At 36.1% G+C, this 144179-nt stretch overlaps 4 protein-coding genes, 3 long non-coding RNA genes and 1 pseudogene across 28 annotated transcripts in view; 4 read left to right on the top strand and 4 right to left on the bottom strand.

The window, feature by feature from the left end:
• LOC110007256 (uncharacterized) overlaps nt 1-567 on the top strand; it is a 5009-nt gene extending 4442 nt beyond the window's left edge. The window contains exon 2 of the long non-coding RNA XR_016061319.1: nt 333-567. This is a non-coding gene — a long non-coding RNA (uncharacterized LOC110007256). The remainder of the gene's footprint in view (nt 1-332) is intronic.
• A 234-nt stretch (nt 568-801) lies between these two features.
• On the bottom strand, nt 802-2469 carry LOC110007261 (uncharacterized). The gene is made up of 2 exons (XR_002280940.2): nt 1848-2469; nt 802-1146 (listed from the first exon to the last, which is right to left on the bottom strand). It is a non-coding gene; the product is annotated as an uncharacterized LOC110007261 (long non-coding RNA).
• Nucleotides 2470-11772: 9303 nt separating this feature from the next.
• On the bottom strand, nt 11773-20300 carry PNSL1 (PsbP-like protein 2). 4 transcript variants are annotated; one of them, XM_006844216.4, is made up of 8 exons: nt 20112-20300; nt 19898-19994; nt 17490-17570; nt 17264-17337; nt 16993-17115; nt 16707-16778; nt 16281-16377; nt 11773-12163 (listed from the first exon to the last, which is right to left on the bottom strand). In XM_006844216.4, the coding sequence occupies exons 1-8, from the start codon at nt 20172-20174 to the stop codon at nt 12060-12062; spliced, it is 711 nt and encodes a 236-aa protein (XP_006844279.1). In that variant the 5' UTR covers nt 20175-20300; the 3' UTR covers nt 11773-12059. The 4 variants fall into 4 exon arrangements, with proteins under 4 accessions (XP_006844279.1, XP_088730671.1, XP_088730670.1 ...); XM_088874545.1 differs by having other exon boundaries at nt 17056-17115; nt 20112-20296; XM_088874544.1 differs by having other exon boundaries at nt 17056-17115; nt 19898-20284.
• A 25067-nt stretch (nt 20301-45367) lies between these two features.
• LOC18434142 (SAND family protein) lies at nt 45368-96603 on the top strand. Of its 18 annotated transcripts, XR_016061315.1 has the most exons (16): nt 45368-45476; nt 45575-46224; nt 52201-52280; nt 52390-52461; nt 52564-52603; nt 56421-56522; nt 56653-56774; nt 57428-57499; nt 66045-66177; nt 83585-83676; nt 85174-85255; nt 85691-85755; nt 85930-86235; nt 86330-86421; nt 91207-91271; nt 96210-96603. XR_016061315.1 is itself a non-coding variant. In XM_020667168.2 (15 exons), the coding sequence occupies exons 2-15, from the start codon at nt 45676-45678 to the stop codon at nt 96303-96305; spliced, it is 1896 nt and encodes a 631-aa protein (XP_020522827.1). In that variant the 5' UTR covers nt 45368-45476; nt 45575-45675; the 3' UTR covers nt 96306-96603. The 18 variants fall into 18 exon arrangements, 4 of the variants coding, with proteins under 4 accessions (XP_020522827.1, XP_088730665.1, XP_011623342.1 ...); XR_016061310.1 differs by lacking the exon at nt 57428-57499 and having other exon boundaries at nt 85748-85826; XR_016061308.1 differs by lacking the exon at nt 57428-57499 and having other exon boundaries at nt 66045-66188; nt 85748-85826.
• On the top strand, nt 72753-73410 carry LOC148780812 (uncharacterized). Its single transcript, XR_016061317.1, has 2 exons — nt 72753-72871; nt 72955-73410. It is a non-coding gene; the product is annotated as an uncharacterized LOC148780812 (long non-coding RNA).
• A 1334-nt stretch (nt 96604-97937) lies between the features above and the next one.
• LOC18434143 (pentatricopeptide repeat-containing protein At5g42450, mitochondrial) lies at nt 97938-100494 on the bottom strand. The gene has a single exon (XM_006844219.4). It carries the CDS (start codon nt 99928-99930, stop codon nt 98266-98268), a length of 1665 nt encoding a protein of 554 aa, XP_006844282.2. The 5' UTR covers nt 99931-100494; the 3' UTR covers nt 97938-98265.
• A 7748-nt stretch (nt 100495-108242) lies between these two features.
• Nucleotides 108243-110204, bottom strand: LOC18434144 (uncharacterized). The gene is made up of 2 exons (XM_006844220.4): nt 110044-110204; nt 108243-109334 (listed from the first exon to the last, which is right to left on the bottom strand). Exons 1-2 carry the CDS (start codon nt 110095-110097, stop codon nt 108417-108419), a joined length of 972 nt encoding a protein of 323 aa, XP_006844283.1. The 5' UTR covers nt 110098-110204; the 3' UTR covers nt 108243-108416.
• A 28037-nt stretch (nt 110205-138241) lies between these two features.
• LOC105420643 (aquaporin TIP1-1 pseudogene) lies at nt 138242-141171 on the top strand (annotated as a pseudogene). Its single transcript, XR_016061302.1, has 3 exons — nt 138242-138461; nt 138648-138897; nt 140720-141171. The product of XR_016061302.1 is annotated as an aquaporin TIP1-1 pseudogene (transcript).
• The last annotated feature ends 3008 nt before the right edge of the window (nt 141172-144179 follow it).

Here is a 144179-nt window from a genome sequence, read left to right as displayed (position 1 = left end):
AACAAAAGATGTAGAACAGGATCTTGTGAAATTGTGGAACATGATTAGTTATGGTATGAAACTCATGAAATATATAACTTTATTGATTTGAGTTCTAATGGGTCTCTTTCTTGCTGCTTTGATACTTCCATTGATGAAAAAGTTGCAATTACATGCTTATCATACGATGTTTGTTGTCTCAAAAATCAACTAGCTTTGTACCTCTTTGTAAATGTAATTGAAATGCAAAGTCAAATGTCCCCTATAATTCTGTTTTCTCTTTTCAAATGTCCCCTAGAATTCTAATCGTACAACTATTATGAATGACAAGTGTCCTGTGTCTAAAATGGCAGGAAATTTTTGCAACCATTTGCCATCTTTGAGGCCGATCATTTCGATGAGGACAATCAACATGATTGAATGTGGAAGGAGTAGATTCATTGTATGCATTTTAATTTTCATTTTGGAAGGAGAGAATGTGGAAGGAGTAGATTCATTGTACTTTTTTTATGTTTCGTATTGGAATGAGAGAATTCATTGTACTCTTTTTATTTTCATTTTGGAAGGAGTAAACTATTTGCATTGGTTGAAGGTCCTGGTAATTGTTTTTAGTTTTTTTGTTTACATCTCTTGTTGCAACAACATCTCGTGTACTTTATTCCGAATAAATAACTGTATTGGGAGGAAAAATTATTTCACTATCCTATCCGCAGAGGTCTATACAGTTATCTGTGTGTGGATGGATACTCCATCAAAATGAAGAAAGAAATATCACATGAATTTAATAATATGTCAAAAAGTACAAGATGAAAAACAACCAAATAATCACCAAAGTTTAGCTTGATTCTATTTAACGAATAAAAATATACCCAAGCCATAACATGAGCTTGTACTCTTGACTATCAAATGTTCCTCTGAAGGAGTACAATATTTATTTTTTTAAAAAAAAGTACAAATAAGCAGCCTTCGGCTGCACATAAGAACAATATTAAATGTTGCACAAGACCAGTACAGCTCTCAGCTCAAGACTATGTATCTTCCACCAGCAACCACAGCTTTTCCATTCTTATTTGCACCTACTGCCTCTCTAAGTTCACTTGCGTATTCAATTTCTCTCAAATAAAATATGTTTTTGGCATTAGCACCTTGATTGGACAATCTTATTACCTGCAAATGTAATAAAAAGATCAATAAAGGGAAAAGTTCATAAAACTGAGAAAGCAAGATGATGAATTCAAACAGCGGATTTTCCACAATTAGCATATCAAGACATTACATAATTTTGACAACAGATCTAATGACATAGTAGCTCTTGAGATTTGATTAAATTTCTTTCTTTCAATATACGAACACAGTGACATACAACAGAAAATGAGCAAATTACTGTGAACAATGTTTCTTCCTTGTTAATCATTTTCTATTAGGAAAATATCACCTCATTGGCACTTCAAATTATTTTTGTTAGTTCATGTACTAATTAGAAGGGCGTGACTCTGTGCTATTTTCCTCATCCTCATAAAATACTTGGATAAAAGTAATCTATGAATGGGTAGAAGATGAATATGAATGAATTGACAGCAACATGAATTTCATATCTAGAACCCCAAAACATGGCTGGTAAAAAGAGTTCTGCCATGAAGGGCGAGAAAAAGTCTAAAAAAAGGAAGCATGCACAAACAATTTCATATGATTGAAAATAATAGCAGCCATTGCTGTTACCCATGTCTCCTAGATTTACCTCTGGTTCATGTCGCCACAAAGGGTTTCCATTGCGTGAACCAAAATTTACCTCTGGTTTCTGTGATCAGAGAGAAGATTTTCCTAGAGAGAAAAATGCAAAGTATTTTTCTAGAGAGAGAGAGTTGTACCTTTTTCTCCTCTTCTTGCTTCGTCTTCTATGATGAGATAGAGTGGAGAGGGTATAAACTCATGAAAGAGAGAAAGAGAGAGAGGGCAGGGCGCACAAACGCGCGAGAGAGAGAAACCCGCTGATGGGGTTTTTGTTTGAGAGAGAAACCCACTGATGGGGTTATTGTTTGAAAGAGAGAGAGAAACCCGTTGATGGGGTTTTTGTTTGAGAGAGAGAAAGAGAGACAAACCTGCTGATGGGGTTTTTGTTTGAAATAGAGAGAGAGAGAAACCTGCTGATGGAGTTTTTGTTTGAGAGAGAGACCCACTGATGGGGATTTTGTTGCCTGATTTAGGTTTGCTATGATGGGGTTTCAGCTTTAAGAGAGTGAGAAACCCGCTGAAACCAGAGATGAGAGAGAGAGGGGGCAGCAGAAGCACGTTAAATTGGGGTTTTTGTTTGAGACAGAGAGAGAACCCGCTGCTCCATTCCTCTAGAGAGATACAGTAGTGTGGTCCGTCGGGCTATTTGCATAAATTAATTTGCAATGGGTTTGAAACAAGCTAAAAGGGATCACCATGGTTGAAAGTGCGTAAGCTGATCCCACCCGTATGGCTCACCGCATTGGCATTGGCCGGCCGGCTAATAGTATCATTTTTAATATATATATATATATATATATATGAAAAAGTGTTTTTAAGGAAAAAAATAAGTAGTTTCATCACCATTCAAATTTCATCGCGTGGTCACAATTATTTGGTAGTGTTTTATGTTTCATTTTTTTCTACAAATCGGAATGACCTGAAATTTGGAGGATATGTAGATCTTACGGATGCGCATCTAATAAAAATATAAAAACAATTATCCGTAAAAAATAAATTGATCAAAATACCCTCAAAATTTTTTCAGAGGTATTTTGGTCAATTATTTTCATGTAAAATATTTTTTTATAATTTTCGAAAATTCCCTTATTTTTTATGAATTCATGCTCCAAATTTCAGGTCATTCCAATTTATAAAAAAATGAAAAAATGAAATACTACTAGAAAATCGTGACCGTGTGATGAACTTTGGATGGTGATGGAAGTAGGCGAAATCACTGTTCATTTTCGCCTATAGCCGTTGCGTAGTGTTTTTCTATATAGATATATATATATAGATATATGAGATGAAAGTGTAAGGAATTTTTGTCCCTTAGTTGGATCACCATATGGGAAAGGTTGTTTCCTCTAGAGAGAGAAGGGGATATAGCCTCTAGTGCATGAGATGCGAGGTTTCTTCTTAGAGAGAAAAGAGAGTTTTTTATGGAGAAAAACATTGCGATGATGCGTTTTGTAGACTCTTGCACATTGAAAGGCTGGTTTCTTGTAAATAAGTGGTTCCTATAGAGATTTTGGATGGTTTCTTCTTTTAGTTAGAGAGAAATCAATTTTTCGTTGATCTGCATCCTATCTGGTATTGTCAGTAATGATGCAAAAGTAAAGAGGAGGAGGAATAACATGTGGTGTCGGTCCGGAGAGTGGTTCTAAAAGGGTTTGCTAGAGTGGGTGTTATCGAGGGTTAGAGAAGTAATTCTTTGTTCCAAAATATCTGAAGTAACTTTTATTGGTATATTGAATTTCAGTTTGCCATGCCATAGATATAGTCCTTTTGGGGTGAACCACGTAAAATGTTTGTGTTCTTGCGGTATGTGTTTCATGTTTTTATTTCTCATATTTTATTTATAAAAAAATCAACCTATTGGGTTTAGAGCTTCCACGCCCAACAAATCTAACGGCCAAAAATTACTTTCACAATTTTTTTTAATTTTATTTAAATAAAATATTTATCTAAATTTTGGGGATGAGCTTATTTTCATAAAGATAACTAAATAAAAATGATTGAAAAATAAGAATAACAAAAATACCTCCAAATTATTTTGATAAATATTTTTATTTTAGTTTTTTTTTTTAATTCTACTTATAAAAAAGCTAGAACCCAAATTTCAACTTAATATTATTTTAAAATAAAAAATAAAAAATAAAAAAATAAATTTATTTTTGGCCATTTGATGAGGATGGTTAAATCCAAACCTTTGCTCCAAAAGTGCTCGTGCATCTTTTAAGCATCCATAACCTCTAGACCCAACACTATCCCGTTGGTTTTACCCAACAATATGGATTGGATTATGAGGAAATATTTAATCCCAAATTTCAGCTTAATATTTTTTCAATTCTACTTATAAAAAACTAAAACCCAAATTTCACCTTAATATTATTTTAAAATAAAAAATAAAAAATAAAAAAATAAATTTATTTTTGGCCATTGGATGAGGATGGTTAGATCCGAACGTTTGCTTCAAAAGTGCTTGTGCATCTTTTAAGCATCCATAACCTCTAGACCCAACACTATCCCGTTGGTCAACAATATAGATTGGATTATGAAGAAATATTTAATCTTCATTGCAAAGACGACAATGGTCCAGATGATAATATCATCGAAGAATGCATAAGGTCTCAATCTTAAACAATCAAGTTAAGGCATGTTTCTAAATTTTATCATAAATATAATTTTGGTATAAAAATTTTTAGGATGTCTTGAGAATCTATTTTGATCTCTAATTATATTATTTTAAATTTAAAAAATGGTTCAAATCAAGTAGATCTATAAACACATAAAAATCTTGAAAGTAGACAATCTAGATTATGTATTGTAAGATACATTATTTTTGGGACTCGAAATTATTATTTTTCTTTTTATATTCATTCATCTCAGGATTGAAGTGATGGTTTTCCAACATCAAAACAACATTTTATGATCAATTTTTTAGGTGCACCTTAATTCTATATTTTAAGTGGCAACCTTATATAAGCTTTTTTTCATTTTTATTTACCTCAATAAGTATGTTTAAATATATTAATTTATTGTTTATCTTTATAAAGGATTTTGAGAGAAAAATATATTTTCCAAACAGTTAGTGAACAACTTACATACTTCTAGACTTTCAGGGGCTCCTCAGAGACACCAAGAACATCCAAATAACTGACACCATCTGTAAAAGAGAGTTCCAAAAGCCCAACGTAAAATTCTTTCTTGTGAGTCGCGGCAAATATGGGATCTCTGTGATCTACAGAGAACCGCACTAGTCCGGCCCGTTCAAACCAAAACTTGCTGAACCGGTGGCTAGACCAATCCGGTCAGGCGTATTGGATTGGATGGTCCATTGAATGGGACATAGCCCGGTTGACCGGCTAGTCCAATGTATGGACGTGCTGGTCCACCGGATTAATTCTGAACCATTATGCCTTTTACTTTTACGAGGAGAAAGTTTATATATGGGTGCAAAAATCCATGGGAAAAAGTTGTTTTAATATTGAAAAACCCTCTAATAAATCATCTGAGATGTATGAATATGAAAAAAAAAAAAAGATTTTGAGTCTTAAACATGGTGCATCTTGCAGCACACTATGTAGACCATTCAATTTCAAGATTTTTGCATGTTTATAGATCTACTTGATTTTAATCATTTTTAGAGTTTCAAATTTTACAATTAGAGATGAAAATTGATTTTAAGATAAGCCTAAGAAATTTTTACACCAAAATTACATGTTATGATAAAATTTGGAGGTGCACTTTAATTGGATTGTTTAAGGTTGCAACCTTTTAGAAACCACACCCTTTTTTTAATAATGTTTTTTTTACTCCTTTTTAAATTATTTAGGGAAAGTTTTTTCAAATTTAATTAAGAAAAAAGTTTATATAAGGTTGCAACCTTAAAATGTAGAATTACATATGCGCCTAAAAAATGCATCGGAAAATGTTGTTTCAATGTTGAAAAGCCCTATAATTGATCATCTCGATATCAAGATGTATGAATATGAAAAAAAAAAAAAAAAAAAAGATTTTGAGTCCCAAAAATAGTGCATCTTGCAATACATTATGTAGACCGTCTATTTTCAAGATTTTCATATGTTTATGGATCTACTTGATTTTAATCATTTTTGGAGTTTAAAATTTTATAATTAGATATGAAAATAGATTTTAAGATAATTCTAATACGTTTTTAAACCAACATTACATATTCTTATAAAATTTGGAGGTGCGTTTGGATAGTTTAAGGTTGCGACCTTATAGAAACCACACCCTTCAATTAAAGAGACGTATAGGTTTTAGAGTATGCATTTTTGGATACAGGGTTTTTAGAGAGAGGGAGAGAACTCGTTTTTAAATCATTCAGGGAAAGTTTTGTCAAATTCAATGCCGGCTTTGTCTGTTAATTTATGCCAATTCATCATTTTTTTTTTTTTTTTTGAATTCAAGTTCTTCATCTTGATGTTGCAAAGCATATTCTTCATTTAATGGAAAGCAGTATTTTTATTTTTTTCCTTTTTTTTTTTTGGACAAAAGTTAACAAATTTTTATTACTAAAAAAGAATTACAATTTGCAATAGTTATAGTAACAGCCTTCAGGCCACTTTTACAAAAACAATTAATCTCCTCCTACCTACAATTATACAAATATAAAGTAAACTTTCTTGCACAGTTGTTAGTGTAACAACATTTACTCCCATCTTGGCTAAATCATCTGCTGTTAAGTTTTTCGTCTATACACATATGAACAAATGAGCTTTCCATGTCAGCACAAATATCCTTCAATTCCTCCAGTACACCTCCATTTCTTTTTTAAACCACTATATTGCTTCCTGAGAGTCACATTCCACACTAACCTCCTTATTAAACTCTCTTTGTCAACTTAACACCTCAGAGGTTAAACCTTAATTATGCCTCATTTTCTGTTGCATCACATTGTTCCATTGTAATCTCTAATTGTTCCACCAGTCGTAGCTTGGCCTAAAATTACCATGAGAACTACCATCAAAATTTGGTTTAATCCAACGCTCCATAGGAGCTTCCCAATCACCTGCCCATTTTGCAGATCTTTCTCTGATTATCACATTAATATTGTACATTAGATCGATTGCCCATCATTCATCTCTCATTGATAACTGTTCCGCATAATTAACCTTTAGTTTTTCACATGTCTCGCCCGTCATCTTTATTACTTCGTCAAAACATCTTCGGTTTCTTTCCTTCCACAACTCCCATAGAACATGTGCTTTTATAATTTTCTGAATTAGCCTTCCTTTTTCATCAATCTCACCTATGTCCATTGAAGGAAAAGGACCTACATTGGCATAACAGTTTGCATCTCTACAATTCTACTGTCCATCTCTAAGCTATTTTTGCATAATCACATTGCCGGAATAAGTGGTTTGCTATTTCCTCATCTTTTTTATACAGTAAGCACACATTAGGTAAGATTTTTCCTCTTCTTCTCAACACGTTTATTGTCAATAGTTAATTCGAAGATAGTATCCAGATATTGGTTCTAACCTCCATATCAGGGCAATGTTAATGTTGTTGTACCAATCTTAAGCATTGTAGATATTCGTCTGCCACATTCGCATCAACTCTTCTATATCTGCATCTTATATCCCAGGCAATCTCATAACTGTCTTACTTTTTTAAATCACCTTTGCAAATAGATCAGAGAATTGGACCTTTAATGCTCTATCCCCTATCCATTTTTGTTGCCGAAATCTGACATCTACCCCTTTCCCACCAAAACTCTCAGGCTCCTCAAAAAGTAATCTCTATATGAAGTGATGCTATTCCAAATCAGTGACCCTCCTTTCTTATTCAATCCTTTAGCAATGATGTTATGATCTCTATCCAAATCAAATTTCTCTACCAAAATGGGTCTCCATTATTGATCTTCTCAGTTGCACATCTCCTCTACCTTGTGAATAATGCTCTATTCCTCATTTTCATTCTTTTTTAACGCCCATTCCCCATCACTACACACCTTTTTCCAGCAAACCAAATTGAATTTCTTTTTCTCATCAGTTTCTCCCCATCAGAATCTTCTCAAAAGACCCTCCAATCTTTTCACAATCTTATTTCACATTTTGAAAGCTGTCTCAATTATGGTTTGTACAAGACGAGTGAGAGCTTTCCTCATGTGGATCCTACATATACAACGTCAATGATAGCAGGCATACATTAGAAACTTTTTTAATACACGTTATGGTATTGTAAGTGTCGTTAGAGCAAAAACACAGCTCTCTCTAGTACCGACACATAGGATATGGCTGCTAACATGGCTGCCCAAGAGAAACTTGGCTAACGGTTTTGTTGGGCGACAACTGATAAGGTTGATTTTATGTTCTCAATCAAATGTGACACTGAAAGTGCACTAAAATTGGCATCCAGTCATGTGCAGGTGCCTGCAATGGAGCATATTGAAGTTCAACACCACTTATTTGTGAGAAGGGTTTGGATGAAGAAATGGAGTTGGAAAGAGTTTGTACAGGTGACCATGTAATAAATAAATTTGCCAAGAAACCTGCCAAAGCTAAATTTGAAGCAACCATAGGCATAATCACAGCTGATGGCTAAAAGCATGCAGAGGGTAGATTAGAAATTTCCTTTTCTTTCTTTCCTTCTTTCGGAATTTTTAGGTTTGTGCTTGCAATTTGTCTGGTGCAGTTTGGATATTTTGTCTTATTTGCTTCTTTCTTATCGGGATTTTTAGGTTACACTTTTCTGGAAGTTGGTTTATTTGATCTTCTTGTTTTCTTTTACATATGGATGGGATAACTGCGTGTGCTTATGTCTGGGTATGTGGTAGATTTCCTGTCTTTTCAAATTTTAGGAAAACTATGCCCCCTTCCTGAGATTTTATAAGGAAAATCAATCTCATATTTTATTTTTATTTTTTATTTAAATATGATTTTTATTTGAATGTTGGCATATAGCTTTATTTTTATAAAGATAACTAAATAAAAATAATTAAAAAATATTTTATATAAAAATTACTAAAATACCACTAAAGTTATTTTGATCAATATTTTCTATTTAAAATATTTTTATTATTTATTCAATTCTATTTAAGAAAATAAAGCTAAAACCCAAATTTCATATTAATATCATTTTTAAATAAAAATTAAAAATAAAAAGCAAAACTCATATTTGGCCCTTGGATGAGGTTGTTCAATCCATAGTTAGCAAGTTGGGGAATAATAAGATATCGGCGAACCAAAACATAGGTAATAAATTGGTTTTATTTCAAAAATTCGTAAAACAAAATCAGGTCAAATCGGATATGTAAAGATGACATAATATAGGATGTTTTGTAGTTATTGTACAGATACATTAAAGCTATTGAACAATAAATGAAAAAAGGCATGCAAACTCTAAAAAAGAAAGGCAGGCAACCCTGGGAAGGGGAAGGCCTGAGGCCGGCTCTTGCTTTGCTTCTTGTTTCCCTCCAACAAACGGAATAACAGGGAGGCAGAGGGCCATTATTCCATTGTTATTGCTAGTTTCAATTCTTGTTTCCGGATAGAGAACTGGAGCTTGAAGTTTTGGAATCCCTTACTGATCTGATAGGAGCCGGCAAGTGAAAGACCCCTTTTAGATCATTAGAAGTCCGATGGAACAGGGACGGAGCTTGTAGCATTAAGGAAAAACAAAAGGCAAGGATTTCTTCTCTCAATAAAATCAAGTACGATATGGATAGTATCACTAGACTAATACTTGGCAATTTGTTATCTAAACTTTTAATAAATCTAGCAACAATACTTATTTTGTTGTCACAACACAAAACATATAATACATTTATTGGGAGCATAAAATAAAAAATAATAAGAACCCTTAACATAAAAATTATCTTAGTAAATAACAAGAACAGTAAACCAAGAAATAAGATTATTGTTCAAACAAAATGACAAAAAAGACCCTTAGTAATGACAAAAAAATCCCTCAATATAGGATTACAGTTAACTAAAACAAAACAAAGTGATAAATCTTAATGGCTATGTTGTAAACAAAGTTATAAATCTCTCTCTTGTTCCTTATAAGGATGCTCTGATTTAAAGCAAAAAAAGCTTCTAACTCTATCTATTATTTTGAGATATACGATTGTTATGATATCTTATATTTTTGGTAATATATTGCTTGTATTTTGTTACACTTTTTTAAGAGAACTTATTGGTGAAATTTTTATGGAATTTTTTGGTTAAATCAAGATTCTTGATTTACTCTCGTTGATAATGCGCTTATATTTAAACCAATATTCAATAATATTAAGTTAATGAAGAAATAAAGTTATAAGTAAGAAGTTTTTTTGAAAAATGATAAGATTTGCATCAACAAAACATGATTTTGTGAAGATCTTTTGAAAAACTTCGAATAACAAATTTCAAAAATTGGAATTTTTTTATAAAAAAATCGTGTTTCAAATGGATACTTGCTTACAATGGTTTAATTTAAACCATTAAAAAGTGCACCTTTTAAGCATCCACAACATAACAATGGTTTAATCTAAACCATTAAAAAGTGCACCTTTTAAGCATCCACAACATGTAGACATAATACCAATCCCAAATTTTATCAAAATAATGAGGAATACACAAAAGTTAGTAAAAGTTAAAGATTCTGGGTGATTGAAATTTGTGTGTGCGTGTTTGTGGGAAGGAGTTAATCACATTCTTCATCTCTCTGGCACTGTAGTGGATTGGATAAAAATTTGAAGACTTTTGTGGTCTTTGTTTGTGAAAAAGGATATGCGAGTGATTCTTTGGTCAATTTGGAGCGCAAATTGTCGTGTGTTATTTATTAAAACAGCAACCAACTACTGATGTGGCAAAAGTCTTTTGATACATATTAAAAGTTGGGGGGTGCATTCTGGTCCCAAGTACTCCTCCTCTGCGGATTTCACATTTTGGACCACAGTTACAAAAGGTAGCACGGTACGTGGGTCAGCTTAGTCTAGACCTCGACCCAGGTCTGCCTATGTGCATATCCGAGACGAGTCCAAGACAGATCCAACCAAATCCGGATTGGACCTGACCCAACAGGTTCAGGCTTGACTCGGACCTTAGTGGATCTATATCTATTGGACGCAAACCAACCTACAAAGTCTAGTTTCGAGGTCCACCACATCTAGACAGGGTCAGGTCAACCTGACCATATTAGCACCTATAACACAGGGCATAAGGCTCACAATCATCAGAATCCATGCATTTGCTGATGTGCATATGCTTTCCATTAACATGCACACAATGTCTTAGGCTCTTAACGGCAGTTTAAACTTTCTGGACAATGTTCTGTTTGGAACAAAGACGTGCCTAAATATTTTGGCAGATTTAGAGAGACCATTGGGAGGCAAGGGGGTGAGCTTGGTAGGCCCGCCCGAGACAGGACCAACCCAAAAGATTAGCCCAAAGGCTGAGCCTGAGCCAAGGGCCTTGGGTGTCCAGGCTAGCCTCCGGCCCAGCTTTCCCCTTGTGCTTACATTTGCCTTAGATTCTCATTTGACCGAGTCAGGCCCAAACTAGCCTAGGGTCGAGGCAGACCACCTAATCAAGGGCCTTGGCCAAGCCTAGGCCAGCTCCTTCAGCCCAGTCTGAACCAGAAGTCTAGAGAGCTGCTGCCGTGCCCAAGCTAGCCTAGGCCCGTCCAATTGGCAGGCCCACTCATAAAAATGTGTGCGATGCACACTTGATGCTAGTATCCACTGGATCTATGTATAGCAATCTCTAAGACTTCTCAAGGGCCTTTTGGTATAGTTAGTCCCAGTCCACTAGTAGTTGTAGCCACCAACCATAACCACAAAGCCTTTGGTGTAGTAGAACCCTTTGAGTAGGAATTACCGAAACACACATCATTCATTCGGCACTCTATGCTTTCGGGAATTTTGAATGTCATTGCTATAACACTATATTTTACAGAATTGGTCCACCTAAAGTCCTTACATTAGACAACCTAGTGCAATAAAAGTTGCAAATCATGAAGTTTTGTACTAAGGATATGAGTTAGTGGGAGTGATACAGTTGAGTGAGTCCAATAGCCATGCATTTGCATGAATGTGCTTCTTTGCCAAACTACACTAACTATTGCACATTTGCAGTAGACAATCTTTTTCATTTTTTCAATTTCACGGTATGTTGCTTACACTGGTGACAAATATTGACAGTTGGGAATACAACCAAGGGACATTCTGTATCTTAGAATGCTCTGTCCTCGAAGGAATGAACCAAAGAAGTATAAAATGAAACAAAAAATTCAGACCAAACAACCAATTAGATAAAGTGCCTGTTTTGCCCTAGGAAATTGACAATAGATGAGTGTCACTTTTGGAACTTTGAGCCAACTGCTGCTTGGCATTCTGATTTATTGGCACCCCAATTTCAGGCATCAAAGACCTTGAAAGAGTCAGCAACAACTTTGAGTTTGTTTCTAACTCTGCTCCATCGTCTTTCATTGGCACCAACAATCAGTGTGTAGTACTTGCCTATGTGAAATGGAGAAAGAAAGTCATGAATCATTTTCACTCAGGGCAGAAATATTACAATTCTGTATTCATCTTATCTAATAAAAATACGTAATGCACATAATACAGTGAATTAATACGTGGATTTCTTTCAAAACCTTAAGAAAAAAAAAAAAATTATCTAGATCATTTGAAGTTTGGAACAAGATTCTTCTGCCATGGATTGAACTTTATAATCTAATAAAACCTACCCATATATTACAGAAAATGGTGAAATCTTTGGTAATTGGTTTCAAGTTACAATTACAATAGAGGCCCTTCAGATTGGCATCTTATTTTCATTATGCAACGCCACCATCATTGAAAAGAGCTTATTTATAATTAATATATTTTCCTTTCATATGCAAGACTAGTAAGCTCTTTATTTATTATTTATATAATCAAATTTTATAGCAAATCACAAGCTTCTTGTTTGTTGAGTTTATGAAACCAAAATGCACTTCTATTGATAATGGGTTATTGCACTCAGTCCAAAATGTTGCATATTGAGTGTCTCCAAATTGGCAACTACCAGTTCCTTATCCGAAACTGAAATTGCAAAATTTGAAGTATATAAGAAGGTCCAACTTCACTCTCTTGGGAAATGATTATAGATCAAACTTATCCAAATGCTATCCAGATCCCTTGAAAATCAATGTTAAGGGAAAGCTTATGGGGTAGAAAAGAATCTGAATCAACATCGATCCAAGTAGCACAGCATTGGGCTGAAGCTAAACCCACTGGATCTGCCAATTTTGACTTGCAGATAGCTGGGACTTAATACTGGTAAATCGCACAGGCTAATAATGGAGCAAAAACAGAACATCATGTCAAGTTTAAATAGCCCTAGAATATGTCAGTAAGCATAAGATCCAGAGAGAGTACGGAATGTCTACATCAGTGGACCTTCATTTTCTTAAGGCATGTTGTAGCTAAAATAAGGGCATATAAGCTTCCAAAGATCCAGAGAGAGCATGGAATGTCTATGTCCCGGCCCAAATTTCAAGGTTATGGCTAGCCAACCCTAATTTCTTTACATTTTTTCCTGGTGATTCCTATAGGACATTTTTATTCTCTTTATTTTTTGTTCAATGCATTGCTAACCTCTTGTGTTACCCTAGATGAATCTTTTCAGTTTTTTCCATCTGTAAGATTTCATATTCGCATTCCTTTGAGGATTCCCCTTCCCTTTTTAACTTGTCTTCTCTACACCCCTCTCAACTTCATACACATGAAATAATTAACTTATCAAAAAAATACCTTGTTATAACATTTTCATGTTCTAATATTTTCGATATTTGTAAAGATTGTTGTAACAGAATCCTTGATTGAGTCAATCAAGGATTCATGCCAAAAACCTGTATATATGACTACATCTATTGTATATGGTACACATCTCCCTCTATAGGTTGTGTGGTGAATTTTACAAAACCTACCATCTTCTCTTAATTTCTTCATGGTATCATAGCCATGGGAATTTCTTTCGCCCTAATTCTCTCTATGGTGGATACCTCCAAGTCTCTAGCTCTGTCTTCAAATACCATCTATTCAAATATCCCACTCTTTCTCTGATATTTTCTCCAATTAAGACTCTTTCTCTGTCTTCAAATACCATCTATTCAAATATCCCACTCTCTTTCGCTAACATTTTCTCCAATTAAGACTCTCTCTATCTCTCTGGCGCACCCTCGTTAAGCCCATACTGCCTTATTTGATTGTCTCTCTCATTGCCTTATTTCATTAAGCCTCAACACTCACGCACTCACATTCTCTCTTTTGCCTCACTATCACTCTCTTGACTTTCACAAACTCCCTCGTTTTGCCTCACACATTCTCCTTAAAGAGAGAAACCATCTCAAATTTTAAGTTTTAAAGAGAGTACATCAAAATTTTAAAGCGAGAAACTATATCAAATTTTAAAGAGAGACACTATCTCAAAAATTTTGAGAAAGAAACTATCTCAAATTGTAAGCATTAGAGAGAGAAAGCATCTTAAAATTTAAGAGAGTAATTTTATCAAATTTTAAAGAGAGAAAATATCGATTTTAGAGAAAGAAACTATCTATCAAATTTTAAAGAGAGAAAGGACCTATATTAGAGAAAGAAACTATCTCAAAATTTTTAGAGAAAAATTATCTCAAATTTTAAGTTGTAGAGAGAGAAAGTATCTTTGAATTTTAGAGAGAAAAACAATATCATATTTTAGAGAGAGAAACTACCTAAAAAAATTTATAGAGAAACTATTTCAAAATAATTAGAGAGAGAAACTATCTAAAATTTTAAGTTTTAGAGAAAATCTTAAAATTTTAGAGAGAGAAACTATATTAAATTTTAGAGAGAGAAAGCAACTTAAAATTTTAGAAAGAGAAACTATATTAAATTATTAGAGAGAAACTATCTTAAGTTTTAGAGAGAGAAACTATCTCAAAATTTTTGGAGAGAGACTATCTCAAATTTTGAGTTTTAGAGAGAAACTGTATCAAATTTTGTTACCAAATAATGGACATGGAAATGATTGCAAGGAATCCATGAATTTTATATAGTTTATCCAAACAAGAGATTTGAGGAATCCATAACAAGATTCCTTGATAATGAAAATCCATGGATTTTCTTGGATTTCAAATATCCGAGATTCTTAATTTCCTCCTATCCAAATGGACCCTAAAAAACTGATTTTTTCTACTTCATCTAAACATAAAAAAACAAACAAGTCAAGAAAATAGTATAATGAACTTATTTGGAACTAGAAATTAGGTGGATTCATGCCCAGAATACCACTAAAGTAGCCAAAATTTACTCTTTTTGGGAAGAGAAACAAAAATCTCTAAAGTAGTTCTCTCTCTCTCTCTAAAAATTCACTTTACAGCCCCAAACCCCAATTCCATTTTTAAAAAAATGACCTCCAATTTAAAAAATGACAAAAAATTGGAGGTCATTACCCCATTTTGACAAGGTTGTTCCGTAATGCACCGGTGAACCGGCCAGTCTAATGATTTGACCAATCGGTCCACTGGTTCAAGGCTGGTTCGATGGCCATTCCTGTCTGGGGGATCCATCGGACCAGAATGGCCACCACTTCCCCGGTTCCTAGTTCAAACCAGCAGGTCGGTCTAGTCCACTTCAAACATCATTGGTTTCAGAGGGAGTTTAGATCTTCTTGAAGATTAGTGTACCATATCATTTATAGTTTAAATTAGTTTATCACATCACATGTGGTAGGCTTATCATATAATATCATAGAGGGTGAAGTTGTGTGTCATATATAGGAAGTATATCATATTTAAGTTACCCTCATGTTGCTTATACATATATTGTGAATAGTGAACGAAAGATGTATGTTTTCCTTTTGCCTCTTTGTGTGCTTTATACCATGTTCACTCGTTACCCAATTGATTGAACCTAATCTACTTCAAATTTACCATAAAGAAGCACAGAATTAGCAAAAGAAAAAATGTCCTCCAGCCTTCTCTTATCATCAGTACAGTTTTGGACACTTACTGCTGACATATTTGAAGGAAATAAGGAATACAAAGATAAGTAATGCATTTATGAGCATATTATTTTTTTCAACCTAAATAGATGTTATCAATTACTGGAGAATTGGCAATATTTTCTGGTAGTTTAAGTAGTATGCTTTGTGTACCCACAGTCAATAAGAAAAAGTGAAACGAGCCCTTAGAATTAGGCATAATATTTGTGAAAGGTATAAATTGGAATAACAATTATACGCAAGGGTAATCAATCTTAACACATCAAACCACTAGAATTCCTAATTACTTGTCCAAAAAAGTGTTTGAAGGCGAATCTTTAAATGCAGTTTATGTTTCAATCTTTCAAGCGAAGAACCACTACCAACAGAGGTCTAGACAGTACATCCCTTCCCATGGTTGAAATTATTGAGATGGTAATTTATGACATGCAAAATTATTGTGATGGTAATAACCACAAAAATACATACCAAATCAACATAGATTAAAGAAAATGCAGTTTGTAGATGATAATCAATTTGCATTGGGGAAGTAAACTGTTAGCTTTCCTTTTATAAACTGAGAAGGGCATATCAGTTTAAGGTTTTATTAACCTCGAACTTATTGCTTACCATTTGCAATGGCTATAGTTGCAAAGGCAGTGCGAGAAAAGTTTGCAGATGCAAGTTCATACTCGAAGGTATAGTAATTCTTTCCATCAATAGAGCGCTGCATGAAATAGATAAAAATCAGGACCCATCAAAAGCAAAAGACAAACAAAATGTAAATGAGCAGAACTTTAGTTTTGAAACAAAAGTTAATAAGACCAGTGCTCCAGCCAAAATATGAAAATGCAATTAGACAGTTCAATTACAAAGTGAGACCACATATATTATCTAATTACTGGGATCAAGAAAATCATATCAAAATAGTAACACAGTAAATGGGTGATGATGCTTAAAACGCTAGACACTTAATGAAGGCAGTAAACATCTTACTAGTGACAAAAGTAATTATGATATTAGCATTTATGCAGAATTCTTAAATAAACAACTAACCTCCTGAATATCAAATATTCTTGCTCTTTGATTTGGTGCAGCAAGTACATTATTGACCAAATTCATAACCACCTGGGAAAAAGGGTATCAAGACTAGTTACCACATTTATGAACAAGCAGACATGTTCGCACTTATGCCTCGGAGCACGTGTATGGATGCACAAGAGAGAGAGAGAGAGAGAGAGAGAGAGAGAGAGAGAGAGAGAGAGAGAGAGAGGGGAGGGAGGGAGGGAGGGAGGGAGGGAGGGAGGAAGGGAGGGAGGGAGTTATGAATGCACAAGACTACCTCCTTCATTGGACCTAGATCATGGATATCACTTTTATCAGTTGGCTTAAAACTGACTCTCACATTTTGCAAGGGCAAGATGCGATCTTTGAATGCTGAATCATGCCCTAGAAACTCAAAGTCCTGAATGTGAAAATGAACATCAAATTCATTATCTGCAATGTTTGTAAAATAAATTGAAATTACACTATTTTGAGCAAGGGTGATAAAGTATAAATCTGTCATTCCCAATTGAAACCTTAGACAAATTACAAAAGCATCTCATTCTTACCCTCCAATCTGAAGGATAAAAGAATGAATATCCATCTGAAAAATCAACATAAGCTTGATAATCCTTTGGTACCTCTGCAAGAAATGGCAATACCATTTGAACACCACCATATATATTACACGATCGAGTAGAAATGCCACATTTATATGGTTGCATGAGCGCCCATACCAAGTGTTCAATAACATAGGAATGAAATGGACACAATCAGATAACAAACATGCAATACCTTCAGAGAAAGCATAGCTTACTGGGAGAAGAACAGTCGCCAATGCTCCTATTCCAACCAGTACCTGCCTCCTAAAAGTACCTGGTTGTCATGTTATGCAAATCCTCAAAATTGGGATGCTGATTTCAAAAGCACCAACAACTTATTAAAGAGCAATCATTATATAGGTCTAAAGCCAAATAGAAACAACAACCTGCAATTCCTGCACATATGACATTCAAAAAAAAAAAGAAATCTTTAGAGAATTTATATGTCTGGTCTATACTCTGGGTTAGGTGTATACCAGCTAAATAAACAAGATATTTGAGAACAAGACAAACAGATTTCTTAATAGGATAGCATTTGATCATTGATAATGAAATGAAGGCAAGCACAGAGGTAATGGAAAGAATATGGAACTGTGGACAGGCTGTATATTGCATATCTCATTTACCAATAAATTCTCATCTGGGACTAAGAACACACAACCAAACTCTCTTCGCCCACCTATGCAAGTACCCTCTGTGCAGAGTAATAGATACCTTAACTATAATCTGAGGTAAATTAATAATCTTTTCCTATATCTTTCGATATACTGTAGTTGTCTGCATTTCATTATCTGTCTCTAATACTTATAGTCAAGGCAGCTTTTAATGCTGACTTAGATTTGCTAAATCGAAGAACGATCCCAGGTTCTAACTTTTGTCGTAAGGTTAACCACATTTGCAGAAAATCCAATCATTTCAGGAGGTGATATTCCCAACTATATGACTGATATGCGATTTAAATGTAAGTACGCAGATGCTCTCACCTTCTTAGTAGCATTTGAGATGCAATCAGGGAACGGTTTTCTGTCCTCTACATTATCGTACGACCTCAATCCTGACTTCCACTGTAACACACTCTTTCACAGCAGCAATAGGTAGGCCCCCAACAAAAAACCCAGGTTATCTTGGCCAAAACAACAAATAGACTCAAAATTCACAAAACCCCAGATATGTTACGTTAGTTATGACTTGATTAGCATGCACAGGGGCATTTGGTTGTCAGAAATATTGTTGCTAAAAGAATTCACTTCACTATCAGGAATATTGTTGCTAACAAAATCATTCAAGTGTGACAATATTGTGAAAAGATTATAGCCACGAATCATGAGAAGCAAAAAAACACGGTGACATAAAACAAGAAGTACTAGGAACAAATCCTGAATAAGCAATATCATTAAGAAGGAGCCATTATCAAAACAGAACAGAAGAGAAAAGGCTAAAGTATCAGATGCCCCATGATAGGAGATGGGGTAATGCAAAGATCATGAAAATACATAATTCATCACACCGATAGCTGAGAAGTAAAACTGATAATCTTTGAACATCTATGACGAGCAAAGAAGAACAACCAGGCGGCACCAACTTCTATGCCACATTAAACATATCCCATGTTTTTGCAGCCCGCTAATGTATTTTGCTCCCAAAGATGAAACTCCCATCATGGATGATAATTCCCTTCAGCTGTTCTCTATTCAGGCATTATACTGTTATAGTCACCACCATCCAAAAGAACAATGTGATTCCAGATAAGAACATTCAATTGTCTTCACCCATTTTGAGGACACCACTGACATTCACTGCCTTAAAATCCATGTCCATCTAGAGTATGGGATAACTTCGAAACAAAATAAGAGTCATTAGTCAATAAAAAATGGCTTGGTGGTATGCCAACAAATTGGTATACTACAGAAACAACACTTCAAAAGTTCAGGTACTTGAGAACAGAACAAAAGACAGATCAATTTTATTGTCTCCCGAAAAGAGATGCAGCAATGTTGAAGAGACAAATATCTCAATTGTAAACATATCTGGCAGTATCAAATATAATATTTGCAACTAAAACATCTCCTCCCAACCTATATAACTGGCTAAAGAACAACATAATTAAACTAAGATCAGATAGATCAAACACTCACGCTTTTTGCTCGACACATTAGAGCACAAAGAAACTACAATTTCCAATCTTCAACACTCACTGATGCCTGATCATTCCTGGTTCTCATTTTCAAGAGCATAACTTTCATCAGTTTTCAGACATTATAGGTCCACATATTATGATGAATGTTGAGACGCTTCATCAGAAGTCCAAAAGGACAATGCACATCTAAAATAACATCCAAAAGCAAGATATTCTATAGGTAGTTCAGATGTAGCAATCGAACTTGGGGACGTAGTGTTGCACTCTCAACATCTTAACCAATCAAGCTCGCGCCCCCTGATCCTCGAAAAGTGACCCATCAACGGTTCCCGGTTCCAATTTAAATAAACAAATAGCAGAGCATCAAGCCACACTATCGCCATAATACAGTTAACAGCAAAGTCAACAAAAAAGAAAGAGCACATCTAAAACCTTGTAAAAACAAGTAAGAAATGGAAGCTTACCATTTTCACAGGCAACTGTTTCCTTTGAGAATCCTTTGATTGTGAGTGGAAGGTCTCTTGAAGAACTAGCCATGGCCGCTGAATTAGGAACATACAGCTGAAAAGCATAAAGGAAAGAGAAAGGAAGAAAATGAGAGAGAGAGAGAGAGCGCGCCTTATTAGAAGAAAGAAGCAAACTCCAGTGACCGTGGCAGCAGTTCCAGAGAGAGAGAACCTTATTCGGAGAGGAAGGAAGCAAAGTTCCATGGAAAGCGCCAGCAGTTCGCAGAGCTGCCATTGTCAACCCCAAAACTTGAGCTCTAGTTTTTCAAGTTTGAAACTTGAAACTTGAAACTTGAAACTTGAAACTTGAAACTGAGAGAGACAGTGAGATAAAGTGTGGGGAATCCAAATGTGGTCGAACAAATTTGCGGCGTGCAAGCCTTATCCTGGACAAAGGGACAACCGGGCTTAGATCGGGACAACCGGGCTTAGATCGGGCTAACGGCCCAACCGGGCTTAGGTCGGGCTAGACAGCATCCGAACTAGCCTTATCATGGCTTTGGTCCAGATCATTAAAACCTGGTTACTAAATCAGGATTGTTTTGGATGGCTTTGAATGGTAACGAGTTGAGCAAATCTCATGTGTCGATCATCTTTCTCTATAACTATATTTGCCATTGGGGGTCGTTTGATACGCGTGAAAGTTCAATGGGAAAATATTTAAATGAAAAGTATTCACACAAGGAAATACTTATATAGAAAAATTTACTCGAGCATCTTTTTTTCCATATTTAGTAAACACAATTGAAAACAGGCATAATATATCAAACTCTAGTTTCTCTCTCTAAATTTTTTTGAAATAGTTTGTCTAAAATTTAAAATTTGATATACTTTCTCGCTCTAAAAATTTTAAATTTGTGATAGATTCTCTCTCTAAAAACTTTGAGATTATCTCTCTAAAAATTTTGAGATAGTTTCTCTCTCTAGAATTTTCATATAGGTTCCCTCTAAATTTTAGTATAATTTCTCTATCCAAAATTTTAAAATACTTTCTCTTTCTAAAACTTAAATTTTTAGATAGTATCTCTCTCTAAAAATTTTGAAATAGTTTCTCTATTTAAAAAATTTCCAGTATAGTTTCTCTATCTAAAAATTTCGAGTAGTGTTTCCTTCTATAATTTGATATAGTTTCTCTCTGAAATTCTCAAATAATTTAATTCTCTAAAATTTAAAATTTGAGATAGTTTCTCTCCTTACAAAATTTTGAAATAGTTTCTCTTTCTAAGATTTGATGTAGTTTCTTTAAAATTTTAAGATACTCTCTCTAAAAATCAAAATTTGAGATAATTCTCCCTTAAAAGAATTTTGAGATAATTTCTCTCTCTAAATTTTTTTAGGTAGTTTATCTCTCTAAAGTTTGATATAGTTTACCTCTTTAAAATTCTAAGATACTTTTGATCTCAAATTTAAAATTTATGATAGTTTCTCCCTCTAAAATTTTTGAAATAATACACCTCTTTAAAAAATTTCAAGTAGTCTCTCTCTAAGATGTGATATAGTTTCTCTCTGTGAAATTTTAAGGTCATTTCCCTCCCTAAAACTTAAAATTGAGAGAGTTTTGTTCTCTAAATAATTCTGAGTTACTTTCTCTCTCTAAATATATTTAGCTAGTTTTTCTCTCCAAAATATAATACAATTTTTGTCTCAAAACTTTTAAAATACATTCTCTCTCTAAAACTTAAAATTTGAGATTATTTCTCTCTCTAAAGAATTTTGAAATAGTTTCTCTAAAAATTTTATAGTAGTTGCTCTTTCTAAAATTTGATATAATTATTCTCTCTAAATTTTTAAAATACTTTTTCTCTCTAAAACTTAAAAATTGATATTGTTTCTCTCTCTAAAAATTTTAAAGTAGTTTCTCACTCTAAAAATTTTGAATTAGTTTCTCTCTCTAAAATTTTAAGATACTTTTTCTCTCTAAAACTTAAAAATTTGAGATATTTTCTCTCTCTAAAATTTTTGTGATGGTTTCTCTTTTTAAATATTTTCAAGTACTTTCTTTATCTAAAATTTGATATAGTTTATATCTCTAAAATTCTAAGATACTCTCTCTCTAAAACCTAAAATTTGATATTGTTTCTCTGTTTAAAAATTTTGAAACAATTTATCTATCTAAAAATTTTCACGTAGTTTCTCTCTCTAAAATTTGATATAATTTCTCTCTAAAATTTTAATATACTTTGTCTCTCTAAAACTTGAAAGTTGAGATAGTTTCTCTCGCCAAAAATTTTGATATAGTTTCTCTTTCTATAAATTTTTAGGCAGTTTCTCTCTCTAAAGTTTAATATTGTTTCTCTTTCTGAAATTTTAAAGTACTCTTTCTATAAAACTTAAAATTTGATATAGTCTCTCTCTAATTTGTGGGGGTGTTTTTGAAGAATTAAAAAAAAACTATCAGAAATATACCTTAATTTTTTGACAAATTATAAAAAATCGTTCAACGTTCATAAACCCCGTCCGCACCCTTTTTTCTCAGTTTTGGCATTTAAAATACTTCGAGTTGTCACAACATTTAAAATGCAATATAAAATGAGGTAGCAATTACGGTACTTAAAGTACCGTAATTCTAGGACTTCACAATAATACGACTACTGTGAAGGCTATTTTGGTAAAAAAAATACCAAAAAAAGGGGTGGATAAGGTTTATAAAAGTTGAGAGTTTTTTTTCTAATTAAGCGAAAATAAAGGTATATTTACAATAACAACAATAATAATAATTAGGAAAAGTATACAATGAGATCATTTATCTTTGGTACAAGATGGTCATAATTCATCGTGACCATTGGATGTAAAATTTGATGGCTGCATTTATTTCATTGACCAAACTCAAATTTCAAAAGAAATTTTCTCGAACTTTGTAACACACCCAAACTATCGAATTTCACATTAGATGGTTGTAAGTATTTGTGACCTCCTTGTATCAAAAGTAAATGGTCTCAATGTAATTATATATGTTATTATTTTATTAAGACACTCATGCTCATACAAAGTCACATTTTGGATAACCCAACTTTTTCTTTGAATTTGTGTACCCATAAACTTTTTTTCTTTGACTTTGTGTACCCATATAGTCACATTTTGGATAAACCAACTTTTTCTTTTGAATTTGTGTACCCATAAACTTTTTCTTTGACTTTGTGTACCCAAATTTTGGGCCCTCTTTCTTGCTTAATGTGTGATTATGGGTCTAAAGAAGTTGTCAAACATGTTTTTGTGCAAAATACCCTGGGTATAAAGTATACTTTTAGACATCTCTCAAACACATGGTTTGCACATAGAATTGGCCTGCAATTATTAGACGGATAAGATTTTACAACGGCTCAATCCAATGGTAAACTAAACAATATGAAATCTTCAGTACAATGTTTCTTTTTTTCCTTTTTTTTTTCTCTCATATTGTTGATCTCTATCGTCAATAATAAGAATAAAAGGTGCATGCCACTACCATGTGTGCCACATAATATGGATAGTATAGACTGCACACCATCGGTATATGGTGTATTCGAGCACAACAGCAGTCACTAATTGTTCTTTTCAATGATGAATGGTGGAGATGAACTGCACCAAGAGTGTGCTTGTCATTAGGTGCAACGATGTATCCGACATGAATAAAGAAGCAGAAAAATCAATTGTAACTGGCTCATGGAGGAAGACAATGAGGATACATGGTGTGAGAGGAGAGGTGAGGAGATTGTCTCCCAATGATTTATTTGGTCTAAGTGACTACGCTAGATGCTCTTGAGGCCTTTCGTACTCTACAAGGCTTAAATGGATGGATCACAACAAGTTCTTCTTTTGTAACTCAGATGTGGAAAGAGCCTTTAAGGGTTTAGGTGGTGAGGGTTCGTGGTAGGTTGTTACTTTAGGTAAATCTAAAAGCTTTGATCATGCTTCCTTGGTCCCAAAGCATGTGTTTTGGATTAAATTTTGGGGGGTCCTATTCATTTATGGAGCCTAAGAGTTTTCAATGTGTCAACAATGCAGGTGGGGATTGTTTGGGAGTTGATTGGGATGCGTTAAGAGGTGACGATGTATCCTTTGTTAGAGTTAAGGTTAATCAGAATGTTCATTCACCAAACCTGAGGAAAGCTTGGTTATCTGTGGGGTCAGAGGATTTCTTAATTGATGTTTCCATTGAAGGACCCAAGGCTAACCTGGTGGGTGCTGCTGAGCCCATGGTCCCAAGATCCTGGATAATCATTGGACAGAGGTGACATCTAGGAGGAGGAGGAGGAATGTTTTTGATCGGGTTGGGGCCTGTAATAGTGAAGCTGACAGGAGGAAAAGAATGGCAGGAATTCCAACTGCTCGTATCTTTCGGAAGGATAAGCCACGTGGTGGTAGTTCATATGGCCCTAGATATCATAAGGATTTTGCTCAGTTTCCAAAATTCAAAAAGGTGTGGAGAGCTAAATCCGGAAACGCTAAAGTAAGTAGTAGTTACAGTGGACAAATGGTTGACCATTTAAAAGATCGACCAATTAAAGAGGCAAGGGGTATGCTGGTTATTTTGCAAGATGCGAAGGGTCAAAATAAAGTGGCAGGATCTTGGGATTTGGTGGAAGATTTAGGGAAGATGAGTTCAGCTACATTCACGAGGCAAGTTCCATGTGGCATGGTGAAGGCGGCTAGGATCATTTCTGATGAGGATCAACCTGCAAGTATGTTGCCTGATCCTAAGAAGGTGGGGAGGGTTAGCGTCTTTTCGGTGTTCACCTCTGAGGTTCAACATCAGAGTGGAGAAGTTGGTGTGTTCATCTCTGAGGTTCAATATCAAAGTGGAGAAGGCGGCGTTGAGGCTGCTTCCTTTGATAAGCCTGAAGCAGAATTGCGAGGGTTGATCTTGTGTGTGCTAAAGGGAGATCAAAAAATTGCTATTAAGCTTTTGCAGTGGATTTACTTGAACATGGCCGCTCATTTGCTTCTGTTTCGTAAGACGGCACATAAGAGGTTGGTGGAGGGGGCCCTTAGAGTACCACAAGAAGATAAAGGTCTTCTGATAGTGGTTTTAGACGATGGGGGTGGGGATAATGCCATTATTTAACCACCTTCAGAGGTTATCTTTGTGTCAGAAGGTGATCTATTTGCAGAGGTTACAGAGGATGAAGTGGGTTATGCACACGCTCTTAATGTTATTATGGCAGAGGAGGCAAATGAGGGTGAGTTCATGCCTCCTCCTTTACTCAGTTCAGATGTTGTGGGTGCTCAAGAGGAGGGGAATTCCGTAGTAGGCGCTACTCCTCTGGTGGCAGTTGTGCTTGCACTAGTAGGTGGGATAGAGCCAGATAATGTTGTGGTTCCAAGTTCGGGTCCAGACTTCTTTGAAGAACATGTTGCGGTTATGTTAGATGACATGGGTGCGGAGATGGAGGTGCCTCTTGCGGTCATCTATGAAGGGATTAAACAAAATGGTATGAAGGCTAAAAAGGCTAAGGGCTCAGTTATTGGGTCTAGTTAAGATAAGAGGAATTTTGTAGGTGCTGACAAGAAGAAATTGGGGATGAAGCCTACTCGCTATATGGCTAGGATTGCAGCTAAGTTTTCACCATCGGCTCAATGTAAGCTCCCCTCTAGTGAGATTTTATTTCTTAGCAATGACAATGATGCTGGATTCAATGGAGATTTTGCATCGTCTTTTGCTGGCACTATGGTTGCCACGGAGGCGGTGTCTTCTTTGTGTCCACGATTATAGTTTTATGGAATGTCAGGGGACTAAGGAATGCTAAGAGAAACAATGAATTCAAGTTTTTAATTCATAAATTTAGACCTGATTTTTTGCTTCTTCAAGAGACTAAGTTACCTAGTCCCTCTATTAGTTTTATTAAGGAAATGTGGGGCTCTAGACTGGTAATGTTTTGTGGGGCTGATGTTGTGGGCTCTTCTGGGGGGTTATGGGTGGTTTGGGACCCTTTAGTTTTGGTTTGCTCTCAGACTTTTGTTAGGAATCATTTTTTGGGTATGATGTTTGAAGATCCCTTCTTGAAGTTTTTAAATGGCTGTTATTGAATGTGTATGGACCATATGTGTTTGCCCTTAAGCATATTTTTCTTCTTGACTTATATGTGTGCTTGAAAGAATTTGATTTGCCTGTTTGCTTGGGGGAGGACTTCAATTTTATTCGTAATTGTGATGAAACTTCTGCGTCTATTTCTTTTAATGCATGTATGTGTATGTTTAATGATTTTGTTATGTCAAATGGGTTGTTGGAATTGCTGGTGAGTGGTGTGGAGTTCTCTTGGTCTAACAATAGCCTTGCAAGCTTGGTTATGAGTAAATTGGATCGCTTTCTAATGTCTAATGGGTGGGAAAGTCAGTTTCCTCTTGCCCAGGTTTTATCGATCTCGAAGCTCTCTTCAGATCATGTCCCACTTTGTTTACAATCATGTAAAACTTTCCTAGGCCCTAGACTTTTTCATCTAGAGGCTGCTTGGCTGCTTGAAATGGATGTTGCCCAGCTAATTAAGGATATCTGGGCTAACACGATTGTGTTTGGGGAATCCATAAAAAATTGGTTACGGTCAAACATAGATTGATCTCTTGGAAGAATTCTAATAGATTTTTGTTGAAAACTAAATTACATGAGGTTATGTCTAATCTTAAGTTGCTTGAGGAGGAAATTCAATTTGAGGGGGTTATTCCAGTAGAGAATCATGATTTCAAGTTTATATTGGATAATGAGCTTCATGAGTTGCTTAGACATGAAGAAATTTTTTGGAAGCAATGATCTAGAGTTAAGTGTTTAAAGGAAGGAGATTTAAATACTGCATATTTTCATGCCATTGCAAACTCTAGAAAATGCCAAAATGATATCTCCAGTTTGTCTTTCGGTAGGATTGTTGAGGAGGATGGTTGAAAGAGGAATTTGTTAAACATTATGATAGAGGTTTTTCTAGTGAATGTTTCAAGGGGATATCCTTTCCAAGAGTGCCATTTAAGACGCTTTTCGATGCTAGATCTCTAGAATTGAAGACACATGTGTCTTTAGTTGAAGTGAAAAGGGTTGTTTTTGTGTTGGCTGGGGATAAGGCTTGACAGCTTTCCGTTGCTATTCTTTCATAAGTTTTGGGATGTAGTTCAAAATGATGTACTCAATGTGGTGTGTTTGAAGACATTTTTTCAGCACCTTGGTCCTTGATGCGGAATAAAAGAGAAAGTCGGTCAATAAAGCCTCGACTTACAGTGAAGTCTCAAAAATTCCCCATAACGGGTCAAAATTTTCTTAAGCACTCCAAAAGACTACCTGTCAAGTTTTGTCACAATCCGACATGTCTAAGGCAGTGCAGACAAAGAAACAATTTTCGAAAAATCAGCCTCTAGCATCTTGAAACGGACCCCGTAATTAGAACTATATTTTCGGTGCGTTAAACAGTTATGAGACCACCTCCATTGGATCTGACACAGTCGAAAACCCCTATAGGTCAAGTTTCGGCTTAATCGGACGTTCCAAGACAAAGTAATGGGTGAAACATTAAAAAAGGGTAGGGCTCACGCTATTCTCGTGCGGCCTCCCTGCACCAATCCTCCATAAAAAGAGGTTGGTGTGCACAGTCCCGAGTAGCAACTTCAAAGGCCTGTATCTCACTCGTTCTGAGTCGGATCGCTCTCAAGTTTGGTGAACGTGTTCGTCTCATCAAGATGAACATTTTGATATGAGGCACGACCCATGACAACACCCGAGCAGGGAGAAAAAGTATAGAGAAGTTGATGATTCGTGAAGATAGTTGCAAAAAATTCAGTAGCAGCACGCCTCGCTTGAGCGGCCAAATTACGATGCTCACGTACTGATCGACACGAAACCAATTGCATTATGTGCGTAAGGTTCGAGGCTATCTCTGGTTTGAACCCCATGTACGATGAACAATTGGATTTCACACACGGAGGCATTGAAGCTGTTGTAAAGTCCGGCCGCCAGATTTCCAAATTCCAGCCAAAAACCCAAGTCGACAAAATCTTCGTCCGGACAAGGAATCGAGCTGCAGTTGTTGCCGCATGATCGTAACGGCATGCTCAGTGTGATTCTGTGAAGTAACCAATGAAAAACATCAAGAAACATGCACATTATAGATTCGAAGTTTTCAAGATTCATCCAAATTTCGAGTTGCATGATCGTGGTCCAAAAACACGATTCATGGTTCGAAGTTTGTATCAAATTGATCGTCATGCCAAGTCCAATAAGAAACAATCATCTTTCGGTCATCTTTCCTCTTCTTTCATTCTTTTATTATGGACGGTGGAAGCTCATCACCGTCCACGTTTTCTCTCTTCTTGTTCCTCTGTCCTGGGTGGCGGAGGCTCCTTGCCACCCGTGTCTTCTCTCTTCTTACCCTTCAATCATGGACGGTGGGAGCTCATCGCCGTTCATGTTCTTTCTATCTTTTCTCTCATAGCCGCCCACGTTCCCTTGCTCTCTTCTCTCTCTTTCTTCTTCTTTTTTTTCCTTCTCTCTTTCCTCTTTCCCTTTTTCCTTTCTCCCTCATTGCTCATCTCGTCTTCTTCTCACATGCACGACATCAGTAGTATTGTGCATGTTTTTTTTTCTCTCTCTTCTTTCTTCTCTCTCTATCATTTGACCAAGAGAGGCTGAGACAAACATTCCCAAGATAGTCTTTCGTCTAGCAGCATTGTCGCTAAGCCGGTCTTAGTTACTGTGCCTGCCTTACTGCCACGATAGGCTAGCCATTGTGCCAGACTGGCCGATGATTGTTCTGGCATCTAGTAGTATTTCTATTGTGTCGGTCTAGTTACTATGCCCGTCTTACTACCACGTCGGGATAATCACTTGCTGATATAGCTGCTGCGTTAGTCTTGCCACCTAGTCAAAATTCCTCTGATCTACCTCTTTCTTCTTCTTTTACTTACCCTTTTCTTCTTTTAGATGTGCACATCCATGTACATTCGCTCAAAAACAAGGCGGGGTTCTCTTTCGGCCCACTTGTCTTGTAAAATTAACCATATGCGTGTGATTGCAGAAATAGGAGAATACAGGGCAAGGGGGGTGATTCCAAACCAATTCTATAACTGGAGGGCTTTCTTCATGATCTTAGAGGGGGCTCACGCGAGCGAGCCCGAGTAAGTCCCGAACCCACATTAAATTCCTCTCTCATCGGTTGGTCTACATGTCGTCGCTCTTGAGCAAAGTTCCCGAAAGAGCGATCTCAAAGTCTCAGGTTCCCCCGAAACCCAAGACGGGTGCCACCCGATCATCCAGGTCAGGAGGGCGAGATCGAGGCACTTAACCAGCTTAGTGACTCCATTGTGGACTTACTACCCCTTGTCAGATCGTTCTTATTTGGCTGGTTTCTTCTTTGTTTTTCTGTTTTCACACATCACATGGATGCTAGGTTTCTTAACCTATTTATTCGGATCGGGGATTTTCTGATCCCCGCATTCGTGAGCATCCCCCGAGAACAAGTTAATCGAACTTCGTTCCCAACTTTCCTTTTGAGCAAAGACCCAGTGTCTAGCTCCCAAGTCTTAACCTGGATAGGCGTGAGGAGGGACTTAAAGGTCCCTAACTCCCCTTCTCCTTGCCCTAGTGGAACATCAATTGAGGTGCCCGACATCGGTAGCACATATGCTGCCACTCACAGCATGCACCCTCTCACTGGCAAGTCACTTGTCGGTCGTATTGTCGAGGTACACCGGAAGGCTGCCCAGTTCCTTGCTGTAAAAGGCAAAGAAGTTATCATTACCTCAGTGGGTCACTGCAAGGTTATCCCCCACATTCTTGCACCACCACCAGTCTTTGCCCTTAGAGGCTCAGCACATCGAGGCGGAGACCTTGGGGCCTCCACCTCTTACATACACCATAAGGCTCGTGGGTCATCCACTAGAGCCACACCTTGGGGCAACTTTTGTGTTACCTCGAGTCAACGTCCAGGATCAGGCCTCCCAAGGCCAAGTCCTGCACACGTTGTGCATGTGCATCCCACCACTCGGGGTAACGCCATTGCTGCGTCAGCCCGAGTGCACGGAAGATGACCCTCTCGTCCTCCTACTCAGCACACACTAGTGTACCCTGTAAGGGGCAGGCTTCCACCTGTTCTCTTACAAACACTTGCTCACGGTTCTCGGCCCCCTAAGGCCAGACCACTTGCTGAGCCCGGGTTGACCCCTAAGTTACCCGTGATTCTTCTTTAAGGGACGCACACGTGTTGCCGTCGCAGACAGCCCCTCGCTCCTGACTCAGGCGCCATCATGAGTCAAAACTTCTCCTACCTGCCCCTCCTCCTTTGGGCAAGCACCTTCAGCCTTAGTACTCGAAGACCTTCCCCTAGAGTACCATTTTGAACCAGCGTCGTCATCTCCGTCATGTCTCTGGAACCCATAAGAGAGCTCGAGGCAAAAACTTGATGGGCGATCAAGTCCTTCATCCTCCCCAGCCCAGGATGACCCCAGTTCCTGGGCCACACCTGTTGCTTCACCTAATGGAAACAACTCTTTCTTGCACAAGAAAGGACGACCATTCGCAGTCTCAATCGCAGTTCTGGCATGAGGTCCATCAAAACCTCAAAGCCAAACGCGATAGGGGTCTGTAAATTCTGACTAGAGAAGCAACCAAGATGGTTCGAGCAACCAGCTCTGATGACCCTCTTCACCTGAACCCCTTCTACCCTCTTCAGATGATAAAGCCTAGAGAAGAAATCCATCAACCCTGCACTGCGGTTAGTGTTGAAGAAGATGACCCAGCCACTCAGTAGCCACGGTCCCAAGATCGTCGAGAATCGATCTTCATGCGATCGGCATACAAGACTCTAGTCCAGTTAGGGCATGCTAACGGATCTCCCCGCGTGCGACCCGTTAAGCTCGAAAGCCCTCAACTGCAGCTAATTCTGACCTCCTTGGATTAGGCTTTAAAAAAATCCAAAAAAATTATTAAAATTCATTATAAATGTTATCTTTTAGGAATCCAATAAGAAACGAGGGTACTACATTGTTAACTTTCATTTTTTTTCATCAATTTGTGAATATTGAGACGTTCTTTCCCTATATAAACTTATGTTAACCATTTAAATTTACATCACACAAAAGAAAAATCATAGAATTATCAAGGATAAAGTATATCAATCATGCATAGACTACAATAAAGAGTAGACTAAATCGATGAAAAACTGGCCACTAACTATTATTACAACCTAATCCGCTAAAAAAACCCAAATTATTACAACCTAATTATAATCCAAAATTATTACAACCTAACTAATTATATTATTATATACTGAAATTAAAATTGTTGGTGAACATTTTATAATTAGTTTATTATACAAACAATAACAAATCCAAAATATTTTATAATATCATCTAATTTAATATGTATTATTGACAACTGTAAGAAAAATAGTGCATTATATGATTTATAATGCAAAAATTAATAAATAAAATAAAATTTTGGTTATCAATATAAAAATTATTTCAATGCGTATCAATTTTTACAATAACACTTCAATTTTTCAAAATTTTAATTTTTTAGATTCTAAAATAAATTTAGTAAAAAAGATTGTTAATAGAAAGATAGAATTTCAAATGGACTAATTTTTTTTTAACAACATTATTTTCTGATTATTTTTTATTTTTTTCACAATAAAAATACTATATTATATGATTTATAATGCAAAAATTAATAAATAAAATAAAAATTTGGTTGTCAATATAGAAATTATTTGAATGCGTGCCAATTTTTGAAACAACACTTTAATTTTTCAAAATTTTAATTTTTTAGATTCTAGAATAAATTTAGTAAAAAGGAGTGTTAATAGAAAGAGAGAACTTCAAATGGAGTAAATTTTTTTTTTAACAACATTATTTTCTGCTTATTTTTTATTTTTTTTACAACAAAAGCTTATTTTGTTACAACAAAAAAAAAAATAATGTGACGCTCCCGTGGGGTTCGAACCTGAGGTGTCCATCAACTAAGAGGAAGCAATGACCATAAAGCTACACCGTTACAAGTGTATTAACTTTTCATATTAATAATACTTATTCAATGTCTATTTTAATTTAATGCACCTCGTGGCAATTATCCCACATCCAAGAATGAGTATCAAAGTTTGTTATATAAATAGTTTCGTTGTACTACTCTAAACGCATGCGTGAAAACGCGGGGCTGCGATGCTGTGGTGTCTAAGGCTTGCCACGTGTGATTGAGGTGTAAGGCTTGCCATGTGTGACTAAGAACCGGATTGATCCAGAAAAAAATGATGTCATGTAACCGGTTCTCCCCGGTTTAGAACCGGGCGGTTCCCTGTTTTGCGATGTAATCGGCATGGGGTTACCGATTTTCTCGCCGACACGGACGAGTCCATTGCGACTCGCCGGTTTTTAAATCACTGGTTATAAATGAGCCTAGCGACTCTCAGGTAGAGTGCATGAATAAGTTTGAAGACGTGGTGTGTGCAATAATGGAGAAGATTGATCGCATAGAATGATGCACGATAATCGGCTAATCATGAGGTCGATTCCCATCACTCAAATGATGCACCTCCAAAGAGCCTATCGACTCTCAGGAAGAGCGCATGAATAAGTTTGAAGACGTGGTGCATGCAATGATGGAGAAGATTGATCGCATAGATGCCGCACGATAATCGGCTAATCATGAGGTCGATTCCCATCACCCAGATGATGCACCTACAAGGCAGCCCCTTCCTCTGCCTCACAAGACAATTATGTCCGTCACTCAGTCTCACAGGCAGACATCGATGATATGGTCCATAGCTTAAAGAACAAACAATTCCCATAGCTTAAAGAATAGATAAATCTCGAGAATACAGGGTGCAACGCCTTATCAAAAGTCGTACACTTTATACATTGACCAAGTGTTGTTTCCCTCAGATTACAAGAAATGGAAGTTTCCCCTGTTCAATGGAACCACCTCCCCGAACCAGCATATCGCCCACTTTCAAGAAATGGAAGTTTCCCTTGCTCAATGGAACCACCTCCCCGAACCAGCATATCGCCCACTGCCAAGCAGCATGTTGAGAGACGGCGGCTGATGGTAGACTCTTCTCTGTCACATTGTTGAAACCCTTGATGGCCCGGCTTTTCAGTGGTATGGTTGGCTTCCCCCAAACTCAGTACATACTTGGGCGAAAATGGAGAAACTATTCCACCATCGTTTCTATGAGGTCGAGAGAGAGGTTCAAACCATCGAGCTTCTCACCTTGACCCATGATCCTAATGAGCATGTGGATCAATTCATATCAAGGTGAAGAAATTTGGCCGCTCGCTATCCCATTCCCATGTATGAGAAAGAAGCGGTTCAAACCTGTGTGCAGAACATGCGACCTGAGATTGCTCTACATGTTGAGAGGCCTCCAATCCGACTTTCATGTCAGAGTTGATCTCCAAGTCAGTCCGCATAGAAAGTCTATCACGCCACCATGGCGGGTCACGACAAATGTTTGCAAGCTCAGGAAACAATCGGGAAATGGTAGCTCTCGGATTAATACCCAAGGCAACCAACCAAAAGGAGTAACCAACGTGACCGTCACTGTAAGCGAGCCAAAGAAAGCTCCCTCCCAAACTTTGGATCTCTCCAAAGGGATAAATGCAATAAAAGCGCCTCAAACAGGCAAGCAACAACAGTCGTACATTTGGGTACCCCCACCTGCGAACCTTAATCGGGATGATTATTAGACCAGGCATAGGAATAAAGTCTACCCCTTTGAGAAGGAATGGGTCCCTGCACTATTCTGATTATTGCTGGAACAGAACATGATCGAGCTCCCAAAGACCAAGTTCCCTGATCATGCCAGACTCGATACCCAAGCAAATTACTGTTCTTACCATCGAAAGATCAACCACCCCACAGAGGACTGCTACACGTTGAAAGACATTATCGAGGCTCTGATTCATAAGGGCTAGATAAAGCTTGAAGAGCTAAATAAGGCATTCGGGACGGCAGAGGCCTCCCACGCAATAACAGTCCAAGTGGAAGATGAAGCCCCTGATCTCCTTCGCGCCCTGTTTGTTATGATGCTTCAAGAAGGCCTCATCACACCAAAACCGGCAAGGCAGCATCGACGCCTCGCTCAGGGAACTGAGAACCGTACCATCCAATATGGGGCAATGACCTAAGCGAATGCTCCAGTTTTCATGATATAATCATGAAGGAAATACAGGGATGCCTAGAGTCTTACAACGTTCCAGAAAGTGATTCCCAAACCATTGCTCCACTAGTACGAGGAGACCTCCTGACACAAGTCCTGGGTGAAGATGACTCAGATCTTGCTGAACCCTCAACTTCTCAACCATGGATAGTCCATAATGGGTGGAGCAGACTCAAGTCCTTAAGGCGAGAAGCAGTTCGTCAAGCTAGGCCAATTCATAAACCTAGTGAGATGTATCATCCGCTGCCAATGAAAACCAGGAGAAGAGGAGCACCACGGGCTGCTCGCAGGAGAAACAATACTACTCAACCGCCAATTGAGCAGGAATTTCTCAGGCCCCTTCCCTCATTGCCGACCTTGCAGGACTTCATCCTCGGCACGATCTTCCTCACTTCCTTACCTCATCAAGAGGATGTACCGGAGCCATCTTCTACTCGGAGTACGTCCAATGAGGGTGACGACGTTAAAAGCACTGGCCAACGGTCTAAGTAGGGGAAAGACCTAAAAGACTCCTTGCAAATGTCCAATTCTGGTGATGACGTAACAAGCTGCCTAGATCGGTCTGATGAGGGAAACGACCGTAAAAGTCCCTCACTTACTAACTCTTCTCCTTCTTCTTCTTCTGCTTCTCATCGTTCCTCTTTTATGTCTCTTGCAGGTACAACCTTGAAATGTCCAGACTCCGAGGCCCTTGACAAAGAACTTGAAGAAACCAATATAAGTAGGATGCAACGAAGGAGGTTGAAAAAGACACTAGCTCAAGCAGCTGGATTCTTAACAGTTGCTGACTCCTTTGTGGCTTGAGCCAAAGCAGAGCCATCTTCTTCATGGAAGCATAAGAAGTCAAAATCAAAGAAATCCCAATGGCCGCCTGAGCGCGACTTTGAGCAAAGACTGAGAGAATCAAGGGGGTAGAGCTTCTATTCTCAGGAAGATTACCACATGGTACAAGTCTATGAAGTATCAGCCAGCGCGGGGCAAACACTGCAGACACCCATGCAAAGACCGTGTGATTCATACGAGGGCGTTTCTCATCCCACAATCACTGAATCTTAACTTCCTTGTAACCTTCAAATTAAACTCCCTCAGCTAGATACGACGTCCATATTCGAAGCCGATCCTTTTGTGCCTCAATTCAAGAAAGATGCAAAAATCATGACCTACAATGGAGCTCCATTAGAGGTGGAGATGTCAGGATCATGGGTCTCTGTACTTAAGGTTAATGAGAAGACCTCTGAGACAAATGATGAAGAGTTGCTAGAAGCCCCAGAAGAATGGGAAGAAGGCGGTCAAGCCACAACGGATGAGCTCGAGGAGATAAATCTAGGAGACGAAGCCGACCTCAGGCCCACTTTCATCTCAGCAAATATGTCACCAGAAGAGAAGGAGAACTTTACCGCCTTCTTGCGAGCAAATCGAGAAGTCTTTGCTTGGCATTACCATGAGATGCCTAGTTTAAACCCTCAAGTTGCAGTCCACTGTCTTGGCATCGATTCAACTGTCAAACCTGTCAAGCAGAAATCAAGAAGGTTTAGGCCTGACCTCAAAATGCAAATAGATGCCGAGGTGACCAGACTCAGGCAAGCATGCTTCATTCACGAAGTCAAGTACCCAAAATGGATGGCAAATATTGTCCCAATCAAGAAGAACGGCCAAATTAGGGTTTGCATTGACTTCCCCGACCTGAATACAGCCTGTCTCAAGGATTACTTCCCGTTGCCATTCACTGAGATGCTTATTGATTCTACGACTCACTGCCAAATCTTCTCTTTCATGGATGGATACTCTGGGTATAATCAGATACGGATGACACCGGAAGATGAGGAAGCCACTGCGTTCTTGACTCCAAAAGGGGTTTTCTGCTACACAACGATGCCTTTTGGATTGAAGAATGCTGGTGCCACATATCAAAGGGCGATGCTAACCATCTGCAAGGATATGATGCACAAGGAGGTCAAATGTTATGTAGACGACTTGGTGGTAAAATTCGAAGAGAAAGATGCTCATATGATAGACCTCCAAAAGGTGTTTGAGCGATTACGCCTTCATCAGCTTAAAATGAACCCACTGAAATGCGCTTTTGACGTGTGTTCATAAAAGTTCTTAGATTGTTAGACACCGAGGGCTGGAAGTTGAGCCAGTCAAGATCAAGGCATTCCAAGAAATGCCGTCGCCAACTACACTACGAGAGCTGCGCTCTCTTCAAGGGCAGTTGACCTATATCCTCAAGTTCATCTCAAACCTCTCAGGTCGTTGTAAACCCTTTACGCACCTGTTAAAGAAAGATACCCGATTCATCTAGGATGAAACATGTCAGGCAGCCCTCGATGACATTAAGCAATATTTGCTCAACCCTCCAGTGCTCTCTACACCAGTACTGGGAAGACCTCTCATCTTGTACATGATTGCTCTCGATGAATCACTTGGGGCATTATTGGCACAGAAAAATGACGAAGGAAAAAATACCGTGCTATACTATCTCAGCCGCAAAATGCAAGGGGCCAAAAAGAATTATCCCCCTATAGATAAGATGTGTTTGGCCCTGATCTTTGCAGTACAAAAACTCCGCCACTACTTTCTCGATCATGAAGTAAAACTTATATCGAAGGCAGATCCAGTAAAGTTCCTCATGACACGTCCATGCTTATCAAGACATCTTGTTAAGTGGGCATTATTGCTAATGGAATTCGACATCATATATATCCCGCAAAAGGCCATCAAGGGCCAAGATTTGGCTGATTTTCTCGCAGCACATCCAGATTCTATGACCAGCATTGCCGCCTCACGGAATCGACTGATGAAATCCTCGAAGGATTCTCCTGGGTTTTGTTTTGTTGCACTGAGTTCGCCCACGGAGATAGGTCATGGTGTCGACTCGTGGTAGTGAGAGACGAATAGGTTGAACATTTCGTCTGATGTGATATGTGGTCGAGCGGACATTATTCTCCCATGCCAGTTCAAGGTCTCACCAATCAATATTTGTTAAAAGATGGCCTTCAGTTGGTTAAGCCTGTCTTTCAAAGCTCAAACTGAGAAGAGGTAAGCGTTGATGTGAGTATCTGGATCGCTTTTGTAATTGAACTTGTTTCTAAATTCTGGGACAACAAGTCCCAAGGGAAGGTCTTCCATGCTTCCAAGGGAACATAGGCCTTTCAAGGGTAGAATTTCATGTATACCCATTCTTACAAGAATATCTTGCATTGCTTTTAAGGTGCATTCTTGTTGAGTATTTGGCATGGCAGTAGGCTCACTAGTTAATGGGTTCCCAAGCATAGACTGATAGATTGAAACTTGAGGTATATGTTGGCTTGCATGGGCCTGAGATTGATGAGCCACAGTCACCGGGGTGGTTTGATACATTGGTGCCTGAGGGATGTACTGGCCCCCCATAGGTGTCGCCACCAGTAGTGGAAATTGCATGGTTTGTTGGATAAGATGAACCAAAGGGACTGATTGAATAATCGGCTGACTCGGCTATGCTAAGGGTTGACCTATGCCACTAACTTTGTTTATGATCGACCCGTAAGCTGGGGCATGAACACTGTAACCTAGGTTAACTAGACTTTTGAGGGTAGCTTGAACTCTATCTCGTCTAAGGGTCTATTTGAGTCGACACATCTGCTTTGTACAGTGTTCAGGACATCATGAGCTGTACTATGGTGGCTCGAGGTTGGGTTAGATCCCCTAGACCTAGGTGAGTATTGGTTTTGAGATCGCTGCACCTCAGAGTTAGCTTGGTTTGAGTTATGGGACTTAGCTTTAGATGTTGCATGAGTTTCTTACCTCACAAGACTTCTACTTTGGTTGCTTAAAATCCCTGTAGGACGACGCCTGGTCGGACTCCCTGATTATTTCAAAGTTTTTCGGGCGGAGCCGGCTTTTTGGGCTACACAGATCTCAAAATTATGAGTGGATGCTTAGGACTCTACCTCTAATTGAAGACTTGACCGTTGGATGATGGATTGTCCTGAGGTCCGCCGATAACTCCAAGGGATTACAACATACTGGTCCCAAGGTTTGGGCAGGTTAGGCTTAGAGTTGGTCATGGAGCCGTCATAATTGTTGCCTTGAGTGACTGACATGGTAATTGCTTTTAGCTGGGTTCTAAAATCTAGACTTACGTAAGATCTAAACTCAATGACTTAGGGCAAACCTAGCCTGATACCAGGGGCAAAAACCTTAGCTAAGACCTAGACTAAGACTAGACTGGAACCTAGCCTTACTAGACTCAATAGATTTTGGTTAAGACCCTGAACTAGGGTAAGACTAGTCTAGCTCTAAAGGCAACTCTTAAGCTTAGACCTATGCTAGAACCTAGACTAAGATCTGGACTAGATGGTGCACGAGTCTCGGCTCGGACCAAGAGTGGGCTTAGGTTTAGAGGGATAAGCAACCCTAATGTTTTTTTTTTTTTTTTTTAATTTTTTTATCTTTTTAATTTTTATGAAACACATTTAATCTAGGCATGGTAAAAGCAGGGAAAATATGATTTCAGTCAAAATTAACAAACTAAATAAAATCAAAAGGGCAGAAATAGAAAATATCATTCTGAATTTTTTTATATATTTTAAAAATTATTCTTTAGGTAAAACATTGGTTAACAGGGAGCTAAAAGTCCCTGGAATGGTCCTGTGGGGTCCCAGAATTTCTCTGGGACACTTGCAGTTGGGCGACATGGGTGGTGTCGCCCTTACATGGGTGGGCGACACAGCTGGTGTTGCCCAAAAGATTATTTTGTTTTATTTTTTTTATATTTTTATTTTGTTAATCTTGATGAAATAAGACTACTTTAAACTTGGAAGAAGCAAAATATTTTTTTGTATTTTTTAAAATTTTATTTTGATCTGAATTTTTTTGTGCAGTCACAAAAGAGTCCCTAAAATAGATCCATAAAGTTTCAGAGGTTTTTGAGACCTTTGATTTTGGGCGACACTGAGAGCCGCCCAGAAAAAGCAGGGTTTCGGAGCACTGAACCCTGGATTATGGTCACAGCTGACTTTTGGGACCTTTTGTGAACTAAGAATAGTGAAAAAAAGTGAATAAAAATAGCCCCACGGTAAACTGTTTACGATGAAAATCTGATAGATCTTCCCATGAAGATCTCTCGAATTTTAACACCGTAAACTAATTAAAAAGATGTAAATAAAGTGGTAGAGAAAGTGGGACAAATCGAATTCAGATCTGAGGCCAGATTTTTTCGGAAACTAGCAGATCTATTATCAAATATGTGGCAGAGCCAGCATGATCCAAAGCATTAAAATACGATTTTAAGACAAGTTAACATATCAAAAATAAATAAAAGAAGCAAAACAGTAAAAAGAAGATGAAAGAGAGAGGAAGAAATAATACCAAATCGGGCTGGATGGCCTGGGATTCCTGAGCCTTCAAGGGCTTTTTGCTTCTCTGATTCGGATGTTGACCAGGAGATCTATCATGTAAAGGGTTAGATCTAGGGTTGTTGTACCCTAATTCTAGTTTTGATCGAAGGTTTTTGCGCCTTAGGTCCAGGTTTTCTCAGTCTTGGGGGTTAGGACTTCAAGAGGCTGGGGTTTCTATCTTCTCTAGGGTTTTCAATCAAGAGATTTTTCTAAAGTAGTTAGTCTTTCTCGGGGTATGGAGGAGAATTTCCTTAGTTTTTTAAGGTTTTTGTGATCTCTAGATGTTGAATGTGAATTTTGAGATTTTCTCTAATTTTTTGGGATTTTTGGAGATTTTTTCTAAATTTTTAGAAATGTTCTAAGGGTTTTCCTATTTTTGATATTTTTAGGTAATTTTCCTAATTTTAGGAATTTTTAAGGTTTTTTTGGTCTCTTTTTCTCTCTCTTTTGGGTTAGGGAGAGGGTGTATTTATAAGATTCAATTGGTGATTTTTCCTAAATGTTTTGAAGTTTTTTTTTGGAATGTTTTGGATTTATCTTGAAGTTTTAGCCTTATCTAATTAAAGAAAACATATTTACTATATCATCAGATTCATTGATTGCATCATCAGCCCGCGTCTGGGCATGTCGGGCCCGGTACAGCCCTACTCGCGACCGGACATTAGGGTCTCACAGGGACTAAATTGTCATTTATTATATCTTTTTATTCGTACGTCTGATTCAGGCTATTCTTGGACTGTTGGAAAGCTCTTGGGCTCTACTTCAAATTGGGATATGACTTAGGTAGTTTTGGGGTAATTAAATTGGGTCTACTAGGATAATGTGATCCTAAGGGTTTAGAAAACTATAGAATTTGCCAGATTTAAAATGTGGTGTCTACACATGTGCAAATCATGGAACAACTTCTTTGTTCTCTTTACTTTGCTCGAATTCAATCCATTGAACCTCATTCACAATATGAGCCAAACACCATCATCTCAACAACAGATCTCTTATGTCGAGTATTTCAGACATCTTAAGCCATACTAAAGTTTGAAAAATACAAGTATGGTGGGTGCAATTGGATGTAGCCATAGCCTGGTGTGCTTTTGGACATTATCTAACCAAGGCAAATACATTATATGTAATCTTATAACCCAATATCATATTGTTCACCCAAAGCTATTTGCTAAACCAGATAGAGTGGGATTTTATTTCGACCCATACAACGAAATATTTAAATTACTTGTTTTTTCTTCAACGCCGCAGCTTAATTATTAAATGTATCTTCAACGTCACACCTTAATGAGTATTGGATGTTTAGCTCTTCAACTGTACATTGGAAATCGGTAGAGGGACTTCAAGTGCATAAAAGGCGCATGTTATGATCTCTCCAAAGCGCCCAGACCCCAATTGGAGTAGGATATCATTGATTTGCCTTTAAATGTTAAAGATAAAGATGAAATTGACAACTTTTACCATTTCATAGTTTCAGAAGGGAAGGTCTGGTTGGCTTATGAATCAAGAACAAGAGAAGGAAGAGGGGAAAAGCTTAGAATATGGGAATTGAGCCCTCACAAAGATTGGAAGGAGGTGACTCCATTAATTATTACTGATAAGGCGGCAGTGTCACATCTAAAACTTGATCTTTATGATAGTTTTGTCCTCCTTGCTGCAGGCAGCAATCGTCTTCCATTCGAATTCACTTTGTACAAGTTGAGGACCCGGAACAAGATGGGGAAGAAATATAAATTTCTTAGGAAATATCCAGACTTCGGTTTTGAAGGATATGTTGATATCCTTCCATTCTCCTCAACACTCTATGTTCCTCATTTTCTGACTAACTAGGTCAATCATCGGAGGATATTTTTCTAGTTCTTGGTAATATTTTAAACTTTCTTCCTTGCCATATTCATACATGTTTAAGTTTTATCATGTAGTTAATATGTTGGTCTGGTCTTATATAAGCCTATTTGGTTTGTTGACATTCTCCTACTCAAATTTGTATATTAACTAATGTTGAGCTTTTTAGCTTTTATATTATATATCAGAGGTATTATGTTAGGAGGTGCGAATTAGTTTAAAACAGAATGTTGGAGGGATGCTCTAGAATCTAGATGTTTTAAAATTTTTTATGCTAAGACAGAATATACATAATTTAGTTTAGTAATAATAAGAGTAAAAACGGAAAAGTAGTTAAGCTTGATGGTCATGCTTGCATCGAGAGTTTTATATGATCGCTGCATACCATTGAGACCGAAGGGGAAGCTCTACCAGACAGCTGTAAGACTAGTCATGCTTTATGAGAGAGAATATTGGGTAGTCAAGAAACGACATATCCTTAGGATGAGCATAGCTTAGAGGAGGATGTTGAAATGGATGAGTGGTAAGACAAGAAAAGATAGAATTCTAAATAAATACATACAAAAAACTTATGTGTAGCTTCGATAGGCAATAAGATGAGAAAAAATGCCATTAGATAGACTGAATCCAATAAAGTAGTGGTTAGGACGTGGGATTTAATTCAAGTAGAAGGTTCTAAAAGGGGGGAAGCCTAAAAAGGACATAGATAGAAATAGTAAGAAAATATGTGCTGACTTTTTCTTATTAAGAGTATGACACTTGATAGAGAAGAATAGAGGAACATGATTCATGTAGCCGATTCCAAATAACTAGGATTAGTCTTGGATGATGAAGAAGATATAGTATTATTTCATAAATTCTAGTTTCGAGTCATTTTCCTTTCAAACAAAATTTCATTTCAAAATTTGAAGTTTCGAACCAAAACCTAGGCCTAAAAAAAATACAGAGGTTCGGAACTTGGGCGTTTCTAAACTAGGGTGTTTTGGAGAAAAAAAAATTAAAAAATGAGACATGCCCATAAAATGTAAAAATGCGTGGGATATTTTTCTATAAAAAATTTATATAGGATTATAGACACCTAGTTTGAAATTGGTTAATTTCTTTAATTTCTAAAAACCCCTTAAAACTTGTAACCCAGAACTACGGGACCACAATAGCCTAGTTCATCTGTTCATAATCCCTAGAGAAACCACCAAATCTAGGTAAAATTCTTCTAAATCCAATCAAATCTACCAAATCTACGAAAATTAACTAAAATTTGTGCGAAGATATTCTGATTTATTCAAAGTTATCTAAGAAAGCGGTGAAACCTTAAAAAACCAATCTCGGAACCCCTAAACACCTCATGATTGAATCAAACCACTACCAAAGGGATCTGCAGGGGGTCCGACAACACCCCAAAAGTTGGTCTAGATCTATTCTAGCTATACAATCCGCGTTGCTGACCAGGAATGAGCCAAGATTTTATGGGAAACTCAATACAATCTAAATAAACACTTTTTTCTTAGCCCGAACTCTAATTCTGTATGGATAGAAAGTGTTTTCAAGAGACTTTTCTAGAATTTTGTACCCAACGGAAGTCTGATTTATCTGACTAGTCAAACCTTGTCATCAAGCCTGATGTTAGATCTAGAAGTCCTAATCCAATTGAATTAGTGCCCAAATTTAAACTCAAATAAGCCCTTCACTAGCCTCTCATAATTCATGACCTAAAATCCATAGAAAATCATAAAAAAGCCCAAAAATCCCTTAGAAATTAAATAATTAAAATCCTGAAAAATCATAAAAAATTAGAGAAAATCCGCTAGGCTAAAGAAATCCTAGAAGCCCTAGAGCATGAGAAACCCTATAGCTAGAATCCTATAAAATCCTAGGTTATCGAACCTTAAGCTAATTCTCTACAACCCTAATGCCATACAACATTCAAAAACCTAATTCATAAGCCTATAACACCCTAAGCAACCAAACCCTAGGTACATATTCTTCAAGAAAAGAGAAAGCAAAGTAGTGAATCAACCACAGTATGATATGGGTCCGCACTCTGGGTCTTCGGGTGTTCAGGCCAACCAACCTTGTCTTTTGAGGTTAGGATAGGTCTCTAAACTGTAATTTGACCAATACCCACAATCTTTATTGATTATAAATTTTAACCATTTAAAGTATAGACCCAGGGAAGTTTTCATTTGAGATATGTTCAGATTTGGCGGTAAACAATGCTCTCAACCTAATGCTATTGGAGTAGGGAGCACCTAAAAAATCCATGAGAGAAGGTTGCGTGGTTGTTGGAAAACTATTTGTTTGATAGCTCAAGAGATATGGATATGAAAAGAAAAAAAAAAAAAAAAAAAAAAATTCAGGTCTTCGAAATAATCATCTTCTAACGCATTCACTGGACTATCTATTTTCAAGATTTTTCATTGTTTATAAATCTTCTCAATCTGCATCATTTTTGGAGTTCTAAATTTCATAGTTATGGGTAAAAGCAAATTTTTAGACCATCATAATTATTTCCAACAAAATATCTTTAAAGTGCGCCTACAAACCGCACCATTTTTTTTGTATAAGAATTATTTATGCTGATTTTCCTTTTCATAAAACATTACTTTTGGGAAACGTGAAGTCAATTTCTCTCGAGGGGCATGATGGTAAATTTCTCTTACATGTGTCGGTCATGGAAAATTTCTCTTACATGTTTCATGTATTTAAGGGCATAGAGCATATTGTAAATTACTCTCTTGGATACTTACAATATTATCCCTAGATATAAAATTTGGGATCGTATACAATGCGACTATTTATTTATGATACAATGTGGTCACAATTACATACAACCATCCAATGTGAATTTGATAGCTTGGATGTGTCACAAAGATTGAGAAAATTTCTTTTGAAGTTTGAACTTGGTCAATGGAATAATTGTAGCCACCCAATTTCACATTCAATAGTCAAAATTAATGTCTCACTTTGTACCAAAGGTAAATTGTCTCATTGTATACTTTCTCAAAAAAAAATTGAATAAAAATTAAAGAATATCAGCTAGTAGAAAATTTGAATTTTTAACTGCCTAACCATCCAAAATTTGGATCACCTAGGACATTGTTTTTCTTTCCTTAGTAGAAATTTTTCATTTCTTGAGTTTGCCATTGGGGATGTGGTAGCCACTTTTATTATTCATTCATTCATTCATATATCTACTCTCGAGGGAGTGTACTATCCATTCACTCCCTCGGGTAAAATACATGTTACGGATACTTTTTATATCTAAAATTTTGGGGATATAATCTTTATAACTCATAGAATAATCCTAGTAAAAGAAACATCCAAAATAACTCTTTATATACTAGAAAAAAAGTGCTTCAAGATTGAATAGAGACCGTCCAATTTTTGAAAGAATAGATCTAGGTGTCACAAAATTTTAAATTTTAAATTTTTATTTTAAAAATTATCATCTAGTAATTATTGTATGATTCCCAAAATTGCAGCTTTAAAAATCATCCTAGCTAGATGTATTAGTTGAGGAAGTAAACACACATTATGATCCCACGAGAGCACAATATACATATAAAAAATGGTTTCGCATTACTACGGCCTAGAAGTGTAAAACATCCATTTTAAAGTTGGACGCAAGTAGGTGTTGTATCAAAAAACAATGGAAACTAACAGTCCAAATGTTTTTTTACTATAATTATTATTTTTAGTTTTAAAAATGAGTAATTATCTTATATGACCTTCTTCTACCCATGTATATATAGGATCTTAAATGATTATCATTAAAGTTGGTACGGATCAGTGAAAAATTAAAAAAGTTATCTCATGAGAACTTGGCTTTTTATAGATTGGTGTCAAATTTAATGATGCTCTTTTGAGGTTCTACGCAAATGAGTGAGAGAAGATCTTATAGGATCATTTTTCCTTAAAAAAAATTATTATTATTTCTTATTATTCATGATCTCCACGTAAGAGATTCCGTGTCTTTAAAAAATAAATCCAAAAATCCATCTCAAAAATAGATTTTTAATAGGCCGGCATTTCTACATGTGCAGGCCTGGCCGCATGAAAATGAGAGCAGTAATTAATAAGTTGCTGTTATCAAGGCCAAGGCCGAGGCTGAGTTGTCCAACAACCGGTCAATCAGCCATGCCCCCAAACCCTCCGCCACCCGCCATCTATACCCTACCTTAGAGAGAAAAACTGATACTTACTGACTGGCAGGTGCGTCTCTCTCTCTCTCTCATCAGTTCCACGCTATTCTTCCAATCCTTGCCCTAATCCTCTATCTCCTCTGAGATTCATGGCTTCCAATTTAACAGAGGAGCCCGCCGTTGAAGCAGAAGTTCCACCTGCAAGCGGTAGAGAACAGACTCCAAAAACGTCTGTTGTGGAGCAAACCCATGGGGGAAGTTCTGAGGCCATGGAGGCTGAGGCGGCTAATGGTTTGAAGCCCTTCACTTTGGAGAAGATTGACACTTCAAATGTTGAGAATGTCACGGTAGAAGATGGTCTGAAAGCCCGGGGATCAGTGGGAGATGAAATCCATGCTGAAGATGCGGAGATTGAAGGAATTCGGGGCAAAAATGGATCTCCCAGTGAATGCAGGGAGCCTTGTTCTGAACCCCTGAATTCGGAGGAATTCCATGATACAAATCAAGAGATTATATCAGCTGAAGATCATCTTAAAACCCTAAGTTTTGCAGAGAACCAAGTTCCTGATAACAAGTTGGACGCAATTTCTATTGAGAATGAGCCTGAAAATGTGCGTGAATTGGAACCTGATATTGATGCTATGGCTTCAGTTGCAAGCCCTAGCAGCAACGGCTATGCAGGTAGTAGCAGCACAAAGAGTGATGGGAGCTTCAGTGGAATTGAAGAGATTGATCGTGGTGGGACTGAACCAGATAATGGTGTTGATGAATTCTCAGAGAGTGCTTCATGGGTTGCTGGAAAGAGACATCTAAATGAGGTCGGGCTTGTTCTTTTTTTTCATTGAATACATCATTCCCAATCTTTTAAGTTTTAACATGCAGCAAAGACAGTTATTTTTTTTGGTTTGGGTTTTTTTTCAAGGTGAAATTGATTTATTTCAGGAGAAAGTCCAATTTGAGTTTCTATAGTTTAATTCAAGTTGTTTTTGTATACTGAATTTGTTGTTTGTTTGTTTATGTTTTATGAAATGGGCCACGTGCTTTCTAAATACTACATATTATTACTGGATGCTATCATATAATGAGTTGGTTGTTAAAATGATTATTGTGATATCAAACATTGTACGGCATATCACAAACTATTGTAGTGACATGTGATATTCCTCAGTCACATTCAATAAGTCAGAGGAGGCCGTAGACCGGGGGGGGGGGGGGGGGGGGGGGGGGGGGGGGGGGGGGGGGGGAAGACTGGGCCACTAGGTGCTAAGGCGGCAGCCCAGACCCAAAAAAGCCAATTTTTGTTTTTATAAAAAATTTGGATCCCCCACACCTTGCCCAATTTTATTTTATATAAAATTGTCTGTTTAATAAGTAAGTTTTGTATTCATTGACTTCTTATACAAATAGGAAGTGACATTGGCCCTTTAATGTATTGGCTTCTTATTAAGCCAAAAAATAAATCTAGATAAAACATACACATCAAAATTGCAATGATGTAACACAAAATCGAAAAAGAATATCACACATGCAATTATTTAATAAGCATTAAGCAAATATTAAACTAACTAATAAAATAATTATGCTTTATGAATCATACATCGAGAAAACACATTGCACATACAATATTTAATAAGCAATTAAGAATTAAGAAATTATTAAACTAACTAATAAAATAATAATCCAAATAGACAATAAAATATCAGATATATATCACAAAATAAAAAATAAAAAATATACATAGCAAAAAATAACATCATTAGACAATAGACATAAGGGAAAAAAATACAAAACCTGATGAAAACTATTGAAATATACCAACCTTCTTGTAGTGGACTCAATTTCGGGCCAAACCGAAATGTTTGGGATCCCAAATCTCCTCTTTTACAACTCCTATAAGCCTAAAAAAGATTGGGGTTGAATATCCTTTAATATCATGACCATTTGAGGATTTCGAAAAAAATTTCGATCTCTCGAAAAATCTTCCAATCTAGTTTTTTTCAAGTTGTTTTTCATTCTAAAGTCAACTAAAATTGTTTTTGGGGGCAAGAATGACCCCCCAAACCCTTATCCCACTTAAGGGGGTAAAATGACTTTGTTTGGTCCTCCCTGAAATTTTTTTCCGCCATACTTCTTCAGACCGCCTAGGCGGGTGCCTTTTACTGCCTTTTTAACCGCTTAGGCGGGCGCTTAGTTCTGGCCCTCCTAGGCGTTTTTTCAAAAAAGCCACCTAGGCAGTCGGGCGGCCGACTTTTTGAACATTGGTCACATTATCTCAGTTGCTAGTGGAAAGAAATACTTTGCCAAAAAATAGCAAGTTCTGCACACAAATGCACATTTTACAGTTTTTAAGAGACCCATTTAAGAGGATAGATCAATTCTCATGTGCTCTGATCACTAAAGGAGTGGGAGAGCTGATTGAGTCCTAAACAGTCTCTAGAGAAGTACCTAGGCTACTCGTGAGGACTCCAAAACAATCCACTTGCCGCTCATCTCCTCTTTATGAAAAATGCCTATTAGTAAAATAAAATCCCTTGGGCTACTTCTGTGGTCTTTGTTTATCTTTTTTTAATATACTTTTTTGTTGGCAATAGAACTAAAGAAAGCCATAAAAGGATGCTGGGCCTCCCTCTTCAATAGTCGACCTAATAAAATGAGGTGGAGACTCCCTCTTCAGTAAGCACCCTATATTCAGTCTTTAACTTAGCCCCTTGGACTAGATGTTGTTGAGAAGTCCCTTTTGGATATCCAAATAGGCAGTTCCTTGAGGTCCTTGAGGCTTTCAAGTAAACATCAAATAGAACTCAAGGTGCTTTTATGGACCTAATCCTGTTGTACCTGCGTTGCAGTGAAATTCTTCCCATCCTCAATGTGCTAAATGTTAAATTGCAAGAGTTCATGCTTGTTGTTTCACTTTGTTGAATTGCCCAACCAAAAATAATGGAGAAACTTTATGCAATCTATAAGATGAAATACCTAACATTGGCCTTTGCCACTCCTCATTTTGATTCACCTCTTAATTGTTGCACCCAAACTTATCCCCCTCTCTCTCCGCTCTTCCTTTTTTTCCCATGCCAATGGGAGCTTTTCATCAGCAGTCCAAAGGAGACCATTTCAAATTGTGAAACATCATCTTTTTAGCCTTTTCTCAATTAATTGGGTCCGGCTACATGAATCTTGGTTCTCCATTCTGCTTTATTAAAGGCCATATCCTCAGTGAGGCCTTAAGTCCACATATCTATTTAGACTCTTTTCTAACCACGCCCTTTTGGCCCTACCCCTTACCTTTTTTGTCATTCCACTTGAACTAATTCGCACCTCTTAACAGGTCTTGTACTTGGTCTGCGCCACACATGGCCAGCCCACCTAAGTCTACTCTCTCTCATTGTATCGCCTGTTGGCGTGATACCTAAATTCTCTTAAATAGATTCATTGCGAATTCTATCCCTTTTTGTCTTGCTACTCATCCATCTCAACATCCTCATCTCCTCTACACCTGTTCTATGGGTATATTGTTTTTTGTCCGCCCAACATGCCGCCCCATAGAGCAAAACTAGTCTCACTATTGTCTTATAGAACTTGCCCTTCAGCCTCATTGGTATGCGGCGATCTCATAAAATTCCAATTGCACATCTCCACTTCATCCACGCAGCTCTAATTTTGTGTGCAGCATCTTCCTTGATCTCTAAATTTTCCTAAATTATCGACTCAAGATATCGAAAGTGCGGTCTTTTTTGTACTTCCTGACTATCAAGCTTAACTAATTCCTTGTCTCTACTCCTATTATTACTAAATTTGCACTTCATATACTTATATCTTAGTCTGACTAATTTTAAAAATTTTGGATTCAAGAACATCCCTTCAAAGTTCTAACTTTGTGTTGACGTCGTTTCGGGTCTCATCAATCAAAACTATGTCATCTGTGAACAACATGCACCACGGTACCTCATCCTGTAGGTGCTTAGTTAAGTCGTCCATAACTAAGACAAAGAGGTACGGGCTCAATGCTGACCCTTGATGTAGACCTATTGTCACTGAGAACTCACTTGTCTCTCCATTAGTTAGTCGTATACTAGTTATCGCTCCATCTTACATATCTCTCACCAAGTCGATGTGGTGTCTAGAGGCACCTTTCTTTTCCATCACTTGTCAAATCAAATCTCGAGGTACTTTATCATAAGCTTTCTCTAGATCAATAAAGACCATGTGGAGGTCTTTTCCCTTCGCCCTAAACTTCTCAATCAGTTGTCTAAGTAGGAAAATAGCTTTAGTTGTTGACTCGTTGTTGACGTTCCTGACATAATACCAAATTGGTTTTCAGATACATTTGTTTCATGCCTTAGTTGTTGTTCAATGACTCTCTCCCAAAGCTTCACAGTATGGTTAATAAGCTTGATCTCTTTGTTTCATGCCTTAGTCTCGCATTTTCATTGTTCTTAACACTTTGTTGAATAACTTTGTCAGCCAGTCAATGCCAATTTCCCCCATGCACTTTCAAACATCTATCGGGATACCATCTGGTCCTAACGCATTTTCTGTCTTCATCCTTTTCAAAGCTTCTTTCACTTCCGACATCCTAATCGTACAAAAGTATCTATGACCTGTGCTGTCACTTGTACCAACAGTCCTTCTACCACCATGTTACCATTTTGTTCGCCATTCAATAATTTTTCAAAATAGACTCTCTACCTTTCGTTGATCTCTTCATCCTTCATCGAGACCCTTTGATCCTCACTCTTAATGCATTTACTATGATTTACATCCTTACACTTTTTCTCTCTTATTTTTGCTAATTTGAAGATATCTTTTTCGCCTTCTCTTGTTCTCAGTTTATTGTAGAGATTATCATATGCCTTAAGTTTAGCTTCACTTACTATTTGTTTAGCTTTTTTTTAGCATTGTTATATTCTTCTAAGTTTTGATTGTTTCTATTACACTGCTAAGTTTATAAAATGATAGTTTTTCGCTAATGGCCTTCTGAATCATTCCACCACCAAGTTTCCTTATCGAAGTTTCTTTTCTTTTAGATTCTCTTAAAACTTATTTTGCCACTTTCTTGATACATTCAGCCATCTCATTTCATATTACATTGATATCATGTTCAGAGTTCCATTTTCCTTCTTCAACTAATTTATCCCTAAATAAGTCTATCTGCTCATTTTTTAAATTCCACCACCTAGTTCTTGGATGCCCATTACTTTCACCCCTTCTCCTTCATGTCTTTATGCAGACGTTCATGACCACGAGCCTATGTTGGGTTGTCAAACTCTCTCTTGGGATAACCTTGTAGTCTTTACATGATGGTCGATCTATCTTATTAACTAGAAAGAGGTCTATCTCGCTTTTGTGTGTTCCACTTTTATAGGTTATTTAATGTCCGTCTCACTTTTTAAAGTAAGTTTTTGCTGTTGCTAGGTCGTAGGATATAGCAAAATCTAGAATAGTCTCACCCATCTCATTGCTAGGTTGTAGACCATTTCAAATTGTGAAACTCAAGAAGTAAATGTGAATGCCTGAGGAAGTATGTTCCTGCTCCTCATGAGCTGGGTCTTTCCTTTTGCAAGGTCCATGTTGCCTCACATGTCCATATTATGACTACTCGAAATACTTCTTGGGTATACACAATCCTAGGTTTAAGTTGAAGTTAACAGAAAAAACCTTACCCAGATTGACAAAGTTATATTAATTTAAAAGAAATGTTTGCAAACTTTTCTAGATTCAACAACAGTTTCTTGACTGAAAGAACTTGGGATGACTAGACTGTATTTTGACCCAATACTAGAGGTAAGTCTAATGGGTTCTACACTTTATAAATTGGTATGGAATTTTTTACATAAAGAAACTATGAGTTATATGGAAATGAATTAATAAATGCATTATTTTTAGGGAAGCTTGTTGTGGGTGTGCTTGCCCCATTTTCTGCAACATCACAAGCTCTAAGTTTTGTTTGCCTGTATTATGGCCTATGTGCATATATTTGTGCTGTTCTGTTAGTGGCATGAATACTATTCATAAAAGTTTATTGGAATCATATTTTTGGTTGTTTCACAATCCCAACTATAGAATCGTATTCTGTTTTCTTCATAAGAATGAAGAAAAATGATAAAAGAGTGGATATTTCTGATCATCAGAAAGCAGTGGATGGTAAGTAATGCATTTCCTAGGACACAACTTATTCAATAATTCCTTCTTTTTTTGTATTCAATAATTATTAGCTAAACATCTGAAACTAGTGTAATGTCTATTTGCTGAGATTGTCCACTGACCTGCTGTGGGTGTAACGTTATGAACCCCTAGAAACAGGTTTTGATTCTCTTGTCAAAGCTGCGCTTTTACTTTTTATGGTCCGTATAATAGTCCAACTCCTACAGAGTTGGGAAGAAGAGGTATTCTGTTCTTTTCTTTCTGGAAACAGCCTACAAACTTCCTTGTGGATGTTTTTGGGATCATTAGTAAAACTGGTACACCTGGCGTGCCTCTCTTGCTTCTAAATATTTGTTCAAGCTGATCGAGAGGAAACTTGACCCAGATATTGATCATCTTATATGTGGATGAATTGGCAGCAGCTGTAGTAATTGTTAGCTTAACAATATATGTATTCGCATTATAGATATAATTATGCTGACTGGTGTCTGCTCCTAAAGGCAACAACTTACACCGTTATATTTCAGATTTTTAGTATGCTAAGTGACTGGTGTCTGCTCCTAAAGACAACAACTTACACCGTTATATTTCAGATTTTTAATATGCTAAGTGACCTTCGTGTTTGCTTGGCATTATTTATGTGAAAAGTGCAGGATGATGCTTCAATTTCATGGAGGAAAAGGAAGAAACACTTTTTTGTGTTAAGTCACTCTGGGAAGCCAATATATTCCAGGTTTGCTCATCTTCTTCTTATTAAAGAGCATTAACTTTAGCCAATTTCAATTATGAAGTACATATCAATATTGGTAATGTTTATCAGGTTTTGCGTGTGTATTTTCCAGATATGGAGACGAACATAAGCTAGCTGGATTTTCTGCAACTTTGCAAGCTATAATTTCCTTTGTGGAAAATGGGTATGCAGCTGCAAATTTTTCAGCTGATTGCATTTATGTTTATCTGGTGCGAATGAAAGTTTTGCTAATGTCTTTTTTTTTTCTTGTTCATGTCTTATCCAGAGGAGATCGTGTCAAACTAGTTAGAGCTGGAAAACATCAGGTTAGCTCACAACGTAGAAGTAATGGGAGTCTGAACTTTGAATCTTCACAATTGCCGGTTACTTGTATTTCTTCTTTTGGAATTTTTTGGTGCCATGTATTGATGGTAACATTTAATGAAATTTGGATTTGCAGTTACTATATAATACTGTTAGTTCTTATTTTTCTACTTTACGTTGGATGACAAAATTACTATAAATTCCCTAACAAGTTTAATATTGAAGAAAGTATACTATAACCCATATGATCGATGGCAATAGAAGGGTCATAGGAGTCACCATCCAGTCAATGTGTTGGACAGTGATGGAGGGAGAGTTGGACATTCAATTGAATAATGACATGTTTGGTCGGCCGATTATCCCTCCATTACTGTCCAACCAATTGATGATCCCGTGACCATATTGTTACCAGGATCATATAAGCCACATTATATTTCCCCTAGGTATCCTTACAAGTCCTATTTGTATTCTTTTGGCTAGGTATAAGTCCAATTTGTTACTTTGTTTCTTTTTTCTATTTTGATAATAGTCACTATCAAAACACAAAATGTATGCAAATATTGATGGATACGGGCAACACATTTTGTAATTATTGGGGGAGGGGGATAGGGTTCCCAAATACTGACTTTTTTCTTTAATCGTTGAATTCCCAAGTGTTCAATTCTTTTCTAGAGACCCTCTCTCTATCTATGGAGCTTGTAGCTTTATAGGGATGACAAGTTTTACTTATCTGTGGTATCTCCTTCGATCAATATGATCCTCCATGGTGCTGGCATCCTATATAGCATTTCTAATTACATTTAATGGATCACCTGATTATCCTTGAGAGTTAATTTAATTTAGAGGTTACCTTTCAACTCTTGTTTTAGGTAAAATATGCATGGGGCAGTAAATTTTCAACCTAGGAAATAATTCTATGATAATGTATTGAATGCTTGCCCATTCCCATGTGCTTAAATTCTGAGCTAATGAAAGGTAAATTATGTAAGTTAGGTGTTTATTGTTCATGTTACCTTGTTCTTGCAAACTAAGAAACTAGTCTTTGGAACTTGCCCTTAATGGCACCTATATTAGAATGTTGATGCTGGAAGGATTGCTTGGATTCAAGATGCATATTTACTTGAGGAAAACCTGATGCATCCATGTAAAGTGCTCATCTTTATTACAAGGTGTATTTCACTGATAATACGATTAGTCTGTAAGTTTCTATGAGTCTAAAATATGGAAACTTAGAAGAATGCAACATGTGAAACTCATATTAATTGCATTACATTTACCGTCTCTTTTTCCTTCTTTTTTTTTTTTTTTTTTTCTGAGTGTTAACTGAATTTACTGTTTCTATGTGGCAATACTAAAAGCCTAGTACTATCATTTAGGATTGCTTGTAAATTGTATTCTCTAGTCATTTAGCTCTTTTCTTATTTATTTTCATGGGGATGATCCTAACTGGCTTTTTTTAAAGCATTAGCTGCTAATGGGAGTAAATTATTGTGGTGAGAGCCCAGGTCAATAGTTATGGCATATTAGAGGGAAGTTTTTTTGGCCTTACCTTTGGGGGTAGGGAAGGTGGATTCTTTGATTCATGGAGCTTGTCAAAAGTTAGGCACGTCTTACTCTATATTCCATTTGTCTTTTCTATTTGTCAGGGTCCCGTGCTGTCCTATGGTGTAATTATCATGCTGTTGTTGGGGTACTTGCATTATTATGCTTCACTCCCCTGTGTCCCTCATGCATGTACCCTATTGGTTCCTTGGGTTTGGTTTGATTTGAGTACAAGACATTTGGTTCGATTTTAGTATGAGGAACATAGATCTGATGTAGGACCAAGGGGCCTTGGCTCCTATACGAATGTGGCATGCAAGGGGGGCTTTTGAATGGGGAGTTCTAATTAGGTTCAGACTTAAAAAGTCCTTAAGGGTTTTGGGATCCTACAGAGATATGGACAGAAGTCTTTGGCCCTTATAGAGGTTTCCTAATTGCGGTAATATTGGGCAATATGAGGTCTAGATGATGTAGAATTAGGGTTAGGGTTATGGGGAATGATTTGGCTGGGTAGGGCAATATGATTGGGGTACAATGTATGGTTCCTAAAAGGGTAAAGTTTGGTTTATATGAGTCCTGCAAGGTGTGACAATGATGTAAATGATATTTAGGGCTCAAATTAGATTTTAAAGGCAATAGATGTTACGTATATGGGTAAGTTTGATGTTGACCTAGTTTTCCCATTGTTTGGAGTGTAAAGGCTAGGATCTAAGGCTAAGGGTTGAGTTTGGATGGGGCTGATATTAGGGTTTTGTGGGTTGTGATGGGAAGAGGAAGAGATAGGATATGATCGTGATGGCATGGAAAGGAGGAGAAAAAGAGATGGACATTGTACCTTGTGGGAAGAAAGAGGAGATGGAGTAGAAGCAAACTATAAAGATGTCTGAAATAAACACTGTGCACAATTAAGAGTACCTAGGCTTGTTTAGCATAGTGTTTTAGAACCCCAATGGGGTGGTGGGATCATTACCTGCTGGACCAAGTTCACCGATTCGGCCGGATCGGTCTGATTCTCTAGTGTGAGAATCGGTCCAAAAAAAAAAATTAAATTAGAGAACAAACAAAAATAATAAATAATTAAATGTGTGCGAACCATGCAATACAACTGATCCAAAATGCCTGGTTCCCTGACATACTAGTAAGACTTTTTGATAGAGCCAGCTGAGTATTTCAAAATCACACCAATTCCTGGTTCCGGTGCAAACCGGGTCATTCCCCACCAATTCCCAATCCAAATTGGTGATTGATTTGGATCGGTGTTTTTTCAATCAATGGTTAGCATCAGCACCAAACAAAACTAAGAATTCGTGGAGGCAACACTTTGAAAGGAGGCATCAACACCTCTAGATGGAATAAACACTATCAAGCAAAAGCAAACTTCATTCACAACTCTTCTTGAATTGTACGGCCATGAGAGTGTTACGTCTATTTATGGAGCTTAGAGATACTTAAACCTAGATTGATTTGAACCTCCAAGCAATCTTAGATTTGATAAATTTGCAAAGGGATTATATGAAATGTTAAATTTTAATACTTTTGGGCATGATTTATAACTGTCCCATAAGAAATTGTACGAAAAAAGGATATTTTGTAATAAGTAAGTTTGAAAATAAAAATTTACCGATATTCCAAATACTGAAAGTAATAATGAAATGGTTAAAATGATTAAGTGATTTTTATCCTTTAGAGATATTAGTATTACTTCTTGACACAAAATAGGAATTCTTTGACCATGTGGAGGAAGATCTTTTTGTTTACGTGGATGCCTCGAATGAAGTTTCATTTAATGTTCCTCACATTGAATACATTTATGGAATATATTGTGTTGCATGGGTTGGAGGTTAATGCTTAAAGCATGAGACATCAGTTTCTGCATGCCTCAAGCTCACGTATATTGCTTTTTTCATTTTTTCTGTGTTGTGAATGAGCCTTCTCGGTCCTACATCAACATGCATTGTTTACCTGGATCTATAATATGTGTAAAATGAGGCACTAGTTGCATTTTCTATACACCTTCACTGTTGTAGCCCCTATCAACTAACAATAAATAGTAGATCCTTAATTTGATTCATTATAGCCATTCTCACCTGCAATCCTCAATGAGGTTTACTACTGTCCATTATATTTATTGAAGACACTTGTGTCACAGAGTCCAATGAGGTTGCTCTAGGTCCAATGAAACTTCCAGCCTGCATGAAATGCCCTACTTTTCATGTGGCAGTTCAAGCATTTGTATATTACTTTCATTATGATCGTTTGGAATCTTTCGACTTTCAGGTAATATTTGTGGTGAAAGGTCCTATATATTTGGTCTGCATAAGCTGCACAGAGGAACCATATGTCGCTTTGAGGGGTCAATTGGAGCTTATCTATGGTCAGGTAATGGCACCCCATCCCTTTTGACGGGCTTGTTTGAATGTTCTGGTCATGGTGCTTGTTTTTTCCCCTTGGCAGTATCAATATGTCTGTTTGCATGAACTCTATCATGCTAGTTGGTGCTTGAATGCAGATGCTACTTATATTAACAAAGGCAGTGAATAGATGCTTTGAGAAGAATCCTAAGTTCGATATGACACCTCTACTTGGAGGCACAGAAGCAGTCTTTTCCTCGCTTATTCATGCTTTTAGTTGGTAAGTCACTTACTCTTTTTGTAGTTCAGTACCCAGGTTCTTGTCACGCAAAACTTCGTTTCTTAAATTTCTTATGCTCCATCATATGTAAAATAAACAACCCATTGATATGTTGTCCTTCTTGATGAGGCACTATTTTTTATCAATGCATATGTACTGGGGTAAAGAATCCATAACATTTGACTATTGCAGAGTCTCTGGAGAATCTTGGATCCTTACCAACTCATGTTATTCATAAATTTGTTTTCTCATTGTAAAAACACACCTAGATTCTTGTTTATCATGATATTTTCTGGTAAGGTTACGACATCGTAGTATCCATTCCTACTGCTGACACCCCCAATTAACACCTTCAAAATGTAACTCCCCAATCTATTGAAAAAACGGGTAGGAGCCTGTCTTCCCCACTGAATTATCCCAAAAAAAAAACAAAAAGAATGGTTCATATGGAGGTCTAGAAAGAAATTATATTGTGAAGTCATTTGATTTGTGAGAAACTGTAAGAATTTCTGAACTAGAAGACTTTGCTGGCTTGGCTTGGTTTAGATGTGTTAAAAATTTCCAACAGGTGCTTATTTTATTTTCTTTGGACTTACTTTGATGGTGTAATGGCAATCAATTACCTGGTCACTAATATCTGAGAGCATATGCAGATCTATGAATCATAGTGGATTGGACTCATCTTGAAGCGAAGGTTTGAACTGCCCATGTGATCTAAGTTCCAGGTTTGTTTGACCTAATGGGCAGCTCAAAGTTAAACTTAACCTTAAAGTTTGAGGTGCCCATGCGGCTAAACCTTCCTTTATTTTAGCTGCTCATATGACCAACTACATAATCTGTTCCAATATTTAAAACAGTGCCTAGCCAAATAAGGGGGGCTTGCCACCTAGGCGTGATTCGGGTTTCTCAGTTTTGAGGCTCCCCTAACAATATACATGCATATATGTGCGCTCCAAATGCGCACACACACACACATTTAAAACGGTTAGATGTGTTGAAGCTTTTCTTTCTTTTTTTTCCCTCTGATTTTGAAATTTTTCCTCTGGTGTTTTTAGACCATTTGTAAAAAATGGACCCTAAAAAATACCCCTAACACAATGAACTTGGTTGGGCCTTTTGGGGTTGTTTGGGCGATAGTTTCTCCACTGGTTTAGAGAGGATTTAAGGACTTCTAGGTTTTTGGTGAGGCAGAAACCAGCTCAACTATAGAACACTGTTGACGAAAGATTTGTGCAAAAATCGGTTTCTTCCATCGACTAGAGCTCAATCTAAAAGGTTTCTTAGGTCTGGGAAGGGGTTGAGTATCTAAGAAGCTAAGTTTGTGATTGGATGCGGTTTTAGGGAGTGCACAACAAAAGTACCTTGGAAAGATTTGACTCCCAAGCATTGGCTAAAAGGACGCGATCTAGTTTAGTTAGAGAGGATCCGCTGTGCTGTTGGACCTGGCAATGTTTCAAAAGCACTAGGTGGCACCAGGCGGCCGGGGGAGTTCGGGCCGCCTTAGCCTAGGTGAGCGCCCAGAACCTAGGCGGCCTAGTAGAAAGAAAAATGTCCCTATAGTCTAACAATATAAGTATAACTGTAGAACACATAAGAATTAGGGATATAGGGCACATCAAACCTGGATCACCACTTCGATTAGTTCTCGAAGAAGACATCTCAAAATAATACAAGCAATAAAAGAAAGTGACTAACTTTTGTTGCTCGATCTCCAAATTTCCACCTCTAAGATGTTTTTAAGGACTCAAAATCTTCTAATAGAATTATAAAACATCCAAAACTAAATCTAATATCAATGGGTGATGCTTAGATCAATTTCTCGTAACTTTGAGAAACCCTTTGATTCTATGAAAATCACCAAAAACTAGGTTTTTGGGGTTTTTCTCTCTACAATAGGTTCTAATGGGTTTCAGGTTTCAAATAAACCTAAAATCTACAATTTTGTCCCTTCAGTATTAAAAAAATGACACAAAAATACCCTTAACGAGGGGCTTTTCTGCCTTTGGGCGGGGCGCAGGCCTTGAGCGGCCGCTCAGGGATGGGCGCTCGAGTAGGCAGGTTCCCGGGCACCTAGACGGGCCCCCAGGGATATCCTGCCTAATTTGCTCGCCTAGGCCTTATTGATGTACCCAAGCCTTCTGGACCGCCTAGGCTGTCCCCCAGGTGCTGGGCGGTCCGCTTTTTAAATCACTGGGACTTGGTGAAGGAGGCCCCTGAGAGAGGGATGTCAAGTAGGAGTTGGTTTTGATGAAGTCTGAGAAGTCTCTCATGGAGTCTATAGATCTCCCCCTTTGTTCCTCTCATGAGTCGGTTTCCACTTAAGACCTAGGAACCTACGGGTTGGGGGATTCTGTTTAAAGTTCTGACCAACGGTCTTGTCTAAGGATTGGAGAGTTAGGACCATGGACGATGGAGGGTTTCCAATCGAGCCCATCGGAGAGGGGTGGGATCCCTAAGGGCATGCTTGAAAACTGGAAGTGTCAGGAGGAAGAAAGAACTTCCCAATTACTATACAACTCCCTTGTTCGATGTACAGAACTTATAAAGTAGAAAGAAGTTCTTGTGGGGGGTTTCTTATACCTCGTGCTTAAGAAATCAAGTTTCGTCTAAAACAACAGAACTTAAAATTGGAACTTTGCCCTCGAAGAGGACTTCTTCCTCAAACCCTATCTCAAAAGCCCACGTGGGCCTCCCTCCTCATGCTGCTGCCTCCTCCAACAGCAGAGATGTCCCTCCTCCAACAGCAGAGATGTCCCTCATCTCTTGCATGTACCTATCGTCTCTCTCTCTCTCTCTCCCGCTCTCTCCTATTCGATTCTCCCAAATCCATCTCACTCCCTTGATCTATCACTTCTCCCTAATTGATTCTCTCTCTCTTTACAGCAAAAACTTTTTTTATGTCTTCCTACCAAAGAACCCTACCCTAGTCCTTCTGCATTTTCCCGAAGCCTCTTCAAGATGAGTTTCTCTCTCTAAAACCCTATTTCTTCATAACTCTGGTATTGTGCTTTCCCTCTCTACATCCCTCTCACTTCCGTATCTGTGGTCTAAAACCCAACAAAACCCCAGTTCTATTCTCTGTTTCTGGATCTATTAAATATCTCTTGTTATCGCCATAACCCTTTAATCATAGTTTTAGTAGTAAAATCATAGTTACAGTGTTGTCATGGATGCATGAGAAGCCTCTTACTTTTTGGTATTGAATATTGGAGTGACTCATTTCTTTGGGTTTAGTTCTATTTTTTGATGGATCGTGGCTTCTAATGCATCAATTTTTCTATATTTAGTTTTCTTTTTTCCTTTTTTTTGTCTTTTTTTTTTATTTTTTTTAAATTTTTTTTATTTTAAATTTTGATGTTGTTTTATTAGTTTGGGTTTTGGAGTTATGACGTACAACTTTGTCTTACTTTGTTTTTTTTTTTTTAATATTTTGGTGTTGTTTATTTTATTCTTATAATTACTCTCATACATGAAACATTTTTTGTTAACCAAATTATGTGTGTTTGCTCTTTAATTAGTTACTTTATTTTCAGTTAGAGTTGTGAGCATTGTAGCAATTCACCTCATATTTGGGGTTTTGGGTTTGGACTCCTAACTTGCCAAACTGAGTAAAGAGGTGATTGATTTAAGTACATATTGGAGCTTCTTACCAAGTCTCTCTCTCTCTCTCTCTCTCTAGGACCCATTGTCCAACGGCCAAAATCCAAGGCTTATTAAGGACGCTTCTCTCTCTCTCTTGCTCTTTTTCTCTCTCCGTCTCTTGAGTTTGTTGGGAAAAGAGGGAGAATTGAGAAAGGGGGAGGGAGAAGTTCATGCATCAAATTTCACACAAAAAATACAATAGGATTTTTATAGGCACATCAATTTCTTTCATCAAAGCTCATATGGATATTACCTATGCATATTTCAATGCAAAGTAGTTTAGTTTCAATTAATATTTTATTCCAAAAAGGGGAAAACATTAAAAATTATTAAAAAAAATAACATTGCTATATGTCTCTCTAGTTAATCAAGCACTATTACCTAGAACTTCTTGTACATTCCAACAAGTAATCAAACATAGATACCCAGAACTTCCTAATATTCCAACAGGTTGTCAAACACAGACGCCCATAACTTCCTTCTGGAGATCGTCTTTCTTCCCAGCAAAGAACAACTTCCAATTTTCAATGAACTTTCACCTTCCAGTTATCAAACATGCCCTGAGAGTGAATCACTAAAAATGGCTAGTTTCTTTTTTTGCCTCCTTGGCCAGGGTGTTAGTGACTGCATTGACCTTCATCCAGCCATGCTGAAGACGATTGCAAGATGACTGAAAAAGTAAAAATATGCGGTCAAACAAGTGCTCTAGTCTCCATGGGTATTGGGCTAATGACGTAGAAGCTCACAAATCACATTTTTGGAGTCCCGTTCCACAAGGAGGGAACCTTGCGTAGGGTCAAATCTCTAAAGTCCTTCAAGTAGAGCGATGGTTGCTGCCGTCGTTGATTAAAAAATGGCAATATAGAAGGAAAGCAGGGTTTAACCCATAGTTATCAGGATCGCCTGCTTTTGTAGGTGATTCTATGTGCGATCTCGATTTTGTCACTCCCGGGATGGATCTCTTTGGGATCTCAGGTTTTTGGCCTTCAGGACCTCCCCTTTTCAAGGGAACGAGTTTCTTTTAAGTAAGTGTTTGTGTTCCAGGCTACTCTAGGATCTAATTCCTGAGTGATATGGTTCTCGGTCCTAAGCATCATGGGATCTAGATTCTATTACATTGGAACACAAGGATCACCATATATTGCATCCAAATTCCCTGCGATCCCCCAAAATGGATGCTCCTTCTTCCTTTGATTGTTTAGTAAGCAGTAATAAAAATAAAATTATTTCATGCGTATATAGTTTTGGGCTATATTTTCTTACGCATAGCTTTTAAAAGAAAAATATGGCAGCAGTGCAGCTTAGATTTTATACTTAGAAGTATGAAGGTCATAATTTATTTAGTGAATGGATTTACTACTGCATTAATATAATGAACTATGCACTACTTTATAGTTTCTTATTTTTTGTGGATAGTTTTTTAAAGTTCCTTATTTATTTAATGGAATGTTAAGATTATATATTATTAATTTAACAATGTTGGGAACTACCCTTTAAATCCAGGGAGCATATTTAAACTTAGACGAGGATCTCATTTTTCAAGTAAATGGATCTCGCTTTTATAAAACTTGTCCCTCGCTCCATACTATGTTGGATCATTTTTCCTATTGCGCTTCCGAGGGTAAGAAACTCAAAAACTTGTGCTTGCAAGCTTTGTTTCTAAAGTAGAGGATTTCACTCCCCAATAGTATGACAATCAATCCCATCTAATAGAGGAACTCGATCCCCAGCACAAGTGGACCGTTTTCCCAATGTTTGAGGCTGTATGGACATCAATCCCAAATAGGGATCTATGGGATAGCTTCGATCTACCAATCCTGCCCTTGATCCCAGAACCATTCCTAATGCCGTTCCAACAACTTTGGTTTGACCATGAGGATATTTAAAAATACTACAGAATCCAACGGGGTCCAGGTTTCCAATTGTACAACCATCTATGATGAGTTTGACCGTCCATTGGTCAAGAGGATTCCAAAGGGTGGCATAGCGATAGGCATAGGTCTAAAGGACACAATGGAATGCCAGCTTGTCGATTTGTCTGCCACTGAGGACTTAAGGTCTTTGCAACCTTTGGCCCAGATTATAGCAAGTGATTTTACCATCTGAGGTGGCCTTGGCATTTTCTTCCTTTCCTTCAAAACCTTTTGTTCCTCTCACACCAAATAGCCCAGATGGTGGCCATGGCTGAGGCTCATGAGAATAAACCAGTGGAAGGGTGGGTGGAAAAGAAGGCCCTCAATAGTTTCTGAACCGATTGTGGAGTCACCTGATTCTACTTTAAGAAATGTTGTTAGGGTGCGTCAAAGTTGGCTGACCTCCTGGCAGTGCAAGAATTGGTTGCTGGTTTCTTTCATTATTTTGCACTAATGCATCATTTTGGGAGGTGGAAACCTCTCATTTGCCAGAGGTCAATGGTTAGAACTCTATTAGACAAAAGCAATTAGTTAAAAGCTTGAACCTTGGGTGGAAGAGGGTAAACGTATTCATTATCACCGGAAGTGTCGAGCTAGGGGTCAGTGAGTGGTAGGAGGAGGATACTGAGAATTTTCTCGACTGTGTGGGGTTGAAATCACTTATGTGCCCCTACTCTTGGTAGTCTTGGTAGAAATATAGCTTTGTAGCAGTTCGACCATTGCAGCAAGTTCCTGGAGTTCATAATGGCATATAAATCTTCTGGAGATAGGGTTACAATCAACGGCACCTCCCACTTCCTTGTATGAATGGGCCACCTTGTCATCCGGGAGGCTACTTGAAAGATGTCTACGGATATTCTATGTCACACCCACAAAATCTTTCCAAACTCACAATCTATCTCCAATGTTCACCTCAAATGACATATTTGTCATAAGTTACGACAACTGATTCCATTTCATAATAGGGAATTTGAAATGCAACTGTAATAAACTACCAACCACAAATAGTGTGTCAACCAGTGTTTTAAAAAACGCCGAGTCGAACCGGACTTGCCCGGTTCGACTCGGAAATCGCAAAAAGTGGATCGTATCGGCTAAAAAATCGGAAATCGTCCGGTTCTAGAGAGAACCGGACGATTCTATACAGTGACTCACCGATTCACTGTACAGAATCGACGAGTCCGAACAGTGAATCGGCGAGTCCCGTACGGATTTTTTTTTTTTTTTTTTTTTTTTTTTTTTTTTTTTTTTTTTTTTTTTTTTTTTGTTTTTTGTTTTTTGTTTTTTGTAATCCATGATAGATTTTTTTGTAATACTTGATCGATTTTTTTGTAACCCAAGATCGAATTGTTTTTGTTTTTTTGTAATCCATGATCGAATTTTTTGTTTTTTTGTAACCCATGATAGAATTTTTTGTAATCCATGATCGAATTTTTTGTAATCCATGATCGAAATGTTTGTTTTTTTTTCTTGTAATCCATGATTGAATTTTTTTTTTTTTTTTTTTTTTTTGTAACCCATGATAGAATTTTTTGTAATCCATGATCGAATGTTTTGTAATACATGATTGAAATGTTTGTTTTTTTTTTGTAATCCATGATCGAAATGTTTGTTTTTTTTTTTGTAATCCATGATTGAATTTTTTGTTTTTTGCTTTTTTTGTAACCCATGATAGAGTTTTTTGTAATCCATGATTGAATTTTTTGTAATCCATGATCGAATTGTTTTTTTCTTTTTTTGTAATCCACGATTGAATTTTTTGTTTTTTTTTGTAATCCATGATCGAATTTTATGTAATCCATGATCGAATTTTATGTAATCCATGATCGAATTTTTGTAATCCATGATTGAATTTTTTGAAAATTTGTGATTTTTTTTTTTTAATCCATGATCGAATTTTTTTTTGTAATCCATGATAGAATTTTTGGAAAATTTGTGATTTTTTTTTTTTAATCCATGATCAAATTTTTTTTTGTAATCCATGATAGAATTTTTTGAAAATTTATGATTTTTTTTTTTAATCCGTGATCGATTTTTTTGAAAATTTGTTATTATTTTTTTTTAATCCATATTATTCAAAGAGAAAATGAGAGAGATGATGATTCTGAGGCCACCCTATCCCAGCCATATTATTCACATATCGAGTCCCAACAGTAATAGTGTAGGGATGAGGACGACAGTGCAGGTGAGCATGAAGGATAGACAATCTTCGGGGATTTTAGATTTGGGAACACAACAAAACACTAACACTCAGGGATTTGAGAATAGTCAGACGCCTGCTAATATTGATGATTCGTTTTTAGATCGAATCAATGAATTGTTAAACGAATTCAATCAATGGCACCAGCGTGACCAAGAAGAACAATAACGTCGTCTATCATTTTATTTTTAGATCATATGTTACTAATTTTATGCTTTATTGTAGTCCATGTATGTTGATATACTTATTCCATGATAATTATATGTTTATCCTTTTGTGTGATGTAAATTAAATGCTGAATGGCGGTTCATGCAGGGAAAGAACATATCAATATTCGCATATTTATTCAAAAACATGAAAATTCTTAATGGAGTACCCTCATTTCTTATTGAATTCCTAAAAAACAATATTTATAATGAATTTTAATAATTTTTTCGGATTTTTTTTAAGCTTTATTCTGACCGATTCACCCGATTCCCAATCCGGATCGCTGATTCGCCGATCCGGATCGGTTTTTTGGAAGCCCGATCCGGGTCACCGATCCTTTTTTTAAACCATTGGTGTCAACAAATCTAGATGTAATAAACTAACAACCTCAATAGTAAGATAAGAGAAATAGGATTTCCAAAAATCCATATATAAATGTCAATGGCTGAATGTGGGTAGCACATGGCTCCACTTCCAATGCCATAAACTCCAAGTAGTCAAATCCGCAAGCAGTTAAGCACAAGTCCACATTCACATTCCATAATAGAGAGAAAATTAAATTGATGCCAAAGTAACAATTTAGTCTTCATCTTCTTTGTTATTGGTTTCTATTCCAACACCTTCATCCGATTCCAGGCCACCATTATTAGAATCCTCACATTCTTCAACATAGTGACCCTCCTCTTCAGTCTCTTCTAAATCGGTCTCCTTGTCCTCTGTGAACGTGGCTATGGAGTGCCCTTGAATCTTGGTGGGGGGGTGGTCCAAAATAAAACCTCACATGGGCTTTTTTAGACCAATCAGGATGAGGGAGTTTCAATTCATTGCAATCTTAGGAGACCCTTGTATTTGGTGTATGTTGTGATGGCTGTCATGGGTGCTTTTTCAAGGGATCTGATCATCTACATTTGGTTTGAATCTCCCCTTCACATTTTTTTTTTTTTTTTTTGTGAATTTAGTTCATAGTGGAAACATTAGCAGCTGTCGTCGCTTCTACTGGAATTTTCAGTGAGATCAGTGACCTTTTTGTGTTCCATAGTGTGGGCAATTACATGGTTATCTGCCAGTTTTAGTTGTTTTACCTTTAGTTAATATTTGAATATTACTGATTAATGTGATTGTTCTAATGGTACTTAGTTGCATTGGTTACATACTGTGAAATAGATTTGATAACAAATCTCCCATCAATCAATAGAATGATTAGTTTTTAACTTGGATTTAATTTTGAAGCTCTATTTCCCTCATAAAAGTCTGGTTTCATGGAAAATGGATGTTGTAGATAAGCTAAATTTGATTTGCCCTCTACAGGAATCCTGCGACATTTCTTCATGCCTATACATGCCTTCCTCTTTCATACTCTACAAGACAAGCGACAGGTGCTATATTGCAAGATGTGGCTGACTCAGGTGTCCTATTTGCCATATTGATGTGCAAGCACAAGGTTTGGGAAATGTAACTTTCTTGTCTCATTGGTTGTATTGGACTCTGTGGAAAGTAGTGACTTTTTAAGTCATGGTCCTGAGCTGATATATTGCATATGAAATTTTATTAGGCAACATAATGAAAATTGTAGTTACTTCTTGTAAATAATTAAGGAAGAGATGTTCTTTGATTGTTTATTGTTGCTTTCTGGGGAGACCAGGGGCTTTACTTGGTGTTCTGTTGTATACATTGAACACAAATTGCATGCACTTAATATGTTCATCCAAGACATTGCCGCCAGCTTGTCTCTCACTTGAGCATTTGTAGTTCTGCAATTGTCTGGTTTGTAAGTTGAGACAATGGCTGAAGGGTGAAACTGAATGTCAATACATGCACGAGAAATGCCCAAATATGGATACTGAATGGATGTGGTGAATAAGATACGACATCATTTCCTAAAATCCTGGATATGGATACAGATACAGTTATTGTATTCAATCCATTGCTATATACGCACACATTCACACCCACACACAAACACCAACAGTCATATGTACAGACATATATACTGTTGAAATTGTTGAATAATTGTACACAGTATATAATATTAAACACACATCGTTTATCTTATTCCTTGTGCTAATATTATATTCATCATGTTTTATTTATGTTGCATTATAGGTTCTAGATGTGGTTTTAAAGTATTCACATGATATTTTTAATGTACCCTAATATGTATAGGGTGGTGGCATGCTACCACCCTAGCGCATGGTCGGGTGCCCTAAACATATTGTTGGATGTTCTTTGTCTGAAAATTTTCGGATCATCTTTAATTCACCTTGTGAACAATTTTAAATTAAAATGCTTTCGAGTCCTTAAAACTCTAGATTTTATTAGCTCTTAAATATACAGTCCAGAGTTGATCTCTGAGGGGGTTTGATTTGGGGCATGTTTGAACAAAGTCATTTTTCTTTGAAATTGATCTTATGGATGAACAAAGATGATCTGCATATTTTCGGATCAAACAAATCTCCCAACAGTGTTTTAGGCACCCGAGTCGGGGTAGCGATTCTGTTTCGGAATCTCAATTCCATGTTTCCTAGGACGAAACTCGATTCCAAAAGAAAGGAATCATGTTTCCAAGTTTCTCGAAATGCGATTCAACTTAGTTTATGAATCTCGGTTCCTGGAAGCTTGGAATCAGGATTCTATATTGTAGACTTTATGATTCTTAGCTTCACAACAATGCGATTCTGCTTGTGTGAAACGATGATTACAAATTTTTAGGAATCGTGAATCCATGTTGTTTGGAATCAAGATAATATATCGTAGACATCGTGGTTCTTAGCTACACTACAATGCGATTCTACATGTGCAAAATGTTGATTCCAAAAGTTTTAAATATGGGGAATATGTGAATTTTTTTATTTTCTTGTTTTCAAATTTCTATAGTTGTATTTAACAACTCTTACCAAGAATAAATATTACTAAAAATAGTTGTTATTTCAAATTTAATAATTTTTGGTAAACGCTTTGGGTACTAATGTGATATTGTTTAATATATGATGGGTACCAAGATATGTACCACTGCCTTTTTTCAAGTAGGATAATAGGATAAGAATATGTGCGAAGTACCCTAGTGTTTCAGGTTAAATTAATCATTAAATATTAGAAATTAACTTAAAATTGAATAACTCAATTTTCAAAAGTCAAAACTACATTCAACAAAGAAGAATTTCTATGTCATCTACTTATTTTATAATTCAAGGAAAGGAGATGGAGGGAGCTTGCCCTATTTCTCATTAGTTGTATGCCGTAAACCAGCTCCAGGCCTTGTAGGCGAAGGGTTGTTGATAGACCGAGTCCATTGTATGAAATTGTTGACATTGGTAATTGAACTAAATATATACAGACCAATATTCAATCTTGTAGTAATGATAAAATTTAAATCTTTTATGAATATTTCTCTCATATACAGGAGGGGATTGTGCGCAATTCCAGTATTGGGAGAATCTCGATTCCTGAATGGTGAGAATCTTGATTCCAAGTTGATGGGGATAATGATTCCAGAATTTTAGGAATCACAATTCTATAGTTTTAGGAATCACGATTCCGATCTCATTGGATCGCGATTCCAGAATCTACTGAACTATGTGGGTCAGGTGCAATTCCATACTGGTATGAAACTTGATTCCAACATAAAGGGACATCAATTCTTACAAGTAGGAAACACGATTCCTATTTTATTGGATTGCGATTCTGATATATTGCGAATTAGGGTTCGTAATTTCGAATCGTACGAACAACGATTCCAAGATTAGGAAACATCTGATGCACACGATTTTGTGATTCTAATTCTTGAAACGATTCGGAATCACTGGTGTTTCCAAGAACTATTTGGTGACCACCTAATTGTTTTCCATGTATACTCAGATGCACACTTTAGGGGATGCCCGTGAAAAGGCTGCCGTGCATGCCTGATCTTACCAGCACCGTCCTGACGTTCTTTGCCAGTTTAGAGACTAAAAATCCAAGCCCAACTTCCTATTGTTAGGAAAATTTTGGGTAGGCGACCTTCTCAGTACATGGCATTAGGCTTAGATTCTTTGGGTGCTTCGGGTGGGATGTGTGTCATCTGGGTCTCCACAATCCATGCCTTAGCCTCTAGCTCCGTAGGCCTCTTCTCCAGCACCATTTCTTTCTCTAGGATCTTTGACAACTTCCTTTGAAATGCTGTCCCAACAGTGCGGACTCAGACCCGTCTTCTGGGACGAATTGAACAGCATGGCCAACTCTTCTCTCGGTCCTTGGGTTATTGGAGGAGACTTTCAATATCATTAGATGGAGCCATGAATTGAATTGCCACCGCAACATTTCAACATTTGTCTGATTTTTCCCATTTCAACTCACATAATCATCTGATAGACATACCTCTTAATGGCTCTTTCTATACTTGGTCCAACCACTCCTCTAACCCCACTCTTTCCAAATAGAAAGAAAAGTTCTTGCAACACATTCTTACTCCCTAACCAAACCCACCTCTAACCCAAATCTATACTCATGGACATTATCCCTAGTGCTCGTGGCCCAAAACCTTTTGGATTTGAACACTTTCGGCTTGAGGACCCCTCCTTCAATAGCCTGATCTGTAATTAGTGGTCTTCTTTTTCAGCCTTCGGCTGGCTAGGATTTAGGTTACACAAGAAAATCCGGTTGCTTAAAATTTTCATTAAAATTGAAGTCAGAAGAATCCTGCTAACTTTTCCAATTCCAAGAACTCTCTTCTTCAAATGATTTCCAACCTTGACAACCTCGAAGAAATCCACTCCTAACTCCCACAGCGATTTGCAATCATAATAATGCCAAATCTAAATATCTCAAAACTCTTAGGAGAGAAGGAATCGTTTAATACCAGAGGCCTAGGGGCAAGTGCCTCACGACAAGAGACAAAAATATTGCTTTGGTTTATTGGCTCGCCCACTATAGAGGCTGGCCGAACCAGTGTTTTAAAATGCGGGATGCGGCCGAAAGCGGTGGCGGTGCCGCTGTAGCGATGCGACTCGATGCGGTGCATCGTGGCGATGCGGCCTATAAATTTTAAAAAATTCTAAAAAATCTAAGAAAAAAGGTTAACGCATAGAAAAAAATATAGAGGTGATATATGTGATAGTAGGTATTTAGTTTATTCCTTAACTCCAAAAGTGTTAGCTGTCGGAGATTCTGTATCTACTATCCCACGATAGAAACTAGAAACTTGAAACTAGCTTCATCAAACATTCAATCAACAATCGTAATCACAAATCAACAACTACAAACTTTAGACTTTAAAGTTACAAAACCCTACAAATTAAAAAAGTCCATGAAGATTAAAGAGTTCTAAAGTCATGCTCAAGAAGAGTCAATGTAGTTATCATCATTTCTCAAGTCTTGAGAGTGAGATTCTAAATTTCAATTTTTCAAATACTAATAAGAGAAGTCATCTTGAAAGTCTTCATGTGCATCATCATCACTATCATCCTCGGCCGCCTTTATGTATTCTCCTTCCTTGGTCTTCTCTGAGTCAGCCTCCTCCTCCTCGACCTCTGGAGCTGAACTGCGACTAGACCCAGCTCTACTCCTTTGTGCTTTAGTGTTAGACCGTTCTTCTTCATTAGCCCTTGTGGCTACCTCGATATTAAGCCATGTAAGATCCTCACCCCATTGTTTCAAAAAGCGGACTGCCTAGCTCTTGAACGGCTGTTGAGGCGATTCTGGGGGCCTGGGCGCATCGCTCAGGCTTAGATGCAAAAAAAAAGCTGTAAACTCTGGGTGCCCGCCTAGGCACCCAAGAAGCTGCCTAGGAGGCCACTCAGGAACTGCGCCCCGCCTAGAGGTGGAAAACAGTTCGGTAGGGGCATTTTTTATCCTTTTCTTTTTTATACTAAAGGGCCAAATTTCTTGTTTTTAGATTTATTTGTAACCTAAAATATATTAAAGACCATTTTAGAGAGAAAAACCCCAAATAACTAATTTTTGATGATTTCTTTCGGATTGAAGGGTTTCTTAAAGTTATGAGAAATTGATCAAAACATCATCCATTGATATTATATTTAATTTGTGATATTTTATAAATCTATTAGAGGGTTTTTTAGAAGATTTTGAGTCTTTAGAAGCATCTTTGAGGTGGAAGTTTGGAGATTGAGTAATCAAAGTAGGTGATTTTTTTTTTTTTGCTTGTATAAGTTGTATTATTTTGAGATATCTTCTTCAAGATCTAATAGGAGTGGTGATCCTGATTATAAATATGGCTACAACCCAGATCCTAATGATAAAAATTGCATAAGATGCAAGTTTTGTGAGGAGGATACAAAATGAGGCATAAACCGGTTCTAAAAACGTCTTGTTGATATCAGGGGAGATGTTGCCCAATGTAAAAAGACTAATGATCCTGTTAAAGAGGAAATAACCAATGTTTTGAGTAATAGTAAAAATGAAAAAAGATGAGAGATTTGCCTTCATAGCAGAGATTAGGTTTGGGGTTCAGGTCAGTTATGATGATGATAGTAGTGATGAGGATAGGGAGGGATGTCAAGGTGTAGAACAATCCATTATTAGGGGAAAGGGAAAGGGAATTGCAATTGCTTCTAGTTCTGGTTCTAGGAGTAAGAAGCCTCGGATTAGAGGCCCTAGGGATAGTTTTTTGCCCCGGCCAGACCCTGAGGTTGCAGTAGAGAAAACAAAGAAGCAAACCACCATTGAAAATAGAATGAAGAAGAAGAGAGAGATAGAGCTCCTTTTTATATTGCTGCATGGTTTTATGAGGCGAGCATTCCTTTCAATACCGCTCGCCTAAACAGCTTCTATGCCTTGGTAGAGGCAATTGGCCAACTTGGGCTTGTCCTGAGATGAAACCCCCAACACCATATGAGCTTTTAGAGCCTCTTTTGAAAAAAGTGGTGAGTGTCACGAAGGATACTGTAGAAGTTAAGAAGGATGCATGGGCTCAGTATGGAATTTCTATTATGACTAATGCTTGGAGTGATAGGAAGAGAAGAAGTTAAATGAATTTACTTGTGAATTGTCCTTTAGGGACTGTTTTTTGAGGTCTATTGATGCATCTGATTATAAGCCCATTACATATTCCAAGTTATAGAGAAGGGAATCAAGGAGGTTGGGGAGCATCTTGTTGTAAAGGTTGTCACAGACAATGCTGCTGTTAATGTTGTTGCAACTAATTTGTTGCAGCTAATTTGTTGCACATAGCTTATCCTAGAATCGTTTGGACACCATGAGCAGCACATTGTATCGACCTCATGCTTGAGGCTCTTGGCGGTTTAACTGAGATATCAGGTGCAGTGAAAAAGGCAAAGTCACTTACAAATTTAATTTATAGCCACCATCTCACCCTCAGCATGATATGTAGATTTACAAAGAAGAAAGAGATTGTGAGGCCTAAGGTCACGAGATTTACGACCTGGTACTTATGCCTAAATAGCATACATTCGAGGAGAGTGCAGTTGAGGCAGCTGTTTACCTCAGATTGACTGGAGAGCATGCAAGTGGTCCAAAGATCAGGTTGGGAAGAAGGTGAGAGATATTATCCTTTCCAAGGCTTTTGGGCGAGGGGTGAAGGATGCCCTTAAGGTATTTTTTTCTCTTATCAAAGTCCTTCGCATGGAGAAATGCAAAAGAGAGATAGCCCAAAATTTTGATGATGATGAGAACCGCTACAAGTCTGTTTGAGAGATATTGATGACAAGTGAGATAGGCAGCTACATCGGCCATTGCATGCAGCTGGTTATTATTTGAACCCAGCTTTTTTCTATGTTGACAAGGATATATACACAAATGACACAATTATGACTGGATTTGATAAGTGTGTAGATGTCCTAGTCCCTAATCCTGATGTCCCGGATATTATATGTGTTGATGAGCTGATAAATTACAAGTGCTCATTAAAGTGTTTTGGGAGTCCAATGGTAATGAGGCAAATGACCAAAATTGATCCAGGTAGTAATAATAGTATTTAGTTCATCAAGTTCAACTGTTCAAGTAATCAAGTTTCATTTTTATAATTTTATTATTTATTTATGATTTTATTTTATATCTTTGCAGCCAATTAGTGGAGCTCACATGGGTGTAGCTCTCCAAATTTACAAAAGTTGGCCATTCGGATCTTAAACGTAACCACTTCTTCATCCTGTTGTGAGCGCAATTGGAGTACTTTTGAAGGGGTAAGGCCGTAAGGGTAATTTATATAATTATATTAATAATACATGAACTATAGATTTTAATTAGTTTCATTTGATTTTGTTAGATTCATACAAAGAAAAGGAACGTGCTTGAATCAAAGAGGCTCAATGACCTAGTCTATGTCAAGTATAATCGATTCTTGAAGGACAGGTTTGCTAAGAGAGATAAGAGAGACCCCACAAGATCAAAAAATATAGACAATACTATGGAGTGCTTAGTTGATGATGATGAGGTCGAGGGGCATGAAGGATTGACATGGGACATGGTCATGGATATTTCAGGGACATCAGCCGACCCTCCTAGGGCCACTAGATCTTCTGCACAGAGGACAAGGGTGGAGGAAGAGGACGAAAAAGAGGCAGATTCAGAAGAGACATAGGAGGATGACCAATATGTCGATGAGGGTGACGACTCCGATAAATATGATGCAAATGCAGTTGACCCTACTTTTTCTGATGATGAATGATGAATGATGAATAATGATTAAACTTTGGACATTAATTGAAGATTCTTTTGAGTCTACGAGTATTACTTCCATTTTTATTTTCTTCCTCTTGGTTGTGTATTGTGGATAGTGGATTTGTAGTTCCACTGGTTTAGTATTTGGTAACTATGGTTTGGTAATTTGGTTGGTAAATTTTAAGTTTTAATTGGATGTGGACCGACTTATGGTTATGCGTGTGGAGTGTGTGCTAATGTGTAGTATACTTTGAATTCTGATATGTTCGAAATACCTAATTCTTATATTTTATACAATATATATACTGTTAGAGATTGTAGAATCCTTTTTAGATTCAACCTGGATCTCGAAGGCTGCTTAGGACCCACGTAGCACTTTTTGAAACACTGCCTCACCCTCAAACACACGCTCTGGTTGTGGATCCATGATCAATCAACTTCATGCAATTGAATAGGGTTGAGCTGCACGTGCTTTTAATACCTCTCCCTAAGGCGCTCATTATACCGCACATAAATCAAATCATTCAACTTCTTCTGCACCAACCTATTTCTTTTCTTGTTATGGAGCTATGGTAGAAAATTGAAATTAGATAAATTAGATTTTAGAAAATTAAAATCCAAGAAATAAGGATTAAGGAATAATGACTTACATGCTCAAATGCACTCCAATTGCATTTACATGAGCTACATGTAAGATTCAACACTTGAATAGCGAGACGCTGTAGATTTAGTGTCTCGTTTCCATATAATGCCCACCATACAGCGATATAATATTTTATAATTTAGATTATAGATAAAATTAAGGATAAATAATAGAACTATACATAAAGCCATAAACAAGGAAGTGTTTTGGGCCTTTACCTAGATCTGTAGTGTCCCTGTTTTGAGTAGCAATCTCTCTCCCTAAGTTTCTCAAGTCTAACTTGAACTTAATTAATTCTTGGCTCTGGATCTCATCTTGGATATCTTTGTCAGATACTAACCTCTCAAGCACATCTAAGAATCCACCATTTATTACACGATCTGACTCAATGTATGGGTGCTTGTAGTGAAGAGATGAATTTAGAAAGTAGCCGGCCGAATGGAGGTGCCTGTAAAGCTGGTTATCCCATCTCCTATCAATAATTTCAAGTATAACCTTGGATTTATTTTCATCATCCTTCAAAAAAAGTTTTATCTCTACTTTTGTCCTAGTCATTGCCTCATGTATGTTGCCCATGGCGGGATTCACATCACCATCAATCAGTCGAAGCACTTTCACTAAAGAGCCAGCCACCTCCAATGCAAGAATTATTTGATTCCAAAACGATGTATTCAAAATAATTTGTTCAGCCTTCTCCCATCCCGATGCTTTGACCATTTATAATTCCATTGCTCTGAAGCAAACATGGTCCTCAAGGCACTTTTTTGCTTGCCTAGGCTTCGAAGAGTGAGAAATGATGTGGCAAATCTAGTGATACCCGGTCTCACTAATTCTCTCTTCTTTGTAAAAGTCCTCATCATGCTTAGGACCATGGTGTGATTGTAAATAAATTCAACAACAAACATAACTTTTGAAATCACCCTACTAAATAAAGATGTACCTATTTCCTTAAGCATAAGATTAACACAATGAGCTGCGCAAGGAGTCCAAAACATATGCTTTCTCTTCTAAGTCAACAAATGCCTAGCTGCAGCATAATTGGCACCATTGTCAGTGACAATTTGTACCACATTTTCTCCCCAACAAACTCTACATTCTCATCCATCTAGCCACATAAGTATGTAGCATCATGTGACTTATCTGATGCATCAATAGACTTAACAAAAAAATCCTTGTTGGATAGTTAACCAAAAAATCAATGAATGCCCTCGACTTCCCATCGAACCAACCATCACACATAATAGTGGCCCCATATTTCTCCCACCCTTCTCTTTGAGAAATCAAAATTTTGTTAACATCAGATACAACATCCTTCAATAACTCCCTAACCTCATGTAGTGAAGGAGGAATAAGTCATGGGCCATACATGCAAAACTATCGAGGGTTATAGTATTAAAAGGAATGTTGGCTATGTAAAGCTACGTTGCAATGTACTTACTTACCGACTTCCTCTGTTCTTTCTTGTATCGATTGTTAATTGTGGTTAGTTTTATTTTTTTCCCTCTCCTGAACCACAATTTTGGGGTTAGGGGTGAAAAAAATATCCATTGACCCCTTAGAGAGAGCTGTTTTTTTTCCAACACTACCACCAATATTTACAACTCTCTCTCTTTAGATTGGAGCTGGAGTACCCCTTTACCTCATTGCAGCTTCTGATATATCATCATTAGCAACATCAAATAATTGCACCTCATCAAGTAATTATTATTTTTTTTCATTTTTTCCTTCTCTTTTTATTTTTTTAAGCTATTCATGTATTCTCGAGTCTCTCTTTTTATCTTTTCCGTATCTTATGGGCACGCTCTTACATTCCCAGAAATACCGGTTAAGTGTTCTTTTTATCGAAAAATACCCACCCAAATAAGTATTTCCACAAAACATACAAATCACACAAGTTTAATCTTTCGGATTTTTAAGTTTGGCATATTTTCAAGCCTGATCTTTATTACTAGAAGATTGGGAAGAAGACATTGCCCCAAAAAAAAGTATTATTGTAAACAGAAAAAACAATTACCGGTTACTTAAAGCAAGTATCGATTTCTTCACGACCCTTAAAACCCTCAATTTGTCGTCACAAGTTCACTTAAACTTCCACAAATCAACACCCAAAAGGTACAAATCAATAACCAAGTATCAACAAATGCATAAATCAAAGAACTTCAACAAAAAACATTTTCACCCAAATTTTTCTTTTGATTCAATTAATCACAAAAAAGCCACGAATGTGGCTGAAAATTGTTGTTTGGGAGGGTTTAATACCCCCCTAACTCCTTTTCCCCAAATTTTGAAGGTCAAAAAGACCATTTTACCCATTCCCAAGGGGTATTATTTTGAAAAACTTTTACGGAAAATTATGCGGCATGATGCGGTCTGATGTGCTATGCGGCTTTGAAGCGGCGCATATGCGGTCACATCTCTCCAAACCGCATATGTGGTGCCAAGCACATAGCGCATGATGCGTCCGCATTTTAAAACACCGGTTCGAACTCCATCAACCAAATCTCTATTGACTCACATACCTTTTTTAAATCAATTGATATTGAATTTGCTACTATCCTTTCAAAATCTCTTCATTGCTTATTATGGTCACCCACAGATGGCTGATCTCTCCTTCTTGACCTCAATCCTAACTCGTGCTTGGGCTCTCATCTGACCCTTCCAATTTGAGGAAATTAGGGCTGCGATGACTTCAACTTGGTAAAGATAAAGCCTCTGGCCCTGACGTCTTCGTCCATGAATTTTACCACAAGCATCCTCAACAGAGACATGACAATATCTTCATAGCCCTTATCCCCAAGGTAGAGGGAGCCGATAACCACAAAGGACTTCAGGCCTATTATCCTTCTAAACTCTTCCTACAAAACTCTCTTCCAAATCTTAACCTCCAGACTTAGGACTATGCTAGAGCAAATCATCTCCGGAGCCAAAGGGTCTTTGTCCACAACAACCAAATTCTCCATAGTTCAGTTGTAGCCCGACGAAGCCATCATAATTGCTCCAAAAAACCTGGTCTCATTCTCAAGCTTGAATGGTGAAAGGCTTACGACCATGGTGATTGGTCTATCCCAATCCTTGTCCTCTCCAAGATGGGTTTTCACCAAAAGTGGATACAGTGGATCCATGCTTTCATGTATACCACCTCTTTCTTTGTCCTTGTCAATGACACTCTGAAGGGGTACTTTTCCCTAGGACAGGCCTTTGATAGGGGGACCCATTGTCTCTTTTCCTTTTTGCTATTGTCACTGAGATCTTTGTCAGATCCATCTCTAGCCTTTACTATAGTGGCACGTTGGAGAGGTTCAAGACCTTCTCCAGGTCTGGGGAAGACGTATGTCATCTACAATACACAGATGACACTGTTGTCTTCTTTGACGCTTCCTTTGCTCAAATTGACAAACTGTGGTTATTCCTTTGATGCTTCAAACTGGCCTATGGTATGAAAGTCAATATGTCCAAATCCAAACTTACTGGCATCCATGTCCCGAAAGCTCATCTCCAAATCTTAGCGAATAGGCTAGGATGTTCCTCTAACACTCTTCCAACAAAGTACCTAAGGCCTTCTGCTTTTTACTGGGAATCCTAGGAAGGCTCTTCGGGTTCCCATTGTGGGGAAATTCCAAAAAAATTTGGCTTCTTGGAAAGGTGGTTTTCTTTCTCTTGGTGGTAGAATTGCCCTTGTCAAGTCTGTTTTATCATGTATCCCAATCTACACCATGTCTCTTTTCGATATGCCTGCTTTTGCTGTCAATATCCTCAACAGTTTGACTCGAGTCTTCCTATGGTCTTCTGACTTCTCTAAGAGAAAGATTCCCCTCATCTCTTGGAACAAGGTCGGCCAACCCTGAAGAACTGGAGGTCTAGGTATTCGTGACCTTAGACTAACAAACAAAGCTCTTTTCATAAAATGGTGGTGGTGCTTTACCACCAACCACAACTCAACTCCCTTTGTCGTCGTGTCCTCTGCTACAAATATGGCTATGATAATGTCAATTGGTTTCTAGCAGATGATCTTAGAATAGCTACCTCTTCTACCTTTTTCAAATGTCTCTACTCTTGCGAAGAAATATTTATGCCATTGATTTGCTACAAAACCACAAGAAACAAAGTCATGTTCTGGAAACAGCTATGGAATTGGGAATTCCACGCTAAAAGAACTTTGCCTTAACCTCTACTCCCTACCTAGTGACCAGGATGAAACCTTTGCTACTTACTTCAAAATAAACAACGGCCAGCAAATTTGGGCACCCATCTTAGAAGAGCATTGCTGGACCTTGAAATTAATCACTTGCTCAACGTCCTCAACCACCTCTCCACACTCTTCATCAAGGGAGAAAGGCCTGACAAATGAATTTGGTCCAAAGAACACTCTGGGACTTTCTTAGTGGTCTCTTTTTACATGGCCATTCACCCTCACCAACCTTCTACTGCCACGATTCACTATAAAGCCTGGACCATTGAACCCACCCTCCCGGCCCCCCAAAACCAACAAAAAGCCACAACCCAAGAATTCAAGCCTTTTCTCTTGCTTTTCTATTTCTCAAAGAAAATTTACCCTAGATCAACTCCAAATAATAGGTTTCAGCTTTGCCAATTGATGTCATGTGTGCGAGGAAGTGGAGTCTCACTCCCACCTTTTCATCCACTGCCACGTTGCTCAACAGGTTCAGAGCAAACATTTGTGGGACTTCAACTGTTGGTGGGTCACTCCCCCGACCATTGAACTTTTATTATCTGTCTACTTCTCCCCACCTTTTCCTCAACAGGATTTTTTCTTTGGAAAGCATCCATCCAAGCCACTTTATGGTCAATTTGGAAGGATCGAAACTCTCATGTCTCGTGTCTTCCGAGAAGCTAGAAGTACTGCAACAACAATAGCAGAAAAGGCGAGATCACTCACCATCTTCTGAGCTCCTAGTTGCAGATCACTCGGAGGCTTCACAACATCCGACTTCGAAAATATTTGGTTAGAAACCTCAAGCTTCCTCGCTCGAATATATGGACCTGCCACCCCATGGCACCATCAAAGTTGACATAGATGGGTGCTCTTTGGCCGTGTCGTTGTGGAGCTGGAGGCATTTTCTGAGATTCCAATGGTAATACTATTCTCACATTCTCCATCCACATTGGGTACGTAGATTCCAATTGGGCAGAGGCCGCCACTTATACTCGAGGTGCTCAAAAGATATGATCTTAATTGGGGAAACCGCTTAATTAGACTCTCCGAATGTCATCGTATGGGCATCAAGATTTGCTGAACCTTGTTGGAGACTCACCGACATTTTCGACCATGCCCATTCTCTTTGCAGGTCACTTGAAGTCGACTTTCTACATACTTGGAGGGAAAGGAACCGGAATGCTGAACTGCTAACAAAACAGGGGGCACAGTCTACTCCAACCTAGACCCAGCAATGAAAAACTCTCTCCCCTCCTCTCCCCTCTTCCTTTCACCTCTTTCTCTTCTCATCTTTTCTGTCTCTTTTAACTTTTCTCCCTCGCTTGTGCTCCTTTCTCTTCTCCCTTATCTCTTTTCTCTTCTACCTTCTACCTTCTCTCTTTTCTCTTCTCTCTCTCTCTCTCTCTCTCCTCCTCCTTCTCCTCCTCCTCTTCTCTCTTCCTTTCTCTTTTTTCTCTCTACTGCAACACAGACACAACAATGAAAAACTTTGTCTCTCCACTTCCTCTTCACCCATTCTCTTCTCGTCCGTTTACTTTCTTCTAAGTTTAAGCTCTCTCAACTCTCCCAGCTTTGGCGCTCATCTATATCCTCTCTGTCCCTCAACTTTCACTCTCTCCTCTCTCTTTATTGAAACTATGATTTCTATCTACACTCCCTTGCGTTATGTGATCATCTTTTTGTGTGAGCACTTGACCTGTGGGATGCCAACACTCACATCTCGTGAGAATTTTGCAAATTTTATATTAATATGGTTATGTATTATCACTTCATTAAAAAAAGGCAGTTAGACTTATCATATTCTGGATATGTTGTATTATTTTATATACCTACATTTACGTCATAGCATTTTATATTATAAGAATCGTAGATGTGTCTGGTATCAGTATCGGTTAATGCATTATAATGATACCAATTGTTGAGTATATGCTGAAATATCTTCAAATTAAAGAGCATGGGCACAATTTATCGGATGGATGCACTGCCAGGGGATTTGTTGCTACAACGTGCTAGCAATGTACTTCATGGTGGATCATGTTTGAACATTCGTTTGAGGAACCAGCAGTACACAGTAGGTTTCCAAGCTTTGAATATTCTTTTTCGTTTTGTTATTTTGGCATAGTGGAGGACCACTTATTCATTTATGTCTGATTTAGGAATTTGAACACCAAATGTTAACTTCAAGTTTACTGAACTGTTAGATATTTGGCCTCTTGAGTTACATAACCTGTAAGTGAGACATTAAACCCTTGAGCTAGATACCTAGCCCTGCTATAAATTTAGCTCCCAATAGCTAAATTCCTAATCGATGTACCATGTGCAACGACGACGTAAAAACAAACATCACATGTCTTCATCCACTGTGATGTTGCTTGAAACCTTTGGGGCGATCTCTTTCAACTCTTCAATTGGTCGTGGGTGACTCCAACATTGATATCCCATCTCCTATGTTCCCTTCACTTCCCAACATGGTCGAAGTTGGAAATTCTATTGTTGCAGGGCATTTGTGGCTGCCATGTTGTGGGTCGTTTGGGCAGAGAGGAAACAAGAGGATCTTTCAGGGGGAGCAGCAAACTGCCCTCATAGATAGAGTCAAAATCCTGATTATCTTTTGGGCCAAAAACAACAAATACTTCAAGCACCTCTCCTACTCGGACTTCCACCAAGACTGGCAGGCGTTACTGCACTTATGGCCCAGTTGCATCCCTCGTGCTTGTCGTTGGAGACCAGCGGAACCTGGTCTAACTGAGCTCAACTTTGATTGGTGCTCTCTAGGTAATCCTGGCCAGGCAGGTATAGGGGGGACTTATTCAGAGACAAGGACGGGCCGTACCCATCTTTCCTACTTGCGCTTCATCGGACATGCCGACTCCAACATTGCTAAGGCTTTGTCCCTCCTCGAGTGCCCTTCAACCCCTCTTGGAGCTCAATCTTGGTTATCGAGGGGGATTCCAAAAATGTCTCGACTTGAGGTTCAGGGTCCTCACCTTGCCCTTGGAGGTTTGACCACTTCTTTGATGAAAATTTCCAAATTTGGAGGGTTATTCATTTCTTTTGGATGCATACTTGGAGGGAAGCCAACACAGTAGCCGACACCCTTGCTAAAGAGGGAGCTACACAGATGGTAGTTTTGCAGCATGAAATTGCTCTCGGTTCGTGGGTTAAGGTGGGGAAAGAGATTGGGGGGAGGGCAAAAAAAAAAAAAATTTGGATTTTGGAAAATGCTATTGCTATGATTTTTTACCCTTTAGGGTCAGCAGTTTTCTATGTCTTACATTTACCAATTTAAAATTGTGAAATTTGATTCAATTGCAAAGTTCAATCCAATGAAGTGATTGTACATACAAATGCAAATGTGTGTATATGTGTGTTTCAGCTGCATACATATTCTTGTATGTGCGTTTGGACTGCACATATATGAATGTAACTGTGTGTTTGTGGGGTGATCAGCTTCCCCTCTCCGCTTTTCTCTACGACGAATGTAGAGATAAACTTTCTATCCCTTGGTTGAAGTGCTACAATATAGGCCCAAGATCGAGAACACCTAGTTAGAGGGTTTTTTTGACACCAAAACTGGCAAATCATTTTTTATTCATATCTAAGATCAATAGACCAAAAAGGAAATTGATTTGGAGCAAAAATAATGCTCCGTCCTAATTCCCACTTCGAGGATGGTTGTGGAGTGCCAAGTTGTTGGATGATGAGATCTAGGGTTTTAAGGGCTTAAATCAGTTTTTCATTTTTTTTTTTATTTAATTTTTTAAGTTGATCACAAGGTGAACGAAGAATGGCTTGAAAAACAACACTTCATAAAAATTTCTTAAACTAGGTATGCCTGTGCTTTGAAGTGCTACGATATTGGCCTTGCTAGAGATATTGGCTTTGGGATGGGTTAATGATCCTGTGGGACTTAACCCTAGACAATTTATATGAAGTTTTGATTTCCAGTGTTGGTTCCTATCTTAGATGGTGAAGATGATTGTTTTCTTCACTTGAGAAATAATGACTGAATTTGTGCTTGAATCGTCTCCATTTCTGTGGTTTGAAAGCTGACTTCATCTATGCATGAAGGGAGAAGGAACGAACAAATGATAAATAATCATCTCTTCCACATGATATAGCATATAATCATTGATAAAAACAAATGCATATTGCTTACAAAGTTCTAACACTTGACAAGAGTAGGTAAGGAACTCGATGTATGTTTATTGTCCAATATTAAACAAGGTTATGTTCCAGAAAGTAATTGGAGCTTTATTTATCTGGAGGTAGTTTCATCAGTGCTTGTCTCGTACTCTTTGTTTTCCCTTTTTTGGGTTGGTTAGTGTTGGGATCTGAATCTGGGACATAGTGTTCTAAAATTCTAGTACTCAACACTGTGTAACCAATCATGTTAGTGCATGAATTCCCTCTTTCACTTTTTGTATTGTCAATATATTTAACGTTGTCACTCGTGGTGGAAAGGTTTTTGGATGGCTATGTTCATGATGTTTCTTGTTCATGTTTGTTGGAAAGGTTTTTGGATGGCTATGTTCATGATGTTTTTTGTTTATGTCTGTTGATAACCTAAATATTGAATTATTCTATGGCTCTGCATGATACATGGTGTGCATGGATAACTAATAGGTTAAACTTTGGGATAACGTTGATATCATTATACAGTTTTGCTTCAACATTCATGTGCTCCATAAGCTCAAACCACTTGAAGATAGATTTCCTCCCTCTCTATTTTCCCTCCAAAATAATAAATAGTCGCATTAGTTCCTTCTTGTTTTGGCTTCCATTTTTCGATTATTCACATTATCTTGTCCTTGATCATATCCCAATTTTGTACTTCATATGCAAATCTGATGCAGCCTGAAATACTGCTCTCAAGTATCTAGATAAGAGAGACAAGCTTAAAGTTTACAAGAGGAATCGCAGAAGGGCAAAATAGTCATCGAATATGTCCTTTTATATCTTTTATTTATTTCTTGAGTCGTTTTATTTTCTTAGGTGTATAAGTAGTAATTTCTTAGTCTTATATGCCTTTTTATTACGTAAAGTCTTTATAATAAATGACCATGATTAGATTAGATGGATGGCCAATATTAAGTCTTGTTTAGGGTTTTCTTATGTATGAGATATAATCAAGCATAATGAAGGATCATGGTATGGACTTCTATTCAAAACCCTCGAGCAGCAAGTGCTCATTATTTTATCTCTGGTTTTTTAATCTTTCTCTAATTTGGGATATTCCCTTTCTTCTTCTTTGCTAAACCCTTGCCCAAGCTACTAGTTCTGCTCCAAAATCTACGTTATGCTAAGCACTATCTCGTTATATTTCTATTTCTTGGTGGAATAAATTATTTTTTCTTTTCTTGCCTTACTTTATATCCCTTTGGTGTGCAATTGAACGTGTAAATTTGTTCCTTACAGGTTATCAGCCTTGTTGGTGCACAAAAGGCATCCCTACATCCAGATGATATGCTTTTACTTTCCAATTTTGTCTTGTCTTCTGAATCTTTCAGGTATCATTGAAGAAAAAGGAAATATCGCTACATTTGTTCTACTTTCACATTGTTCTGAATCACGTTCACATAGTTGCACATGTATGACAAGTATATTAGAATAGGCAGTTCAATTGATAAACTTATTGCATAATAGCGAAGACATTGGACCAATATATATAATTCTTTTTTAGTCCTTGGACTGTTTTTTATTTGGGATTTTTGTGCCCTAAAGACGTTTCCTCTCCATCTAAATATCACAGCATGATATACATGCAATGCCCATGGGCATACCTCATTCTTGAGCATGGCAATTATAGACTAATGGGACCATGAAATTTCCATGTGTTAAGAAGGCCTACATGCCCAGGATAAGAACATTAAGATCTCATTGATGTTATAAAATTGAGTCAGTGAAACAGATAACTTTTGAGCAATTTGCGTATATATTTTTCTTCTAGGAGTAATGTCCCACATGTGTTACATTAGAACAACCATTATGTCCATGGATATAAAAGGTGCACATGCACTAGATGTACCTTGAAAAAAGAGCAACAATGCTCTCACAGAATGCGACCATGAGGGAAATATGGGAGATATAGTAGAATACACGTGGGATGAATGTTGCTAGTTGTGTAAATTTGGATTTTGGCTTGTGTTCCTCTGAGAGGAAAATTTGGGCATACATTTTGCCAAACAAAGGGACAAATAAGAATGGTTTGGGATATTGGGAGTATGCCGGCATGAGCCTCTGCAGAATCATTGTAATTATGTAATACTTCATCAATTTTACTAAAACAAAAAATTGAAAGATGTGATAAATCTAGTTATGTTGTATTCAGTCGTTGTTTCTTCTGTTCCATTGAAGTTATCATCGAGTTTTAGAACCATATGATGTTCTCCTACCTTTGTGGCGATTCAGCTATCCCATGTACCTGGAGCTGGATGTTGGGTAGATCTCGCTCTCATATAGGGGGTATACGATCCCAACCTTCAGGGATTGCTTGATATATATCACACTCATGTTAGTTGATCTTTTATAAGGGAGCAAGTCTTACATGCCTATTAATTAATAAAAGATGAAGTAATTATATCGCAAAATGATGTTCTATACATTTTTCAAAGAGAAAAGAGATGATTTTACCAGATGGGTCTGGGACCTTTAGAATTTATCTTGCTATCCCAAAAAGTTGGGATCCAGCTCTTCACATGTAGGGATCGAGATCCCTAAAATTCAGGGTTTACAAACAATGACATTGACCATTGGGAGCTTTTAGCCTATCACGATTCCACTGCCTTGATCCCGGTTCCGGTCTCAACAACTATGTGATGTTTTTCGTTTTACTTGCATGAGGTTTTCTGAGTTTACTAGTTTTTTTTTTTTTTTCCCTCAAATGATTGTTCGTATTATCTCACTGTCACTTTTATTTTGCTGATGTTTGCATGATTTATTGGATTCTAAGGCATTGTACTCGTTGCTATACTTCTTACATATTGAAATCCTACGTACTTTTGCAGGACCTCTGAGTCATTTTCACCAATTTGCCTACCCAGATATAACCCAATGGCATTCTTATATGCTTATGTTCATTATCTCGATGTAAGTAAAATTTATGTGTATGTGAATTTCGTTCAATCCAATTCTATTCTTATATGCTTATGTTCATTATTGCTTCATAAAAAAAAGAAAAGAATAAAACAAAAAAAAAGAAAAGACAAGAGAAGGTAAAGTAGGCCAGTCTAATTTGTTTTCTTGGGACAAACTTCAGGGTCAAACCCTTAGCGTCTGTCCTAGGCTAAAACGTAAAGACATGTGAATGACCTTTATTTTGGTGTAGGTAATTGTGTTTAAGTGAATTTTTTTTTTTTTTTTTTGAGTGTTAAGTGAAGTTTTTGTAGTTTGCAAACCATTGTTACTCATTTGAGGGCTGCTTGTGGGTTGTCTGTTGGTATGGTTCCAGTCACCTTATTTTGTCAGGTTCTTCCATTTGAATGTTTTGGCCTGTAAATTTTCCTGTTTTTTCTCCCATGTCAGGTAGAGATGTACTTGATATTGCTCACAACTAATTCAGATGCCTTCTACCATCTCAAGGATTGCAGGTAAATTACAGCTTGTTTTGTTTCTTCAATGAAAATTTTACTTATGGTACGGTGGATCAATAACATTACAAGTGAGTTTCTCTTCCACTTATATGTCACTTCCAATATTATGTCAATAAATTTTCGATGTAGAAGTCATGCCTTCCAAGTCACTGTTATTTTTTAATTGTGAAGGATTCAGATTGAGATGGTCCTTTTAAAGTCAAATGTTCTCAGTGAAGTTCAGAGATCCATGCTAGATGGTGGTTTACATGTTGAGGACCTGCCTGTTGACCCTAGTCACCCTACCCTACGCTCTGGATCTGGGTCTCCTCATTTGGGGATGCAGGACCATGTTATAGCTGGGTCTCCTAGGCAAGAAAATGCGGGAATTGGTGGTCCAGCTGGGCTTTGGCATTTCATATATCGAAGTATATATCTTGATCAGTATGTGGCTTCAGAGTTTTCATCACCTATAAACAGTTGCAAACAACAGAAGAGGCATGCTACTCCTTTTCATTTTCTGAGTTTCAAATTTGTCTGCTATCTCTGGAGTTGATACGATTATGAGGTAAATTAGTGTTTGTTTCTGCAGATTATATCGAGCTTATCAAAGGCTGTATGCTTCCATGCATGACAAGGAAGCTGGACCACATAAAACACAGTTCAGGAAAGATGAAGATTATGGTAGGTACACCATGTCCAAAATATGATAGGCTCTACATGTAAAGTTGATGGTCTGGTGTATGGTTCCAAGTTAGGCTGTGAATTTAGGCTCACTGACTTGCTCGGTTGGGCCAAATTAATAAATGTGAAAATAAACACTTTCTGTCTTGAAAGTATACTTGTGCCTACATCAAAGCTGGAACTATCCACCATTTAGCTATCTCCACAAGGAACAATCAACATGTTATTTTCATGGCTGTGATGTAGTGGGAGAGATTATGCTGAAACTATATGACGAAAGGTTTTGTGTGTACGTTATTTACCTATTTTAAGGGGTGGAAATTCATTAAAAATTAGATGCATGCTCTGCCATGCCTTTCTTGGATATGGTTTTTTGGTATTTACGAAAGAATGCAACCAAATTAAATTCACATAAAAATAGTTCCACTTTAGCTGTAGCCAGTGTTTCAAAAAGCGCTAGGCGGGTCCTAGGAGGATTGGGGGGTCCAGGCCGCCCAGTGCCTAGGCAGGCGCCCAGAACCTGGGCAGCCCAGTTGAATCCAAATAAAGATTCTACGATCCAGTTGAATCCAAATAAGGATTCTGCAGTTATTTGAGTATCAGACTATCTATTATATTCAAATTATACTACATATTAGCATTTAACACACATTCCATAAGCATAACCATAATCCATAAGTAAGTTCATACTCCATAATCCATATCCGATTAAAACTTAAAATATGCCAACCAACCAAATTATAAAACTCTGAAAGTAATACTTGAAGACTCAAAAGAATCTTCAATAGTTCAAATGTTCAATGCACAATACTTCAATCAAAGTTCAAACTTCAAAGTAACAACGTTTAATAATTATTCAACAATCAACATTCATTCATCATCAGAAAATCTTGGTTCAACTGCATTGGCATCTTACTCATCGGAATCGATGGAGTCGTCACCCTCCTCGACATTTTGCGACTCGTCTTCCTCCGTCTCTTGTGAATCTGCCTCTTCTTCCTCCACCCTTGTTCTCTGTGCAGAAGCTCTAGTGGCCCTAGGAGGGTCAGCTGATGTCCCTGAAGCATCCATGACCATGTCCCATGTCAATCCTTCATGCCCCTCAACCTCATCATTATCAACCAACCACTTCATAGCATTGTCCATATTTTTTGATCTGATGGGGTCTCTATTATCTCTTTTAGCAAATCTGTCCTTCAAGAATCAATTGTACTTGATATAGACAAGGTCATTGAGCTTCTTTGAATCAAGCCTGTTCTTTTTCTTTGTATGAACCTAACAAAATAAAATGAAAGTGAACTAATTAAAATATAATATATATGGTTCATGTATTATTTATAAAATTATACAAATTACCCTTATGGCCTTATTTGTAAATTTGGAGAACTATGCCCATGTTGGCTCCACCAATGGGCTGCAAAGAAATAAAAAAAATCATAAATAAATAATAGAAATACTTGATTACTTGAACAATTGAACTTAAGAATATTATTAATATAATAATATTTAATACCTGGATTAATTTTGGTCCTTTGCCTCATCGCCATTGGACTCCCAAAAGACTTTAATGAGCACTTGTAATTTATCAGCTCATTAGCGCATATAATATCCTGCATTTCAAGATCAGGGACTAGCACCTCTACACACTTATTAATCTATCCATAATTGTGTCATTTGTTTGTATATCCTTGTCAATATAAAACAAAGCTGGGTTCAAAAAATAACCAGCTGCATGCATTGGCCGATGTAGCTGCTTATCCCACTTCTCATCAATAATCTCCCAAACAGGGTTGTAGCGGGTCTCTTCATCATTGCAATTTTGGGCTATCTCTCTTTTGCATTTCTCCATAACATTATATATATAGCCCCATAGAAGGCTTGTCACTATCAACCATGCGAAGGACTTTGATAAGAGGAAAAAATACCTTAAGGGCATCCTTCACCCCTCGCCAAAAAGCCTTAGAAAGTATAATATTTCTCACCTTCTTCCCAACTTGAGCCTTAGACCACTTGCATGCTCTCCACTCATCCGAGGTAAACATTTGCCTGAACTGCACTCTCCTCGAATGTATGCTATCTAGGCATAAGTATCAGGTCGCAAATCTCGTGACCCCAGGCCTCACAATCTCTTTCTTCTTTGTAAAGGTATGCATCATGCTGAGGGTGATATGGTGGCTATAAATGAAATTTGTAACATACTTGGCCTTCTTCACTGCACCTGATATCTCAATTAAACCGCCAAGAGCCTCAAGCATGAGGTCTATATAATGTGCTGCACATGGTGTCCAAAAGATTCTAGGATAAGCTATGCGCAACAACTTAGATGCAGCAACATTAGGAGCGGCATTGTCCGTGACAACCTGTACAACAAGATGCTCCCCAACCTCCTTGATTCCCTTCTCTATCACTTGAAATATGTAATGGGCATCATGAATATGATCAGAGGCATCAATAGACCTAAAAAAAAATCCCTACTGGACAATTCAAAAGCAAATTCATTGGACGTCTTCTCTTCCTATCACTCCAAGCATTAGTCATAAGAGAAACCCCATACTGAGCCCATGCATCTTTTTTAAGTTCTACAACTTCCTTTGTGACATTCACTACCTTTTTTAAAAAAGGCTCTGAGAGCTCATATGGGGTTGGGGGTTTCATCGCACGGCCGAATTGGCCAATTGCCTCTACTGCAGCATAAAAGCTGCTCAAGCAAGCGGTATTGAAAGGAATACCCGTCTCATAAAACCATGTAGCCAAATAATACGCAGCTCTATCTCTCTCTTCCTTCTTGATTCTATTTTCAATGGTGGTTTGCTTTTTTGTTTTTTCTCCTGCAATCTCAGGGTCAGGCCGAGGTAAGAAACTATCCATAGGGCCTCTAACCCGAGGCTTCTTTGTCCCAGAACCAGAAGCAATTACAACTCCCTTCCCCTTTCCCCTAATAATGGATTGCTCAACCTCTTGACATCCCTCTCCAATCCTTTCCTCATCCCTATTATCATCATCAAAATTGACTCGAACCTTAAATCTAATCTCTGCTATAGAGGCAAATCTCTCATCTTTTTTCATTTTCACCAAGTTCATAAAATTCTTTATTTCCTATTTAACAGCATCATGAGTCTTTTTATATGGGGCAACATCCCCCTTGATACCGGAAAGATGTTTCTTGAACTTGTTTATGCCCCCTTTTGTAACTTTTTTACAAAAATTGCATCTTATGCAATTTTTATCATTAGGATCTGGGTTATAGCCATATTTCCAACCGGGATCACCACTCCTATTAGATCCCGAAGAAGACATCTAAAAAATAATGCAAATTATTGAAGCAATAAAAAAAACCACTTACTTTGAGTTTAATTGCTCAATCTTCAAACTTCCACTTCAAAGATGTTTCTAAATACTCAAAATCTTCTAAAATACCCCCTAATAACTTTGCAAAACATTAAAAAGTAAATATAATACCAATGGGTGATGTTTTGATCAATTTTGGTTAACTTTGAGTAACCCTTCGATCTTAAAAAATTCACCACAATCTAGTTTTTTGGTGGTTTTCTCTCTCTAAATTTGGCTCAAACAAGGTTTAGGTTTCAAATGAACCTAAAACCCTAATTTTTGGGCCTTAAAAAAAAAAAAAAATGACAAAATGCTCTCTTTATTCTGCCCCTGGGCGGGGCGCAGGCCCTAGACGGCTGCCCAAGGCAGGGCGCTGGGCAGCCGTCTAGGCGGGTTCCGTACTGCCTAGGCGGGCGCCCAGGGATTGACCACCCAGATTGGCCGCCTAGGCCTGGTGATGTGCCCAGGCCTTTCGGACTGTCTTGGTGGCCGTCTAGGAGCTGGGCGGTCCACTTTTTGAATCACCGGCTGTAGCATTTTCATTTTGGAGAAAACATCGTGACAAAATTTGAATGTTGCTATGCAATGACTGAGCACTATTCTGCTTTCCAAACTGAATTTTCATATGTGGAACATAAGTAATTTATATGAATGGGCTCAAGGCTACAACATGACGTCTTGAGTTCTATTCCTACCACGAGTAGTGGGACGGTGTCATCACTGACTACAAAAAAAAATAAATTACAACCATTAGAATGTAAGTAATGTGTCACTACTATTGTTATTATCTTGGGTTCCTAACTTGGTTTGAAGCCATAACCTAACGGTTCAACAATAGATATAGGATTGAAGCCCTAATATTTTATTGATTTTGTACAAGACTAGTTCACCTAAATTTTAGGTTCCTCTCACCTATGAAATCCAGATTTTATCTTGGAGAACCAAGTATTTTGAATCTCAGAAAACCAGTCTATTGCTTTTCCTAGAATCACCAAAATGACCGGGCCTAGGCCATCACACTTTTTATTTGGCTGGTAGCATTTTTGAAAAATTCAACTTTGGGATATATTCTCAATGAAAATTTTGTGAAATAATGAAGCGCATCCATTTTTGAGAGATGACACTTTGGGTTTATGGTTTTCGAATAAAACTCAAGTCGTTCCTGAGAAGCATCAACTAACACGGGGGTTGTGCTACTTATCGCATATCATCATAACTTTCTTGTGAATCCTTATATCTTAGATGGTCAATTTCCTTACTTTTTTTTTTGTTGGATAGTTCCCATGTCTTAACGTACTCTGATTTTACTTGTCTACTTGTTTCCATACTTGAGAGATACCTCTCAGTTTTCAATTTTTCCATTTTGAGGTTTTTCTTCATTTTCTTTTCTACCATTTCTAGAGCTCATCTCAACATGTTCTGTTCTTTCACCATCTAAAATGTGTTATTTGGCAGTTCTTTTATGCTGGATCACTCAAGATTTTGAGCTTTATGCTGCATTTGATCCACTAGCTGAGAAGGTTTGTCTATCATTCTCTTGGATACGGGTAGCAAATATTAATAGTTTTCTTGTGTAATTGTTTATTCTTTTTGATAGACACAGATACAGATAGTTTTCCAGTTTGATTTTTTTTTCTTATTTGATGCAAGTGAAATAGTTCTTGTTTGAATTGTTTTCATTTAAATATTTAGACTTTTCAATTTATTTCTGTATGGAGTGAAACTATAAATGTGGCAGTGCCTACACTGTTATTTTGAGTGAGATGGCTTATCACACCTTTATGAAGAATTAAATGCGGTAGAAAACCTGAATTTGTTGTTGCCCTGGGAAATTCTAATTATCATTTCCTAGGATGAGTACATACTGGAAAGTAATCATCATACACCTAAGGACACACGCTAAGCTGAACAGAACTTTCATAGTGGTAAAATGGTATATTCAATTACACCTTTTTCTATTACAGAATAATTCCATAACATGAACCAGTAACTCTGTAGTTTAATACTCTAGATTTTGAACAAATCCTTTATGCCAAGGGGATTAGGAGTGGCGATGGATACTAACCAATATATAAATGCTTCTCAGAATTTGGTTGTCTGTCACTAGTTGACTGACAGATGTACCTCTGCAAGTGCTTGATAAATGTAATCCATTAACTTGGAGGACTCTCTGCTGATGTGTTGGATGGCTGCTGCTATCCAATGATTGAAAGTCCCTCTTTTCAAAATTTTGTAAATTTCATGAGTGTACGGTGGCATGTCGGGACTATGATCAGTGATCAAATGGGTTTGATACATTAATCTCAATTGATAAAGAATCAAGGGTCTGTGCTCTTTCTAGGAAACATTTTTAGAAGTTATTTCTAATGTAAGAACTTGGAGGTGTTCAATCTGTCAACTTGATATTCCATAAATATGTCTTGCTTTTGAATTTCATGCTAAACTGCATGCCACTACATTGATGAAATCTCATGGACTCTATACTTGTATGAATCTATTGATCAGCCCCTTTGTATAAATGAAATAAATGGCAATAAAGGAAGTTCTATACACTAGAGCAGGTATATGATATGGCAGTTACAAATACTCTTTGGGATCTAGACTATTAAAATATTAAGTCACTAGAATATTTCAAATTGCCAAGTTCTTATAGAACTAAAAGGTTTTTATTGCACCTGATTACTCAATTGTGAGAATTTTGTTCTGTTTGCCATTTCCATCCATTTAATTCACTTCCATATATTATTTAATCTATGGATTTATAGAGTGGAACTGGGAGAGGGAAGGGAAGCAGCAATTGAATGAACATCAATATTTAGAAAGATTAGGTTATGAAGTGGCTGGGTTGTGAGGTTCTAGAGTGGAAACAAGATCGAGGTTCTGGAGTGGAAACAAGATCAAGTTTCTGGAGTGGGGGAGTTCCAGTCCAAGCAGCTGAGCTTTGGTCCCGCTTCATGCTCACAGTGAAAGTTTGAAGGGGAGAGAGGAACCTTAGCCTTAAGAATATGTCAACTTGTGACACGCTTATGGAAATCTTTTTCTTATCGAGTTGTTGGATGTGTGAGAGATCTTCTGGTGCTTTTAGAGACAGGTTTGCTTAAAGCTGTTCTTTATGTCACGGGACATTCTTTTGCTTGTAGCTAGAAGTAGGGTTGCTTCCCACTTCTTCCTCTGTTGAACAGTTCTTTGATGAGTTGGGAGATATTTGGCTTCAGGGGGGGATGTGATTCTGGAGAAGGCTTATTTTACATTGATCATGGTTTGGAGATGTAAAAAATTAAGATTTTGTGCATTGAAAATGATGAAAAACTCAAACTCCTCAGTATCTTGACCAGTTTGTATTAGTGAACATTCGACATTAGTCTTGTATGGCCTCGCCTATAAATGGGGCCAATTTATTGTGTCATATTCCTGTGAAATGTACATAGGTGTATTGGGCTGAGTTTTAGGTGGTCACTTCCCTAAATGTTGTGATTCCTTTTCTCTTCTTCCACACAATTATACCGGCAAGTCTATGCTATAGCCTTGTCGTATGAAGCTCTTGTTCTCTCACTCTGAAGTCGAGGATTTGACTCTCATGTATATGAATCAATAATTAATAACTAAATAACCCAGACATAAAAATTATGTTTGTATACATAGGACCTTTTATCCATTTCTGGAAAATCCTCCCCAATACCCGATGGGATTGGATTTCCCAAAGACCAGCCATCAAAGTTTAGCTTGGACTGGCCGCTGGCCGCGGCGGTCCATGGAGATGCTCGAATGATTTGGGAGGGTTGGAGGAAAAGCAAGGCTCGCCAATTTTTGTGGAAGTCGGCGGTTGAGCAGTGTTTGAAGGGTTCTCTAAGAGTATATCGGTTTGAGTGGACTCGCCACGAAAGGTTTGAAGGTTTCTTTCCAACCAAATGACCCAAAGTGTAGCAGCCACGGCAACTTTCCATAGGAGGGTGCCTGATTTGGGCCAAAGGGGGGATAGGTATGAAGAAAACAGTTGAGGGACTGACTGACTCACTCACGACCACCCGAACAATTGAAGAACAGGGCCCCAAAGTTCAGTAGCGAGCTCACAGTGCAGGAACAGTTGGGCATTGGATTCACCGTTGCATCGACATATGATGCACTGATTGGGGATTTGTGTTCACCTTCTTTGTAATTGGTCCACAGTTAGGACACTCTAGTGGATTGCTACCCAGCTAAGAATTGAATTCTCGGAGGAATAAAAGAGAACCAGGCTTTACTCAGGGGGGCAAGGGACCTTGAGGCTTCTTGGGTGGGCCTGATGAGGGCATGATAGAATGAAGAGACTGAAAAGACACTCGAGGGAGCAGGGAACCAGGCGATCTTGTCCTGGCCCGAAGGGGGGAGAAGAAAAGAATGAAGAATGGCAGTTCTAAGAGTGCTGGCAATTCGTGGTCGTTAAGATGCCTTCTAAAGTTTGGAGACCACACCCTCCCTGGGGCTCTGAATTTGAAGTTATTTGCGACCGACGAATGGGGATTGCATTCCCAATGGAAAACGGAAGGGAATGAGTCCCTAAGGGGAGTTTGTCCAATCCAAGTATCCTTCCTGAAGGAAATCATGTCCCCAGCTCTCGGGAGGCAGCCAATATTTCTTGCAAAACGGCTAAGGCAGGAGATAAGGCCTTTCTAGAGTCCTGAGGCATTACTAGAGAACCTCCCACTAGGGAGCCAAGCATTGGGAGGGCACCAGTTCTTTTGGCACACCACTTCCTGCCATAAATGGTTGCTCTGAGAAGCAAATCTCCACCACCATTTTCCGATGAGAGTGTTATCTTTGAGTCTGCGGATCCCCAGACCCCCATGAGAGTCAGTGCACAAACTTTGTCAGGCTATTAAGTGGTATTTCCTACCTTCCGACCTGGACCGAAGAAAGTTTTTCATAAGCTGTTCAAGGCGATTTGCCACTGAGGCAAGCAACATGAAAATAGACATTTGATAGATAGGAATGCTAGATAGGGTTGCCTTAATAAGGGTGAGTATCCTAGCTGGATAGAAGAAGCAGCCTCTCCAACCAGCGAAGCGCCGATCGAATTTGTCGATGATGTGAGACCTAGACATTCGAATTTATCGATGATGTCGGACCATTGTCTAGATTTAGGTTTTCCAATATACAAAGGCAACCCCCGGTAAGAGGATTAGAGGGATTGAGCTTTGCAACCCCAATGATGGGCCAGGTTGGTGACCACATCATAGGGGGATCACGTTGATTGAGATATCTTAGAGGAGAGTTTGAGGAGGATGGGGTTTGGCCCCCGGTGGCGCAGGTGGATGAGGGGATGCATTTCCTCACCTTCATTTGTTATTATCAACGGCTCCCCTAGGGGCCTTTTCTAATCCTCGAGGGGCCTCCGGTAAGGGGACCCCTTCTCGCCTTTCCTCTTTTCTATTGTCATGGAGGCTTTCAGCAGCTCCATTGCTGGGCTTTATCGACATGGTCTACTAAGGGGGTTCCAGGCTAGCAGCAAAGGCCCTGTTATCTCCCAATATGCCGACAATACCCTTCTCTACTGCGATGCCCATACTCAACAAGTAGACACTCTACGCCTCTTCCTTAGGTGCTTTGAGTTTTGCCAGGCACCGAGAGTGGATGCATTCATGAGCCATTAAGGCTCAATTGACCATTTGCCTTTTTCCTTTACAAAGGCTCCTTGTGAAGGGGATATGACCCACCCAAGGTACTCTCTGAGTCTACTAGCAAGCACCTTAGAAAGGATCTTATAAGAGCTAACTAGACTAATAGGCCTAAAGTATTTGAGTTCCTCCACCCCTTCAACTTTAGGAATAAGGACTAAGAAAGTTGCATTCATCGCTTTGTTCAAAATGCCACTGTTGTGGAAGTCCTAAAAAAAGGCTACTGAATCTGGCCTCAGGGAGTCCCAGCACTGCTTAAAAAGTGCTATCAGAAATCCGTCGGGGCCTGGAGTTCTGTCTTGGCCCCAGGAGTTGATTGCACCAAGAATCTCCTTGACAGAGAAGGGTTGCTCAAGCCACGTTGCCTTCTCAGGAGGTAAGGTATTGAAGGACAGGGAAGACATTCTCGGTCTATCGCCCGATGGAGCCTTGAAGAGGTTCCTGAAAAATTGATGATGGCCTGTTCAATAGGAGCATCGTCCTCAAGGATCTGATTGTCAACTTTTCCTTCTAAACTTATGGGTTGTGTAACCTCATTTATTATGACCTTATGGCACTAGGACCTGGAACTACAGGCTCACCAGCAACTTATGAGACTAATTCTTCATGCATTTTGTTGTTCAGTTTCTTTTGTGACTTGAGAGATTTTATTGCTAGTAACTTGGCATTATTTGATCTTTATTTCATTGATATAAACCAGTAACTAGCTTCAGTTACAGTTTCAGTATATATCATTCAAGATTTTATTTATATATGGTGTGTTTGAGATGCTTACTTCTAACTTTGGTTTTTTGCCGAAAACAGGGTTTGGCCATAAATGTTTGCAATAGGGTCTGTCAATGGGTGAGAGATCTTGAAAACGAGATTTTTTTGTTGGGAGCAAGCCCCTTTTCATGGTGATCTTTTCAACTATATGTATATGATTTGTAAGTTATTCTATATGAATCCCCACTTTGCCAATTGTTTCAAACACAATGGCATGGATTCATCCGCCCCCGCCCACTTATGTCAACACCAGTCAAACGCACTGGAAATAAACGCACTGTAGCTCCATTTACTTACAAATCCCACATCTTGGTAAAAAACGAATTCATTCAGTTTATTTGTTCTTTACATATTTTGATTTAGTTGAGGATGAGAATTACTGTATGAGACAAAGTTATTGGTCACTCCAAATATATGAGTTCCATTTGTTGCAGATTGACTTTCTGAAATTTATTTTCTTTACTATTTTGGTGAAGTAAGCTTGTCTCAAACCCTAATCGTAAGCTTAAGAAGAGAATCCCTATAGAGTTAGGATGTAGTGCATTACTTGCAGTCCTGCACTATCGCATTGCCATCCTGAACTGTTAGGAAAATGAATGAATTAAGAAGGCATGCAAATCATTGAAAAGGAAGGATGATTTAACTAATCAAACAAGCAGACTTAACCTAAAACTATCCATGAAGGAGATGTGATATGGGAGCGTCTATCTTGTTACCATCCAGAATAGGTTTCTCGTCATCTATAAACAATAATTGGGTCCATTGCAGTCCCAATTTTAAGGGTACTGGAACTGTGAACTTGTAAAAGCTGAAATCATTCATCAATGGCGAGGGACAAGTTCAAATGGCCTTCAATGAAACAGCAAAACAGGAATATGCAGTGTCAGTTACAACAGGTCAAAATTATAGTTCACCTCATATAATGGAGGTTTGCCAATCTAAATAGATGCATGCATTAGGATGCTTTATTAATCACCGACAATTCCACCAAGGCAATGGGGATCAACTGTAGTCCCTCAAATATATGGCCGGGTTCGCATCAGTGAGAATCCATCCTTTTATTCATCATAGGACAAGCATGGTATAGGAAAACAATGGCAAATTTGGGCCACCCATTAAATCGATGTCCGTGAGCCAACGTTCGTAAAATCGAACGGGAACGGTTAACTGGACATGGGTCTGGAAGCGATTAACTGGTAAACCGTCTGATTCAACCGCTCTAATCGGGCAAGTCCGAAACGATTTAAAAAATGTTAAAAAAATAAAAAAGATGCAAGAAAATCTACTAAAATATGAAAAACATATAAAGAATGTGATTAAAACAAACCACATTCAAATGAAGTTGAAAATTAATGAAAAAATAGATTTTAACGAGTCGATTTGTGTTTAGGGGTATTTGTAAAATTTTCTGAAAAGATAAGAAAATATAAAAATGAGTATCAATGATCAAAATATTTTTTAATCTTTACCATAATGTAAAGAATATTAAATTAGTGTTTACAAAATCAACTTGACAACTCTTTTTTTAAAAGAAAATGATCTTTCTTTTTTAAAAAACTTATCTTTTTTAATCTTTTTTTAAGAAAATGATCTTTTTTTGTTTAAAAGAAAATGAAGAAAAAATTATATTGTATATAATATAAACCCTTATTTTTATCAACTAAGTAGTAAATGGTGTTCAAGTAATAAATGGAATATGGTTTTTGAACCAATTAATAAACTCGTCAAAGCTAAACAATACGTTAACCAATACGCCATTCCAACGAATTTGATATAAATATGAAGTATTATTTTATTTAAAGTTTAAAATACTGGGTGACCATCAAAACCGGAAGCGGTCGTTGGCTGGTTCAGATCTAACCGGCCAGTTAGTGATTAGATCGGCCGGTTTTACAAACAGTGCCGTGAACAGAATAGGATCTACCGTCAGAGTCATGGCCCTTTATACAGGGTCATTGCCTTCTTTTTATTAAGGTGACGACTCAAATGGACTGTATTTTCTCCAGTCTAGTGGATTTGGAGTTGTGCATTTCATCACCTTCCTTGCTCATATGTCGTGCTTTTTTCTCTCAAAAAAGAAGGCAATTTGAGACAATCATTCCACATCACATTCAAATTTAAGTAGTGGTTTTGGAGCGTACCCTGCTTCTTTCAACTGCAAATAGCATTCGATCAACGCCCGATATATTTCATCAATCTCTGGGTGCCTTCTATCCCCATTCACAAAAGCATGAACCTTATCTCTTATTTCAATCCAGCTGCAACCAGGGATTCTCTTCATCCCCTTATTCTTCATCAATCTCCTGACCTTTGACACATCCTGCCACTGATCCATAACCGCGAAAACATTTGAGAGCATTACATAGCTTGAAACATCCTCAGGATCTAAGTCGAGAAGGCGTTGAGCTGCATAGTTAGACAAGTCTATGTTTGAATGAATTTGGCAGCCACCAAGCAATGATTTCCAAAACCCAATTCCAGGATCAAATGGCAAATCAATCAAGAACTTGTTGGCCTTCTCAAAATTTCCTGACCTAGAGAGAAGATCAACCATAGAAGCATAGTGTTTGGGCCCCAGCAATTGGGGATTCTCTCTCTTCACCGACTCAAAATACGCGCACCCCTCTTCTATGAGGCCTCCATGATTACAAGCAAACAACAGGCAAAGAACAGTAACACTGTTCGGTTTGAAACCAGAAACACACATTTCCTTGAATAAATTCACTCCCTCGCTTCCCTGACCATTTTGAGCATACCCTGAAATCAAAGCATTCCAAGAAACAATGTTCCTTTCCTGCATTTGATTGAAAACCAACTTCCCATCTTCTACATTTCCACACTTTGCATAAAAACTTATCAAAGAATTGCCCACAAAGACATCAAATCCATCCAACAACTTCACAGCATGGGCATGCAAATGCATGCCTATGCCAAGAGCAGCCACATTTGCAGCTGCCCTGAAAACACATGGATAGGTGGATTGGTTAGGCCTCTCTCCCTCTCGACACATCTCAACAAACAGATTTAATGCCATCTCGTTGTGACCCGCTTGACTCAACCCCGCAATCATCGCATTCCAAGAAACCACATTTCTGTTGGGCATAACTCTAAACACCTCCAAACCATCATCAATCATCTCATTCTTCAAATAACCCATTATGAGTGCTGTAAAGGAGACCACATTGGGCTCCCAAATGTCCGCGAATGCACTCTTGGCTTCATTAATTTTTCCCAGTTTGGCATAAAAATCAAGCAATGCTGTGCCCACAAAAACATCAGATTGTAGACCCATTTTCATTAAAAGCCCGTGCAGTTGCTCCCCAGCCGCTAAATTGCAGAGATTGGTGCACACGTGAATGACAGTTCCGAAAGTGAATTGGTTTGGCATAATACAAAGAAAATGCATCCTTTTGAAAAGGCATAATGCCTCTTCACCTCGACCATGGCGAGCGAGTGCCCCGATTATGGCTGTGCAAGAAACTAAGTCCCCGGGAGCAATTTCATCAAACAATTTGTGGGCTTCTGTGAAGGATTTGAGCTTGCAATACGAGCGCACCAGTTGTGTCAAATTGGAAGAATGCAAAGGTATTCCAGTTTTAAAAAGATGGGCATGAATTTTTTGGGTTTCAAGATTTGGGGTGGGGGAGGTTTGAGGAAGAGAGATGGTATTTAGTTGGCGTCTGACAAGGCAGGAGTTGAAGAGAGAAACTTGATGTGAATTTGTTGTGAGAGAGGAGGTTATGCATTGGAAACGTTTCATGCCATGCCAATATGCTTCGCTTTCTCTTGCTTCATTAATTTACTTCAAGGGAGACTTTTGAAGTTTTATAGGGGATTGTTTTGAAAGGGCGCATAGTGTTTTTTATGGGATTGTTTGCAAAGGCCCCCACAATTTTCTTGTGGAGAATTTTGGACATGGCCTATGTAAACCTTCCATGGGGATCCCTGGGCTCGAACCCCCGTGGCCGTATGTGTGAACCAGCAGGTGCGAGCCAAGCACAGCAAGGGTGCGGACCCGTGGTGCATAACAGTGTCCCCAACATGAGTCAGGTGCTCGTGGTGCTAAACAGTGGACATGGGTCTAGGCCAATTCGGTGCACCCAACGTGAGTCTAAGTCATGTGGTTATGGGTTAGGTACTCACGGAGCCTAACAGTGTATACCCATCACGAGCCCAGGGCATGGGCATCTACTCATAGGTGAGGAGAACATGGGAGGTGGACTGGCACTCTCAAGTCTCAGGTGACTTGTGGCAAAAAAAAAAAAAAAAAAGTTTCGTTTGGCGCTTAAAAACAGTACCTAACATATATTTTATAGGAAGTTGGTCCATTACTTGAATTATTGGATTAGAGAAAAAAAAATCGAGATACTTCAAGTATTGGACTAGGCATATTTTGGATTAAAAAAATCTATTAAAATATAAGACTTTGACATAAAATTTATAAATAATAAGATTATTTTTTAATTTTAAAAATATATATTTACATAAATATCCCGAAAATATGGATATTGCTGGAGAATGGATATCCTATCTAACATGCAAAAAATAATTACAGGCCCCACAACCCATAAATTAATGGGAAAATATTTGGTCCCATAAGGACCCAACAACGTGTCCTGCTAGCTCATTTCAAGGGCACATGCTTAACGATTAAAGTAGTCCCCAAAATCAAAATGTGTGTGCTATTGGTGTTTCCGTCGAGGTAAAGTGTGTGTCAATATGGCTTGCCAAAAATGTCAGCAAATTTTGACCAAAATAGAAATTGGGGCCATAGTTAGCAAGTTTCTCATTAAAATGCGATTTTTTGAAAGAAAAATTTCGATTCTTTGAAATTCGTTGAGAAATCCAAGTTTTTAACATATCTTTAAAAAATCATATTTTCTAATAGAATTGATATAAATATGTATTTCGTGTTGTTTAAAAAAAAAAAAAAAATCAGAAAAACTTACTCGAGGGTTTAAATTAGAAGTCTTGATTTAACAAAAGATTCCATAAAAAACTTTCACTAGCGAATTCTCCAAAAAACTGTATATAAAAAAAAAACACGAGGAATAAGTTCTTAGATAAAATAATATCTCAAAATAGCTGTGTATCTCAAAATAATATGTAGATTTATAGAAAAATTAACCTGAGACGATCTTTTTTGCCAAACCAGGAGCATCATTATAAAGAGCAAGATGAAGATTCAAATCAAACCACCAAGATTTATGCAGATGGGATTACGAGATGAGGTAAAAAATTTGGATTTGCTTTAACATATTAATCGGTACAACTATTTTCTTGCTTTCTTGTGGATGCAAAAGTTTAATGAAGTTCACATTTTTTAATTTTTAAAATTTTTAGTTATTTCATTTTTGTATACAATACAACAATTTGGAGGGACCACTTTTTCATATTTTTGGGTTTTTATGGTTTTGTAAAGTATAAATCTTATGAGTAATGATCCTATAGAACCCTCCCTCACCTATGTGTGTGGGACTTGACTTTATTAGAGATCCGTGCCAAATTTAATAGTGATTCTTTATCAAATCGTTGAGTAATGATCCTATAGGATTTCCCTTACCCATGTGTGTAGGACCCCAAAGGATCACCATTAAATTATACTAAAAATCTCTGTTTTTCTTTCCCTAAACAATAATCCTCTTACAATTCGTCCAAAATACTCACAAATTATGAACAAAAACTTCTAAACAACACTCTTACGATCAATAACCCTCAGATTTTATAAAAAATGATGCACTCTTTTGCTTGAAATCAAAGAAATAGCAGAACCCTAAAACGTTTTTAGGGTTCTTCACAAATCCAAATTTTTTTGATCAAAATCGGTGATTTTTATTGACTGAAATGGCTGAAAAATTTAAAATAAAGCCTGCAAGATTCGATTATAAAACTGAAAAAGATGAAAAATGATAAGAAAATGATAAAAAACCATGAAAATCGTGAAGAACATTGTATAACCCGTGTTCTTGGACGAGTCACTGTTGAGACTCGGCGATTCACTATTGAAAATTGTCCGGTTCTCTCTAGACACGGGTGATTTTCGGTATTATAGTGAAATCGGCACGAGGTCTGAACCGGGCGAATCCAGTTTGACTCGCCGAGTTTTCAAACCCTGGCTTAAAGTATATGTGAAGAATAACTAGGACGTCCTCGTAGATATGCATTTGACTCCTGCCACACAATTTGAGTGCCAGTTCCTTACTACCCAGTGGCTCCTCAAAGTTTATTGTGAAACAGAAGTTCATTTATGTGACCTTGCCTTTAATGAGTAGAACTTTTTCCAATGGCAAGAATCATCAAATTACGTACTATTTATTCATTTATTATTAAGGAGTTCACCCAGGGGATCAAATCGGAATGGTTAACCGGACATGGCCTAGAAGCGGTTTAACCGGCCTAACCGGTAAATTGGACGATTCAACCGCATTAATTGGACATGTCCCAGGCGGTCAAAAAAGTGTTAAAAAAAATACAAAAAAACATCTACTAAAATATGGAAAACATATGAAGAATGATTTAATCAAAACACATTCAAATGAAGTTGAAAATTAATGAAAAAAATAGATTTTAACCCATTTTATATTTTTTAAGGGCTATTTTTTTAAATTTTCTAAAAGAGATGGGAAAATATAAAAGTGAGTATTAGTGACCAAAGCAATTTTTAATATTTACCATAATCTAAATAATATTTAAAAATGCATTACAAATCAAATTCTTTATTTTTGAGAATTTATATACATTTTTTTTTAATATTTTTTTTTTAAATACCGGCTGATCACCCTAACCGCCTAAAACCGTGGCCGGTTTTGATCTAATCGGGTGGTTAGCGATTAGATCAGGTGATTTTACGAACAATGAAGGGAACTTAGTACATATTTATTTAATGTTATTGTTTACTTCTACCAAAACTAGATGTTCTTGGAATATTTGTCTCCAAGGGAACAGTAAATTTTTATCTCAAAAACATTCTGCGGAAGCGTAATAGGTGGGTACTCCCTCAGTCGAAAGAACTATTTGAGATAATTTCTTGATTTGAAAATTTAAAATCTACCTAACAATCAGCAGATGATTATTCTCAAAAAATAAAATTTGGACATTGAGTTCTTCAACACTTTGATCTCACTGGTCTCTATTGAATCATGTGATGTCAGTTTTTCAGGCGCGCCTAGAGAGGTTAAAAAGCTTAGATCCAAAAATTCTTTCTTTGAGCTCAGTCATGAGGTTGAAAAGCTTAGATCCCAAAATTTTGGGATACAAAAATATTCTAGATGTTTTTTTTTTTGTTAGTTTAGTGGTAAGAATCGAATCGGTTAGTTTAGTTGTAAGAATCGAACTTGTGATGTAGCACTACTAAAGTCAAATTGTTAACCACAAGCCCTAGCCCACTCTTTCCTAAATTGGGTTTTAATTGAGAGAGTAAATGAACAGCCTGCTCCCGCCGGTACGTGAAATCTTTTGACCCATTTGATATTTGAATATTGTTAATCACAAACCCCAACGCGATTCTTTCCTTGCGTTTTAATCGGGGGTTGAAAACTCGGCGAGTCGAACCGGGCCCACCTGGTTCGACTCGGGAATCAGTAGACCCCTTGCCGGTTCCACTACAATACCAGGAATCGCCCTTGTCTAGAGAGAACAGAGCAATTCCCAATAGTGAATTGCCGAGTCTCAACAATGACTCGTCCAAGAACACGGGCTGCATAGTATTCTTCACAATTTTCATGGTTTTTTGTCATTTTCTTATCATTTTTCATCTGTTTTAGCTTTATAATCGAATCTTGTAGGCTTTATTTTAAATTTTTCAGCCATTTCAGTCAATAAAAGATAGTAAAAATCACTGATTTTGATCAAAAAAATGTGGATATGTGAAGAACCCTAAAAACATTTTAGGGTTTCGCCATTTCTTTGATTTCAAGCAAAAGAGGGCATCATTTTTTGTAAAATTTGAGGGTTATTGATCGTAAGAGTGTTGTTTAGAAGTTTTTATTCATAATTTGTGAGTATTTTGGACGAATACATATCAAATTTGAATTTGAAGCCACAAGTGCATAAAAAACAGGTAAGAACTGCGTTTTTTTTTTTTTTTTTTTCCACCATTTTATCAAATTCACTCAATATTTTATAAATAATATGTTAAATTTATAGGTTTTTGATTCGTTATAGTGTTGTTTATCATCACATGTATTCAATTTGATTTTATTTATTCAATTTGAGCTTGATTTTTTAGAAAAAAAGACTGATGTCTGTGAAGAAAAAATGGACTGCTTTTTTTTTTTTTTAACGCCATTTCATTAATTTCACTCAATATTTTACAAATAATGTGTTAAATTTATAGGGTTTTGATTCGTTATAGTGTTGTTTATCATCACATGTATTCAATTTGATTTTATTTATTCAATTTGAGCTTGATTTTTGAGAAAAAAAGACTGATATCTGTGAAGAAAAAATGGACTGCCTTTTTTTTTTTTACGCCATTTTATCAATTTCACTCAATATTTTACAAATAATGTGTTAAATTTATAGGGTTTTGATTCGTTATAGTGTTGTTTATTATCACATGTATTCAATATGATTTTATTTATTCAATTTGAGCTTGATTTTTGAAAAAAAATACTGATGTCTATGAAGAAAAAATGGACTGCGGTTTTTTTTTTTTTTCCACCATTCTATCAATTTTACTCAATTATTTGTAAATAATGTGATAAATTTATAGGGTTTTGATTCGTTATAGTGTTGTATATCATCACATGTATTCAATTTGATCTGATTTATTCAATTTGAGCTTGATTTTTGAGATTGAATGACTGATGTCTTTGAAGAACTGTGTTTTTTTTTTCTTCCTCAATTTAATTGATTTTATTTAATATTTTGATAATAATGTGTTAATATTATAGGGCTGTGATTCCTTATAGTGTTGTTTATCAAAACATACATTCAATTTGATGTAATTTATTTGATTTGCGGCAGATTTTTGAGTTGGAATGACTGATGTTAAGTGGGTCTGTGAAGAACTGCGTTTTTTTTTTTTTTAATTCATGATCAATTTTTTTGAAAAATCGTGATTTCTGAAAAATTGTAACTAGTTTTTATTATCATGAGGAATTAAAGAATAATTTTAATTTTTATTGTTAAATTTTTAATTCAAAAAATTGCATGTTGATAGATTATATATGCCAAAAAATACATGTTGTTATATTTTTAATGCAAAACTGCATTTTTTAATTTGTTGTTAATGCAAAAAATACATTAACAAATACATGTTGTTAAACTGTATTATATTTTTAATGCAGTTTTGTATTAAAAATGTATTTTTAATTTTTTAAATTTTTAGTGCAAACAATACATGTTGTTAAACTGTATTTTCATGAGGAATTAAAGTTAATATCATTGTAAAAAAATCGTGGCATGTATGATAATTATATTATTTTACATTTTTCAATTTTATTATTAAATTTTTAATGCAAAAAATGTATTTTCTTGATAATTGAGTTGTAGCCTTGTTTGGAGCTTGCATTTTTTATTATATTATCTTGCATATTTGTAATTGAGATGTACAACTATTTGTGATCATTTCGATTGAGTTGGGATTGTGCCCACTATATCATTGTAAATTTTATTTGTGGCATTGTGAATGACTATATCATTGTAAATGTTTTTTGTGTCAAATATACGTGTAGTGGCATTATGGATGATTATATTATTGTAATTTTTTTTCTTGATTCTAAGTGTGACTTATACAGACTTTTTTTAATCTATAATGTTGCATAAATATTTTTTTTTTCTCAGTAGGAACTAATTCATGTTTGTCAAAATGAAGATTTGTGACAAGTCCATATGTATTGGCATTGCGAATTACTATACCATTGTAAATATTTTTTTATTGATATTATATCAATGTAAATTTTTTGTTCTATACCATTGATCTTCCTTGAGGCTATCGGTGAGGAAGATCTTGAAGAAGGTGATGAGCAGCATGAAAGAGGAAGCAGCCCGCCAACATATCCACAATTCGTCGGAGATGTCGGTGATATTGCACCTAATAAGGGAGAATGGGAAGGGAGTCTAGCGGAAAATGAGAGAGATGATGATTCTGAGGCCACCCAATCCCAGCCAAATTATTCACATATCGAGTCCCAACAACAAGAGGGTAGGGATGAGCACGATAGTGTAGGTGAGCATGTAGGATGGATAAGCTTCGGGGATTTTGGATTAGGACCACAACAAAACACTAACACTCAGGGATTTGGGTATAGTCAGGTGCCACTAATTTGGATGATTCGTTTTTAGAACGAGTCAATGAATTGTCACGCGAATTCAATCAATGGCACCAGTGTGACCAAGATGAAGAATGACGTCGTCTGTCATTTTATTTTTTGATCGTATGTTACGAATTGTATGCTTTATTGTAGTCCATGTATTATGATATACTTAATCCATGATAATTCTATGTTTATCTTTTGGTGTGATGTAAATTAAATGGTAAATAGTAGTTCATGCAGGGAAAAAACATATCAATATTTGCATATTCATGCAAAGAAATGAAATTTCTTAATGGAGTACCCTCATTTCTTATAAAATTCCTAAAAAACAACATTTATAATGAATTTTAATAATTTTTTCGGATTTTTTTTAAGGTTTAATCTGACCTATTCAATCGATTCCTGATCTGGATCGCCGATTCGCCGATCCGGATGGGTTTTTGAGATGCCCGATCCGGATCACCGATCCGCTTTTTACATTACTGGTTTTAATTGAGAGAGTAAATGAACAGCTTGCTACAGCCGGAGCATGAAATCTTTTGACCTATTTGATATTTGAATTTGGTTTGGACGGTTGAGGCGCTTCTCTTGGAGAAAATTTGTGCCCCATTTGTCTCCCAAGCACTAGCATATTCTTTCACTAAATCCATCAACATACAAACAACCCTATCCATCCCCTCATTATTTCAGAATCATGCATTTGAGATCTAAGGTTTTCAAGGTTGACATTGAATAAAAGTTCTTCAGTTCACATTATGAAAAGGAAAAGGCAACATTGCTTATTTGCCATAGAAAAAGACCTTTAGTCATCTTATTTCAAATAAAAAAAGACAAAGCATCTTGCAAATCTGTTATCCATTTAAGAATAGGGAAAATACAAAAAGTCATCTTACTTGTTGCTACATGAATTTAAATTGAATTATCAAGTAATCTTTTCTTGATGAATGTTTTTTATTATCTTATTTCTCCATTTTTAATGAGTTCTTTTCTGCTGGACAGGTCCTACAAATAGACCTCAACTTTAAAACAGATTAGACCAGAACACCCTCCTCTGGGTCTCAGACCTTTTAAAATATGCACTCCCCAAACTCCCTGTCCAACTAGATTAGACTGGACACGTACTTTTCTCTAAGTTGATGATCAATTTGGTCAAGAGAAAATTAGCATTCACTCATCTGATCTGGCTTTAACTCAGTGACAAATTGGTAACCTTTTTTATGATTTAACCAAGGCCGGTTCGGATCGAAAATCGCCGGGGCCAATCTGGTTCTACCTAACTATCAGGAACTGGCCATTTCTCCTGAGAACTGGCCAATTCTACCAGAGTACCAGTCCCAATTTATTTTTAAATATTTTTTCAGTTCTTTTTTTATTCCTTAAGTTTCTTAAATTTTTTAATATCGTCGATACGGACCACCAATCCGCAGATCCACACTGGTTCTCCAGAGAGGAGATCTGAGTCACAAAACCGTGCTTCTAAACCTTAGATTGAACAAAGAAACACGCCAGACAGCCTTCACTGGCAGTTAACTAAACACACAGAAGAAATGGTGCTGGTAAGCCTTGATATAAAAATGTACATATGTTCTAGATGGTAAACCGGAACTTAAAATGGCCAGCATAATTACAGACATCAATTTATCGTGTACGGTAACGAAATGTGTTCAAAATCAGCTTTGTATAAAGCATTCTTCAGCATTGTGGAGATCCATACTGCAACACTAAATTAATAGCATAAACTGAATTGCTTCCATAGGGTGTATTGTATCAGATGTGCCGCTTTTGTGGATGTAACTTCATGCTTGAACTGATCTTCTCAAAAGCATATACCATAATGAAATGAAAAGAAAATCTCTTTACATCAGGATGTACATCTCAGCTTTACACAGTTTATAAACATGACCTGGCCCTCTCCAAAAACAAAATGAGAAAGCAAACTCTCCTAAAACAAAATGACAAAGCAAATTAAAATAACAGAGCATGATATTTAGTAAAATTTGCAATATTTTCCTACTGGGCTTTGGCCTTGAACAGAATATGGTGCCGACCTCTTTTTCAAATTTGAACCAACCAAACCCGTGTTTATGAAACCAAAAGAATTCTCATTGCAAGATAAGCTCTGAGGAGGGCACTGAACTTGATGATTTTTGAGGCCAAGAACCGGTTTCTTATCAAAATTTGCAGAACCAGATGACCTATTTCCAACAGGTGGGATATCAAGCCTCTCGAGAGGTGGAGGATTGCGCCATCGAGGAAGTGGCCCTGCAACAAGAAGGGTTTGAAGCAGGGGACCAGCCTCCATTACAGCTTGTAGAAACTTACCCCTCTCAGGCAGTGATTTTATCAGAACTCGATGAGAACTCGAACCCACTGTTCCTGCATTCTCAAACGTGTCATTCTCTAAATTGGATCTGATTTCAGACACATCTGAAGAAACCCATGTGGGATAACTGTTAAATTCTTCGATAGGTAGCTGGTTTATCAAATCTAAGTCATCAGAATCAGCAAAGTTCATACTTGGAATGTCTGGCATAGAAGAAACAGTTGTGAATAGGGATTCAACAGGGGATGAGACATATGCTTGAGATTTGTGAGTTCCAGATAAGCTATCTGACTCTGTAATTGTGGAGGCTCCACCACTTGTGGGAATTGGGGGTGGTGGGGTGTTAGGTTGGAGATTAGAGAGGTTAGGGCAAAGCTCAGTTGGTGGGTTGATGTACATATTGTTGAGGACACTCTGCAACTGATCTCTCGCTTCATCCCTTTCTTTGCAGGTCTTTTTGAGTAGCTCAACCAGTTGTCTTATCTGTTCTTCATTTCTCCGGATATGTTCGTTTGCCTTGATTCGAGTCAATTCAAGTTCTCGGATTTTGCAAAATAGGATTTGCCTCAGTTCTTCAACACTCTATGAACAAATTTGAAGTCAGAATTGCTAAACTCTCTATCTTTATTTAATTCTTTATTATTCGAGGAATTTGAAAGCATCTAATACCACTAGAAAAGCACTAGAAACGAGCCGATTTTTAACTGACAAAACAATTAACAGGCCTTAATTCAATTAACAATCAATAAAAAGAACATGTGATTTAGTCCAAGCATAGAAACTGGTTCTCAAATGACAATCACAGGGATTTCTCACCAGACAAAAAAAACAGAGGCATTGCTCTAATACCTCCATTCAGAGATTTTAAATAGAAATTTATTAGAAACAGAAACCATTTAAACCCACAACAGTAAACTATCAGTTTTTGAATAAAAATTACCAGAATTTTCTAATAGGCGCATTGATGGTGGTCATAAACCAATACAGAAACTGTTACACAAAACATAACCCATTTCTAGATTGAAAATAACAGGTCTATCTAAGCCTTGCAAAAGGTTCCCATGCCCTAAACAGGTGCATAATCATAACAACAAAATACTAAATTGGTTTAAAAACATAAAAGACCTTATAAAAGTCAACACAAAACTTTTTCACGAGACCTTTGAGAAGAACAACCCCAACCAACGAAAAAGAAAACCATTTCTAAAACTATATAGAATCATGAATGCAAAAGGGGTCAGAAACACAGTTGGGTAAACAGAGAAAGAAATAGAGAGAGAGTAAGTGGGACCTTTTCCTGGTAGGACCAGAGAGGAGCGGCCATGGGGAAGAGAACTCCTTCCATGAAAGTGCAGAAACCAGGAGATTTCACACATAAAAGAGAAGGGCGAGGGGGTCTGAAAAAGTGGGTTTAATGGGGTTTATATAAAAGGCCAATGCGCAAAAGGCCAAAATCTAAAACTCTTGAAATCACGGGGAAAACTTGCCTTCCACCCTCCGCCTTTCTAGGCCCCCTGTCCACTGCACATTCTCTCTCTAACTCTTTGCTTTCTCTCTCTGAATTTGCCTTCTCTCTCTAACTCTTTGCTTTCTCTCTCTAAATTTGCCTTCTCACTTACTCTTTGCTTTCTCTCTCTAATCCTAAATTGCCCAATCCCAATCTCTCTATGGGATTCCACAATCTCTGGTTAGGCCTTCTCCCTATGTGATTTTGTCCCCACTTTCTCTCTCTAGGGTTGCACCATCACGGGCAAGGCCCTCTCTCTCTAGGTTATATTCAAATTTTTTTAAGGGTCCCCTCTAAGATTTTCTTTATTTTGTGATTGGTGGGCATTCAAGTGATTTTAACAAACCTTTTGACCACTAGGAATGCTTAGATTTTTATTTTCCGTAAAAATGGGTTTCTCTGACACTAATAAGAGAATCCTATAATTTTCTGTCCCAATTTTAGGAATACGTAATCTGCTTTCTATTGTTCTCCACAAACAAAATCGAAAGTTTAAATTCAAATACTTGCGTTTAGAAGAAATGATGTTTATAAAAAGAATTATGAGTTTTAGATTTAAAACAAGGTTGGGGTTTGTATATGTTGCCCATTTTATACTATACACGAAAGGCAGACCTCTAAATTATATCGACAAATTTAGTTGTGGTGCCATAAACTTTGCGATGCTTAAAAATCCATATTCATCATTAATTATGAAATTTAAAATTTTAAAAAAAGTACATACTGAAAAGATTTATAAACATTTGAAAATCTTGAAAATAGATAGTCTAGATAATTCGTTACCAAATATACTATTTTTAGGATCTAATTTTCTTTTTTTCCCTTTATATCCATACATTTTGAGATCGAGATTGTCAACTAGAAGATTTTCCTACTTAATAGAATACTCCTTTTTAATGAATTTTTGAGGTGCACCTTATTTTTTAATTGATTGCAACCTTATATGAACTATTCCTTTAAAACAAATAAGTTACTCAGGCAAGAAATTATCCACTTTTTTTAAAAAATATAGCATGAAAACAAGATTTTGTTGCTTTTGTGGATTTGTGACAACCTTAGATTGAGTGCTAGATCCGGGCTTGCTTAAAAATAATGGAAAAGGTAACCACACAATAAAATTATTAAAAAGGAACTAGTGAACGTGCAACCTAGGTTTAGGGTTCGGTTTTCGATTTTTGTAGGAGTACAGTTAAAATAAGAATGCCCCAATCCCCCCAAGAAAACTGAAAAAAACTACAATGAGTATATGGTTGAATAGTTAGTTGTCTCCTCGTATTTATAATAAATTATCATCAATTATTATAAGAAACTATCATTATTATTATAGGCACAAATATTGTCGTCTTTCGGGAGCATATTGTACTTTACTCCCTCCACTAGAAGACCTACTTGGGAGTAATTTTTTTTCAACCTGGAATTTTAGTAATATTACTAGATGATTATTCTCATAAAAAAAATTGAAATTTGAGTTATTTGACACTTAGATCTTGCAATCTAAAAAAAGTTTAGATGGTCTCTCTGTTAAATATCGAGAAATTCTTTTTTTTTTAGTACATGGAATGTACAACTAGAAAATCTTTTTTATTTAGGTTAATCTATAGGTTGAACAGGTTATATTCCCAAAAATTTAGAGTTCTAATAGGTGGGTTTTACCCGAGGAAGTAAATGCACAGTATACACGAGAGGGAGTAGAATATCTTTTGGTTATTATTATATCAGAAAACCTGTTTTGTGGGGAGGAAAACCGGTATTGGGCTTTGAACTAGGAACCCACCGACTAAAAACCTCTCAAATGTCAAAATCCAAAGAGAGGGAAACCAGGGTTTTCTGTTGGTTATTCCCGACAAGTGGTTTTGCTTTCTTTTAATTCCTTTAATTTTATATTACTTCATGTATTCTCCTCCTCCGCAATGGACAAATTAGGGAGTATAAATATTAACATTGAGATTTTCTAAGGAAAGTATTAAGGGAAATTAATTATGCACACATTTTGGTGGTTATAGAATGCTCTCCTCAACAAAAGAGACAAATTTGGGTGTGGATTAAAAAAACTGGTATGGTTTGTGTACATTGGATCTTCCCACTGTTGATTAAGATAGGATTATATAGACCCTAATTTTCTTGGTTTTTGGCAAAAGACCAAGAGGCCCTTGTTTTTTCGGTGGAGCACTGTTTGGTCTTCTTGTGGTTTGTGGGTCTTCTGGTAACTTAATAGGTATTCACACAAAATTTCAAAGTCTTTATGCACTAAGAAAGGCACCCCTTTTCAACAAAATTTAAAGGATTTTATATATATATATATATATATATATATTTATATATTGGGAAAAGTTTATATAGAGCCGAGGCTCTGAACAATCAAATTGGAGCCTATCGCAAAAATTTTACTAGAAAAAGTTGTTTTGATGCGCAAATATCCTCAAATTGTCCGTCTCGACATCAAGATGTATGGACATGAGAAAAAAAATGGATTTTAAGTTTTAGAAATAATGTATTTTGTAACGCATTTTTGGACCGTCAATTTTCAAGATTTCCAAGTTTTTATAGACTTGTCGATCTACACTATTTTTGAGGATTTAAACTTTATAAATAAAGATGAAAATATATTTTAAGGCTATCACAAAGATTTCCAGTATTGAAACCACATTTCTCCACACTATTTGAAGGTAGGCTCTAATTTGATTGTTTAGAGCCTAGGCTCTACACAAACCGCACCCTATATGTGTGTGTGTCAAATGTTTGAAAATCGGCGGTTCAAAACAGAACCGCTTGGTTAGATCGGCATTAGTCATTGGTCGGTTCTGGTTTCAGTCGATTTCGATGATCCGACTGGGTATTTTAAAAAAATTATATAAAATCCCTAAAACGTAAGAAATTTATTTGTAATGTGTTTTTTAATGTTTTTCATCATTTTGGCTAAGATTGAAAATTGTTTTGATCATTAATACTTATTTTTACAATTTTCCATTTTCTTTAGAAAATTTCAAAAATATCCCTACACACAAATGCAAGTTTTAAAAATCCCTTTTTTTCACTGATTTTTAACTTTTTAATATCTTTTGACTAGCCCAGACTTGTCCAATTAGGCCAGTTAAACCGACCAGTTTACCAGTTATTATCGAGTAACCAGTACCGAGCCCTCTGCCATGTATCATAATTAGGAAAAAAATCTAAAAGGTTTCCGGTTGTTAGTAACTAGAAGTAGAAACATTCTACCATTGGATAATCCGATGAAAATGATGTCTAGTCAAATGGCATCTAGAAATCTAAAAGGTGTTCTAAAAAATTCCTCAAAAACCATGTGAGCCAGCTGGAGTTTCATGGAAATTCAAAGGTAATTAGATTAATTCACTAGTTTTCAGTTTGACCACCCATCCAATGGCCCAAAAAAAAAATTGGGTGAATCTAATGGTCCAAATTGCTTTGGTCGAAGTCCACTTACATTGAAAGGGTTGGGCCTTAGATAGAATTATGCAGTTTAATAATGAGAAACATAGATAGACCTAAGTTTGCTGACCATTAAACCCGGTCCGGCCGTCCGCAAGTGATCAAGGATTTTCTATCTTGTTCATTTCTCAATTTTGCAAGGGTAACTAACGTCATGTTTTGAAGCTAGTCCTCTAGTTCAAGTCACACGTGACAATGCAATTTAAAACTTCGCACGAACTGCCAAATAAACCGTTTGGCTTTTTGGGAGATGGCCAGCAGTCCGTCTCTCTCTAAGCGGTTACCAGTACAAGTCAAAATGTTTGATGCTCCTTCGGGAGCAGTTCACTCCTTGTGAAACCAATCTTCGGCGTCATAATTTTTTGGATTGTATACAATGAGGCTATTTATTTTTGAAAAATGGTCAGCTTAATCAAAATAAGTAAACCTCATTTCATAACTTATTAAAAATTGCAATTCAAACACTAGAAAACGTTTATATCGATCATCTCAGCTTTAACATTTCCGTTGTGAAAAAAAGAAGGATTTGAAGCTCTAAAAATAGTGTCTTTTGCAACAAATTATCTGGACCATCTCTTTCACCCTATAAATATGTGTTCACATATCCGAAAAATTTACACATGTTTTTAGTTTTCAAAATTTGTTAACAGTGTTGGAAATTGATTTTAGAGCCATTATGAAAATTTTTACTTTCGAAAGTGCTTTCTATATGAGAATTTGAGATGAGGATTTATTAGGTTTTCATAAAACCTAGGCCAATATAAACTTCATCTTTTATCTTTTAGTATAAAAATGAAGAAATAATTAATAGCCATTAGATTTGTAATCTAATAGATGAAAGTGTGTCGTAGCATTCAAAAAAAATTATTTTAGATTTTGTCTGAATAATGGCATATCTCAACTAACCAATTTCAAATCCAACTGTCGATAATGATTGGGAGCTCTTTATACCAAAAGTAAATAGTCTTGTTGTATACATCTTCATAATTTTGAGATGTAACCCCTTCAACGTAAAAATAAAATAAAAGGGAGATCTTGTATATCCCTGAGAAAAATGATTTCTTGCTTGAACAAAGACCATTGTGGTACAGTAAATAAAATTGAAAAATTCGCATGACACAGTTTGTATATGTTTGAAAAAAATAATATCTTAAAACTAGAGAAAATAGTCTAAATATTGGACAATCAAATCTAAGTATTAAAAAATTCAAATATATTTAATTTTATGAAAAATTATCAAAATACACATCACACTCATCTATTTGACATTTAATCCTTTATACCCTTCCAAGCCAATATTATGTGTATTTCTTTATGAATATTTTGAAATAAATTCAAAACATCCGAGTAAAATGTTAAATTGCTAGCCTTAAGGCTGTATTTTTGGACAAATTTCTCCTTAATTTTATTTGAGTAAGGGTGCGGTTTCTATAAAGTGGTAAACTTAAACAATTCAATTAAGACGCACCCCCACATTTTATCATGACATGCAATTTTGGTGTAAAACATTATTAGGATTATCTAAAAATCTATTTTTATATCTAATTATAAAATTTGAAATTCCAAAACTTATTAAAATCAAATAGATCTATAAATGTATAAAAATTTTAAAAATGGACAGTCTAAATAATGTGTCGCAAGATGCACTATTTGTAGGACTTAAAATTTTTTTTTTACATATTCATACATCTCGATGTCGAGATGATCAATTATAGGGTTTTTCAACATTAAAACAACTATTTCCGATCGATTATCTCGATGTCGAGATGATCAATTAGAGGGCTTTTCAACATTAAAACAAATTTTTCCGATCGATTTTTGAGGTGCATCTATAATTCTACATTTTGAAGTTGCAACCTTATATAAACTTTTTGCCTTTAAAAATGTGTTCGTTATGGTGAGGGAGTAAGTATACAGCTTGCTCCCGCTAGAGCATTATACAGGGGATCTCTTAGAAGATGCACGCCGGGGCATGTGGGTCCCGAAAGTGATACATAACCCACACATCATCATATGCATGCCTGCATGTGGGTCATGATTAGGATGGGACAGGTGTTGAAACACCATTGTTGGAAAATTCGCAACGCGTGAATCCACGTGAGGTGGGCCACGTTCGACAGACTTTTGTCTCTTCCTACGGCCGCACGTGCCTAGTCTACCTAAACGTGTGAATAAGCACGTGCGATAGTGGCCCAACTTTTGTGAAGCTACCCTTGTATTGCAAGACCTCGAAGGGCATTTTAATGCATGAAATAATGTTTGATCCATAGTTAGCAAGTTGGGGAGTAATAATATATGATTGAATTATTTGTCAAAAATACAATAATATATGGAAGAACTAAAATGTCACGATAAGTTGGTTTTGCTTCAAATAATCGAGGTAAAAAATTTGGTTAAAAAAAATTGATTGTTAAAAAATAGTAGAGAAAGAGAATATTTCAAATTTGGCTCAAAACAATAAAGTAGAAAAATTAGATGAGTAAAGATAACAAAATAAAAGATTATGTATTGTGGTTATGTATAGTTGTGTTAAAAACGTTGAACAGTAATTTTTATGTCTTTATCATAAATTTTTTTGTCATTAGCGTCATACTTTGACAATTTTTTTCTATATTTTTAATAATTGCAACAATAATGATTACTATGTTGTTACGGTACATAACATATGATGCATTTATGCATACAATACAACAACAGTACTAGACACAAAATCTATAATAGCAAAATACGACAATAGAACCCAAGGTATGGTATAACATTGAAAAACATAAAAAACAAAAATGACCTTCGGTATATGAGTAGTTAACTAAAACACAAAACTCAAAAAGTAAGACACCGGTCCATCCAAATTATTCTGCTGTATACACTAATGAAACAAAGCAAAAAACTGAAAAAGTGAAATTAAAGAAACGTCTGTATGCTGAAAGAAAGCTACAAACTGCTTAAGCAAACCCAAATATTTGAAATTCACCCTGAATTCCTAGCTACTTAAATCTTTAGTTGTCACTTAATATTCCTTTTGTTCTCTACAATGACACTTTGTGTTTAGAGAAAAAAAGAATTTTCATTGAGTTACTCTTCCTCTAACTCTAACTATTATTTTGAGATATACGGTTGCTTTGATGGATTATTTTTGGAGAATATATCGTTTTCTTTTTAAAATGAATATATTGGTGATATCTTTTTTATTGAAATTTTTGTTAAATCAGTATTCTTAATTTACATTCACTTTTAATATGCTCATCTCTAAACCCAAATTCAAAGATATTAAAACAAGAAAGATACTATAGGGAATAAATTATTTGAAAAAAAAAAAGGAAAAAAAAATAAATAAATAAGGCGCTTTTTTTTTTAAGATCTTTTGAAAAACTCAGGGTACTTAATGGATTTCAAAACATTGGAGAGAAATCGTGTTTTAAATAGATACTTGCTAACTATGGAACTTTGATCTACTATCCAAAGCGGCTTTTACAAGTGTGCACCATTTTTTTTTTTTGTGACTAAAAATTCGGTTGCCACATTTCTTGATTTCTAGAAAATTAGCCACATTTCTTGGTTTCTAGAAAATTATATCTAGTTTGATGATAGGAATGTTATAGTGAACAAAACCACAATTTTTAAAAATGGGAAATGTGGTATCCCACCTATATAAGAGTAAAATGCTCGACAAAATAGGAAGTGCGCATGTGCCTATTAGGGTGCACATGTAAAAATTATAAAAAATATGAAAATACTAATTCAAATTTTTTTAAAATACTGTTTTTTTTATTTATAAGTGAGTGAGGTTTACAGATATAGATGTTCAAAATTTCAGCTCAATTAATGTATTTAAAAAAATTAGTTAAAGTTGAAATACGTAGAAGATCTAATGATTAAGAGTTTTAAGTGAAAAATAACATAGGGTTTCATAGAAGATCTAATGATTAAGAGTTTTAAGTGAAAAATAACATAGGGTTTCAGAGGTATTTTGGATATTTTACATTGCAATGTTGTTTACATGTTTTTACAAGTGCATGAGAGTGAGAAGCATAACACAGATTTTATGTCAGACATTCTCTCAACCATTTGTGAGGGTATTCCGATCAGTTTATGTTTTTTTAAATTATTCTTTCTATATTTTTTCGAGTCGGTAATGTTTGATCTAGTATACAAAGCAGCTTCGACATGAGCACACCTTTAAAGGAGCATTTAGCAACTAGAAATTTGGTTGCCACATTTCTTGATTTCTATAAAATATATCTAGTTCGATAATAAAAATGTTCTAGTGGAAAGAAATTCACAATTTTAAAAAATGAAAAAATGTGGTCTTCCACCTATAAATAAAATATTTTAGATCCGCATATAGGTGTGGTACAATGAACGGCAAAGGAAGTTGTCTCAGTCTTTGGATGAGGCGTGGAAAATTCCTATCCCACATAAGGTTGAAGCTTTCCTATGGATGCTTCTCCAAGGGAAAACTATAACAGTAGGTAACTTGCAAAAGGGGAGGCGAATAATGGTGAATGTATGCTTGCTTTGTAAAGAAGATGAGGGAAAGTTGTGAGCACCTTTTCCTGCGATACCCCTTTACTTGATCTGTCTGGGAGTGAGCTTTTGGTAAATTGGGCATCCACATGGTAATGTCGAGGAGTCATGGGGAGAAACTACTCCAAATGGAAGTTCCAGGTTTACCTAAAATCATGATATTATATTTTTAGTGGGAAGTTTGGAGGGAGAGAAACAGTAGAACATTTGAAAGAAAAAGTCAGGGGCTGTCGGATATAAAGAAGGCTATTTTATATGGTGTTTGGAATTGGTTTTCTGTCTCAAAGGAAAAAAAAAGGTGCAAAATCATGGCAGTTAAGGCCCAAGGGTAGGTGGCATCCCCCAAGATGGGGCTGCTTGAACCTTAATTTCGATTGTAGTTGGTAGCTCTTTTGGTAATCTAGGTCCTGTGGGTTTTGGAAGCGTTCCAATGGAGTGGTTCTTCTCGCTTATGCAGGACCATGTGGGGTTGCAACCTCAAATGAAGCGGAGTTTCGGAGCATTTTACAAGGTTTGAGATGTTTCAAAGGAAAATTTGAGGGGATTGCATTATTGGTGGAGGGTGATTCACAAAATGCAATAAATTGGTGCAACAAAGCTTCAAAGCCACACCGGAAATTTTATCCTTTGGGGTGTGTGTGCCTCATTAGGGTGCACATGTAAAAAATTATAAAAATACTATCTCATTTTTTACACAAAATATTTCTTTCATATTTTATAAGTGGGTGAGGTTTAGAGATATAGATGCCCAAAATTTTAGCTTAATCCATTGTATATAAAAATAATTTAAAGTTGAGATAGTTACAAGATTTGACGATTGAGACTTTCAAGAGAACCGCATTGTCGAGTTTTAGTGCTATTTTGGATGTTTTACTTTTACAAATATTTTTTATGTTTTTACAAGTCGGTGATGGTGAGAAGCATAAACACTCAAATATTTTATGTCAGACATGCTCTCAACCAGCATTTTAAAAAACGCCGAGTCGAACCGGACTCACCCGGTTCGACTCGGAATTCGCGAAAAGGGACCGGATCGGTTGAAAAATCGGAAATCGTCCGGTTCTAGAGAGAACCGGACGATTCCGTACAGTGACTCGCCGATTCACTGTACGGAATCGGCGAGTCCGAACAGTGAATCTGCGAGTCCGTACGGTTTTTTTTTTTTTTTTTTTTTTTTTTTTTTGTATTGTAATCCATGATAGATTTTTTTGTAATACTTGATCGATTTTTTTTGTAATCCATGATCGAATTTTTTGGTTTTTTATAACCCATAATAGAATTTTTTGTAATCCATGATCGCTTTTTTTGTTTTTTTTTTTTTTTTGTAACCCATGATAGAATTTTTTGTAATCCATGATCGAATGTTTTGTAATACATGATCGAAATGTTTGTTTTTTTTTTGTAATCCATGATCGAAATGTTTGTTTTTTTTTTTGTAATCCATGATTGAATTTTTTGTTTTTTGCTTTTTTTGTAACCCATGATAGAGTTTTTTGTAATCCATGATTGAATTTTTTGTAATCCATAATCGAACTGTTTTTTTCTTTTTTTGTAATCCACGATTGAATTTTTTGTTTTTTTTTGTTTGTTTTTTTTTGTAATCCATGATCGAATTTTATGTAATCCATTTAATCCATGATCGAATTTTATGTAATCCATGATTGAATTTTTTGAAAATTTGTGATTTTTTTTTTTTAATCCATGATCGAATTTTTTTTTGTAATCCATGATAGAACTTTTTGAAAATTTGTGATTTTTTTTTTAATCCATGATCGATTTTTTTGAAAATTTGTTTTTTTTTTTTTTTAATCCATATTATTTAAAGAGAAAATGAGAGAGATGATGATTCTGAGGCCACCCTATCCCAGCCATATTATTCACATATCGAGTCCCAACAGCAACAGTGTAGGGATGAGCACGAAATACTGTAAATTAAATGCTGAATGGCGGTTCATGCAGAGAAAGAACATATCAATATTCGCATATTCATTCAAAAACATGAAAATTCTTAATGGAATACCCTCATTTTTTATTGAATTCTTAAAAAAAAATATTTATAATGAATTTTAATAATTTTTTCGAATTTTTTTTAAGCTTTATTCTGACCGATTCACCCGATTCGCCGATCCGGATCGGTTTTTTGGAAGCCCGATCCGGGTCACCGATCCGTTTTTTAAACCATTGCTCTCAACCCTTTGTGATGATATTTCGATCATTCTATTTTTGTAAATTACTTTTTTCTATATATATATATTTTTTACAATTGGTAACGTTTGATTTAGGAAACAAAGCAGCATTTGTGTGTGTAAACCATTAAATGCGTATCTATCGACTAGCAATTTGGTTGCCACATTTTTGAATTTATAGACAATTTTATATAGTTTAATAAAATGAATGTTATAGTGAAAGGAAGTCCACAATTTTTTAAAATGAAAAGTGTGATCTTCCACCTGTATAAGACTAAAATGCTCAACGGAAGTGTAGCATTCTAATTTTTTTTTACTATTTCTTCATTTTGAAAATGTGGTACATAGTTTTATCTATCTCTATTTTATTGTAGAATATGATTGGGACGAAATTTAGAGAATGTGTGTGTCATTAGGGCGCGCATAAAAATATAAAAATACTATTTTAATTTTTTACAAAATACTTTTTTATATTTTATAAGTGGGTGAGGTTAAGAGATATAGACACCAAAAATTTCAGCTCAAACTAATGTATATAAAGAAAAAAAATTAAAGTTGAAATAACTTAGAAGTCTTGACAATTTAGAGTTTTATGTAAGCCATAATAGGAGTTTTAAGGGTATTTTGGATAATTTAATTCTATGATGTTTTTTATATTTTCAAATTTTGACAAAATATTTTTTTATATTTTTATAAGTGAGTGAGGTTAAGAGATACATAAAGATTTGACGTTGAGAATTTTAATATGGAGTGTTAGGGGTATTTTAGATATTTATTTTTACCATGTTTTCAATTTGTTTTTACATGTGCCCAGAAGCGTAACTTGAGCACCAGAATATTTTATATCAGACATGCTCTCAATCATTTGTGAAGGTATTCGATGGTTCTATGTTTTTAATTGCTTTATTTTTACGAATTGGTGAGGGTAAAAAGTATAGATGCCTAAAATTTTTGCTCGGTATGACATGTAGAAAAACAATTTAAATACTTAGAAACATGCTTTCAATTCATCCTTTTTTTTTTTTTTTATCAACATATTTTGTTCGACCTACTATGGATAAGTTATGATTTCACAATCTCATTCACTTAACAAACATCACCATCTCATTGATGAAAACAAATAGGTTATTTCTAGATCTCTTACTCGATAAATTTTTGCTTAAACCAAACATATTTTCTTGGAATTCTAGTATTTTAGAATTCTCGAAAGATCTCTATTTGGTTAAGACAAAAAATTTAGATTTCTAGAAAGATTAACCAAATAGAGTATTTTTTGTCATAAGATTCTCAAATTTCTTCCGTTTAGATTTTAGAATTGAAGATTTTTTACTCTTATTCTGACTTTTAGTTGCTTAATGCCCCATAAAACAAAGGGGAAGTTAGATTTCAAGAAGAAAGTAGCAAAAGTAGGAACACATTTCCCACTTTTCCAGGTATCAAACACCACCTTATAATGAGATTTTTAAAATAAAGAAAAATCAATATTGTTTTATTTTTTTGTTATTACATTATCGTTAAAAAATATGCGATATTTACTTGGAGGTTCTCACCCTCGATTTTGTTATTTTTTTAAAATTTTACCCCCAGTTTGATGTTTTAAACATCAGATATTTTTTTTAAAAAAAAAAACTTTTGAAGTAATTTATCTTCAATTTATATTTGTTATTTCTTTTGTTTTTCAATAATATTTTCATATATTACAGGTTGATTACTCAAATATTTGAGTAATTTGGGTGATGTCTCATTATCTCCTAAGTCAATATTTCAAAAACATTTCTTGAACATTGTGACACTCAAACTATTAAATTTCACATCGGATGATTATAAATAATTGTGACATCCTTATACAACAGGTAAATGGTCTCTTGGTATACAATCTCGTGACATATTATTATCAATGAGCTAGTTATGTGAGGGACAATTTGGTTTCCTTTCTTTTAGTAGCATTTTCCAGTGAATTTTTACATTACCTCAATTTTGTCTTGAAGTAAAAGGACATTCTCCTTTTACCCGTGTAGGAAAAATCAGGCGATTCAAATCGAAAACGTCCGGTTAGATTGGGACCGGCCATTAGCGGGTTCCAATTTTTGGTTTTGGTGAACCAACCGAGTATTCAAAACAAAAAAAATTATATAAAATCCTAAGAGATGTATTTGTAATGTATTTTTTAATGTTTTTTATCATTTTGGCAAAAATTGGAAATTGTTTTGGCCATTAATACTTATTTTTATATTTTCATCGTTTTTTAAAAAAAAAAAATACACCTAGGCATAAATCAATTCTTTAAAATTCATTTTGTTCATTATTTTTCAATATCATTTGGATGTGCTTTGTTTAATCATGCTTTAAATATATTTTTCATACTTTATTAGATTTTTTTTGCATTTTTTATTTTTTAACACTTTTTTTATTGCCCGAGACTTATCCGATTAGGCCTGTTGAATCAGTAAGTTTACCAATTAGCACCGAGTAACTGCTTTCAACCCCATATCCAGTGATTTTTCCTGCATGACCTTTTACAAATTTCAAAGAAATAGCATTGTCTATTTTTTGTTGTAATTTAAATCCTCTAAAATTAAAGAATTATATTGGGCAATGATTTTATGCAACCGTTGTATAGTAATATGATGCAATAACCTTAGAAAATCATATTATGGCCATTTGTTTTGATTCAAATTTGAAAATATACACTCTTTTCATTCTAACGAACAATCACAAAGTAAGAAAAAAATTGAAAACACAACCTAAAAAGTATTTTTTTAGCCCAATTAACATAGGCAGTTCATTTTGGTGAGATGCTTAGATCTAGGCCTTACAAGGAACTTTTTCATTTTCAATTGTTTTGGATGGCTTTATTATCATTAGATGAAAAATGTTAAAAAAGGAAAAAATAATTTTGAGTTTATAAAAGCTAAGATCTTGAAATTTACAAAATGAATAGTCTAGATTCATTTTTGGAGGGGACTCATTTTGACCATATCAAATTGGACTTTTTTTTTGGAGGGTTGTGGGGGGGGGGGGGGGGGGGGATTGATTATTGAGATGAAGAGTGTGTGTGTGCAAAATTTGGGGTTATACCAATACCACAAATATGATTTTCTAGAAATGTCGTTGCATTATACTATGATACAACCGTTGCATTGGATCATTGCTCAATTATATTTGTTTGTTTATGCTTCTAATATTTATTTATCAATAATTAATAACCATTGACTACTTATTTATGGAAAAGTATCATGTCCACATCATGTGGACAGGTGGAAGCCAATGGTTGAGATCTCATATGGCCATATCCAATTGCCGAAAATTAGTCTTGTATTTTTTTTTTTTTTTATTTAACTAAGATACTAATATGAAATTTTGGTTTTAGGTTTATTTTTATAAGATTGAATAAAAATAACAAAATTATTTTTTGAATAAAAAATATTGAGCAAAATAAATTTAGAAGTATGTTGATAATTTTTTATTTAAAATATTTTTAATTAATTTTTAGTTATATTTGTAAAAATAAACCTACACACCAAAATTCAGATTAATATTATTGATAAATAAAAAATAAAAAATAAAAATAAAAATTGAGATTCACTATTGGCCCTTGGATGAGCATGGTTCAATTTGAATCATTAAAAAGTACATGTGCATCTTTTTAAGCGTCCACATGTTATGGATGCAATACCAACCCATTATTTGTTACTACTTCAAATGTTTGAAAAATTATGTTATTGTAGCAAAAAATAAATAGGCAACTACTTGTTTTTTATCGATAAATTTATAAATCTAGTTATACAGTGCCTTTACGTATTTTATCAATAACCTTATTGTATATAAAAAAATTGGATATAAAGTCACGAAATAATTAAAATATTTAAAAAGATAAAAATGGAAAAGAAAATTTCAAAATAACATCTAATAAAAATATAATTACAAAAGTGATTGAACTCAAAAACTATGTATTTTATATGAGTAATGATCCTATGAGACCCTCCCACACCTATGTGTATAGGACCTTAAAGGATCACTTCTAAATTTGGTACAGATCTCTAAAAAAGTCAAGCCCATACCCATGTAATAACTTTTCTAGAGATCTGTGTCAAATTTAATGGTGATGCTTTGGGGTCCTATACACTTGGGTGTGGGAGGATCTCATAGGATCATTACTCATTTTATATTATATAAATTTTATCAACTTCCCCTAACTATTCATGTTGGTCTCTGAATATTTTGTTATTGTTCATTTCTTATTACATATCTAATTGCACGTAATTCTACAAGTGTATTATAAAGAAGGAAAAAGTTTATATAAGGTTACAACTTTAACATGTAAAAGTAAAGATGTACTTCAAAATTCCATTGAAAAAAGTTGTTTTAATGTTAAAAAAACCCTCTAACTGATCATCTCGACATCGAGATGTATGAATATGAAAAAATAAAAGATTTTGAGTCCCAAAAATAGTGTATCTTGCAACACATTATCTAGACCATCTATTTTCAAGATTTTCATATGTTTATAGATCTACTTGATTTTAATCGTTTTTGGATTTTAAAATTTTATAATTGGATATGAAAATAGATTTTCAGATAATCCTAAAAATATTTTACACCAAAATTACATGTTATGATAAAATTTCGAGGTGCGCCTTAATTGGATTGTTTAAGGTTGCAACCTTATAGAAACCACACCCTAAAAGAACGATGAATCATCCCAGGCACAATAAAGATATAAAAAATCCATCGGAAAAATGTTGTTTTAATACTGAAAAACCCTCTAATTGATCATCACGACATTAAGATGTATGAATATGAAGAAAAAAAAGATTTTGTGGCCCAGAAACAATGCATCTTGCAACACATTATTTAGACCGTCCATTTTGAAGATTTTTATATATTTATAGATCTGCTTGATTTAACCATTTTTAGAGTTTAAAATTTTATAATTAAAAAATATATATATATTTTCAAATAATTCTAATAATTTTTTACACCAAAATTTCACGTTATGGTAAAATTTGGAGGTGCGCCTTAATTGGATTGTTTAATGTTGCAACCTTATAGAAACCGCACCCTATTATAAATCATCTTGTATATGTTTTTTCATACTTGTCACTGATACAATTTTGTCATTTAATTGATACCGATAATGAGGATCAAAATATGTTATGATGTTTCAAATATCAGACCACTTTAGACTTCATTTTTGAAGGTTTATGATAGTTCAATGTTTTGAGCATTGAACCTGCTAAAATGTATAAGGCTATCTGATGTTATGAACATCGGACAACCGTACAAATTTGGCGGTTTGATGTTTGTGACATTGAATTGACCTATGAATACCCTAAAAATAGAAAAAAAACATTATGTGGTACGATGTTTGAAACATGCGGCTGGGGGCAAACTTGAAAACAATAAAAAAATTCAAGTGACCATCACATAATAACGGTAACATAAAATGGGATTGTATAGAGTGAGACTCCAATTAATTGAAAAAAAGCTAAAATGATGATGATGGTGATGATGATATATAGAATGGGACCATTTACATTTGCTATAAGGAAGTCACAATTACTTATAATCATTCGATATGATATCTGATAATTTGGGGTGTGTCAGAAAGTTCGAGAAAATTTCTTTTGAATTTTGAACTTGGTCAATAAAATAAATGAAGCTACCCAATTTCAAATCCAATGGTCAAGATTAATTGTGACCACCTTGTACTAAAGATAACTAGTCTCATTATATGCTTTTCCAAATAAAATAGTATAGATGTACCTTTTCCTAAAAAAAAAAAATTAATAAAAAATTTGATTAGATTTTGGAGGGTGAGACATAAATATTGTACGTATGATGTGTCGTCACACATAAAGAGCATGGGTCTCCAAGAAGGCCCATGCCACTATACATGGCCTAGTGTTATCGCACAAAGTAAACCCACCAAATATCAACCCAGTTAAAGGTCACGGTCTCCATTCTCATTAATAATTTAAAAAATTTTCATTCTTTTTGAAACAAATAGGGGCATGTAATCCCCATGGTTCTACCAAAAAAGAAAGCCTTTTGTGCATTGATGATCCAGATAAGTACTTCTTCCATTGAGGTACACTTTATCTAAATTGTTTCTTGATATATTTTGTGGTACATGTCCTATCCAATGTCCATATGTGTAAAATATGATTTATACATGTCTTATCCAATGCACATGTGTGTAAAACATGATTCATATTCCCTTTTGGAAAATATTTGGAGAGGGTTGTGACCCTATTATTAAAATAATAAAGTATCACGTCAAAATTCACCAACAATAACAGTTCTGGCATCAGAAAGCTTTCATATCAAATATGTCGGCTTTGACCGTTTTGGTTGTAGAAAAAAATTAGGATTTCAAGCCACTAAAATAGTTTTTATTAAAACATATTATCTACACCATTCATTTCGCCCTAAGAATAAGTGTTCATGGATATACAATATCTGTATAATTGTTTGGCATCAAATTTTATAATCGATGTTGAAAATTGATTTTATAGTTATCATGAAGATTTTTTATACCCAAAGTGATTTTTGAATGAGAATTTAAGGTGAAGCTTTACTTTGTTTTCATAAAGCCGAGCCCCTATAGAAACCGAGTCCTCTATTTTTTTTCCTAGTGCAAAGTCATCCGAGCGTGCATATTATGTTCTTGCAAAGTCATCTATCCGACTATAATATGTTGTTGCATGAGCATACTGTATCCTTACTCCCTAACATTTTAAAAAACTGATATAAAGTTTTAGGATCCTCCTGATAATCACAAGATGATTTCTTTTCTTTTCTTTTTTTTTTTAAAAGTAAGATTTTGAATTCAACGCTTAGATTTCACCTTTAAAAAATTGGATGTTCTTCATTCAATCCTAAGAAATTAATTTTTTATACCCAATGTTTCCTTTATAGAAAATTTTTTGGTGCGTCCAAACTCGAATGTGCTACTATGCGGGCTTGGTGATATTCTATGCCCACCAAAACTAGGTCCCATAAACTCAATTTGCATGATTGTTTTAAGCTCAATTTTGATAGCAGTTTTTTTGGAAATCCTGGTGAATTTGAGATTGGAGGTGTGGTTAGAGATTGGGGTGGACGAGTGATGTTCTCCTTTGTTGGTCCTTTAGGTCGAGCTACTACTAACGACGCTGGGTTAGCAACACTTCTCCAAAGCTTAAAGATCTTCAAATCCAAAATTTTGGGTAGTTTGTGCCTAGTAGAAGGTGATGTGACCAAATGGTACAATAAGGAACATAGGGTTCCTTGGGCTCTCAAGTTTATGTTGTACGAAATTCTTGATTTAAGGGGCTCTCTTATTATTTCTTTTCACCATGTATATTGGGAAGCGGCAGATTCCTTGCCAAAAGGGGTATCGCTTTACCTGCTTTTGTTGATTTCTGATGATGCTTCTTTTAAGTTTTTCGTCGATAAAGTTGATAACAATTGTTAAAAAAATAAAAAAAGTCCCATAAATAATAATCCTCATCCCATAAATAATAATCTTTCAAAGGAAAAGTAAAATCAACTGTTCAAATATTTTCTCCAGAAAATATCAATTTTAATATTTAAAATTTATTTATTTTTACAGATTAATGATCTCCATATTAAAACTTATATATACTTTTTAGGATCAAATTCTATTTCAAAAATAAATTATTAAGGACCCACATTTCTACATGTGAATCTGTGGACTCATATAAACCGTATCCTTCCTGTATCCCACCATCGTCCAACCCATTTGCTTGAAACCCTATTATCATGCCCATATGCACTTTTGTCTCGAATGCAGTTTTGAATGGCAGCATCCACAGTGGTCAATCTACATCAATAGTTGTTTGGTGGAGTCTGCCTTCAAGTCCTAGACAAGGCCATCTAATTTAATGAGAAATTTCAGAATGTGGTCCTATTTAAATGCAGTCCCTTTCTCAAGATCCAATTTGGAGAAAACATTTAGGATATGAAACATACTCTTAAGTCACTGCAGATGTATGTTCGCTTTACATCCATAATTTTGCAGCAAAAAAAGAAGTGCAATTTGGGAAGAACTCAATTGAATGATCAACATAGCTAAAAAAAAAAAAAAAAAAGACAATGTACAGTAAATGTTTTAAAATGAAGTTCCAGATAGTCTTTTTAAAGTTCAAAATTTATCATAGTCGTACTCAAGATTATTGACATGTATAGTTTTAGGTCCAATGCTCATCTCTTAGATACCCTGCCCAACTAGTGAGCCCCATCTTAAAAAAAACTAGGGCTTGGGCCACAAAATGTAGCCTAGTGCTTGGCGATACTGCCCGAGGATAAAGCCTGGGAGCCAAGGCCTAGACAGAGTAGTCAGGTTCAACCCGGTTCGGTCTCTCTTATTTTTCTACTTTTTACCATTTTTTTATTATTATCTTACTCGGCCCAGCGAGGCTAGGGCCAACAATGTAAGGATTAGGGACTAGGGCCAGTGATGCCCGTGCCCGTGCCACCGCTACTCCCTATGCTAGCAAAAATCACGTTTCCACATGCTTCACAGCATCCACTGAAGCTTTTCTCCAATCCAAAATGCCATTACTTAAAAATAAAAAATAAAAATAAAAAATAAAAAAAAATAAAAAAAAGGCGTTACTTTGAATTTCATTCTCCAATCCAAAATGCCAGTACTTAAAAAAAAAAAAAAAAAAAAAAAAAAAAAAAAAAAAAAAAAAAAAAAAAAAAGAAAAAGAAAAAGAGGCGTTACTTTGAATTTCATTCTCTAGAAGAAGACCACGAGGAAGGATCAAAAAAGAAACGACATAACCACCAATGATCATTGGTGCACGCCACCCTTTGTTAATTCAAAATGCCAAACATGTGATGCTTGCTCACGTGGGCTCTTGCCTACCAAGTTTTATGCACAATTTCCGCAAGATATCTCCACAGGTGCCCATGAATGAATCCCCCACACATTACACAGAAAGTCTATTTGGTAGTTTTACCTATTTATAGCTTGTTGGAATCTTGTGAAATTCAATTCAATGAATTATAACGTTTAAAAGGATGAGTACAGTCACCATTGCCATTGATTATTTCCCACTTTTGCAAATCATTGGATGCATTGTATCATTGGTACGTTTCAAAGACGGCTGTGGAAGATGGCTTGCATACACACTCTTGGTCATAATTCCTGCCTTCTTCTTATAGGAAAATAGTGAACATGAAGCATTGCTTGTCCTATGGATAAGCATGGTGACAGCAGTGTCAAAACCATTGGCTCAAGGTGTGTTAGTAGTAAGTTTTTTTGAGTAATTTAGTGGGGATGACGAGCTTCTACTCGTTTTTTAATTAGTTAGTGAATTTTTAATGCTTTATGTGAAAATGGAAATCTTGACTTTAGTTAGGGCACAAGTGGTGCTACCACCATTGATCATCAAAATAGCTATCACTACTGGTTTTGAAAAATGTAATTGTCTCCTAGTTTTGGGCAATAAATAGGAAATTATGTGCATGCATTGATAGTGTAAATAGCATGTAGCATATGATATAGAAAAGTATACAAAGAGACCTTTTTCTTTTAGTACGGTGAGGTCACAATCGCACTTGTCCATCAGATTTTATGTCTTGTGGTCGTAAGTGTGTAATTGACCAGACACAAAGTTCAAGAAAAAATTAAAAACTTTGTGATACATCCCCAAGTCATCCAATTTGACATGTAATGGTTAAAAGTGATTTTGACCTCTTTGTGAGAATGGTAAATGGGCTCATAGCATACAATCCTATATCATAAATATAGCAATTGAGAGACTACCATGTATGTGGGGCACAATTTTCTTTCAACAAGTTATTCTCTCTTTAAAACTATTTAAGGTATCAGATCTATTGCTGCTTGTGGTCCAATCCATCAAGCAAAGCCAATAGAGAGCATATATAGAGTGAGATTGAATCACTTTTGTGGATAGCGTATCATCTGAAATTCTCTAAGATTTTGGATGTAAAAACATGTGTACCTCAACTTGTCTAGAAAATCTAGTCTTGACTTATGGAGAGGGGTCCAACATTGGTAACTAGTGTTTCGCAAGCTTTGTAATTGCAGGAGCCAACTAAACGTGTGTTCTCTCATAAATAGGGAAACCAGAAAAGAGAAAATGGCTTTAAAGGAGGTAGACAAGCACGTAATTGCTTTAGCACGCAATAGAAGTGTAGAAGTGAACCATTAGAGTAAGACAAAGAAAGTTAGTTGGGACTATCATATATGAAGAAGTATGGAGTTTCTCTAAAGAGACTCCTTGTGTCCATTCATTGTATGAATATACAAACTTGTCTTTTATAGACAAATTACAGATGATAAAATAGAGAAATAAATCACAACTTCCTATACTATACCCAGACTTAACATAAATACAATGTCCATTCATTGTATGAATATGCAAGCTTGTCTTTTATAGACAAATTAAAGATGATAAAATATAGAAATAAATCACAACTTCCTATACTATACCCAGACTTAACATAAATACAAATTAGCAAGGTTGTAAATGAAGAAAAATCCGGACGGGTTTCAAATCAAGATGTAGGTCTTAGAAAAATCTATGGCTCTGAGCTGCCTAAAGCAAAATAGTCCTGAGTGTTATATTTGTCTCGGATGGAAACCCTTCATAGCAATGTGGCACTAAAATAGCAATAGCGAATGGGTTTCTAGAAAAACCATGGGACAACAACTCACAAGAGCATCAATATACGGGGTCTGATGCATGCAATGAATAATGAGATCCCTGCTGATTTTGGGACTGTTACCAAGTGACAACAATGAGTGCAGGGAAGACGTATGAGGCTAAGGACAAAGCAGCCAATGTGGGGATGGCTGCAGGAGACAGCGTGATGCGTAGAAGAGGAGCTTGCAAAGACCATGCTTTGCACCAGTAGTTACAAATTGAATGGAGGAAAGGGGAAGCAAATTTTTTTTTTTTTTTTTTCTTTTTTTTCTGAAAGCAAAGGATAGGTAGCAAAGGATAGGTGATACACCGAGAAGCAAAGGACAACAAAGTGAAGAAAAATAGAATGTAAGAAAAAGTTAAATAAAGGTAGATAACAAAAAATGATCAATGCATAAAATTCTGAGACCGAACTTTCCCAACGGTAAATTGAATATGGAAACAGACAGACAGATAGGATCGTGTAACAAGACAATGGACTCGATCATACAGAAAAGAACAGGATCGAGTCTCTTACTAGACCATACAGGAATATAAACAATAAAGATGAATCTGACTCTGAGACCGTGTGAAGAAGTCTTAGGTTTCTCTTAAGAGACTCCATGTGTTCATTAATCGTAATATACAAACTTGTCTTTTATAGAAAAATTACAAATGAAAAAATATACAAATAAATCACAATTTCCTATACTATACTCAGACTTACCATAAATACGATATATTATATCTATTTTTCTTAAATACAAATTACAATATATACTTTCCATATTAACCTGGTAAAAACTATATACTTTCTTTTCACATCATATAAGGATCAAAAGGACTAATATGAGCTTCCTAAATTGGATAGAGGTGAAATGATCAATATGGTTTCATAAATTGAATAAGCTAAATGTAGTCTTTTTTTTTTGGGGGAAGATCAGTGGGGAATGCAAGCCCTTACTGATTTTTAGAAATAATTAGTGGTTTTTGAATGCATAAGTGGGAATGAAAATTTAGACCGATAACTGAAACTCAAGTGATACTACCACCATGACCTCAACCCCACTCCCAAGTAAAAGAAATCTTCACATAAGAATTGTGCTAAGTGTTTAGTAGCTTTAGGAATGGCACATCTCAAGTTCGACTTCTACCACTGGCCTACCGAAAAAAAAGGACACAGTCTTCATGTATACCTAAAGGGCAAAAAAACAAATTTTAAAACGAAAGATTATATAAATACCCCCATTTTGAATTTTCGAGAGATAGATCCCTTCGAACTCTTTCATACCCACTATAAATGTTGTAACTGTTTTTCTTTGCATTGACCCCACAAGTAAATTTGGACAAAATGCCCCTCTAAAGGCTTTTAGTTTGAAGGCTTGCGTCATCTTGGGTAAAGTTATTGAAGTTGGGTTTGGTCCGGCCATCCAAGGGTCGAACCTGCTTTAAACTTAAAACTTTTTTGTGTTTGAGCGAGATAGGTACTTTTGTTTAAAATGACCCAAAAATTCACCTAGAATATCAATACAAAGAAAATTTATTATATGTTTTGCGTATGCAGGACCTCTTGGGGAGGGAACTGCAAATTATGTCGAATTCTATGCACTCTTGCATGCCCTGCAATTTTTTGTGGCGAAAAATTTGGGACCTTACTGTATTATTGAAGGTGATTCCTTGAATATCATTAATTGGTGAAAAGGGGAACAGAAGTCGCCTTGGGAGTTGAGATCTGTGTTGCTGACCTTTCTAAACCTCTTAACCTTTCTTTTGCGCATGTTTATCGGGAAGCCAATGTATTGGCTGATTTTCTTGCCAAAAGGGATACTTTTTTATCTGAGACAGTTGTCTTTGACTCTGTAATCTCGTTTTAGTTTTAATATAATATCGAAATTTCTACAAAAAAAAAAAAGAAAATTTATGATGTGAATACAAAAGTATTTACAAAAATATTTGGGGTGCCCATATTTAGGAAGCTCGGTGAAGAGGGTGTTGACGTATTTCCCTGATTTTGTTGTGATTCCGAGGGTTTAAATTGCCTGTCAAAGTGAGAACAAGGAAGGGACCACATTTTTTGCCCTAGAATTTTCTATTTGCAATCGAGTCTTTGCATCTAAGTTTTCATTACGTATATACGAGATTAAGACAAAGTAAAAAGAATAGAGTTACATCACCTTCTTAATTTTCTTAAATCTTTTTCATGAAATTTTAGTTATGTCACCTTCTTAATTTTCTTAAATTGTTATTATGAATTTTCAATTTTAGAGATTAATTTATCTTGATTTAAATAAATACATTCAAATATCAGTTTATATTTTGCTTCTGTTTTTTTTTTCCAATTGAAAAAATAACAAAATTTACTTCTTTTTTTTTTTTTTTTGTAGTAGTTGTTGTTTTAATCATGCACTGTGAAGTAATCATGATAAAGCAATATAAAAATACGCAGTGTTTGTTTTAAATACAAAAAACACAGTACAGCAATAAAAGATAAATAGAATTTGTTTGAAATTTAATTTAAATAAAACAAAAAAAATGTCAAACTATATTATTATTATTATTATTATTATTATTATTATTATTATTATTAGTATCCCTAGTGGTTGGTTGGGTGAGGAATGGGATTGGACCCTTGAAAATATGTTGCGATTTCACCCCCTTAATCTCATACTACATCACAAATGAATTTATGTGCCTGGCATTTTAAAGAAGCCTTCATCTATTTTTTTTCACGTTTTATAAAAAGAAAAGGCAATCAATTTATAAGATTGTTATCAAGTTCGGGAAGTGAAGAGAGAAAAATAGAAACGAAGATAAGGAGAATCTAAACACCTTTTATCAAATATAATTTAGTAGATTGATTAAATATTATTTAATAGATTGATTTCTTAGAAAGGTTGTTAGTATTTATGCTAGCATGGATTTCTACAATTTGTTATCTTCACACAAGAAAAGGGAAAATTTGGGATGCGTCGAAGTCCACTAGCAACATGGTTAGGGAAGCAAATAGCAAAACACAGGTGCTACCATTACATAAAGGGTAGTTCGTATGACAGTTAGCCAGTCGGGGAATAATAAAATATTGGTGGACCAAAATATTGGTAATAAATTTATTTCATTTTAAAAAGTTAGAGGAAAAATCGGGTAAAAAATACTGATCACTAAAAAATAAGGTAATTATAGAATCGTGAATATTTTGGAATTGGTTCAAAAAATCGTAGTGAAAAAATCGGATATGTAAAGATTACACAATCTGTGATTATGATTTGCAGCTACTGTATAAATACATTAAAGCCATTAAACGATAATTTTGTAGTTTTACTATTGTCATTAAAGTAATACTTGACAATTTTTTGTTGAAACTTTCAATACATCCCGCAGCAATGCTTATTTTGTTGCAACATCACAAAACATATTGTAGATTTATTGGGATCATAAAATGAAATAACAACAACAATACTAAACACAAGACCTAATTAACAAATAACAAGAACTGCGAATCAAGGTATATGATTACTTTTCATAAAACAAAAAACATAAAACACCCTGAATATAAGATTGCAGTTAGTTAAAAGAAAACGCAAAAACTCAAATATGTAAAATAGTGGTCCATCCAAAATGTTTTGTTGTGTACACCACTTAATTAAAAAATAAAAAATGAAATTAATCAATCTTTATGCATAAAAAAAGCAACAAAATGGTTAAGCAAATTTGACTCTTACATTGAATTCCCAGCAACCTTAATCTTTAATATCATTGGATCTCTCTCTTATTCTTTGTAAGGACGATATGTGTTTAATGAAAATAACTTTTTCATTGGGTTACTCTTCTAATTCTATCTACTATTTTGAAATATATGATTGTTTTGCTTTTTTTTTTAGGGAATACATTGCTTGTATTTTTTCGTACAATTTTTTTTTAGGAAACTCATTGGTGAAATTTTTTATGAAATTTTTTGTTAAATCAAGATTCTTATTTCACATTGTTAATGTACTTATAATATTAAGTTGATGAATAAAATAAAGTTTTAGGGAAGAATTTTTTTTAAAATGTTTTGGGGAAAAAGATAAATTACGGATTTATATCGGTTCTATTAAAAGACACTATTTTTTAAAGATCTTTTGAAAAATTCAAAGTTCTTAATGGATTTCAAAAAATCAAATAGTTTTTGAAAAATTCGTGTTTCAAACAGAGTTTTGCTAACTATTGTTCGTCTAAGGTTGCAACCTTGAACAATCCAATAAAGGTGCCTCCAAATTTCATTATAAGATGTAATTTTGGTGTCAAAAATTCTTAAGATGACCTTATAATCCATTTTCATCTTCAATTATGATTTTTTAAATTCTAAAAATAGCTCAAATCAAGTAGATTTATAAACACATGAAAATCTTCAAAATGGATAGGATGGATAATGTGTAGCAAGATGTGCTACTTTTGGGACTTGAAATCTTTATTTTTTCACATATTAATACATCTCGCTGTTAAGATTATCAATTAAAGAATTTTCCAACATCAAAACAATATTTTCGAATAGATCTTTTATGTTCACCTTAATTTCATATTTTAAAATTGTGACCTTATATAACCTTTTTCCTTAAATAAGACCTTCATATAATACTTTGGAGTAAGAAAGAGAGAGGAAATTATTTGCAGGTGAAGCCTAGAGAAGAAAAGATATACATAATAAGAGAGAAAGAAGATGAGTTCAAATATGATTCCCATATGTTGGATGCCTATGATAAAACATTTGGACAATTTACAACCTAAAAAGGGAATCCAAGTGATGCTTGAGGTATACCTTCGGATGGCTTGGGTGTGTCACAAAATTCAAAAAAAATTATTTTAAACTTTGAACTTGATCAATGGAATAAATGCAGACACCTAATTTCCAATGCAATATTCCAAATTAGTTGTGACCACCTTGTACCTGTTGTGCACTGAAGCTCTAAACCCGATGGGTTGATTTTTGGCAAATAAAGTACGAGAAAAAGAATCGACAAAATAAACAACAAGCAACAAAAATTAAGGATGAAATAAATAATAGAAAAGAATCAAGATTTACGTGGTTCGTCACGTATGTGTCTACATTTACGGAAGAAGACAATCGATGTTTTTTCACTAAATCAAAAAGAAAAAAAATTACAAGGCAACTTACTTGAAAAAACCAGAGACTCAACTCCTACAAAGCCTTCTTCTCTACAATTTTCTCTCTCGGCAGAACCACTCAAAGTTTCCCTCTATTTTTTCTCTATGCATTTTCTCTCTCTACAATGTATCTCAATAAGAGATGACAAATCCAAAAGTGCACCCAAGTATGGCATACTTTTTCCACCATACCAAAATGAAAGTTACATCAAAATTTTTGGAATAAACTTCTACAAAAACCCCAAGTCGAGCAAATATTTTTAAACAACTCTTCATTCTTTCTCTTTATTTCTCGCAATATTGTCAACACCAAATAGAGACGCAAGAGCAACAAGAAACTGACTCTCTCCAACTAAAAAGGAAACAACCAAAAATTTTAATGAGAACCGTTTTCTACCATAAACAAGCATCTCAATCTTCGAGAGTCTACAAGAGGCATCATCACAATCTTCACAGGAAGCTCTCTTCTTTAATAGGAAATTGTTTCTTATGTACAAGAGGCTCTAGTTGTTCCCTCTCTATTTAGAGGAACCACCATTCCCATATGAAATTGAGCACACGGATTCCGTGTACTTTCATCCCATATACATAAGATTAGGAGTCCATACTAAATAGGAAACTTCCTATTAATATTATATATACCTCAAAATACCAAGAAATATATATCTAAGAGTCCTAATCCTTTTTGGATTTCTATTTTCCTTAGGAAACTTATCAATATCAATCTCAATCCATGGGAATATCTCAATCCGACATATGAGAATATCTTAATCGCACATAATATGAGAATATCCCAATCCCACATAATATGATAATATCTCAATCCCATAAAATATGAGATTTCCTTATGTTGGTGATTTTGGATAGCACCAAATCCAACCAGATAAATGGTCTCATGGTACCCCAATAGTTTCATTGTACGCTTTTCCTAAAAATGTATATTAAAACAGAGAGGATTTCTGTTACATGTGAAACACAAACAGGAAGTAAATGAAATATTATGCTTTGTAGGATAATGACGAAATAATAGATACCCTTGACTATGCTTGCTCCACCCATCTATTTTTAAAACCGCACCATTAATCTCAATATTTTTTGTTTTTGCATCCATCATCTTAATTAAAAAAGTAAGCTTTTTAAGACAAAAATACCCCCATGCTTTTATTTTTCGTTCTCCATGTATTTATAATAGCTTTTCTCTATTAAACTTAAAATTCGAAATTTTGGAGAGAGAAACTATCTAAAATTCAAATTTTTAGAGCAAAAATTTATCTCAAATTTTAGATTTTTAAAAAGAGAAATTATCTCAAATATACAATTTTTAGATAGAAATTACCTCAAAATTTTTAGAGAAAGAAACTATCTCAAATTTCAATGTTTAGATAAAGATATTATCTCAAATTTTAATTTATTTATTTAGTTTCTCTCTCTCAAATTTCTAGTTTTAGACAGAGAAATTATCTCAAATTGAAATTTATTTATTTATTGACCCTTTTATTATAGTTTCTCTCTCTAAAAATTTTGTGATTGTTTCCGTCATTAAAACAGAAAATTTGATATATTTTCTCTTTTTAAAAATCTTGAGACAGTTTATCTCTCTAAAAATTTAACGTATTTTTGTCCTAAAAAAACTATTTTCTTAATTTTTAGGTTTGCTTTGGGTAGTTATGTAGTTTAAGAAGTGATGGAGTAGGAGGGCATGCTTCGAAAGTATGATCCAAGGGGTATGTATAATTTTCCTTCTTCTTTTTTTTATAATTGTATTTTTTGGGGTATTATATTTTTTTTCTATTTGAAAATATAATAAAGATATGTGATCAGAAACCGTTTCAATAGGATGCACCAGAATAGTACAAAACGACCTGATTTTGGGGGAACAAATTAACTAAAATACCGCCTTTTGAGCCAGTCTATAATCACCGGTTTTCGTTACAAAATTAACTCTCCCTGTTATAATAAATATTATCAGGTAACAGGCAAGGATCGCATTGAGAAGAGAAGCCACTGGAGCATAGTTGAAGCTGTTCTAGTGTTGTATTGCATTTGTACCATATTTTTTGGGTATTTTCTTTTTCAATTTCTTTTTTTTATTTTGTGAGAGAGAGGGAAAGAAATTGCAGGATTGCGGTTGGCGGGGCCAAGGAGGCCACTCATCCCGACGTTCTGAGGGCCGCTCTCGCCGAGTGCATATCGACACTCATATTTGTTTTTGCAGGAGAAGGCTCCCGCATGGCTTTCAGTAATTCTCCGTTGCCCCGTTAGATTTTCTGGCTTTGTCAGACCCACTTCTTCAATTTGCATGGTTAACCTCCATTGTTTCATAATTGAAAAAAGAAAGATAACAAACATTATTGAAGAACATAACTCTCACAATCTTCCATACTCCACTCAAGTAATTCTACTTCTTTCTGACTCATGAGATAAGCTCACCGGCAATGGGCGGCAACACCATCTGGCCTGGTGGCAGCAGCGATAGCACACGCCTTTACATTAATACATTAATCGTGGCAGGGTCAGTGAGTGCAAACATCTCCGGCGGCCATGCGAATCCGGTAGTTACTTTCGGGGCATTTGTAGGGGGTAATATAACCCTTATGCGTGCCATCGCCTGTTGGGATCTACAATTGCCTGCATGCTTCTCAAGTTTGCCACTAATGGCTTGGTAAGATCTTTTAGTAATTCTGCTTCATCTTTCTCTTTTCATACGTGTTTCTAAATTTTATTGGTTAACTTCTCTATGGGCAAGTTCTATCAGAAATGAGTTCAATTTTAAGTCTAATGATTGATTTTATTTCAAAAAAACAAAAATTTTGATTTTGTTGGTAATATGTGATGTTCAAGCATTTGATATAAAACTCTATTGTCCCCTTTAAAAGTGGTTTTCAAGTTCATATTTGATAAAGTTCTGTGTAGTCTTACATGAATTTTGAGTCTAATATAGTTGCCTGGGCCTGCATGAATGAATGGAATTTGAATAAAACTTCAAAAAATTAATAGAGAAAAGCAATCAATGAGCAATAAATAGGTTAGTATCTCCTATTGAAATGGAAAAATAATTTAATTAAAGGGTGAGGTTTGTATAAGGTGTCAACCTTGTACTATAAAAGTAAGGTGCACCTCAAAACTATATCGAAAATGCAATTTTGGTGCCGCAAAACATTGCAATGATATGAACAACTAATGTTGTCCCCCAACTATCAAATTTAAAGTTCCAGAAATGATGACGATCAAGCAGATCTATAAATACTTTAGAATCTTGAAAATGGACAGTTCAGATAATGTGTTAGAAGATGAACTATTTTTAGTATTAGAAATCCCCTTCTTTTCTTGTCTATGAAACTCGAGGTTGAGATGATCAATTTGAGCGTTTTCCGGCTTAAAAACAACCTTCTTTAGTGGGGTTTTTAGGTGCACCTTACACATACATTTAAGGTTAACACCTTATAAAAACTTTTTTCCTTAATTAAAACTCAAAGATTAAAATATCACAAATAATCATGGTTCAAGGTGTGTTCACCAAGCCAAGTCGAAGCAACCCGATCAACCCAATGTACTTTAAGAATTTTGGACATGATCAAGCACCCCACCCAAACCACATTACAATAAATAAAAATGAAAGAATGAAACATGAAAGATCAAATGAGAAGATGGATATGGTAAAAATTGGAAAGGACCCGCCATATAAAAATAAATAAAAATGAAAGAATGAAACATAAAAGATCAAATGATACAAGATGGACATGGTAAAAATCCAGAAGGGACCCGCCGGTTAAAGCAGGCCTCAACATCTTATTAGTACCATGTATTTGTAACAAAATAGAAAAGTACTCTTATTTATAAAAAGAGGCCATCTAGGTTAACTAGAAGAATATCATATTTTTATACTAATTAATGGAAATTTTGCCCTTGTAGATTAGAGAAAAGATAGCATTTTTTTTTTGCACGCATACGTCCTTGCATGCGTACGTGTGCATGTTTTTTTAATGATATACTGAATATTCATTTTTATTGATCATAAAAGAAGAAATTATAGCTTATCTAGTAGAATTCATATAGTGGAACTAGTTAGGAAATTTGGGCTTTTATAAATGAAAAAATAAGAGATTTATTTATTCTTGATACAAAGAAGACACAATCATTATTGACGGTTAGAGTTGAAATCACATAATTGAAGATATGTCATTGTTTGGGCATAACATCCAAAATAAAAGTTTTTGAATGTTGTGATGCATTTTCATATAACTAAGAAAATATTGTAATAAGGGGATATGTAAATACATTGAAGTTTAATATTTTTATTGAAACTTTGAGTCTAGTTAATAGCACTCTTACAAACACCCAATTTGAAAATTTGAAGGATAAGAGTCATTGTGAGCTCCTTGAATCAAAAGTAAATAGTATATTTGGGTACTTTTCCTTAAAAATATCGCATCTGACCGACAATTTTTTACATTTTTGTATTTTAAATACTCATTCTATCACTACATCTACACGAAGCACCAGCATTTTCTCTCTCATCAAGGACGAGCGTCATGAGCGCACTCGTCATGGAGATGTTGATGACATTCGGCTTAGTCTACAGTCGACCCCAAGAAGGGCAACATAGGAATGGTAGCACCCATAGCCATCGGGTTCATAGTGGGTACGAACATACTAGTTGGTGGTGCCTACGACGGTGCATCAATGAACCCAGCCATGTCCTTCGGCCCAGGGTGGTCAGTTGGACATGGAACCATCACTGAGTTTATTGGGTTGGGCCTCTCTTAGGAGGGGGGCTTGCTGCTCTTGTATATGACTTCTTCTTCATCGTCCACACCACGCATGAACAGCTTCCCACCACTGAATATTGAGTGAGGGTAGCAGTGAGTAGTTCAGCTTAGGAGTGTTGAATAAATGACTAGTTATTTAGGTAGGTTGGGGTTATCTATTCTACACAAAAACAAAATTATTTTAAGTGGCATTTTTGTGAAAAATGGTTCGTTGTTGATGGATAATTGTCCACTATTTTGTATTTTATGTTTTTTGAGTAAGTCAGTCGCGGAGAAGGCCTCTTACCCTATTTTTCATTAATAATAAAAGAGAAAATACAGCTCATAAAGTTACAACCCTAGAGTAGGGCATTTGTGCCACATCATGAAGTAACATAAGAGAGAAAATTCGACGGTCTAGATCGCCAAATAGTGGCATCTAAAAACGCTAATCAAGTTCGTGTAAATTTAAATTTTTTTTCTCTCTCTATGTCAATGTAATATATTTTCATTAACAATTCAATTTTATATGTGCATTGTTATAGATGCAAACAAAATGCAACCAACATTGCATATACACATGAAACAAATCCCAAATACAAAGAATCCAATACAAAGTTTACGGTACAAAATTTTAAAATCTAATTAAGTCTTGACTACACATGCTCAACAATAATCTCCTGATCCCTGCAAATATCCTGCATTTCATTCCATAAAGACCTTAAATTCCAAGGTACACTCATCTCTTTCTACACCATCTAATGGCATTCAAACAAACAACTTTAACCAGTGGTTTAAAAAGCAGATCGGTGATCCGGATCAAGCATCTCAAAAACCCATTCGGATCGGAAAATAAGTGATCCGGATAAAGAATCGGCTGAATCGGTTGGATTAAATCTTAAAAAAAAATCGAAAAAATTATTAAAAATTCATTATAAATGTTGCTTTTTAGGAATTCAATAAGAAATGAGGGCACTTCGTTAAGAATTTTCATTTCTTTGCGTGAATATGTGAATATTGATATGTTTTTTCCCTGCATGACCTGTTATTTACCATTTAATTTACATAACACAAAAGGATAAACATACAATTATCATGGATTAAGTATATCATCATACATGGACTACAATAAAGCATACAATTCGTAACATACGATCTAAAAATAAAATGACAGACGGCGTCGTTCTTCATCTTGATCACGCTGGTGCCATTATTGAATTCGCGTGACAATTCATTGACTCGTTCTAAAAACGAATCATCCAAATTAGTGGGCACCTGACTACACCCAAATCCCTGAGTGTTTGTGTTTTGTTGTGGTCCTAATCCAAAATCCATGAAGCTTGTCCATTCTTCATGCTCACCTACACTATCGTGTACATCCCTACCCTCTTGTTGTTGGGACTTGATATGTGAATAATTTGGTTGGGATTGGGTTGCCTCAGAATCATCATCTCTCTCATTTTCCCTTAGACCCCCTTCCCATTCTCTCTCATTTTCCCTTAGACCCCCTTCCCACTCTCCCTCATTAGGTGCAATATCACCGACATCTCCAACGAATTGTGGATATGTTGCCGGGCAGCTTCCACTTTCATGCTGCTCATCACCTTCTTCAAGATCTTCCTCACCGATAGCCTCAAGGAACGCTCTCTTGTGCAAATATTGTGTCCAAGTCTATCGACCCATAGTCTTCAAGCCTCCTTCTTATTTGTCGCTCTCGGAGGTTTAAGTTGTAATGAACATAGACTAGTTTATGAAGCTTCTCAGAAGTGAGTTGATTCCTCTTAGTAGTGTGCAACCGTTGGAATGTACTCCAATTTCGCTCACAGCCAGTAGCAAGACATGTCTGCGAGAGCACCTTGATTGCTATCCTTTTTAGGTGAGGTGCATCACTACCATATGTCTCCCACCATTCAGCTAGATTAAATGCAAAAAACATTGTAAGGGCAAGAACAATTCATAAGATTAAATATATGAATAAACAAAACATTAGTTAGGGGATAACCTAGATCCATCTTAGTTCAAGAATTCCTAGCAAGTCTAGTTCCGAAGGATCTGATAGCATCCCTATACATAGCAAGCTAAAACAAAATATTTCGGTTTAGTGCATTATTCCTCACAAATATAACAATTCAATCAAGTTATTACCCAAATATTAAATAATACCTCTTGTACTCCTGCTACCTGGTTTCGATGACTTCTCTCCAACCTGGCAATAATGTATCTGACCCCTTCCATAATTTTGTGGGGATGTTCAGGTGTCAAATAGAAAAATTTTGGGTTGAAGTAGTAACCTAGAAAATATATAGATAGATAAATGTCATTTAAAATTTCATAAAAAAATAATTTATAATGAAATACGCTAATGATATAAATATATATTTACCTGCATGAATTGAACGTCCAAATTTGGTGTTCCACTTTCTTTCTATATTCTCGATCACTTTACTAACAAAACTACATTTCCCCAATAGCTGATTTGGCCCTCTCGATACCTTCATAAAGGATGCCCATGGTAGCTTTCTTGTCAGCATTCATCATTCTTAACACCGTGTCCAAAGGGGCAGTGGCCTCTACGATACTGGAACATCGAGACCAGAACCTCCTATTTGAGACTATGTCGTCCACTTTTAGCCCGGTACTGGACTTCGAGAGGCGGTTATTTAACCACTCTTCACTGGTAAACAATCTCTTTATTGCACTTTCAAATTCCCGAATGGAGTCCACAACCAAGTAATCTGTCGCAAAGTGGATTATGGCAGGCCTGATTATCTCTTTTTTCTTAGACTATTCTCTGAACAAAAATAAAATTTAGAATGGTTATATATAAATATTGACACCAACCTCGCTTCCTGTAGAGTCTCCTTCACAATTTTGATCTCACCGATCTCCTCTAACATAAGATCGATGTTGTGTGCAGCACACGGGGTCCATACTAGATGCTTCCTCTTATCCATCAACTTGCTGCAGGCAGAAACACATGCACTCGCATTGTCCGTAATAAACTGGACTACATGCTTATCTCTCACCTCCTCCACTATCTGATCATATAGTCGTACGTAGAAGTTTGCATCCTTCTACGTCCCTGATACGTCGTTGCTAGACAAAAAAGCTATACCTTTTGGGGAATAGGCCAAGAAGTTTAAAAACTCATTTTTGCTAACTTTATTCAACCAACCATCACTCATGAGAGTAATGCTTGTTCTTGGCGA

The sequence above is a fragment of the Amborella trichopoda genome, chromosome 8 (assembly GCF_054954075.1).
Source record: "Amborella trichopoda isolate Santa Cruz 75 chromosome 8, AtrichopodaSantaCruz75HAP2 v2.0, whole genome shotgun sequence".
NCBI classification, from domain to species: Eukaryota; Viridiplantae; Streptophyta; class Magnoliopsida; order Amborellales; family Amborellaceae; genus Amborella; species Amborella trichopoda.
The sequence above is the reverse complement of the archived record's forward strand: the minus strand, read 5'-3'. Positions and strand labels throughout refer to the sequence as shown.

What these genes read in the sequence shown, in the direction of transcription:
- PNSL1 (XM_088874541.1), bottom strand. Translation starts at nt 20,174, where the DNA reads ATGGCAGCTCTGCGAACTGCTGGCGCTTTCCATGGAACTTTGCTTCCT. An exon ending in AAGCTATGCTTTCTCTGAAG is followed by an intron (nt 17,338 to 17,489) that starts GTATTGCATGTT and finishes CATTTCTTGCAG; the next exon opens with AGGTACCAAAGGATTATCAA. An exon ending in ATCTAGGTCCAATGAAGGAG is followed by an intron (nt 16,779 to 16,992) that starts GTAGTCTTGTGC and finishes CCTTTTTCCCAG; the next exon opens with GTGGTTATGAATTTGGTCAA.
- LOC18434142 (XM_011625040.3), top strand. Translation starts at nt 45,556, where the DNA reads ATGGCTTCCAATTTAACAGAGGAGCCCGCCGTTGAAGCAGAAGTTCCA. An exon ending in CTTATTCATGCTTTTAGTTG is followed by an intron (nt 56,775 to 66,044) that starts GTAAGTCACTTA and finishes TGCCCTCTACAG; the next exon opens with GAATCCTGCGACATTTCTTC. An exon ending in CTTATGTTCATTATCTCGAT is followed by an intron (nt 85,256 to 85,690) that starts GTAAGTAAAATT and finishes CTCCCATGTCAG; the next exon opens with GTAGAGATGTACTTGATATT.
- LOC18434143 (XM_006844219.4), bottom strand. Translation starts at nt 99,930, where the DNA reads ATGAAACGTTTCCAATGCATAACCTCCTCTCTCACAACAAATTCACAT.
- LOC18434144 (XM_006844220.4), bottom strand. Translation starts at nt 110,097, where the DNA reads ATGGAAGGAGTTCTCTTCCCCATGGCCGCTCCTCTCTGGTCCTACCAG. An exon ending in TCTGGTCCTACCAGGAAAAG is followed by an intron (nt 109,335 to 110,043) that starts GTCCCACTTACT and finishes ATTTGTTCATAG; the next exon opens with AGTGTTGAAGAACTGAGGCA.